Source organism: Eleginops maclovinus, chromosome 1 (genome assembly GCF_036324505.1).
Source record: "Eleginops maclovinus isolate JMC-PN-2008 ecotype Puerto Natales chromosome 1, JC_Emac_rtc_rv5, whole genome shotgun sequence".
NCBI lineage: Eukaryota > Metazoa > Chordata > Actinopteri > Perciformes > Eleginopidae > Eleginops > Eleginops maclovinus.
The window spans coordinates 25,571,381-25,693,330 of record NC_086349.1 but is presented as its reverse complement, the minus strand read 5'-3'; the positions used below and the strand labels follow the sequence as shown (position 1 = coordinate 25,693,330).

General features: G+C 39.7%; 9 protein-coding genes across 9 annotated transcripts; 8 read left to right on the top strand and 1 right to left on the bottom strand.

Moving 5' to 3' along the window:
• Positions 1-929: 929 nt before the first annotated feature.
• gpkow (G patch domain and KOW motifs) lies at positions 930-8,091 on the top strand. The gene is made up of 11 exons (XM_063893294.1): positions 930-1,144; positions 2,642-2,820; positions 3,079-3,221; positions 4,486-4,592; positions 5,367-5,571; positions 5,667-5,799; positions 6,402-6,555; positions 6,645-6,765; positions 7,103-7,172; positions 7,687-7,772; positions 7,855-8,091. The coding sequence occupies exons 1-11, from the start codon at positions 972-974 to the stop codon at positions 7,981-7,983; spliced, it is 1,500 nt and encodes a 499-aa protein (XP_063749364.1). The 5' UTR covers positions 930-971; the 3' UTR covers positions 7,984-8,091.
• pqbp1 (polyglutamine binding protein 1) lies at positions 8,067-12,280 on the bottom strand. Its single transcript, XM_063893351.1, has 7 exons — positions 12,179-12,280; positions 11,223-11,289; positions 11,017-11,128; positions 10,579-10,679; positions 9,597-9,773; positions 9,456-9,513; positions 8,067-8,474 (listed from the first exon to the last, which is right to left on the bottom strand). Exons 2-7 carry the CDS (start codon positions 11,287-11,289, stop codon positions 8,324-8,326), a joined length of 666 nt encoding a protein of 221 aa, XP_063749421.1. The 5' UTR covers positions 12,179-12,280; the 3' UTR covers positions 8,067-8,323.
• On the top strand, positions 10,727-17,278 carry LOC134870869 (mitochondrial import inner membrane translocase subunit Tim17-B-like). The gene is given in 6 exon segments (XM_063893365.1): positions 10,727-12,312; positions 13,355-13,483; positions 13,485-13,585; positions 13,926-14,054; positions 14,137-14,247; positions 15,686-17,278. Coding segments are annotated over 6 exon segments (543 nt in total). The 5' UTR covers positions 10,727-12,286; the 3' UTR covers positions 15,733-17,278.
• Positions 17,279-20,592: 3,314 nt separating this feature from the next.
• On the top strand, positions 20,593-45,463 carry cacna1fa (calcium channel, voltage-dependent, L type, alpha 1F subunit a). The gene is made up of 45 exons (XM_063893268.1): positions 20,593-20,680; positions 23,278-23,417; positions 23,590-23,735; positions 23,984-24,136; positions 24,261-24,457; positions 24,549-24,652; positions 25,015-25,157; positions 25,586-25,654; positions 25,739-25,802; positions 25,895-25,921; positions 26,010-26,170; positions 26,668-26,893; positions 27,798-28,005; positions 28,358-28,478; positions 29,073-29,145; positions 29,279-29,342; positions 30,040-30,097; positions 30,194-30,290; positions 31,012-31,141; positions 31,241-31,300; positions 32,234-32,340; positions 32,753-32,840; positions 32,974-33,081; positions 33,572-33,624; positions 34,100-34,246; positions 34,818-35,019; positions 35,106-35,264; positions 36,026-36,136; positions 36,226-36,309; positions 36,438-36,458; positions 36,560-36,688; positions 36,780-36,845; positions 37,411-37,502; positions 38,267-38,426; positions 39,371-39,498; positions 39,582-39,678; positions 40,050-40,152; positions 40,265-40,366; positions 40,524-40,648; positions 41,323-41,660; positions 41,776-41,988; positions 42,618-43,189; positions 43,315-43,424; positions 43,654-43,935; positions 44,827-45,463. Exons 1-45 carry the CDS (start codon positions 20,624-20,626, stop codon positions 45,031-45,033), a joined length of 6,102 nt encoding a protein of 2,033 aa, XP_063749338.1. The 5' UTR covers positions 20,593-20,623; the 3' UTR covers positions 45,034-45,463.
• Positions 45,464-47,154: 1,691 nt separating this feature from the next.
• Positions 47,155-62,867, top strand: LOC134870856 (synaptophysin-like). The gene is made up of 7 exons (XM_063893338.1): positions 47,155-47,274; positions 49,104-49,169; positions 58,526-58,650; positions 58,768-58,966; positions 59,084-59,275; positions 59,493-59,802; positions 60,395-62,867. Exons 1-6 carry the CDS (start codon positions 47,257-47,259, stop codon positions 59,769-59,771), a joined length of 879 nt encoding a protein of 292 aa, XP_063749408.1. The 5' UTR covers positions 47,155-47,256; the 3' UTR covers positions 59,772-59,802; positions 60,395-62,867.
• Positions 62,868-64,462: 1,595 nt separating this feature from the next.
• plp2b (proteolipid protein 2b) lies at positions 64,463-75,508 on the top strand. Its single transcript, XM_063893377.1, has 5 exons — positions 64,463-64,883; positions 71,702-71,857; positions 72,024-72,122; positions 73,704-73,800; positions 74,087-75,508. Exons 1-5 carry the CDS (start codon positions 64,788-64,790, stop codon positions 74,098-74,100), a joined length of 462 nt encoding a protein of 153 aa, XP_063749447.1. The 5' UTR covers positions 64,463-64,787; the 3' UTR covers positions 74,101-75,508.
• A 2,730-nt stretch (positions 75,509-78,238) lies between these two features.
• prickle3 (prickle homolog 3) lies at positions 78,239-104,992 on the top strand. The gene is made up of 11 exons (XM_063893281.1): positions 78,239-78,436; positions 85,693-85,775; positions 95,395-95,578; positions 96,256-96,369; positions 97,016-97,153; positions 98,077-98,280; positions 100,170-100,356; positions 100,799-101,131; positions 101,243-101,515; positions 102,160-102,540; positions 103,166-104,992. Exons 1-11 carry the CDS (start codon positions 78,395-78,397, stop codon positions 103,624-103,626), a joined length of 2,400 nt encoding a protein of 799 aa, XP_063749351.1. The 5' UTR covers positions 78,239-78,394; the 3' UTR covers positions 103,627-104,992.
• Positions 104,993-106,017: 1,025 nt separating this feature from the next.
• LOC134870894 (protein FAM110B-like) lies at positions 106,018-112,935 on the top strand. Its single transcript, XM_063893402.1, is given in 4 exon segments — positions 106,018-106,175; positions 110,466-110,959; positions 111,194-111,242; positions 111,244-112,935. Coding segments are annotated over 3 exon segments (1,155 nt in total). The 5' UTR covers positions 106,018-106,175; positions 110,466-110,607; the 3' UTR covers positions 111,998-112,935.
• An 808-nt stretch (positions 112,936-113,743) lies between these two features.
• LOC134862628 (sodium-dependent lysophosphatidylcholine symporter 1-like) lies at positions 113,744-121,068 on the top strand. Its single transcript, XM_063880638.1, is given in 14 exon segments — positions 113,744-113,845; positions 114,423-114,542; positions 114,834-114,958; positions 115,032-115,158; positions 115,495-115,573; positions 115,965-116,116; positions 117,406-117,496; positions 117,563-117,681; positions 117,825-117,908; positions 119,605-119,688; positions 119,764-119,876; positions 120,230-120,373; positions 120,887-120,926; positions 120,928-121,068. Coding segments are annotated over 14 exon segments (1,521 nt in total).
• The last annotated feature ends 882 nt before the right edge of the window (positions 121,069-121,950 follow it).

Genomic DNA, 121,950 nt, shown 5'->3' with positions numbered 1-121,950 from the left:
CAAATGAGCAGAGCTGGTTATCTTGGGAAGTTAAGGAGCACAGAGGGGAGGGAATTAAGAGTTAAAAGTCCCGCCCCTTATTATTCTCTGTGTGTACCTGCATCACTTTTCGCTTACGAGTTATAACGGGGATTTAAAGGCGTGAGAACCAGACAAATGTGAGCTTTTAGGAAGTCATTTGCTCTACAGGTATGACAAGTTGTCACTGTAATACATTTCAAATGTATAAAGCTGCAAGTTTTTAATACTCATTATTATTTTATTATATTTTAATATGCATGGTTTGTTCTGATAGACTTTAATTAAGCTCACAGGGAAAATAGGTCCTATTTATAGTAACATGAGTAGAACCATATGAGCCTGAACGCACTAATAATCCATTATTTTTAAATACTTTACCTTTTATATTTTACAAACTATAAAAGTCATTACTTTATGACAATACAGTCTGCAGCATATGTTAAATTATTGAACAAGTGTTAATATCCCTTTAAGACAATTACAATTAAATGTAATTGTGTATTTTCAAGGAAAATAATATAATATTATTGTTTTTTGTACATATATACAAACAGTAGACCAATATTCTGTCCTTATGAATTGTAAAGTCTGCAACAACTTATCCCAAAAATAAGTCTTATTTGTTTTCGAGACATTTACAATGTAATTGTATTAGGTATTTTATATTACTAAATACATATATATTATTTATGTATTTGTAAATATATACAAACTGTAGTCAAATATTCTTTCCTGATATATTGTATAGTTTTATTGTTGTATATAATACAGCTTTTTGTCTAAAAAAGTATGTCTATCATTTGTTGGAATCTATAATCAGACTACCTTCAATTCCCATGCATGAAGGGAATTGTAGGTCTTTGCCAGGACTTCAACAACGCAAGCAAAGCGCCGTAGAACTACAACTACCAGAATACCGTTCACCTGACCAGTTTTGGTTCCAAACAATCATGGCGTCGCACGGGGAAGATGTTTCTGAGGACCAAACAGAGCGAAAACCCGCCGCGGTGTCTTTTGGATTTACTAAAACAGTTAGCAAATTCAAACCTTCTTCTGTGGAAGGAGTGATAAACAAAGAGGAGAAAGATTACTTGACGGGAATTGACAGGAAAGAATTGCAGAGGTAAGGCTCGGATGCTAATGCTAACATACCTGTTATTTTCATAGAAGGTTAGCATCAACGTTACGTTGGTTACGTTCTTTAAATGTTTACATTTGAGACATTATTAACATATGTGACATTAGTATACGGTATTTTGCCACCAGTGGTGTAAAGTAACTAAGTAGATTTACTCATATACTGTACTTGAATACAATTTGGAGGTACTTTTACTTGTTATCTCCATTTGATGTTATTTTGTACTTCTACCCATTACAATTCAGCGGCGACTATAGTACTTTTACCTCACTACATTTATTTAATACCTATAGTACTTTTACCTCACTACATTTATTTAATACCTATAGTACTTTTACCTCACTACATTTATTTAATACCTATAGTACTTTTGCAGACAAAGATTATTAATAACAAACAATATAATCAACCCTTAAATCAGACTTTAGTTCACCTGCAGTAAATCCAGCAGCTACCCTGCAGTATACAAAGCCATTCAAACTAGCTGCACCTTTACCAGCTCTGAGAACACTTTAATGATCAATCATTATAAAACATATCAGAGATATTATTCTGAAATGGACCAATCAGACAATGACTACTTTTACTGTCACTACTTTAAGTACATTTAGATGAGAGTACTTTCTACTTTCACTGGAGGAACATTTAGAATACTTTTACTGTGACAGAGTATTCCTACACTCTGGTACTTCTACTTTACTCAAGTACAAGACCTGAGTACTTCTACTTTACTCAAGTACAAGACCTGAGTACTTCTACTTTACTCAAGTACAAGACCTGAGTACTTCTACTTTTACTGTCGCTACTTTTAGATGAGAGTACTTTCTACTTGTAACATTCTAAATTCAGGACAAGTAAAAGTAGAAGTACTCAGATCTTGTACTTGAGTAAAAGTAGAAGTACTCAGATCTTGTACTTGAGTAAAGTAGAAGTACTCAGATCTTGTACTTGAGTAAAAGTAGAAGTACTCAGATATTGTACTTGGGTAAAAGTAGAAGTACTCAGGTCTTGTACTTCAGTAAAGTAGAAGTACTCAGATCTTGTTCTTGAGTAAAGTAGAAGTACTCAGATCTTGTACTTGAGTAAAAGTAGAAGTACCAGAGTGTAGGAATACTCTGTCATAGTAAAGTCCTGCATTCAAAATGTTCCTCCAGTGAAAGTAGAAAGTATTTTCATCTAAATGTACTTAAAGTAGTCATAATAATAATAAAGTCTGATTTAAGGGTTTATTATATTTCACATCTTTAATCCAAATCTGCCTAGCAACTAAAGGTATTAAATAAATTTAGTGTAGTACAAGTACACCATTTACCTCTGAATTGTAGTGGAGTAGAAGTACAAAGTAGCATAACATGGATATATTCAAGTAAAGTACAAGTATGTCAGTACAGTACTTGAGTTATATCCGTCCTCTGTTAGTTTAAAAGGTGTTTTGCCACAGTCACTAGCTAAGTATTGTCTTGCCTCCTGACTGTCCTGCAGTACCAAGCCATCAGAGAAGCCCAGAGAGCTGATCATCCCTCTGATCCAGAAGAACCGCTGGCACCGGCTGGACCGAGCGGCCCCCAGCGAGCCGAGCGCCGGGAGTGAAGGCAAAACACAGGAAGCTCCTCAGGATAATGACTCTGTGGAGTCCCAGGCTGTCAAAGAGCTCATTGAAGGTGGGTGCATTTAGAATAATGACAACAACAATACACTTATTTATACAAAGTTACAAAGTCCTTCACGTATATAGTGCAGAATAATGTCATTATAATGCCATATCCAGAACCAGGCAAAAAGCATGCTGTTATCTTGGTTCTCTTCATAATTCCTTTGTTGTTCTGCAGCTTATGTAAATGGTGTAAATGTAAAACCTAACTACCCACCAATACATCTCATCAAGAGCTTGTTAAACCTCTCCCACTTTGTTCCTGTAGACTCGAGGAGGCAGCTGGAGGAGTGGCAGAACGGCTCTCAGCCAGAGAACCTGAACCTCGCCATCCCCCTGTTGATGCAGAACAAAGTCCCTGACGGCTTCGAGGACGGAGACCACGTGAAGGTGGATCTGCGGCCTGAATCCGTAAGTGTGGAGAAAGCCTCTCAATCTGAAGCACAACAAAGCATGTCAGCTTGTTGTCATCAATGATGATAACATCAACAAAATGTTTCAGAGTCTGACATTTTCATCTCTATAATAAAACCCTCTAAATAAACATTTTAGCTTTCCATTTAAGGCTTTTGTGTTTGATGCCTTGCTCGAGGGTCGTTGTATAATTATTTGAGGAGGGAAGGGCTCTTAGCTAATTGTTAATTTCTGTAACTTCTATCAGATGAAAACATCCCTATAAAATCTGCTGGAGGGACACTTCAGTGATAAACTGAAAACTCCTGACGGTTCAGAAAAACCCGGTAGGCCGGCGACTCTGACTGGTTGAAATGTGAGTGTGTGAAAGTGCTGACGGTCAACGGAGAGAAACCTCCCTGTGAGACGCACCGCTGAGCGCCTGCGCACTGGCTGTCAGTACAGTGAGGCAGGGTGGCAGACAGGCGTCCACATTCTCCCCAGAGACATGCGGGCAGCCAATCGGAGGTCTCTCGCGCCTCGTCACTGTCACCCCCTCTCTGCTCCGTGTCACTGCAGAATAGCTGTCAGTCAGTCTGTGGCCCCGAGCTCATTTCAATGCAGGCCGATCAGTGAGAGTGTACCCCAGGCTTCCCTCAGAGGAGAGGAGCGGGGCCATCGCTCGGCTCTGATGAGGGGCCGCTGGGGCCCGGGCTGAGTCTGACAGCCTGGAGCCAAACGGCTGAGTAAGAGTGGCATCACAAAGTGCTTCTCTGTCACTGCACAACTCGAGGATTACATAAGCTCCGCATTTAGTACCAAACCACGTTTAAATGTGTCTGCATTTTTCTTGCTTTTTTAGCATTTCATGTTTGTGTCCTAATTTTTAGGAAGATAGAACTCTTAATTTAGATGTTGGGAAATGTTTTCACGCAGCTCATAAGAATGGTAAATACCTATCAATTCCCCCCCTCATTTTAAATCAAAAATGCAAATTTACTTTTGTTTTTAGTTGCTTTTTATTGCCTTTTTGATTGTGTGTCAATCTTGCAGGCTCTTATACATGAAGCCTTACTTCATAAAGGATATTGTGTTGCATTAATGTAGGAATGTTTTAATCCTTGTTGATCCTGCTGTTCTCTGTTCTCGGCTACCGGCCATGAGAAGAAAAATGCCTTGTAGTCATGTCCAAATCCTTGCTTTATTTCCCTAAACTGTACATTTTATTGAAAAAAGGTTTTGTATCAAAGTTAACACTGTTATCCCTCTCTGTGTCGCTCAGTCGACAGAGGCGGACTATGAGTGCGTTCCTGTGGCGGCGTATGGAATCGCTATGCTGAAAGGGATGGGCTGGAACAAAGAGGAAGGCATCGGACGCACCTTCAAACAGTAAGTCACAAACAGACCAGTGCTGTACTCCTTCCTCTACTTATTTACCTTCATATTTGCACCTCTGTGCTGTTCGAATCCATGCTTAAAGAATTGATCAGTAAAGCAACATGAAAGTAACTGGCAGCCATTCTGGAAGTGGATTAATTGCTTCTTTTTTTTTTCAATTAAGCAATTATACGACATTTCTCCGCTTCTCAACTGTGAGTTTTCCGCACTTTGCTGAGTTTTATTTCTCTGCAAACCAATTATCTTTCTGTTTTTGACGCTTATCAATATTTAAAGACGTCGCCATGCGCTCTCAGACTACGTGATGGGCATTTTCAATATTCTTTCATTTACTAAAAATGCCTAATGTACCAATCAGTAACTCGAAAATGAAATCTACTGGCTAATCTATATAAAAGTGATCATTGGTTCTGCCCAATATTGAATATCGATTAAATTAAGGTTGGAATTTGTTGATTCATGAAGAAGTGTAAGTGTTTTTTTCATTCAGATCTGGACAATAACTGTACCTCCACTTTGAATATTGTTTCTACTAGTAAAGTCTGAGTGTTCTGGCAGATTTACCTGCAGTAATGATACAGACAGCACCTGTAGAAAAGCCCTAATATCAGTCAAATATTTTCACAAAGGAGAAGAAATAAACAGGATCACATTTACATCAGTATGGAAGAGCTAGTAGTCTTTGAATGCTTACACAAACAGCCTCTCTTACATCCTGCCCATGTCTCTGTTTATTGATCCACTCTGTTGCTTCTGTCTGCTCAGGCATGTGAAGCCGATCGAGAGCCAGCTCCGCCCCAAAGGTCTGGGTCTGGGCGCCGATCGTGCAGCCGTAAAGGACCTGGAGCCCACCCGACACAAGCGCCCCCCCAAGCCCGGCGATGAGCCTGAGAAGGCGGAGGAGCTGGTGATGGGGCCCGGAGGCTACGTGCTGGTGCAGTCAGGGGCCCACAAAGAACTCTACGGCAAGGTACGGCTCACCTGAAGCATCCGTATCACCTGCTGACAGGCAGTTAGAGACTCCCTGCTTTGTGTTTCCTCTGAATACGTTGGTTTCTGCTGCAGATTGAAGGCGTGGACGCCGACAACGCTCGGGTGGTGGTGAAGCTGTCTATCGGCGGCAGGTCTGCCACAATCAGCCAGTACGCTATGAAGCTGGTGGGACGGCAAGAATACGAGAAAAACTGCAAAGACATCAGTGAGTCTCTCGTTTGGGTTGCTTTTTCAACATTTTATTCGCCCACTTTTCATTCAACCCACTATTTATCAAACCGAAATGATCCGACATAATCTTCATGTTGTTGGTAGCTATTGTTAATATCATATAGATGATCTAAATATGAAAACTGTCGTACTGAAGTTTCCCCCTAAAGGAACACATCTGAAGCGGTCTGCTGTTTTGGAGCTGTATTTATTTGGTTATAGAAAGAAGGTCAAACTGATTAATTGTATACATTTTTATAACTGATTTTTGAAGCAGAGATGCCCGTAGCTTTACTGGTTGCTTCTTCTCTAATGTGAGTATTTGGGAGTACTTCTATGTTGGTAAATTGTATATTCCTTAATAAGACAAAACAAAACGTTTCTTTGGAAAACTATGATGAGAATTGTATACATTGTTTAGAACAATAGCCAAGGAAATACCTGCCGGATTGATCTCAAATGAACCAGATTGTTAAAGACTGAGCTAAACCGGTTTATCCTCCAGTCTGGTGACAGTTCAGCCTTCATGTGTTGGGTTAAACACAAACCCTCTGTGCAGTGTACATTTTATCTGACCAGGTTTCCCTTGCTCTCCAGGTCGCCTCAGCAGAGCCCACAAAGAGAAGGAGAAGGAGAAAGAGCGAGAGAAGGAGCAGCAGAGACGGGAGGAGAGAGAGAGCCGGAGTAAGAGCGACAAGAATTCAGAGAGAGACGAGAGGAAGAGGAAACAAAGAGAATCCAGCAAAGACAGGTACACGTTTTACCACGCTGCAATGTTTCCATTTATCGGTTAATAAAGCTTTTTGTTGGTAACCATATTTCTGCTGTTCTCTCCTGTAGAGACAGGCCTCCGGTGAAAGAGGCGAGGCGACCCCCGCCACCCCCTTCCTGGCTGCAGAGAGATTTGAAAGTTCGCTTTATAGACAAATCCTTCAAAGGAGGCAAATACTACAACTCAAAGGTACTGAAACGCTGCCTGAGCATCTTTTACTCGTACACCTATGGAGGTTTATTTAACTCATCCAGGTTTTCACCCAGTTACTTTTATGTATATTTTCTCAGTGAATTATGTATGTTTGTGTCTGATCGTCTTTGATTCACATACATTTTCTGACAAATAAACAGTAAATAACATGCCATTAAAAAGTAAGGTGCTGTCCAGTTGCACTTGAATGCAACCACCATGTTTCACATCCAGGGGTCTTTCCTGACGTGTGCAGTCTTGCACTATAGAATGAGTTGCAGAGTTATGACGTGGTGTTTCTGTCCTAGTTATAAAGGTCTTGTTTTCTTTATAGATGCGTATAGAGGACGTCCTGTCACCCAACACCTGTGTGTGTCGAACTGAGGAGGGACGCCTGTTAGACGGTGAGTCGTCTGTAATACTTTTACTATAGGCTCCATTCAGAACGGAAAAGTGTCTGAAATGCTAACCCAACCAACACTCAAGCAGTGGAAACATGTGGAAGCTTTTTTTGCTGCACAGTGGCCAATATCTAATATCGATCACGTTTTATAAAAATAAGGTGAAGCATCCTAACAACAAACTTCTGATCTGAGCATTAACTCTGAGTAAAAGCAATGAGGCTTGCTGTGCATGATCGGGTTTTCCTTTATGCTTTGGTTAATAGTTAAGAGGTAACCCATTCACCATTGTTAAAGGAGTTGTTATACAAAAATATTTGAATAAACGGCTGTTTCTGTAAAAGGTTGGGCATTTTTTTAACCCAAATGTATCTGTTAAATATCCAAATTAGTAAAAAAGAAGTTAAGAAGTGTTCCTTATTGTCTCCAATTGTGCTCATAACATCTTAATAGTGAGTGAAGAGGTAACCTGCTGAAATAAAAGTGTGAATAACCTGTGTTCTTCTCTCGGTTGCAGATGTGAAGCAGAGCATGCTGGAAACCATCATTCCCAAACACGAGTCTGAGTCTATAATGGTTGTACTGGGCGAGCACAGAGGACAGGTGAGCATCCTCTCTCTCTCTCTCTCTCTCTCTCGTGTGTGTGTGTGTGTGTGTGTGGTTTGTAATCAGTGTGTTTGTTCAGGTGGGCCGTATCCTCCAGCGGGACAAGAACAAGTGTAGAGCGATGGTGCAACTCGACCGACACGAGGAGAAGCTGTTCACGCTGGATTATGACATCATCTGTCACTACGTGGGAGAAACGGACCACTGACTCAAATACCGCCCCCCCCCCCCCTTCATCCTCACACCTCTAATGATGTTTCTTGTGAAAAAAAATCGTCAATTTTAAAGCAATTTTGTAATAAAACAGTGTCAAGAACTTTATTTGTACAGATGTTATTACAAGATGTATCACCCCGCCAAAATAAAAGTCACAGTAATGTTTAGATTTATTAGCAAATGAAGGGGCACTGTCAATCAAAAGTCATACAAAAAAACATATTTACAACTGCTCTAACACGCGTGTCGCTTCAGAATGAAAGGAAAACTTGAGAGATGTCAGTCTGTTACGGCGAAACTGTACACAGTAGATCGGTTAGCTGTTTCTCTGGTCACTCTTTGGGGATCTGGTTAGCGGCGTTAGCTCGGAGCACGGCGCCTGGACTCGGGTACGGCCGCTGCTGGAACAGAGGCCCCGCCGCCGTGGTGTCGGCCCCCGTCTTCGCTTCATTACGCTTCGGCAGGCCAGTAGACCACGTGCCCCTGTAGGGATAAGTATTGGTTGTATTATATAGTTTTATTTGTATACCTTAAAGGGGTACTTCAAATGGGTTGAAGTAGAGTAGTGCGAGGTACTTGTATAGCAAGGGAACTGGAATCAGACTGCTTTATTTGGGGAAATGTACCTATATTAGATTTAATTGTACAAACACATTGGTACCAGTAGGAAGCTAACAGTGTATTGATGTAAAAACCTAAAAAGAAATCACTATCCACTAAAGTGTATATACAATATTTCCAATGCCAGTATGAATGTCCTCTTCAAAACCAGCAGACTCCATTGATTAAAAACCTACGTTTTACAGTGGAAAACTCAGGAGCTGCTGGTCCACCGCTGCCTCTAATGGTTAGTTAATCTGTGTTGGTGTGTGACCTTTATTCAGACACAGAAACTAACCAACCAATCGAGACAGCGATGGCGGTTTCTGAAAGGAGTCTAGTATCTTTAATTCAATTCCCTTCCGAAAAGGCTGTCAGAGCTAGGTGAAGCCGTAAAAACGCTCGAAATATAGTGTCCACTTCAGCAGTACGCTGTTAGCTTCCTGCAGGTCCTTCTGTCTGTTTCTGCAAACTGCATCTACTGTAGGTAGTAGAGTTAGTATGCAGAAGTACCTCATACGACCAGACTTCATCTTACCCCTTTTAAAATGGGGGACACTTGTTGTTAGACTCTGGAGAAGCTTGTTCAAAATAATCCAGTTTGGCCCTGGAGACTGTTTATTTATTTATAACCTGTGTTACAGGGAGGTAGCGTATGAATCAAGGCTGACGTTCACCACGCAGGAAGGGTTTAATGGAAGGATGCATTGTGGGAATAGTAGATTTTCAAGCCTGAAAGTCACAAAACTTCCTCCTGTAATGCTTTTATTGTGTGCCATCTGTCTCTACCAATTACATGGCAGTGGAATAGTAATTTCCTGGAGTGCTCTTTGGAGAAACAGGAGCTTGTTGTTAAAACTGTACCTCGGGGCGTCAGAGTAAGCACTCGGATCCATGGGGTCCATCTCATCCTCTTTCCTCCCTGAAAGGAGAGTGAATATGTCAGATCCATGCATGTTTAAAGCCTCCCTTTGAAAATGTTTGTGTTTATTATTAAGATGTTACCTCTTTTGTTCTTGCTGTACGGAGCTATCTCCTCCCTCCTGGGCTTCCTCCGGTCTCTGTCCCTCACCTCCTCCCTCTCTCGGTCTCTCTCCCGTTCCCTCTCCCGCTCCTTCTCTCTCTCCCGCTCTCTCTCGATCTTCTCGAACGGCCTCTCCGCTCTCTCCTCCACGACCTCGACTGAACCACAACAACACAATAAAGACAAACAGAAAATAAACGAAATCAATGTTCTGTATGACTCTGAAATGGGCCATTAAGCATAAGGAGTACTTTTTCTTTTGGTACTTAAAGTATATTTTGAAGCAGATACTTTGGTACTTTTACTTAAGAGCTTGAATGCATGTAAGAAAGTACTTTTCAAATGAAGTATTGCTACTTTTACTACTTAAAGTTGTGGAATAAGTACTAATATTAACCTATCACCTTCGGCTGAACCACAACAAAAGAATAAGGCAAACGTCAGGAAATAAACCACAAACAAAATGCACTCTGGGAGTATTATCGTCATTATAATGGTATTAGCTTATACAAAATATAAATCCCTTCAAATATATATATCAAATATACTTCCACATATATTTATAGGTGAAGAGATCCAGCAGCAGTATAAAAAGTTACTCAAATCAGCTCCATCATCCTATAAGTAACCCAGTAAATCAATGTAGTGTAGGACTTTGAAATGTACTTTTACTTTTGGTACTTTAAGTACATTTTGAATCATATACTTTTGTACTTTTACTAAACAGTTTGAATGCAGGACTTCTACGTTTAAGAAAGTGCTTTTTAAATGAAGTAATGCTACTTTTAATACTTACAACCAGTGGTGGAATAAGTACTAATATTAACCTAAAACCACACTTAACAAAAAGTATGTAGTAAACAAAACTCACTCAAAGGATGAAAAGGAAATGATTGATTGTGCTGCAAAATCTTTCAGTGTTTGGTTATTTTCTATAGTTTGGAGGTTTTTTAAATGCTGTACCTCTGATTTTCTTGGCAGGTTTTGTCACCACTGTACTCGGGTCATTTGGGGACAGCCAGGCCACCAGATCTGTCTCCGCGTTCCAGTAATAAGGAAGACCACTGCGGGTTAAAGGAAGAAAAAAAGAGTATTAAACAATTAACTGTTACAGACAATTTCTTCTCTTTTATGAGATGTATTTGTTTTGTAAATGGCCCCTGATTTAAATAACTGTGATAAACTAGATTTAATACGCTATGTCAGCTCGACTGAAGTAGACGTTCCTGTGTGTTAAAAATACTGTAAACCTTCTCTGTTTGAAACATCTTCGAGCAAAATAACAAAGACCTTTAACCCTCTAGAAAACAATGAAACAATACCAGACTTAAAATGTATTTAAGTCTAAATAATGCCTGTCAACACAGTACAAACATCCTGTAGAAATCATTCAAAACGTACCAGGCAGGGTCGAACACTTTATACCAGTTTGGCGGCAGATTCTCCACTCTGGTGGATTCATAATCTACGTTGTTGTCGTCGTAGTCTTCAGCAATAATCTCCTCATCGCCCTCTGGAGGAAACGGAGAAGCAAGCTGTTACATGACACGTGAAACATAAATTAAAGGTATGAATGCTCCCAGAGGGTTTCTAATAAAATGCTTCACCTTGATCTGACGGTTTGACGATCCCTCTCTTGGCCAAGCGGGCCAGCAGCGCTGCAGGAAGAGGCATCTGCAGCAGAGAGGAGGAGGAGGATGAGGAGGATGCATCGTACCAAAATACCCAAAATAATGAAACCAACAGAGCTTCATTTTTATTTGTATTTAATTATTTGTGTTTGATTGACTACTGTCCTTCTCTCATATGTGTCTTGTTCCCTGTAGCAGATTAACCCTCTTTTTTATGCATGTGACGTGTTTTTTTTCATGGGTGCAGACTGGAAGCCCAATCCAAATGTCCTACAGCTTTACCCAACAGAGTGAATCTTAAATCTGATGTAAATTAAATTATATTTCTGTGTTGGTATTCGGCTTTTGACTGTGTATTTGGAAGGAAAACTGGCAATTTGATGAAAATATATCAGGGATTTTAGACGATAATTAAGAAAATAATTGCCAGATTTTTTTAGACAGGACACTACACTTCCTAGGGTCCCTCAGTAATACACCAAAGTGTGTGCAGTCGATCTGATAAGGACAGACAGATTCCTGTGCACATACTGCATGCCACTTGGGTCATACCAGTGACAAAGGTCTGCAGACGCCACTGGTTGTATTGGTCTATCTGTATCAGAGAGCAAGAAGGCTGAACAGAAACACAGCAATGTCCTGGTTCTGGTTCTGCTACTTGCTTTTGTATCTCTGAGCCCCCCACTGACATGTTAGCTTGTGTTGCTTCTACATGATTTGGTCAGAATCTTATTTATAAATTAAGGATGCAATATCCATTTAAAAGTAAATTGTTTTCCATATTAAAACCTGTACCGCCCGCTTGGTGAGTCCAGAGGCAGAAACTGGGTGATTAAACCAAAACACACCTGTTTTCTCCCCCTAGAAATACTCCGTCTCTAAATGCGTACACTTCTACAGAGAATTAAAGCAATAAATAAATCAAATATTACCTTTTTTTCGTATAAAATCGCCTCTGTGATCTCGAGGAGACTTCCCACAACAGCACACGGCGCGCGCAGTGATGACGTATCACAGTTGTTTCCCTGACGACAACAAAGATGGAGGAGTATGCTCGAGAACCCTGGTGAGATTAGTTTTATTTTATTAAAAACATGTCATTTTCGATGTTTATTTGACCGTTTTAACCTCGGATGTAGTTTGTCTGTCTGTATTCGTGTCGTAGGTGTTGTTAGAGGCTCTCTGTGTGTTAGCCTGTTAGCTTAGTGAAGGCTAAAGGGTATATAAATAGATAAAGCTGTGGTCAGTTAGACAGACAAACTGAAGCTACATAGACATTGAATGTGTTTTAGTTATCAAACACAGGAATAAACACTCAATTTAAGTTCATATATATTCAGTGGTGAATAGTTACAAAGTAGATTTACTCAAGTACTGTACTTAAATACAATTTTGAGATACTTTATTGATCCAAAAAGGCACTGCACATAATAAGAAATAAACAAGAGTAGAAATGGACAATTCTTCCATACAAGCAACTCAAAATAGAAGATAAAACAGACCTAAAAGAGTGAAAATATTAAAGTTGACCGTGGGAAAACATATGTTAACTATCTGACAAATAAAACACTATTGACGGGCTAAGTTACAGCTCACACAATATAACAGTGGGATATTATTTACATTTAGTGCTCAAGAATGGCATATTAAATCTCATATAAATCTAATATGTACAGTGTGAGTTGTGAAATGTAAAATCAAATAACAATGACACACTCCAAGTATAAAAAGGGAAGTAACAGCATTGTAAAAAATACGTTAATCAAGTAGAAAGCAACGAAGACGCTGCAGGATGACGGTAGTAACTACTGTAATTACTAGTATATATGTATATATTGCACATTGTTATTACGTTTAAGATTATACTTCTTTTAACTCATTTATATGTTGTAAGCTAGTTCATTTTACAACAATATATAATATTTTACAAGATCATAATGTGTTCTGTAGCTTTGTCGCTGTCCTCTGAGAACCATCTATCACAATTTTTCAAGAGTTTGTTAAGAGAAAAAGCTCCGCATTCAGCTTTACAACAATCCATTTTCCCTGCGGATCCAATTACATACTTTATTTTGTCTTACATTGTCTCCTTTCTCTTCTTAATGCAGTCCCTGGAGGGTAGTGGATGACTGTGGAGGGGCTTTTACTATGGTGGCAATCGGAGGAGGGGTGTTCCAGGCGATCAAGGGCTTTCGTAATGCCCCTGCTGTGAGTATACCACAAAATAATGATGACTTTTTTAAAGGCATTGGTAAACAGAGCTTTAATATTTCAGGGTGTCGGACACAGACTGAGAGGAAGTGCCAACGCAGTGAGAATCAGAGCTCCGCAGATTGGAGGTGAGGATGTCATTTGTATGAATATCTTCTTTAACTTTAGTCCTTTGAGTCCTAATAAACTTGAGGCACACATCTTTGCATTAAAGAGTATCATAGCTTTAATAAAAGGTTTAAGTCTATTGTAATGTGTTAAAACAATCCAGCGAAAACCTCATGATCAGCTGCACACCTTACAAAAGGAGCACAAAACCCAGACAAACACAGAAAAGAGGTCACATTAGAAATGTGTGTGCGTGTGTATTAAATGAAGGCCTGTAAAGGGGTTGGTTATATTGGGTTGCTAGAGGCCATGTTTTATATCATTGTTGTATCATAAAGGTGTTTTTTGGGTGTTTTGCAGGTAGCTTTGCTGTATGGGGGGGTCTCTTCTCCACCATCGACTGTGGTTTGGTTCGTCTGAGGGGTAAAGAAGATCCGTGGAACTCAATAACCAGCGGCGCGCTGACCGGAGCCATCCTGGCCGCACGCAGTAAGAGGGAGTTCAGAAAAAGCTAAATGAACTGACTCACCTCAGCAGCATACCTCATGTGTTTGTACATGTTTGTCTCCAGGTGGGCCGTTAACCATGGTGGGCTCTGCCATGATGGGGGGGATTCTGCTCGCCCTCATTGAAGGATTCGGGATCCTCCTCACCAGATATACAGCGCAGCAGTTTAGGAACCGTGAGTGGAGCTGATTTGAGTTTTGCAAATCATTCAAGTGGTTATAGTGTGCAGCAGGGAGGAAGTATTTCTGTTTCCAATCCAGGAAATGATCATAACCCTGGGTTTCCTCAACAAAGTGAAAGTCGATAGCTTTTTCAGCAACACAATCCTCCCGAATTATTTTCTAAATCGTAACTTCAATTGACTGAAGAAAAAATACAATTTTAGGGAATAAACCGACATGTAAGAGCTTCAAAATTCATGATTTGGGGTGGGAAGTTCTATAAAATCAGCTGTAAGCTACCTATTTTGCACCTATAAGCAGAGAGACAAAGATGTTTCCTAGCTGCTGAACATTGTAAAACAATTTTCTGCTAAAGAGTCTGATATTTGTCTCAGGTGTAGAGGTACAAGAACTGTGAAATTTTGACTTACATTCGCCAAGTGCACCAAATTGTGACTCAAATGTAATGCTAACGAATGCTAATGTTGCTCTGTACCTGGTTGTATACGAGTTCAGCATATTATCTTAAAAAGTGAGTCATTTATTGATGTTATTGCTGCCCCAATCTGTTTAAATGAACAACAGGAAAGTCTTCCAGTCCCTCAAAGTGCCGATGCAATGTAATTAGAGTCCAGAACACAAATCTTCTCACTGCAGTCAGACGAATAACCCACTTATGCAAAGTGGAAACCAGTAGAGAATGACCGCAGTTTGTCACTCTGTCAGCCAAGTCCTTTCTGTATTCAGAGAAAGGCCTCTTTAAACCGACAGAGATTATTGAGTTCTGAGTTCCTTGGAATATCTGGACAGAGTCAGAAACCCTTTATTTGTCCCGCAGCAGAGACATTTACAGTGTTTAGGTACATTACAGATAAAAGGCAAATGAAAATAGAGTAGACTTGCATTTAAAAGTGTATGCATACGTTATTAAAAAATACAAACAAATAAGCAAAAACAATAAAAACAAGTTCCAGTCTTTTAAAACGTAAGTGCAAATATAAAAGCCTAAATGTATGCCTTCAAAATAAAAGCGTATAAACGACTTTAACTAAATGAAATAATAACACTACATAATAATACACTTGAACAGTAAAAAAAACACCATGAAAAGGAACTATTAAATAATATAAAGGAGTATAACGTTACCAAATAGTATTTTTTTAAATGAATAATGTTTGAATTGAGTATTATGATGGTAAATGTAAATAGATGTGGCTATAGTCGCCTGTATTCACTTAAAATGAGGTTTTGGTGTCCAGAAATGAGATAAAACGAGTAAAAATGGACAATTTTTAGCCCTTTAAGTTTAATTCACTTCTTTTGCATGATGTTCTTTTCATGTGATGCTTGTCTTTTGTCTGCAAAACTAATAATTAGTGTTGTACGTGGTTTAAAACAATCTCAGAAAGTCCAATAATACATGAACGATATTATTATTTACTCCTTCTACAGCTCTTCCCTTTGCAGAGGACCCGAGTCAGTTACCTCCGAAGGACTGAGGACAGTGGGTGGGGGGGCAGAGTCAGTAGAGAGACAGAGCACCTGTAAACACAGTGAGTCAGACCAGAAGTTTGTGGGGGGGGGGCACTGCTCTCTACTGTGGGGACAAGTAGTTGCACAATATACATATACCTCAGGGAGTTAACTGTGAGTTTATGTATTTATTATTTCATTTATGTGACATGTTTGCACCTCCAGCATCTCTCCGTCTGTATTACTCATCTGTTCACGTTGTTCTTTTTGGGTTAAATGTGCAAATCTGTGTTTTAAATTGACCAGCGTCTGTGTGTAAACCCTTGTGATTCTCCTTTTAAAAAGCTGCAACGATTCCCTAAGAGGACAAAAAAAACGGGTGTAAAGTTACTTACTTTATTTTCCACTTTCACTTTACCCAAAAATCACAAAACATGAATAACATTCTGTATCTTAAATGATAGTTTCTTATAATTCTTTGCCAGACTCTTGGTTATGTCGATGATTAGCAACGACATTGATTTAAGGGCATCCAACACCGCCATGCTCCATGATGCAGCAGCAATGCCTCAAGTGGAAACTAAGAAATAAAATACATTTTCCCCACAGAACGTATTTTTTAAACACCAAAAATGCTAGTAATGCACAAAGGTCAATGGAGTCGTTTTATATTTTGGGAAACACGCTTGTATGCTTCAAAGCTACGAGTCCGAAGAGAAGATCAACGGCTCAAAAGTAAGACAGTTATATTACCAGCACCTCATAATAAAGCTATCAGCTTGTTATATGCTGTTTGTTTTGTACTCAAGGTGTAAAGACTCATCAGTCATTTGCATTTATTTTCTAACACTACTCAAGAAAGCAAATAAGCATATCAGAGCTGCAACGAAGAGCCAACCGTCTGTAGAGGGATAGACGTCTAAAGGATTGAACGTGGACTTTGAGAGACTGGGTTGAATATTTTGGGACGTTTTATAAACCAAACGACTAATTGAGAAACTGTTCTGCAGAATGTTCAAGAATAAAAACGACGTTACAGCTCTAAAGCGAATTACCCCAAACCTGAATCTATTCCTTGTAGCTACCAATGATTTTATACTTGAATCACAGAGTAAAATATTGAGAAAATGAGATGAAATGAGATGTCAGTCAGGTTTTATTATGGAGAGTAGTCTTACCTTTTGAATTATGTGTCAGCTGTGAATGTTTTTGAATGAACATGTCTCTAGTTTCTAATGTCAATCTTAGTTTTGCCGTTTCTCCTCAGCAAGGTCTTGCTTCTTCTGGTAGCTTTTGTCCTTTAATGTTATGTATTATGAGGAAGAGCACAAATATTGATGAGTTTTGGGAAGAAATGATGGCTTAAACCTCTTATATTTGCACCTTTCGTCACCTCTATTGCTCGGTTAAACAGCAAAGCACTTTAAAACTCACCTGTGTTTTCTTAAAGCATCAGTCCCAGTAGAGATGGTGCACAATGATCCTGTGTTTTACAGTCAAACTAAATAATGTCTATTTAATGTAATATAATGTAATATATTTATCTTATCAAGAGCTGATATAAAAGACACAATAAAGGCATCAAATGTTCTAAAGACTTGGCATGGTGTCTTTATTTTCAATGTTATAGAGATAATTATAATACTCATTATTGTGAGATGTGTCTGTGAGAGACTCTGGGTTTATTGTTTTATTAAGCATTTTTCAAACTATTTTTAAACACCCTTAAATTGCTTTGATATTTTTGTATTCACATGTTTAAAATATTTATTTGGATTTCTATTATTTATTTTATTTTATTCTTAACATTTTCGATATTTTTATTTGTTAGCTGTCTTTTTTCATGATTGTACTTAAGATTTTATTTTTTTAAAGAATATATTTATCTCTCAAATGATTTCTTACTTTTTTTCTATTTTGTAAATGAGGTTTTTTATTCATGGTTTGTATTTGTGTTTCTTCGTGCCAAGGATTCTATGTTAAATTTGTCTATTTATTTATTTGGAGAGGAGTACCCTTCCTGCATATCCGAGTTAAAACTGAAGTAAATGTACATGGCTCTATCTTGATGTAGCCTACAGTAAAGCAGAGGGTTCAGAATAAGCGGTGTTCGTCACTGTAATCACAGCGCGTGTATCTCCTGTGAGACAGCGCCCTCTGTGGTCATCAGCTGGTACTGCACCTGCGTCTCTGAAACGTTGCTTATTCCCAGTAAATCATCGTTATTTATTAAATATCCTGGCACTACTTCTTAATATCATGTTATTGTATTTATATTTAAGTTTTTCCCCACATTTGCACACCTCCTCCACCATGCAGGGTTCCTCCACCTTCCTCTGCACAGATCCTCATCCCGTTAACCGGCTCAGCTCCTCTAATCCTCCCGGCTGACCACCGAGGATCTGGGGATGCGTTTGTTTCAGCTTCCCTTCACCGTTATGTGCCTGCGTGGATATAAAAAAAAAGCAATCGCAGTTTTTATTAATACGCGTTGTCAATTAAATCAGCTTTGATTGGATTTGTGTGCAGAGCTGAGGAGCAGCATGGCCTGCAGCCTGAGATGACAGGCGGCAGATGGTGCTTCTTTTTTTTAAACTTTCACGCGGAAAAAGTTCTGTTTTGGGGGTTAAAGTGAATATCTGTGATCCATAACGCATCGCAGATCCCCTGAGGAGTTGATGGTGGGTTTCCTGAGGTGATATCGTGGTTAAACTGCGGACATGGACGCGAAGAAAGGTAGGCTCACAAAATCATACATGCGCATTATACGGTGAAACTCATGCACAATATAAAACACATTGCCATCAGTTCTGGAGTATACTGCTGGAGTAAGATCAATCCTCCTGCTGATAACAGAAGATGCAGATATGTAAGAACTGTCAGGTTGCTCCTGCAGGCTTACTGTGTGCAGGGCCTCCTCAGGTGATCCTGGGCCTCACAGTACCTGGAGAAGTAGGTCACATCTGGTCTAATAATAAGAGTACCTGCAACTACCTACTTAATACTAACAATGTAATACTACTATACCTGGTGATTAAACTAGGTATATGTGGTGAGAGAGAAGGGAAAGTGCCACACCTTCCACCAACAAACCAGACTGTATCAGAAACTACATGTACCTGCTTAGACTCGTTGGTCATGCATTACTCATATTTCTCTTTCAATTTAATGTATTTTACTGACAAAAATACAACCATAAGACAGAGTAGGGCTATTTAAAGCTTGAAAATGGGGCCCAGATACTAAAAAGAAGGTACTTTAAATATATCTTAGTAACATAGTTTGAATTGGAGACATTTACAAGCTAAACATCACTAACGAACCTCAAAACTGATCAAATCATACATGACAAAGGAACAGTGTTAAGTAAGTAAGTACATTTACTGAAGTACAATTCTCAGGTGCTTGTACTTAACTTGGAGTAGGTTCAGTTGTACGCTACTGTGTACTTCTACCCCACTAAAGTTCAGAGGTAAATGGTGCACTTTTCCTACACTACATTTATTTAATACCTTTTAGTTGCTAGGCAGATTAGGATGAATGATGGTAAATATAATCAGCCCTTAAATCAGACTTTAGTTCACCTGCAGTAAATCCAGCAGCTACCCTGCAGTATACAAAGCCATTCAAACTAGCTGCACCTTTACCAGCTCTGAGAACACTTTAATGATCAATCATTATAAAACATATCAGAGATATTATTCTGAAATGGACCAATCAGACAATGACTACTTTTACTGTCGCTACTTTAAGTACATTTAGATGAGAGTACTTTCTACTTTCACTGGAGGACATTTAGAATACTTTTACTGTGACAGAGTATTCCTACACTCTGGTACTTCTACTTTACTCAAGTACAGGATCTGAGTACTTCTACTTTACTCAAGTACAAGATCTGAGTACTTCTACTTTACTCAAGTACAAGATCTGAGTACTTCTCCCTCCTCTGCACAGAATAAGTAACTGTCTGTTTTTGTTGTATGTTCCACAGATGCCCCTCCTGAGGGGGATGGAGGAAAAGGCGACACCCTGGGGTCCGCTGGGTCGGCCAGGAAGAGAGGCGGGGGGGCCAAGAAGGCGATGCAGGCCAACAAGTCGGCGCTGCGAGCCCCCCGAGCCCTCTGCTGCCTCACCCTCAGCAACCCCATCCGCATGGCAGCCCTCGCCCTCGTGGAGTGGAAATATCCTTCAGAGAGAGCAGGGGACACGGAGAGTTCACTCGCTATTGTTTGGTAGTTCTTTAACTGTGTTTATGCACCAAGGCTCATTCCTCATATGTGTAACCCTACTTGGCAATAAACCTGATTCTGATTGTGAGTAAGAGGCACAAGGGGGACAAATGGGAGGAAGGATTTAAGCTTTTAGTGTCAAAATGTCTAGAAATGAAGTCTAACTTTTAGTACATAGATTACAAACTACTTTTTTTGCACTGGTAGTTTTCAAAATAATTCCTCTACATGTTTTTTTCTCAACAACTCAACTTTATAGTCGACATTGAAGCTTGAAATTCTGACTTTTTCCAACTTCATTCTCAACATTTATAACCTGTTCTTATCCTGCTGACTTCATTATCAGTATTTTTACATTTGTTTTTTCAACATTTCAACTTAATCCTCACCATCTTGACTTTATTCACAACAGTCAAAATTATGTTAGCAGTTATAATTTATTCTCAATATTTCAACTATATGCTCAAAATGCAAATCAACGTAACATTTTTCTCCTCTTATTTGTAGCCTCATCAGCTGTCAGTTCTGCATGTGAATATTTCAATATGTTGGGATGTTGGTTGGGCTGAAGTCTTATTCTGTCGTGTGTATTTTCCCCGGAAGATGCATCTCCTGTTGTACCTTAACTCCGCTCCTCAGGCCCTTTGATATTTTCATTCTTCTCGCCATTTTTGCCAACTGCGTGGCCATGGGAGTAACCAAACCGTACCCTGACGACGACTCCAACGTCACCAACCACCAACTGGTGAGAAGCACAGCATATATTACACACTCGACACTCACTTACTTTATATATTCATTAAATACAGGTTGGTATTTAGAAAGATAAGTACGGCTCCTTTTTGTAAAAACAGTGATTGCACCTAAACCAGTACATATGTCATTCTTTAAAAAGCTCTGCACTGTAAGCACCATGTTTTAAAAGTGAAACAGGGTTTATACGATGTTATTGCCCAGTTTAATATGCAACTTTACCTGCAAAGCTGCTAAAAGGACCCCTGCTGTTAGGGCAATAAATTAAGCTTTCAAGGCGTAATACTCTTTCTATGTGCAAGTGGCATTTTAAGAATATAAATTAGAGACTGTGAAGGTATTATTTATTTATATAGCTTGCATATTTGTTTAACATCATCCATTTGCATTTTTGTTTTGTGGTGAGACAGACTCAGATATTTGTCCTGCTATTCTCACTTTAGTAAGCAGTTAAACTGTACTCTGGAGAAGTGTTGTAATCTGAGTGAAGCTCTGTGCTTCTCGTTTACACCCCGACTTTGGATGTTGGTACTACAGTATGATCCAGTTTCAAAGGCTCGACTCTCACTAAGAGCATCTTGTGTGATCCCCCTACGGTGATTCTGAAGTCCTCTGACAGATGCCTGCGTGATTCATGACTGACGTGTAGACAGATGTTTTTTAAAGAGGAGCCGTGGTCAGGAGGTGTTGAGCTGAAGGCAGCAGCACTCACAGAGAAGGTTCTGGTGTTTGTTGGAGGGGCGCTGAGCTGGCTGAGGTGACCCTGTCAGGGATCATGATGACTTAAACACCAACCATCTGCCTCTTCCTCCTCCTCTCTTTGTCTTCTCTTTCTCACCATCTCTCCCAATTAAAATACACATGCGTCAGCGATCAAACTGAAAATGAGCCCCTTGTTTTTTTGCATATTGGAAATATGAGCCATGAGCTTTGAATATTTGCTGTTGCACTGGAAACAATCCTAATGTTAAAGCTTTGTTTGCATAAAGTAAAAGTGATCAGTATTACAATTAGATTTGAGGTATTTTAGTAAAAAAAAAAAAGTAGGCTTAAAAATATTTGGAAAAAAAATCACATTTGCAAAGTTGAAAACAAACCTGTAAATATTTTATCCTATTTTATTTTATCTTTAATTACACATTTTAACCATCAATTCACTTTTTTATGTGCATATTTTTAATTCACTTTAATTGCATCTTTTATTGCACATTTTTACCATAACATCATATTTTTATTTAAATATTTGATGACATTTTATTTAATGTTTTACTGCATATTTAACTATAACAATTTATTATTATTTTTATATTTTAATTAATGTTTTATTGTAATGTTTGACCATAAAATGTTATTTATATTCAGTTTTATTTGATCTTTTATTGCACATTTTTACCATAACTCCCCATTTTTATAAACATACTTTTATTTTTGATTATCTTTTATTGCTAATTTTTACTTCTTATATTTAGTTAAATATTTATTAATTGTATTCTAAAATGGAGCTCCAAAAGCCAATATCCCACCTTGGATAATTCAAGTACTTTTATGCTACTTCTGTGCAAAAAAAATAATCAAATATGAATTGGATTTTAGGTTATTTTATTTAAAATAGTAGAAGGACATACACCAGCTCTTGCAGCAGGGTATATGTCAGTAGATCTGTATTGCTTTGCACAAAGGAGATTTTTGTCATGCTCTTCCCTTCAGTGACTTAAAGCATTAGCGCCTAAAACCACAGTTTTTGCAAAAGGTGATTGTTTCATGATTTCTGTGGGCTCTGTCGGTTCCAGTTAAACGTCAGTGGCTGGATTATTGCGTCAGCCGGGGTAATAGGCCTAGTGACAGTGGTTGCTGTGATTAGAGGCGTTAAGCTGCAGGCTACAGAAAGGGATCCACTGACAGGCTTAAATTTAGGCACTGGGTTAAGAGGTTAGAGAGCCACCGCCCCGAATGATAACAACACACGTGGTTCAGAGAAGAACATGTCTCCTAAGGCCTCGACGAGCAGTTTATAGATGTCTTTATTTCACTTTTTCTCGTGCATTTATTGCTTTCAGACGGACATGCTGCAAGGGAAAGTGAACATGAATCACAGCTGATGTTATTTGTATTTACTGTTTAATTTAGCATGCAACTAACAAGTAAACCTACATGCCTTGCTGTGTTTTATAACTGTTGTCTTAACTTTAGGTATTTAGCTGATGATAGATTAATACCGTATACCGTGAAACCATTAGACAGCTTTCCTTTAAAAATCGAAGACATAACAACCCATACTATTAACTCACGGTACACTTTTACAAACAACATACGTGCAAATGTTAGTATCAACTACAGATGCCCAGGGAAGAGGAACACACACACATAATCACTTCAAAGCTTGAAAAGACACTTAAATACAACAAAATATGACCATAAAATACATGACCAACACCAATCAGAGTAGGTACCTAAATGTTAGAGCACTTAAATGCACCTGCAGGAATCTTGCAGCATTTTTGCTCTTATTGTAAGCAGCTTTGGATAAAAGCTTCCGCTAAAGGTAATGTAAATGAACATGCATATGTTTCCCTTTTCCTCTGTTCTCAGGAACAAGTAGAGTACGTGTTCCTCGTCATTTTCACCATCGAGACCTTTACTAAGATCCTCGCCTACGGCCTGGTGATGCACCCCAGCGCCTACATCCGCAGCGGCTGGAATTTACTGGATTTCGTCATCGTCATCGTCGGGTCTGTTGCTGCTTCACATCATCTGCAAACGGTCTTCCATTGCTGTACTGTAAGATCTAACAGATATTATTGGTGTGTGTGTGTGTGTGTGTGTGTGTGTGTGTGTGTGTGTGTGTGTGTGTGTGTGTGTGTGTGTGTGTGTGTGTGTGTGTGTGTGTGCGTGCGTGCGCAGGTTGTTCAGTGTGATCGCGGAGGGCATGACGGACCATAAGCCCGGAGAGGCTCACCACGCGGCGGGCAAACCTGGAGGTCTGGACGTCAAAGCCCTGAGAGCCTTCAGGGTGCTGCGACCGCTCAGGCTCGTATCAGGAGTGCCGAGTACGTCTGTCTTTAAATCAAACACTCTTTAAACACTGAAGAGTAAAAAGTGATCAAATATTCGGTTTTGTTTGAGGTATTCCTGTCAAAAAAGGTAGCTACAAATGTTTGTAAAAGTCCCACAGTGTTCTTGTTCATTTTTTGAATGAAAGAGACCCAATATTGTTGTTTCAGTGAAAAGCGTGGCAGGGCAAAGAGCACCTGAACGTGTTTTGCATCCCATAGAAAGTGTGTGTTTCTGTTGTCAGGTTTACAGATTGTGTTGAACTCCATCATGAAGGCCATGGTCCCCCTGCTGCACATCGGTATGCTGGTGATGTTCGTCATCATCATCTACGCCATCATCGGCCTGGAGCTCTTCATCGGACGCATGCACAAGACCTGCTACTCCATGGGCTCAGGTCTGTACAACTAAAACACACATATCTACGTGTGTGTGTGTGTGTGTGTGTGTGTGTGTGTGTGTGTGTGTGTGTGTGTGGGTGTGTGTGTGAGTGGCCTTACAGCTGTCTCTCTCTGCTGCAGGCCTCATCGTGGAAGACGACCCGTCGCCGTGCGCGTTCGCCGGCAGCGGACGCTTCTGTGACGATAACGGGACGGAGTGCAGGGGGAAGTGGGAGGGGCCTAACGGCGGCATCACCAACTTCGACAACATCTTCTTCGCCATGCTGACGGTGTTCCAGTGCATCACCATGGAGGGCTGGACCGACGTCCTCTACTGGGTACACACTCAGGTTCCCGGGCACTGTTTGACCTTGTTTGTTGTCAACAAACACTAACCTGTTTGTGTTGTTTACCTGCCTCTGTGCTCAGATGAACGACGCCATCGGGTTTGAAATCCCCTGGATCTACTTTGTCTCTCTGGTGATCTTCGGATCCTTCTTCATCATCAATCTTGTTTTGGGTGTGTTGAGCGGGTACGTCTCTGCAGCTTTTAACCCCCCTTGTTTTTATTGTTTCATGCATTATGGGTTAGGAGAATTTTGGTTCACGCAGATCCTTTTAAAGCATTGATTTCATATTTTAGAAGTGATTGGTCAAATCTATTTTTTATAAATAATAAACATTTTAAAGAAAAATAATGTCACAAGAACCAACAACACTCCAACACTTTCTTTCACTACTTGCTAAAACAACGTGAGGAAAAACATGTAATCAAAATTGATTTTGAAGTCTTAAATTTATTCGGAATGTCATTCAAATTCCCCGGCCTTCATCAGTAGGAACCCTGCTCGTGTGTCTCCAGTGTTTCCTGAGTCTCTGGTGTTTTTGTGCACAGAGAGTTCTCCAAGGAGAGAGAGAAGGCGGTGGCTCGGGGCGAGCTGCAGAAGGCCCAGGAGAGCAAACAGATGGAGGAGGACATGATCGGGTACATGGACTGGCTGATCGAGGCCGAGGACGTGGACGAGGAGGGGAACAAACGTGAGACAAACACATGGTCATGTTGGCAAAACATTGCAACATTGAACTATACGTATGCGTGATCTATCAAGGGCACTCATACAAACCATTACAGATTTTAATTTCATATAAAGTTTCTGTTCCTTTAAAAATATCAAAAGAAATCCATAAAAAAACTAAAATGAATAGATAAAATAATGTATGAATAAATAGACATAATTATAAATAAATTCATATTTAAAATACATTTAAATAAATAGAAAAAAATAGTTTTGAAATATTATAAATTAAATTCCCCAGGAAATATTTATTCAACTCCTCTTTGTGGTCCACCTTTAATTACTTTTACATCAAAATTCTTCACAAGGAAGCATAATTGAGGATTATTGAGGTACAAAAAGTACAAAATGTCCATGTCAAAACTCATCCGCCTCTGCTTCCCTCTACAGGTGCTGCGATAGCGAAGAAGAAGATGATGAAGAAGTTCGGCTGGTACAAGCACAGTGAGGACGGAGGAGGTAGGTCTGCTCTCTCCGGCTGTTAGTGTGTTTAATCGACATGACTGTTCTCTAACACCCGGTTCTTTTCTCTGTGTTCCTCAGAGTCAGACTCCGATGATGACATTGCGTACCTCGATGACGACAACGGCTTCTGTGCGTCTCTCATGTACGGAAACTGAGGAAAAACAACACTCAATTCCACTTCCTCACTGGTGTTAATAAAGTCAATAATGATTCCACATGTTCTTGTTTCCTCAGGGCAAAGATGATGGCCAACAGCTTCTGGTAAGTTGTTTCTCACATGTTATCAAACCAAATCACTCCTACCCCGTCAAAAAGGCTTCCTTAACTCAAATGTCCCGCTCTTTTTCAGTGACCAGTTGTGCCAGCTGAACCACACGATGAGGAAGAACTGCCGAGTCGCCGTGAAGACGACCAACTTCTACTGGCTGGTTCTGCTGCTCGTGTTCCTCAACACTGTGGCCAGCGCCTCCGAGCACTACGGGCAGCCCAAGTGGCTCACAGAGATGCAGGGTGAGAGTCTGTTCTTCATTTGATACATTACACTAATATAAATAATAAGTGTAATGTAAATAATTCAAAAATCCCTTTCCTGCCAGAAGCAATAACCCAGATAACTCTCAGCTTCACATTTTCTGAACTTTCTTTTTTCTATTTAAAAATGTTTTCCAGTTTTTACCTTTTCACTTTTTCTCATTTTCAAATCTTCACATTTTAAATTTTAAATGTTTGTTTGTTTACATTTTAAAAACCTACATTTTTTTAAATTAAAGGTTATTTCATTAATGAGACTCCATACATTTTATTTTAAAAACTGCAGCTACTCTGCACTCTTGTGTATGTATGTAGTGTCCTATGGGTCTCACTTCTGTACACTTTATTATTGGGTTTTCTGCTAAAGAACTGTGTAATCCATAATTTACTGTTGATGTTATTTCTTTATTTTACCTCATTGTCTGACATCACTTACCTAAAGAAACACTGACTCCCCGTCTCGTGTTCTTCCCCAGAGCGAGCCAACAAGGTCCTGCTGCTCCTCTTCACCCTGGAGATGCTGATGAAGATGTACGCCTTCGGCCTGCAGATCTACTTCATGGCGCTGTTCAACCGCTTCGACTGCATCGTGGTGTTCGGCGGGATCCTGGAGACGCTGCTGGTGGAGATGGAGTTCATCCCGCCCATCGGCATCTCCGTGCTGCGCTGCATCCGCCTGCTCAGGATCTTCAAGATGACCCGGTAACTGGAGCTTGAGTTTAGGGGGGAAACACCGGGAGGGGCGCATTCGTTAGCTTCCTCCTGGTGACGATAGACTAGATCTTAGTAAATCTGTTAAACCCTGAAGAGAGCTCCTAAGGTTACATCATTCTAAGAGCCAAAGAGGCAGTATCAATAAACTCTAACGCTGCAATTATTCCAAACGTTATCGAGATGGCAATATGGGCTCATACAATATCAAAACCGCAGTGAGCACAATGTTTGGTAAAGGCAAAATATGTAAAAAATAAAAATCTGAATTAAATGATGCTGAAAACAAATGACAATGAGTCACACAATTACATTTTAAATTCAATGTTTTAATTAAAAACTTAAATTATAATTAAAAATTCAAATAAAAAAAACACAATTCAAACATTTTTTTAAATGTACATTTAAATATTTTTTAAAAATAAGATTAATGTTTAAAAAAAGGTTAAAATCAAAGTTTAATTAAAGTTAAATTAACATTAAAATTAAAGTTGAATTAAAGTTAAATTAACATTAAAATTAAAGTTTAATTAAAAGTAAAATTAATATTAAAATTAAAGTTTATTTAAAGTTAAATTAACATTAAAATTTAAGTTTGATTAAAGTTAAATTAACATTAAAAATAAAGTTTAATTAAAGTTAAATCAACATTAAAAATAAAGGTAAATAACATTTAAAACTGTCAAAATTCGTAGTAAGAAGCTTGGGATTTTCAAACATTTGAAGGCTATTATTAAGTTAGGGTTTACAGTATATCTAATAAATATATTCAAGACATTAGATATTATTTGTATTTATTCACACCATGTCTTAATAGCGATAGATTTCAGCTGCCTGAAAAAGGAACTGATAAAGATCATCTTTTTGCTTTAACTCTTGAATTTGTTATTTCCAGGCACTGGGCCGCTCTGTCCGACCTGGTGAACTCTCTGCTGAACTCCATGAAAGCTATCTGCTCTCTGCTGCTGCTGCTCTTCCTCTTCCTCATCATCTTCGCTCTGCTCGGCATGCAGCTGTTCGGAGGAAAGTTCAATTTCGACGAGACGCAGATGAAGAGGAGCACCTTCGACTCGTTCCCTCAGGCTCTGCTCACCTGCTTCCAGGTGATTAACACCTCCTTAATATCTCACATTAATGGGCCTCATTAACCACCAGCAAACCTCCATCACTTCCAGAGATTGATGATATTTTCGGGCAAAATAATTGGATAGTGTGTCCTTTAACTTCTACTGTTGTAAAATATGTATTTTTTTTATAAAGCTTCTTTTTCTTTGTTGTAATAACATGTTTAATTCCCTACTGTCGCTTCCTATTATTAAGCTTGTGTGGCGTTCCTTATTTAGACTTTTTTTTGGGGTATTCATTTCTTTTTGTGTGCAAATGAGGCCTTATTTTGTTAACCTCTCACAGTCATTTGTTGTGGTATAAATTAAAGGTCTGTCTCCCTGTCTGCAGATCCTGACCGGAGAGGACTGGAACGCTGTGATGTACGACGGCATCATGGCGTACGGAGGACCCATCTTCCCCAACATGGTGGTGTGCATTTACTTCGTCATCCTCTTCGTCTGCGGTAACTGTATCCTTCACAGCGCTGTTTCCCAAAGCTGGAGATGACTTGTTTTGTCTGCGACTCAAAGAAACCAGAAGATTTTCACATTCAAACAGATAATATGTCAAATGTTCACATTCAAATGTCTGAAAATGATTATCCTCATGCTATATATTTATAAGAGTTGTGTAGTGTCAGTGAAATGTGTGATTTAATTAACGTAATGGTTCTTCTGGTCTCCTTTGAGCTTGCATCGGCTGCCAGGAACTGACTTTTTGTCAAGTTTTAATCCACAATTTGACCAAAATCTTTTTTCCTCTTTGTGCTTTTTTAACCGGTTGAAGGGTTTTAGTGATTGGGATGTCTGGATCTAAAGTGATCAGAGAAACAAGCTGATCTTATTTACTGTTTTTACCCATTTATATATCAGAGGAGAGAAGGAGACACTAAAAACCTCCTGGACATTAAACACTGAAGGAATCCTAACTGAGAAGCTATAAACTACAATTCCCATGATGCCACGCTGCTGCACTTTCACACCAAACTCCAGAACATTACAGATGTGCTTTTTACATGATGTTCTTAAATGGAACCAATGAAACTCCCTGACTGTGTGATCAGACATCCTGCTGAACGTCTTCTTGGCTATCGCTGTGGACAACTTGGCAGGAGGCGGCGGGAAAACCGTAGTGGAGTAAGTTCTAACACAACAAATAATAGTACAGTATATAGTTTGCATATTTTCATTGATGTATTTCCTGATATCAAAGAAAATCTCTCACATGAGCAATCCCATTACAAGTGAAAATGTTTGACTGTTCTTCCAGAGAGAAAAAGGACGACGAGGAAGAGTGGGATGAGGACGATGAGAAAGAGGATGAAGACACAGGGGTAGATTATTCCTTTCCTGAAAAATATTGAACGTTTCTATAAAGAATGGGCAGCATATGTACTGTAAATAGATTCACAGTTCTTTCCTTTTTTGTGGATTCTGTTTATATCTGTTATATCTTACCATAAATATAAACAGCAGGATTCTGGATCTGTGCATACAAAATCATCGTGGCGTTTCAGTCTGTTTGTAAAATCAAAAAGCCACTTTCCTTTCTGGGGGTTGTGAGTCATGAAGCGCCTCTTTTTGCTTCCTAACAAATTTACAAATTAAGGTAAAAAGCAGAGTAATCTCCCCAGAATAAAATGCAGAATTTACAATATTTAATTAATGAATGATGTGGATGAAAAAATGTAGATATTCCCTGAGATTAAAGAAGTAAATTAACAGGATATTAATCAATCGTGTTGGATAAAAAGCGTTTATGTCTTTTGATATAATAACGTCATACATTTGCCAGGAAAAGAATCTGAGATTCTCAGCAAAAAGAGAGACTCGAATGAACGTATCATCTAAATTCAAATCTATTAAACCCTAGTGTACTTCACAACATTAATAGTTAAGCGAGTTTAATCTAAAGCCTTTTACTAATAAGCCAAATATTCAATCCATAATGATCTGAAAGTAAAAGCAGCTCTAACAGAGACGGATATACCTCCATAGTTTCTCTAAACAGCTGATTATGTTTGGTCTCAGGCCGAGGAGGACGACTGGCAGGAGAACGAGGAGCTGAGAGCCATCGAGGGGCTGGAGGGTGAGTGTGACGCCTGCAGGAGAAGCTGCAGACATGATGATTCAAAATGTAAAACTGTCTCTGATATTTTTCTTGTTTCTCTTTGTTTTTTTGCAGGAGTTGCTCCGTTAAAGCCGGAGTTCTCGGGACCCAAAGAGAAGATCGTCCCGATCCCAGACGGAAGCTCCTTCTTCCTTCTGGGAAAGAAAAACTGGTAATCTAACGTCATACATGTAATAAATAACATACACAAACCATACCATGTGGTAGTGTTATATAATATGTTATAACATTACTTTATCTTCACGTTTTGAGTTTGATCTTTTAACCAGCTTCAGTTTAATCTACCTAAACCACCAGCTATTCATCCAGTGTTATTTGTAGTCTTTGAACATAATGCTATTGCTGTTTTTTATTAACAAAATAGATACTAAAATAAACTAAAATATAGATAATACATTTGTTGTTAAACGTAATGCTGGTTTTTCTACATTTCAACGTCTTGGATATTTCAATAATGAACAAAAACACAGATTTTGATGCTTTTTAAAGGTTTTTGTTCGAACCCAACTTTTCTTTCCCTCAAACTGCAAAAAAATAAATGGTTATTTTAATATTTAGTTTCCATATTAGTTTTAATATTTGAACTTTCCTCCTTTTCTAAGTTAAATCTTAAACCATTCCTGGATATTTAATTATTTAGTGGAAAATGAAGTCTTTAAATTACAGTTTGTTTACATCATTTTTTAGTGAACTATTTTATTTTAGTGGATTTCTTTTTACCTTAAATCTCACCTTTATCAAATGTCTGCCATAGAACATCAGAAAGCCACTATTGTCCCTCGTATCATACTGTATGCAGTCTACTATGTTTTAATACCGATAGATAACTAGAATAATCCAGATGATTTGTGTCACTTCCCTCCCATTTTTAGTTTACGTGTCGCCTGCCACAACCTCATCCATCATCCGTACTTCACCAACTTCATCCTCGTCTTCATCATCCTCAGCAGCATCTCTCTGGCTGCTGAGGACCCCATCAAGTCTCACTCATTCAGGAATATCGTAAGAGAGACACACGTCCAAGATTCATGTCCGTCTGATCATTACTCACCTTCAGAATGAATGAGATCCAGAGCTGATGTGAGTCCCTCTCTTCCTCAGGTGCTCGGGTACGCTGATTATGTTTTCACCTCGGTCTTCACCGTGGAGATCGTGCTCAAGGTAACTTTGCAGGGTCTGAAGCTGAGAGAAATGGGATGCAAGTCAAAAACAAGTTGTAGGAAAACGATTAGGACACTTAGCACGAGTAGAAGTAAATACCATGATTTAAAAAGCTATTTGTAAAAAGTAAAGTCCTGCATTTCAAATCTTATATAACATATGTGTCAAGAAAGTTATTTCAAATATAGAAGTAACCTCTAAGCATTTAAGTTCTGACCTTATTCTATTCTAAAATACAGGGTTTGCATTTAAACACGATGCTTATGTTACTGCATGATTTATTTTATTTAGTATTTATTTATTACACATTTAAATCATGGAAAAAAATGACATTTATGGATGAAATTTGTCCAGAAAAAAAGACAATATTCTTGATGCAGTGACATGAGTAACAGTAATACCGTGATTTAAAGACTCTCCCTTACAAGTAAAGTCCTGCATTGGAAATCTCACTTGGGTAGACATATTTAAATATCAGTAAAAGTACTTCTAGGACCTTATTCTATTTTAAAATACAGGTATTGAATTTAAACACGATGCTTATGTTACTGCATGATTTATTTTATTTAGTATTTATTTATTACAAATTTAAATCATGGAGAAAAATGACATTTATGGACGAAATTTGTCCAGAAAAAAAGACAATATTTTTGGTGCAGTAACATGTAGGATGCATGCTAAGGTTGTAGCTGGCTGCAATAGAGCTCATTTACATATTTGGTCAACTGATTACCGTTTCAACGATGCATTGTGTTTCAAAAACTCAAAGTAACTAAAGATTTTGGATAATTTTGTGGAGTAAAACATACAATACTTCCTTCTGAAATGAAAAACACGCAAATAAAGTTCCTCTAAAGGGTTTGTTAGGTTTCCACCGCTGTGTAAAACATGTTCGGTGTAAATGAGATCGTCTACAACTCGCTGTGATTCCAGATGACGGTGTACGGAGCGGTCCTGCACACCGGCTCTTTCTGCAGGAACGCTTTCAACCTCCTGGACCTGGTGGTGGTCGGCGTGTCGCTCACCTCCTTCTTCCTACAGTGAGTACAAACACACACACACACACATACACACACACACACACACACACACACTCGAAAGGACCCTCAAAAATGTGGGTTTTTTTTTACGGTTTGTCGATTGTATGACTTCGGTATTTGCTTATTATACCTATTGAGGTGAGCTTCCTCTTATTAGCGTCTAGGGTTCTTAAAATTTAAATCCAGGTTGGTCAAAGTACTCAGATATTAATAGAGTATTTGTACACTTTCGTAACACTACTGGTACAAATGATAGTCTGGCTTTTTTACTCGAGTAAATAGCATCCAAATATACTTGAAGTACCAAAAGTACCTCAAATACATTTACTTCCCAGCCAAGTCTGCCTTATTTTTAATCGTTTATCTGATTAATATGTTCCTTACTCTCAATATTTGTATGTTTTTCCTTCAGTTCGAGTGCGATCTCCGTGGTAAAGATCCTCAGAGTGCTCCGAGTGCTCCGACCTCTCCGAGCCATCAACAGAGCCAAAGGACTGAAGGTAAACTCCTGTTGAATCCAAATTACACATTAAGTTAGTAAGTGTTACTGTAGGTTTTGTCATTTCTCTGGGGTTTATTTGCTCTTTATTCAGCATGTATAAAAAGCTGACACGTGCATTATGTTGTCTGCAGAACGTGGTGCAGTGCGTGTTCGTGGCGATCCGGACCATCGGAAACATTTTGATCGTCACGACGCTGCTGCAGTTCATGTTCGCGTGTATCGGAGTCCAGCTCTTCAAGGTACCTCTTCACCCGTCAGCCCCTTAATGACACACTCTATTAGACACACCTGTACGGTCTCAGGCAATCCAATACAGCTGTTCTGGCATATTTTGAAACCACAGCTGAACATGTATTTATTTAAATTGGCCTTTAACTCAAGTTTCACTTCCGTTTTTGTAATCCTCTCTATTTTTAAAAATATTTCATTGGTCTCTGTTTTCTTAGTTTTACTGTTTATTATTCCAGTGTGGGAACTTTATTAAACTCAGATTTTTCTCTAATATTCTCTCTCATGTCTGTAATTGCAGAGCACAAACAAATAGAAACACCTTTCATTATGTCATCGATTATAAACATTTAATTTCCTCTAGTATTCCAAAACTTCTGATGTCATAAACACGTTGTATTGGACTGTATTATATTGTGCAGTTTTTCCTCTAAACTCAGTTATTTTTAGTGTCCAGGACCTTTTTAGTTTAATGTTTTCTCTCCTGTGTTTACGTTACAGGGCAGATTCTACAGCTGCACAGATGAAGCCAAACACACACCTGTGGAGTGCAGGTCAGTTTCTACTTCCTCATTTCTCCTCATGAGATACTACAACGATTATTAGGGCCACTGTAGGTAGAGAACTAATAAAATTCAGAGCCAGGGGACGATATTCTGACTCCGAACTCTGAGAATAAAGTGTTGGGATCAGTTTCATCCTACCTTGAAAAATGTAAGCAAAGTTGTTCCTTTTCTTTAAATTTAAAAGTCTTATTTAAGAAGATTTCGGAATTTTTTTCCTGGCAAATTTAACGGTATAATATCATAAAATGTAAAAAGAAATATGCAAAATGTTTAATTAATATCCGGTAATTTATGTATTTAATGTCTTGGAATATCCACATTTCTTCCCAATAAGTCATTAATTAAATTTGGTAAATTGTGCATTTTTTATGGGAATACTGTTTGCTTATTCTTTGTTAGTCACCAATTCTTACCATGTGGTCACTGATGTTAAATAAATGTATTATATTAATGATATTTTCAGAGGGACGTTCGTAGTGTATAAGGACGGGGACATGAACCACCCCATGGTGAAGGAGAGGATCTGGGAGAACAGCGACTTCAACTTTGACAACGTGCTGATGGGGATGCTGGCTCTGTTCACCGTGTCCACCTTTGAAGGCTGGCCACAGTGAGTCCTAACTTTACACCATTTCCCCCTAAAGTGTTAAAGTGATGCCAGAAAACAATATCTCTGTTAGTCAGAAAGGGTTTAATGAGTCCAGAAATATGGAGATGGTGTCAGATGTCTGGTCAGACGGCAGAGACAGCTTAGTAAAGCTTATAAATAGGGGATGGATGTCCGGTGGGTCTGCCGGGGGATGAGTGGCAGGCAGCAGGCTGACACTGAGACTGAGATTTCTGATCCTTTCTTTTACTCTCCTTTTTTCTGGAGAGGAAGTAAAGGAACCCGAGCTCTGGATTTATTTGTAGTTTGAGGTGCAATATATGACTCACAGCTTTAAGACGTGAAGACACTGTTATCTTCCACTTCTCTCTGATGCAGGAGTTTCACCGGAAAGTGGGCGGGGCTTACTTTAGGACGTTGGTGCCCTCATGCTATATGCTTCTAGAAAAAACCCTGCAGAGTAATGGTCAATATGTTGAGGCTGTTTTATTGACAATAAATATATATAAAAACTGAATATTCCCAGCCTTTAGTCGTATCCTTCATCCTCTAAATGTGTGTTTTTATAATACAGGCTTCTTTACCGGGCCGTGGATGCCAACGCCATCAACCGAGGGCCCATCTACAACTACCGCGTGGAGATCTCCATCTTCTTCATCATCTACATCATCATCATCGCCTTCTTCATGATGAACATCTTCGTGGGTTTCGTCATCATCACCTTCAGAGAGCAAGGAGAAGCCGAGTTCAAAAACTGTGAGCTCAACAAGAACCAGGTAAATATTCTCCGAGATGTTTTAAAATGAAGACCTTGTGTGTGTGTTTAAAGTCACTCATGTTTGGCCCTCTCTTTTTCTCCCAGCGTCAGTGTGTGTACTACGCTCTGAAAGCTCAACCCATAAAGATTTACATTCCTAAGAACCCGTCACAGCTCAAATTCTGGAGGATTATCAACTCCAGCCAGTTTGAGTACATCATGTTTGTTCTGATTCTGGGAAACACGCTCACTCTGGCCGTGCAGGTATTCACACAGCTCCTCCATCTCTGTTTCATCTCATGCTATTTTATTATGTTATTTTATATTTTTACCGCCCATTTTGACTTTAATTTATTATGTTAAAATCAAAATAATATAAACCACTTTATTTATTTTGATAAACACATTTTTACAGATTTATGAAGTTGTACAATTTGCACATTTTTATATGTCCTTTAAATGAATTCTATTTTTATTTTTTATTTCTACCTTTACCTTTTATCTTTATTTAATATTTTTATTCTATTTATTTCATATCTTTATTTAATATTTTTATTGCCCATTTTTACTTTAATTTAATTAATTGACATACATATTTGTATTCTTATTTTCATTATATTTTATAGTTTATTCTTCCTTTTATTTATGTCTTACAATAAGTTAAAACTGCAATTATACAGATTTATTTTGGTTATGTTGCTGTACAATTTGCACATTTTTACCTAAAGTTATTGCATTTATATTCATATTTTAATATATATATTTACTTTATGGTATCTGTTTTATTGTACATTTGTACCTATACCTATTACTTTTATTTAATTATTTGTATTATATCATTTTCATGCAGATTTCTACTTAAACTTCAACATTTATTTAATATTTTACTGCTGATTTTCCCTTTAATTTAATTATGTTTATATAAATATTTGTATCCATTTTTTTCTTCTATTTTATTCTATTATGCAGAAACCTCAGTATAAATAAAGTAATCTCTTCTATTTGTGTCGTCTTTTCCCCTTCAGCATTACGAGCAGTCGAAGCTCTTCACCTCCATCATGGACATCCTCAACATGATCTTCACCGTGGTCTTCACCATCGAGATGATCATCAAGCTGCTGGCTCTGCGCGTTCACGTAACCATTCGCCCTCTCAGCCTGTTAAATGAATCTGACAATGACCATAAAACCTTTATTTATCTGCCAACATGTCTCTTCTCACGCAGCATTACTTCATCGATCCCTGGAACTCCTTCGATGCTCTGATAGTGGTCGGCAGCGTGTTGGATATCGCCGTGTCTGAGCTCAGCGTGAGTTTGTTATTGGACTGACTCAGCTCATGTACTTGTTTTACTTGAGAAATGAAACCCCTTGTGTCTGATCCTGACGGCTTTTCAATCTTCTTCCTGTTCATGCATCACCTGAAACATGGATCCAGGGAGGAGGAGGTCACGGGGAGGTGAGAGCTGCAACTATCCATGTGTTCATGGATTTATGCTTGCAACAAATACCTATTTATTCACCTGTTTTTGACTCAACACGTGTATCTTTTCGTTGTAGGGTAAAGGAGAAAGTGGGAAAGTGTCCATCACGTTTTTCCGTCTGTTCCGAGTGTTGAGGTTGGTGAAACTGCTCAGTAAAGGAGAGGGAATCCGGACGCTCCTCTGGACCTTCGTCAAGTCGCTCCAGGTCAGAGAATAATCCACGTTGAGGATCGACTGCAGTATTTTCATATCAAAATCCTTTTCTGTGATCTTTCCTTTGACTCTCTTCCCCTCAGGCTCTGCCGTACGTCGGTCTGCTCATCGCCATGATCTTCTTCATCTACGCTGTGATCGGCATGCAGGTGAGCCTCTCTTATGAGTAAACCTTATTTAATCCGGAGATAAATAGACCTGATTACGAAGAAAGATAAATACAATTCTGGTAAATAATGGTCATGGTTGTGACGTAAAACGTACATTCTGTGTAAATTATATTTGGCATAAGTTTAAAAAAGTGATTTTATTGTAAATTTTTCTTTACTTATTTTATTTTATAATAGTTTATACAGGATCAGTAATATATATTTGATTTTTTGTATTTTATTGATTCTTGTACATATTTTTTATTTATTTTTTATCTTTTATAATCATTTATTCTTCAATATTTGCTCTTTTTTTTTCTATTTACATTTTTTTACGTGAAAATGTGAATTCCGATTCTGTGCCTGGAAAAAAAGTAAATACAAATATAAGCAAAATATGTAAAATAGTCGTTCCTGAAACAAATAATACCAAGTCCTTTTAATTCAATCAACTCATTCATGACAAACAAGACAGTATAAACTTACTTCTTTGATTTTACACATTTTTGACATCACGTTTTTGTTGTTTTTGTTTCTGAACACACGCCCTGTTTTCTCCTTTCAGTCGTTTGGGAAAGTGGCCATCGATGACGAGACACACATCAACAGAAACTGTAACTTCCAGACGTTCTTCATGGCTGTCCTGGTGCTCTTCAGGTCAGACAATAACACCAGAAAGAGACAGACGTTAACGGGATAGTTTGGTGGAAATACTCAACATAACTAAAACTGATTTTTGAAGGTGTCTGAAATATGTACACTGTGGTTCATTGCTAGCTTCCTGCTGGAACTCCGGTCTGCTTCTACAAACTGCATCTAATGTCAGTGTTGATAACCCCAATGATTTGGGAGTAATTGAGGATGCTGAGTCAGTTTGTGTTATTTTCAGGTACAAAAATGGCAGTTTTAACCAGAAAGTGGCAATATTTGGACCCTCTTTTGGCTGATTTTGACTACCATGAGTAGTGCTGCGACCATTGGATAAAGAGAGCAGAAGATAATAATTATACAAACCATTGTGGACAATTATTTTTCAGATAAATAAGTTAATCTGTCCAATTGAAATGACTCAGTGCCCTTAAACTTCAGAAGTGACCCAAAAATAGCCCACAGAGAGTACAAATGTTGACATCTTCTTATAAAAACAGCCATTTTTGATCCTGAAAATGTCAGAAATGGACTCAGACTTTTCAATTTCTCCCAAAACTGCTCAAAAATTGTCCAAATTTGCCAAGCAATTTTTTTTCTATGGTCGACATACATTAAGCTATAATGCAATTGAATGCTAATTAACACAATTTATGCTGATTGTGCTAACTGTGCTGGGGACCCGTACTATACATTTCTATCCTCAAACTTTGGGGTATTAGTAGGCAATACACTGACTGAGGTAAAGTAACGCTGGCCTGTGTGTCCTGCAGGTGTGCGACAGGTGAGCAGTGGCAGGAGATCATGCTGGCGGCATTGCCCGGGCGACGCTGCGACCCCGACTCCGACACCGAGCCGGGCGAGGAGTACAGCTGCGGCAGCAACCTGTCCTACATCTACTTCATCAGCTTCTTCATGCTCTGCGCCTACCTGGTGGGTGCAGCTGCAGGGGAGGAAGATTATGGGACTTTTATAAATCCAAACAGAAGACTTAAAAGGGCCTGCTTATGCTTTGTTGGTTTTCCCTTCCCTGCAGTGTGTTCTATATGTTTTAGTGCATGTAAATGGTCTGCAAAGGCTAAAATCCCTGTACCCTCCAATGGGAATTTCTCTCTCTCTGAAAATATTTTAGATATAACGTACATAAATACACACATTGATGTCCCAAGTACGCTTCACAGCCGTACATTGTGAGCCTGGTGAAGAGGATTAAAACCCTCCTTCTGATTCAACATGACACAGCCTCCAGACTCCAAATTAAATATAGGAATAATTAATTCACACTCGTGTTTTACTGGCTGTCAGGTAAGTTGGGATCAATGTCAGATGGACGTAATGAGGATAGTATTACAGACTCTTGAGTTTTAAAAAGCTCAAGCCGGTTTTCTCAATCCGTGGATTTTGTTAATCCAAACCGAGCGAGACACATCACACACCCTGATTTATGATGGTGGATATATTTTTGGTTGCATTTCCATGACATCAGTGCTATTTTAAGGCATTAAACATGATAAATGGAGGTGAGTTTAATCCTGGAGGGTCTTACACTTCAAGTATAAACCACCTCCACAAAGTTCCCACATTAATTAAGAGGCCAAAAACACAAGCATGTGCAATATTACGATTATCTTATTTTGAAAAGCCCGACGTTTAACCACTAAGCATTACGCATTTAGATTTGAACATCTTTTGAGCTCTTTCCTTGTTAGCTGGAGGCAGATTTACCCTCCCAGGGTCCAGGTTCATGTGTTTCTATAATGATGAGTGATATAATCTGACTTGAGTCAATGAAAAATGTCGTAAAATCATGAATCAAATGTTGTTGAGTGAAATCTTGGTCATAAGTTGTTGTGTTTTTCGTCCTCTCTTCTGTGCAGATCATCAACTTGTTCATCGCCGTCATCATGGATAACTTTGAGTATCTGACCAGGGATTGGACGGTGCTCGGCACTCACCACCTGGACGAGTTCAAGAGGGTCTGGTCCGACTACGACCCCGAGGCCACGTGAGAAACATTCCTCTTTAAAGATGCATTTTAAAACTTCATATATGAGCTTGAAGTTTCTGTTCTGTTTCTCTGTCTCTCAGCGGTCGTATAAAACACATCGATGTCGTCACGATGCTGCGAAGGATTCAGCCTCCTCTTGGTTTTGGAAAACTGTGTCCTCATCGTGTGTGCTGCAGGGTGAGGACACACAGATTTAGTTCAGAAAGATCAGTGTTTCTCAAAGGGGACCACATAGTAGTACTTTGGAAAACTGCAGGAGGTATTTCCTAAACAACCCTATTATAAGTTTAACTCAAATGTAAATAAACTACATTTTATATTCAGTATTTCTGCTCACAACGTGTAGCCATAACTTTGGTAATGGAATCTAAATATCAAGCTTTGGATTCTTTTGCAGGGTTGCAAGAAACTGATTGTATGAGTGCAAACGCTGCAGTGTACATCTTTATTTCTACTGTTCCAAATCACTCTGTGGTCAGGGTGTACATTATTTAGAAAAAGTTTGAGGAACACTGAGATAGATCTCCCTCTTCCTCTCGTCCTCTCAGAGACTGGTGGCCATGAACGTCCCGCTGCACTCGGACGGGACGGTCACCTTCAGCGCGACGCTGTTCGCTCTCGTCAGAACTTCACTCAAGATCAAGACTGAAGGTCAGATCTCATGCTCGTTCAACCCACGCATCACACCTGCAATCGTCATTTAAACCTCAGTGTTTTGAGGGGGATGTTTCCTTAAAAGTGTTCCTCCTTTTGTCCCCTTCAGGCCCCATCGACCAGCAGAACGAGGAGTTGAAGATCATCATTAAAAAGCTGTGGAAACGCACCAAACCAAAGCTCATTGATGAAGTTATTCCCCCACCTAGAGGTACGAGAGGAACCTACAGCTGCCTGACATCATGAGCACACATCACTACAGATTATATAACACGTCTGAGAGATTTAGCATGCCTTCATTGGACAATCATTTGAAAGGTTTCCACTTGGTCCCTCACACATTTTTCTTTTGTGTTTTTCCTCGTCAGGTGATGAGGTGACTTGTGGGAAGTTTTACGCCAGCTTCCTGATTCAGGACTATTTCAAAAAGTTCCGTAAGAGAAAGGAGAGGGAGAGGAAATCCAAGAAAAAGGACAGGGCGGCTTCTCTGCAGGTGACTTTAAATGAGATGCTTTACCTTCAGATTCCCCGACGGACATTTAAAAGGTGCTCTGCTTTAAATTACAATTTGCACGACATCCAGATGCATTTTATGCGTGATCCAAGTGGCTTTACAAAGACTTTATTCAACCCTCATTCAGTTTAATTAGTAAAGATAAACCTTTATTAAATTCAGGTGTCAGAGCAGGTATATGATTTAAACACCAGATAAAACAGGTAAGAGTTCACACAGATTAATATCAATAAGAAGACAGATTTAAGTATAAATATAATTAGCCACAATAGGAAAGGATAAAACACAAATAAATTCAGAACCAAAATCAGAGTTAGAATATTTTTAATGACATCTTTTATACACACATACTAATTTGAAATACATTAAAATGGAATAAATATGTATTTTAAAGTAAGAACATGCAGTTTAAATAAAAATAATTAGACTGATAAAAATGTATAAATTCCCCAAAAAGATCAAATACAAACTAAAGTCAAAATATGCAGAATGTACTATATTAAATATTAGTAATAACTCAATAATAATGGTGAATTGTACTAGAAAAAGTAATTCATTTTCTTCTTTATAACATTTCATATCATTTACAAATGTAGATATTTACTTACTCTTGTGGTGCATGTTGTTATTTAATCTTAATATTTGTGTCTCAGATGGGGCTGCGCACGCTGCAGGACTTGGCTCCAGAGATGCGCCTGGCGATGTCGTGTGACCTGGAGGAAGAGGAGGGACTGGAGGGGGAGATGGGCCACGATGAGATCTTCGACAGCGAGCACGGGACCTCCGTGAACACTACCCCCTGCACCACGCCGCTGCCGCCAATCGACGCGCTCGTGGAGCAGGTGACGGTGCTCATGGAGAGCCCGCCCAGCGAGGTGGTGGTGACGGAGCAGGTGAGGGGGATGCGGGAGCACCATAAGCCGGGGTCCGAGCTGGCAGGACTCAGCGTGGTGACGGAGCAGCCGCCGAGGTCCGAGCCCATCTCCATCAGGTGGGTTTATATAAAGTATTCAGATCCTTTTGAGCAGTAAAAAGTAGATGGTCTTAAAATTCTCTTTGCCCTCCCCCACTTTTATCAAGTCATAATGAGTTTCCTCTCCGTTCAGGGTGGGCACCATAACAGAGTTGCCTCCTCCTGCTCTCCTCGGGTCTCCTCCTCCTCCTCCTCCTCCTCTGGAGTGTCCTCCTCCTCCTCCAGAGATCCCTCCAGAGGTTGTAGTTGAAGAGCCGGTGGCGGTGGTGGAGGAGGCTCCGGCAGAAGTACCTGAGCAGGTGCCCGTCAGTGAAGGAGAGCTTGCAGCTCCAGCACCAGTGGAAGAGTGAGTAACAAGATGTTAGATAAATAAATAAGGACATTTATTTGGTCAAACCCTAATCCTCCCTCATATTCTTACATTTCCTCTTCCAGTCTTTATGCTAAACTACCAGTTTTCTGACTTCAGCTTCATGCTGTACAGACAAACATGAACAATGGCCCATCTATTTATCTCACTCTTAGCAGAATAAGCTTATTTCCCAACATCTCTCACTGTTACTTTGCATTGGACAACCATTTTTTAATTTTGTTCAGCGGGCTATGGACCCCTTGTAAAACTTTATCTTACATAAGGGATCAGGGAAATAGGAAAACATTGATGAATCCTAGAAATCAGAGGCTACTTACAAAACAACTAAGAAATGTGGATGAAAAATGTGGATGAAAAATGTGTCTGTATGTCTGTATACTGATTCCTGCATGATGCCCATTGATTGTTACCTTTACTTCTCCTTTTTCAGTAGAAACACTTTTTTCTTTAACTTTGAATCAGAGCCAGTCTTTATGCTAAGCTAAGCTAACAGTTTGAGCGTGTTGTATCCATCTCTTTATCTAACTCTTAGCACAATACGCATATTTCTCCCACTGTTCCCCTGAAAAACATGAATAATTGTCTTGATGTGGATCTTTCAGGTACGTGTATCCAGAACCAGTCCCTCCAGCCCCACCTGAGCCCGTCTACACTGATCCGAGCCTGCAGAGAGTCGACAGCGTCGGGGAGACACCGTACAGCGTTCTTGATGCTAACGGCTTCGTCAACACTGACCCTAACAACCACGTCAACACTGACCCTAACAATTACGTCAACACTGACCCTAACAATTACGTCAACACTGACCCTAACAACTACATCAATACTGGCGCTAACGGTTACGCCAACCCTGCTGCTAACGGTTATGCTAACGGCTATGCTAACGGTGGTAACGGTTATATTGGCGGCAACATACACGGAGAGACAGTCACTGTGAGCCCCACTCACTACGGCTCTAATGGGTACACCGGAAATGGATACATCAGTGAGAACGGTAGCATCGTTAGCGCTAACGGTTCGGGAAGCACGATGAACGGCACTGAAAGCAGCAGCATGATCAGCGGGTTCACCGGGAACGGATTCAACGGGAACGGATTCACCGGGAACGGATTCAATGGAAACGATAACGGATCATCGTTCATCAGGAGGCGCATTCTGCCGGCCATACCAAAAGGTGACTCACTTTTTCTCTTAAATATGAGGCAGGGACCCAATTTTATTTAGCTACTGTAATGTTGTGAAAAGACTCCCAGTCATGCATGCTGACGGTTTCCCATAATGCCCTGCTTTCTGTTTCAGGCCGTAAGCCGTCCTTTAACGTGCAGTGTCTGCAGCCGCAGAGCAGCTTGGACGACGTCCCCATCCCGGGGTACCATGGGAACATAGCCCCCTCCAGAGCCCGTCTACAGGTACACACGCACACACACACGCACACACACACACACACACACACACACACACACACACACACACACACACACACACACACACACACACACACACACAAGTACCATTTAATACCATGTAAAAAAAGCAGCACATCATAAATTATTCTTGTGGATTTTTTCGTACATCAGTTTGTCCGGTGCTGTTTTTACCATTATCGTAACTTTTCTTTTTTTTACGGCCCGTCCTCAGACCCATCACAGCCTGGAACGGACCGGGGCCATGTCCTCGGCCTCCTGGGTGAACACGGCGACCGCGGGGCCCCCTCCTCACCCGGGGATGATGGCCCCCCCCGGCCGTCGCGGGAAGCTCATCTACTCGCCGATGTGGAGCGACGCCACGGCCAGCCTCCCCGCCACCAGCCGGGCCCCGGGCTGGTACCCGGGTCAGACCCGGACCCTCGGCAGCGTGAGGATGCCCCCGGTCACCCAGAGCTACCTGGAGAAAGGAAGCGCAGACAGCCTGGTGGAGTCGGTGAGTAAAGGGGCATATTTGTGAATGAGAAACCCAAAGCAATATCAACTTGTGCGACTATTTTTGATTAATGTGAGCACTCTTATTTAGTCTTTGTTTTTGACATCAACCAATATTTTCCCAGCGTTATTTCAATTCAAAAGCTGTTTCTAAGGATAGGTTCAGAGTTTCCAAGTCTATCTTTAAATAATCGTTGAACAAGGAAGAAAAGACTATAAGATATTTACTTGATTTGCGTTTTGCTAGAGGATCATTTTAAACATTTTACAAACTATTCAACCCTCCCATCCATCGTCCCAAATGATTCTGAGGCGTGATGGGTCGAAAGATATTATCTTGAAACTACCGACTGGATCTGTGTGTCCCCGATTCCGTCACAAATTCATCCATCTTTTTCTGTCTTTTGTTTTTCTTTGGTACAAATCAAAGTACGCACTAGAGAGGAACCATCCAACAGTATTCCACCTTGTTTTTTGGGGGGGAAGTTTGATCTTGAACATTTCAAGTAGATCCCGTATCCCTGGAATTGTTTAGTATACAGTATGCAGATAAACTATAATGGAAAACACAAAGAACTTAATTTTCAAATTATGTTAAAAGATGATTATTTGAATTGAGTAATATATAGATATACTAATACTTGTAAATAGGAATTAGCAAAAACATTACTTAACTAATTAATAATGAAACTGTCTCATTGTCAGTCAGTCATCGCACATTATTGTAAAAGAAATAAAGGGGCAACATTTAGCATTTGAATTTGCCTAAGTGACTCTGAGCTTTAGATATAATGATAACAACATAGACGTGCATGTTTATGTTCGCACGACACAGAGAGTTATAAAATAATCCCTGCCTCACACCGCTCTTCCTCCCTCCATCCAACATCAGATTCTGATCTCCGAGGGTCTCGGCGTCTACGCCCGGGACCCAAAGTTCGTGAACTTTGCGAAGCGTGAGATCGCGGAGGCGTGTCACCTGAGTCTGGACGACATGGAGAGCGCGGCGTCTGACCTCATCGCCCGCGGAGCCAGCCAGTCCATCTCTCGCTTCGAGGACGAGCTGGCGGACGAGATGAACTGCGTGATCTCTTACTGAGATCAGGAAGAAACTGTGAGAGGAAGGGAGGAGGGGAGATTGTGAGGGGAGGAAGTGTTGTTTGCCGTGGAGAGAAACGTGTGAAACTTTGTTGTCTGAAGGAAAAATGTTGTGTTGGTAAGTTATTTTGTAAATGCCAAAACACACACCAACACACACTCTGACTTTAAGAGCAGTATGTGGCAGGACACTACGTTGTTTCACTGCAGAAAACTGGACTTTTTTTTGCATTGTATTCTCATTTTATACTGTACATGAACTGTTGTTCCTTTATACTCCTGTACAAACTGTAAAAATAGTAAATATTACATCACTAAAATGTTTATTATTGATAACAAGAGTGCATGCAACAGCATTTGCTATTTTAGAGAAATGATAAATATCCTCTTATAAGGAACATGAAAACTAAAAGCAGCATTTTTGATTTTGTGACTATAAATAAAGCATCATGTTTTCTCAGATGTTTGTTTTTTTATTGTTTATTATGCCTTTAAAAAAGTGTGTTATTTGCCTCCAAAATATAGTGAAATAGAAGTGGATGTAGCATGAATATTATTAGAATGTATTCTTATTTATTGTACCTTAAATGGCTCTAATACCATCATATTATTAGTATTATTATTAATTTAATTGGATGTATTTATACTAAAAAATGTACCTATAATGACTCAAATATCATCCTGTTATTATTAACAATAATTATTATTATTAATAATAATTATTATTAATAATAATTATTATTAATAATAAATTAATCATTATTATAATTTATTTACATTTTTTGTTTTTTAATGTATTTATTTGACCTTAAATGGCTCTAATAATATTAGTATTATTATTAATTTAATTGGATGTATTTATAATAAATACTTAACCTTCTTATTATTATTATTGTTATTTATAATTATTTAATGATGATAATAAGTTATTTTATTCTTTGTTTTTTAATCTCCCTGAGCCACTGCCTCCCATAAATGTGTTGTGTAAAATATGTTCTAAGATATTTCCTGCCTTGTCTCAAATGTATGTTTTATTTTGTATTTATTATTCTAACACGCCATTACTAACAGTACTTTAGCTAAGAGGTTTTTTCTTCCCTAATAATGGAGGTGGAAACCGCAGCAAAAACACAAAGGAGTGAATTATATAATGACCCATTAACGGAGGGCAGATGGACAACATCTGGGTTTCACTTCTCTTCTGCATCCTACGAGTTATCATCTTTTACAGTCTTTTGTACAGAGTTTGCATGAATGTAAAAAAAACTTTCATAAACTTGTTTTGTGCAGAATAATTCTATAAGAATTGGACATTTTCTATTTTAAATATGCATAATTAGGCTTAGGAAGTAACGGATCACTTTTAATGGCAGTATGTAAACCGTAATCGTATTCCCTTACAGTTACATAAATAAAGAAGCAATCAGATTAATACAATTTTGAAAATGGGGATTATTGCCAGATTACATACACTACATTTTAAAATACAGCATGAAAGAGGCGGGACATCTCTAAGCGACGGACCAATCAGACAGCACAGGCAGTATGAGAAAAATAAAGAGCTTTCTGAACATTAAAGCAGGGAGACATGTCCCAGGAGAGAGACTACACACTGATATGCAACCTGAAAATGAGCAGAATGTGTCCCCTTAAATATTAGGAATACTTGTTTCCTCATTACATAAACCTCCCAAATCCTGCTGATTACATTATTTTACAGGTGATAATTATTCATTTGAACAGAACACACTTTTAGAGTAACCCTCCCTCTGACATTTGAACGTGTTTATGACCAGAAGCAGTTTACAAACCTTCCTCAACCTTTTCCTTGTTTCTTTACATTTCTCCTTTTGTGTACTAAAGCGTGAGCTAACACACACACACACACACACACACACACACACACACACACACACACACACACACACACACACACACACACACACACACACACACACACACACACACACACACACTTCTCTGCATTAATAAGCCTCGGGGCAACCTCTCACTGCCCTTAGAATAAAGCTGCTTTCTCATTGGCTCTTCTTTACTCCACGTCTGACGCTTCCTCTGAAGTCACTACGCATCACACGTCCTCGCCCTGCTCATGACGCAGTCTGCTCTTCCTCCTGGGCGTCTGCCCCCCTCCCTGGCTGTTCTGGATGAGACGCCTCCCTCCGACTGCCCCTCTGATCCTCTTATCAGCGAGTAAGCGGCCAAGATGGATGTTGTAAACCAGGTAAGGCTTTTCGGGGGGAAATCATATATTTCATTACTGTATTTTCTCTATAGATGATTCTTGTTCATTCTGCATTATTTTTCCTCTATCGTGCGCTATCAGTAGGATGTTTTTTCGGCCACAGATGCTCGACCTTTATCGTTTTTCATCTCAGAGCTCTCGATGAGTCGGAATTGTGGTTTATGCATTGATGTAGAAATGGCTGCACGACGGTGTCATTTTTCCTCCTCTTAATCTGCAGCTATAATGGACTGGCCTAATCTCAGTAACACCACCATCACCAAAAAAAATAATGTGTAGGATGAGCAGAGATTTCTGCAGCAATTACATTTAGCTTTTATAGGATGTGGCCTCCACCGGGATTCATCCTGCTTATTGATTTAGGTTGTGTCAATTAGCATGCTGCTGCTAAGAAATACATGATTCATTTCTAAGGCAGGCCCTTATGTCGGTTTGTGTCGGTGTAAGTGTGTGTGTGTGTGTGTGTGTGTGTGTGTGTGTGGGCTCGGACAGCCGCAGTATAGGCCGCACGACATAATAGAAGCTCTGTGACAAAGAGGGGCATCAGTGTGAGAGAAGGGGAAAAGAAACATGCATTTTCTGAGGATGCGTCATCTGTTTAATATGGATGCTGGAAGATGATGAAGAGTGGCAGAGAAACCATCATCTCTGCTGCGGCCATTTATGGATACACACACACACACACACACACACACACACACACACACACACACACACACACACACACACACACACACACACACACACACACACCGCCTTCTTCTTCCTCCTGTTCTTCTTCTTTGCGGTGTCGCATCACCTGCGCAAAAAAAGCATCCTCCTGTTTGTGGCAGATTACGCGAGATCTGCCCGTTAATTGATATTTGAAAAAAAGGAGAAGACCGCTGTGAAGTGTGCATCGTGACAGCACAGAGAAAACAGGTTAATCAGCTTTAGTGTAATGGTAATGCTGCCAGGAGCTCTCTCACACACACGCACGCACGCACGCGCGCGCACACACACACACACACAGTCAGAGCGTTTGGTGCCAATATTATAAAGGTGGTATTGTAGTCAGTGCCATAAAGGGGGGGCAATATGAATCTAAAAGTGTCCCTAAAAACCAAAGATATCACATTTTTATACAACTTCCTGTGAACTATCCAGATCCTACATTAAGCCTCATATGTTTATTTTAAAATACATAATATTGTACAATGTGCACATTTTTACTTGTGTGTTTGCACAGGTATTTATATTTTATTTTATTGATTTTTTTTAGATGTTTCTCCAGCATTTCGGATTTGTGTAAATATTAAAATTGTATTTTATTTAATATTTTATTGGATATTTTACTTTAAACCTCCTCTATTATAAAAATATTATTATTTATCTTATTTTATTTATTTATTGCGCATTATTTCTTTAATTTCATTTACTCAATTTTCTAATATATATATTTCTTACTACACAATGGAGTCAGAAAACCCAACCTCCCCGGGGGATAAAACCGTATTTTCTGCTTCTGATTCAAAGCATTACATTGTAATCACTTGATGCACTAATTACAATTTGTTGTGCCTCTTTAAATTGAGAACATGCCCTTTTTTTTCAGACAACAATGACAAAGTGTACCCCACCTTTGTGTATTTATTGCTTTCACTGATTGTTGGTGTAGCTGCACGCTGAGTCACATATTTGCTTATCAGGCAGCCTGAGGGCTTTACTATGGTAATGAGGGTCCTGGTTTTAGTCATCGAGAGCAGCTGGGTGAAAAATTAAAAATGAACTTAAACTAATGGCTGGTTTTATTTGGTGTCTTTTGGCAGCTGGTGGCCCAAGGGCAGTTCACTATACTGAAACAACCTCTGGGATTTATCAAAGTTCTACAATGGGTAAGTGCACTTCTTATTATTCCATACATTTCCCATTATAGCTACAAAGAAATCACAGAACAGGGAAATGTGTTTGTTGAACCTTTGTGTAGAAATGCTCACACACAATCAAACATCCTATTTATTATCAATTATTGGAATAATTCTTGCATTTGAGTTGAATTAGACATTTACCAAGAGAGACTGTTCCCTTTATTTACCATCAATTGAAAACCAAGCATGTAGTATCTGTGTTTCCTTCTGTATTCACAAGTCATTTCATTATTTGGTTGTTGTTAACTCGCCAGGATTTTCCTCCTGTGTGTGCCGATGTGGGCCTGACCTTAGAAAAATGATCAAACGTGGACAATGTTTGATGAGTGTATTATCTGCTCTAGCTTTTTGAACACAAATATGGTAATGATAACATACATTTTTGGGATAGAGACCCTCCTATCCACAATAAAGTCTGTGCACACAGATCTTCCTCAGTGAAAACCTGCTAATACATAGTTTATTAATGCATAGTTTATGGGATGGTGGTTTAATAGGGCTAAAGATGACTACATCTAAAAATGCAATGGAGTTATTTTGAGTAAATTGTTTTATAAAAGCAAATTTAATGTATATTTGTATTGTCGTTTTGTTCATTAACTAGGGTTGACAATACCATCCATTCCAAGGCTTATGAGCAGCATGCATGCCATTTTCTACACAGTTATGGTCGAAATAATGGTCCAAAATAATGTGAAATTGCATATTTTAATTGACTTCCTTGCGGAAAACCCTCTACTAATAATGTGCCTCTTAGTTTTCCACAAACCTTTTGAAGCATTTTATTTTCAATGCTAAAGAACCTAAGATCTTCTTGGAGAACAACCCTCAAACCCAGCACCACGTACAGTTTGTGCATCTTGGTTTTGCACAAACTTGCAAATAATGTCAAATATTCATCAATTTTTGACCCAAAAACACATCTTTTATAACAAAAACAAACACTTAAACCTTAAATACTACAGGCTGAATACAAACATGAAACCACATACAGTTCCTGTTGTTAGCAGTAAATAACCTTAGTGTGTCCTTTGCTGACAGATTTGTGACCTTCTGTCCCCAGAGGTCATAAAGCTGCACAGGGATTAACAATGGAAGTGACTCCACGCTCAGAAACAGCAGTTTACCGCCATTTACTTTCTCTTGAAACAGACCAGGAGCTCACCGTATATAATTACTCTCCTCAATATATTGCTTTGAACTGTGACGAGTGTGTCCTGATGATGTGACAGGAGACTCCAGCAGGAAGTGTTTCATCACTTCTTTAGAAACAGTCGGAAAGAGTAGGAAAACGATTTAAAATTCCACTTTCTCCTCCTCCTCTTACTCGTTCTCCTCCGAGGACGTGACCTCTGCATGCAGCACTCATTACCTCCACCAGAGGGTACAGACAGAAAGCTATAAAACAATTCAGCTGAAATCCTACGTAAAAGATCAGAATTAAATTCGTTTTGGTGGGATTTCAATAGAAGAAGGGTTACTGAAGACATGAAGTAGCGACGATGTATCTCTGAATAGACATATATTTAAATGACAAGGATCAATTAATCAATTAAGGGCTTTTAGTAATGACGTAATTTGTCAGATACTCTGAGTTTTCCTATACTTTTTTCTTTATTTACCAATTTATGAATACACATGTTAAGAAATTGGAGAAAGTAGAAAGACAACAACAGATTTAATTGATTAACAAAGTAGTAAAAGGAACGGATAAAAAAAACGTGGTTCAGCATGTGGTAAAACCCAAACACATTTAGTAGAAGTAACTAGTAAAGTACAAAAGGTTGTGGCTAGGAACAAACGTAGGGTGTGAGCGGTTCGAGTTTGGATGCATTTCAAAATCAATTACTCACTTTTTTTAATGATTGATTTATTGTCATTTTTCAAGCTAAATGAGAAGCTAACACCCTGTGTCCAGCGTCTCCAATCTGAGGATTTACTGTCTTCCTTTGTCGTAAACTCAAGCTGATTATCTCCGGTGTTGTTCTGTTGGCGCTCAAAACTACGATATGATGCCTGAACGTGGGCGGAAACTGGGATGGGTATTTATTTTCACTACATATTACAGCAAAAGATCCGTTGATTAATGCAAAACAATAACACTTTGCAATTCTGAAGCATTTTTAGCATAAGAAAGGACAAATATTTAGAAACATGCAATAAATAAAGCTTAAAATGATCCTCAGATTAATGTTTAATGCAATATCTGTTAGTTCCAGCACAGAGTATGTATAGGCATCTTTTAGATGAGCAGACATTCAGAGTATTTTCCCACAGTCTCAGATATTCCATTCATAATTTCAGTCATTTTTTGTGATGTGAGGATCTGCTGTGTTTCCGTCGTGTAGGATTCTTCACTAACTACCGTTGGCTTTTTGAGCGATGCTCTAACAACACAAGCTGTGTTCGAGGTCACCTTGAGCTTTTTTCTGACATTAAATCAACCTTTCGAGCTGAAAAGTGAAGCCTATGAGAAATGTCCTTGAACTTGCATCGTTTCCAATGGCCAGCAGGGGGCGACACCATCACTCGATTGTATAGAAGTCTATGACAAAATGAGTCTATACTTCTCACTTGATTTAGTAATCAGTAAACATTTCCCTGGTGAGTTTATGGTCTCAATATCTAGTTACAAGTCTCCTTCAACACATCATGGTGTTTGATTAGTGAATTATGGTTCAATTTGGGGTCAAAATAGACGATAAAGCAAAGTATGCAATAGGGCGGGGCTACGTTGTGATTGACAGGTTGCTACCACAGCGTTGTCTAGTTGTTGTGTGTGTTTTCGTCTTAGCATTCAAAGTGTGTTTTCGCTTAATGAACGCTAATTGTAATATGCCTATACATTTTAAGCTTTCAGTTGTATGCTCCTGTATGGTCTTTGCATTTTATAGACAAAATAATAAGTAGATTAAGTAAATAATTGGCGGAATAGATCACTTAGCAGCCTTAATCCTTCTAATTATACAAAATGTAAGATGTAATATACAGAAAAGCTCATTGTTGGGAGTAAAAATCCTTAGTCCTAAGCTCCTCAACACAATGCAACATACAATATACTTAAGACTTAAAGGAAAATACAGTAAAACGTCTAATAAATGAGTGCAAATGACATAAGAGTGCAGGTAAAGTGCAGGAATAAGCACATGCAAAGAATGACATAAACAGGAATGTAAACGTACACTGTGTACAGTAGAATAAAACCCTTCATATTTTAAATATATATATAAATATGCGGACTATCAATACATTTTAAGAGGGTAAATTAGAAGGATATTCAGGAGGAGGATGCCCATATCTGTTAGCTATACCCCTGCTCTACATACAGTCAGTTCAAGACAAGAAATAGTGTAATTAAATTGTTGATTTGACATTTTGGTGCAAGTCAAATGCAGGGTTCAATGATTAAATCCTATACAAGGATATGAACACCACATTCCTGCATGCAGAGTAATAAAGAATACATTTGGGAGGATATATAGAAGGAATTAGAGAAGGGGTGATCCCTTCCTGCAGATGGCTCTCATAACTGTAAGCTAAAGCCCTGGCCAACAAACAGTACAATGCAGTTAAGACTGCACTGAAATAGTGCAATTAATATTTAGCAAATTACCTATTGGTGCATGTTAAATGCAGGGATAAGTTATCCATGTGCACGTACAGTCGAATTAAACACCATACAGTGGAGTAAATCCAGTACATATTGTACATATTTAGATGTAATCATTGAGTTCCTACACGCAAAGTAATAGAGAATACATTTTGTCAGGGTATATAACTCCCATGGCGGTCAGCTACACCCGTTTGCTACACCCCTGCTCCTCCTCAGCACGAGCCACAGACTGTATGTTTAAACGTGAGTAGGCTCTGCTGCCGATTTATCAGAGAGGCACGAGTGTGCTGCATGATTCTGAACTCCTTCCCTGGAGCAGAGTGAGTGTGCCAGCGCCTCCTCCAATCAGGAGGCTCGCTCCGGAGGCCGTGAATCATCTGCTGCCGTCAGACGGGAGGAGGAGCTGCTCCCTCTCTCTCTGGATTAATATGGAAACACACACACACACACACACACACACACACACACACACACACACACACACACACACACACACACACACACACAGGAGGAGAGAGGATCCTCCCTCCATTACAGGCTGCAAGAAGAGATGCTTCAGTGTAGTGGATAACAACCTTTAATGCCGGCAGTACGCGCTGATTCTTTTAAATGTGTTTATATTTATAGAGGTAGACAGAGGAGGTCAGAGTAGATCACTTCCTTTTATAAAAATCATAAATCCAGAAATTGGGTTTCATGCCAGTTGCTAAAGATCCCCCCCAAAAAACAATACATAAATGAATTTTAAAAATATGAAATAAACCTAATATGTAAAAGTAAGAATGTGCAACAACAAAAGAATATATTTATTCCAACAAGTTATAGAAAAGAAATCCAATAAAAAATGTAATAAAAGTATTTATTTATTACAAAATAATTAACATAAAATCAAATGATTTGTATTAAAATCAAAAATGTGCTAAAATAAGATTAAATATAATAGATTTTAATAATAAGAGATGATTTTACAAAAGTCTTATGAGATTAAACACATTTTAAAAAATGCAAGAAGGATATAAAATAAAATAGAATAAAAATATTAAAACTGACAGAAATGAAGTAAAGATGTGCACATCGAATTTCAACATATCTATATGTTGAAATTCTGTGGCTCTGGCGAAAGTGCTGACGATGCTGATGTTTGATGGATGTTGTAAGATATAGAGCTCCAGATAAACCACAGACTAAGCTACAGGAGGGACGCTGGAGTTCCTCATTCTGCACACACACATGTTTCTCTAGAGCCTCTGCTGTTCTGGTCTCTAATGGGAGATGAAGATGAAGACTTGTTAGTTTTGTCGTAGCTCGGGGAGCTTTCTGTTCAGACGCTCGTGTGCGTTGCTGCAGGGCGTCTGCTGCAGGCGCACAGCTTGTGTTTACTCTTTGTGCTCTTGGCTCCATGTCGGCACACACGGAGGTGCTAAACCTCCTACGACGAAGGATTCATGTTGTGTAAGAACCAGTAAATCTTAACAGAATAGGAAAACTTGAGAGATTGCTTAATATCATCCCAGAATATTCCCCTAAGCAAGACACACAGATACATTTATCAATACAGAAAAATCACTATTGGCTGATTAATGCAGTACAGAATGACCACAGACACTATTTTCAACTGTGATATGTGAGAAAATAATCCTTCAAAAATCAATAATCCACGTCCACAAATCTTACTGGTATCCTTTTATGTTGGGAGGAACATATCATTCATTTTATTTGTTCATCAAAACAAGAAATGCTGAATAAAGTGCTCCACAGTAAGGGGAACCTGACATAAAAATGAACATAAAAAAACAGGGAAAGAAAAGAGAATTAATGGAAAATAAAATTGTTGATGTAAAAATATGATTTGAAAAAATATATATTTAAAAATTAATTAAAATAAAATGGAAAACATAATTAAAGAAGAAATAGAGAAAATAAAATGAGAAAACTTAAAATGTTGATTCTTTTTTGCAGCATAAAGAGAAACTGAAGCCGCATCATTAAAACGTCTCCATGCATTATCCTCTTCCTTTATTTCATACATCAGTAGTGGGAATAAAAAAGACACTGACACACACACACACACACACACACACACACACACACACACACACACACACACACACACACACACACACACACACACACACACACACACACACACACAGATATTGTGTGAAAACCGTCCTCTGCCTCCTCGCTGTGTGATGCTGCCAGCACAGTTTCCATGGCACCCAACACTCTGCGTGCCACCATTTCTTTTCTCTCCTTCCTCCCCCATCACTCCCGCCATCCCTCCTCCATCACTCCTCCACACCCCCTCCATCCCTCCCCCCTATCACTCCTCCTTCCTCTCATCTGTCACCGTAAAGTAACTCTTAATTGTGAGAAGGCGCCTCTCATTCAGATGCTGCTGTTTTCTTAGAAATGCTAACGTCTGCTTCGTCCTCCATCTTTGCTTCAGACTGAAATCTCTCCACTATTATTGGATGGATTGTTGTGGAATTTAGAACACACATTCATGTCTAAATCAGGATTAAATGTAATGAATGTGGGGATCCCTAAACTATATCTAGTGCCACCATCAGGTCAACACGTTTGCTTTAATACCTGCAGAACTAATGGCACGTAGCATCAGTGCTAATTAGCAAAATGAGCATGCTAACAGGCTAAACCAATAAGATAGACTGTCTTTCTTTGCTTCAATTACAATTAAACACAGACATTACAGCATACATGATGATGTCTACATTCAAATGTAATTTAAATCAGGCGCTGTATTCGGAGCTATGACCAGAAGCTGATTACTCGCTGTAAACAAACATCTGTAGCCACTGTTTTCAAGAGGCTAACATTTGGTATGAAATGATTTGTGTGTCTATCAGAGCAGACTGGGCTCTGGTTTCAGACAGAGGTTTGAAAGAGGTGCTGCAGCACAGGCAGGAGGAGAAGAATAAAGACATTAAAGCATGAAGACATGTCACAGTAGAGACACAAAATACTGATATCAGACCTTAAATCCTTCATATTGATCCCTCTCATGAAATCCTAACCTCTAACATTCTCAGAGGAGTAATAAATAATATCTAGGAGCTCTCCAACCTTTGAAAGTCATTAGAAAAAATGAAAACAGACCCTGTAGTGCCATAACACATTTAGACTAATCAGAAAAAGATGGATTGCATGATTTATTTTAGGGTAAAATGTGCACACTGTGTGAAGGATTGTGCCGACTCTGCAGATGTGAAGCGCTGCACATGCTGCAGGTATTCATGTACGCACAGCTGCTGCTGGTGCTGCATTACAGCCTGTTATTGTGTTTCAGAGTTTTAAAGAGAAAGAGATACAGTAAAAACACAACTCACATGTGCATTAAGAGCGACACTTCCTGGTTTTTGGTGTGCAATTGGTAAAAATGTAATGAAGCTTTAATATTTATAAGATTTGAGAGTCCATCGCTCCAGGTTTTTGATAATCATGTAGAAATGATTCTGGTTGGATTTCAACTCAAAAGCTTGTATATGTGCATTTTCTCTTAGCTTTACATTTAAAATGCATTCTTTTCATAACCATTTCTCTGCTGCCCCTTTCATCACATCTACAGACATTTGCATTGCTTATTAAAACCTGTTAATTAGTCCTCTGCCAACAAGGAGGTGTTGGGAGAGGACACTTGGAAAAAAAGTGTGAAGAGGGTAAAAACATTGACTTATAGATATCACATTGAAAGTCTCACCGTTGATTACTGACACCAAGAGAATATCTTTTTGTATTACAAGTTTTCTGAGTGTGTGTATTTAAACATTATGGCGTTATGTTATGAATATATGCTAATTTGCTAACATTTCGAGCACAGAGTTATGAACATGATAATGGCAGGTTGAAAATTGTTGATTATTTTGTTGACGTAAGAGTTAAAGATTTTTACAGAGGATATCTCTGTGATTTATAAAATCCAAACTGCCATAAAAACACATCTTCAAATGAAATCCTTCAGGAAAGAAGAGGAAGAGTAAAGCGATGACAATGAGGCTCGGTGTGTAAATCCAACAACAAGCCTCAGCGAGATTACTGTAAATAGTTTAGTGTGAAGCAGGAACCGCAAGCTGTGCCTTTGTGTGTGTGTGTGTGTGTGTGTGTGTGTGTGTGTGTGTGTGTAGGGGTGTGGCAGTGTGTGTGTGTGTTGTGACTGGATGTCTTGTATACTCGGTGGCAGATGGTGGAGCACCTCCGTCAGATTAATAGCTGGATTTTCCCCCAATCGGATCTGCTCACAGCGCACAGGGAGGGAGCGGTAAAAATAGTCTGCCGTGTCTAATCTCCTGTGTGTGTGTGTGTGTGTGTGTGTGTGTGTGTGTGTGTGTGTGCTTGAGAGAGAGAGAGAGAGAGAGAGAGAGAGAGAGAGAGTTTATCCCAAAACAATGTCTGTTATGCTGTATACGTCAATGTAACTACAGTACAAACACAGGACTGATATTATTATTATTATTGTTGTTGCCTTGTTAGGTAAAGCAATAAAGTAGGAAATGAATAAATAACAATATTTAATTCAGTTAAAACCCAGTAAGTTATATAAAGATATATATAAAGAATAATTCATTAACTATAACTAATTACAATTAGAGCTTCATAACACATTAATGCATAACTAAATAAATACAGAATGTAAACTAGTTTAAATAAATAACATTAAATAGTTTAAATAAATAACACTAAATAGTTTAAATAAATAACATTAAATAGTTTAAATAAATAACACTAAATAGTTTAAATAAATAACACTAAATAGTTTAAATAAATAACACTAAATAGTTTAAATAAATAACATTAAATAGTTTAAATAAATAACACTAAATAGTTTAAATAAATAACACTAAATAGTTTAAATAAATAACACTAAATAGTTTAAATAAATAACATTAAATAGTTTAAATAAATAACATTAAATAGTTTAAATAAATAACATTAAATAGTTTAAATAAATAACACTAAATAGTTTAAATAAATAGAATTAAATAGTTTAAATAAATAACATTAAATAGTTTAAATAAATAACATTAAATAGTTTAAATAAATAACATTAAATAGTTTAAATAAATAACACTAAATACTTTATTCGGAAATGTGCCCTATGCTTCACTTTTGGTACTTTTACTATATGTTGTAGCTATTACCTTTGTGCTTTCAATAGAGAAGCATGTTTTTATGTAGGACTTTAACTTGTGGTGGAGTATTTTCACAGTGTGGTATTACTACTTACTTAAAGTATCTAAATACTTCTTCCATCTCTGTGTTTACTCAACAACGGGAAGTGGAAACTAACCCTAAATTGATGCACAATCATTGTTATACAACCAAATACTAACACTATGAAACATCCCCAGGAAACCAAGTGTGGGTGTAACCATGGCAACAGGCATTTATTCTGTGCTGCGATTGGTCGATCGGTCTGCAGCCGTGTGTCTCTGCAGCTCTGTGTAGTGTACATGGAGACATACACACAAACTAATGGCAATAATACAGATTTGATTTATTATTCAGCAATATTATTTTGATATTTATTTGTTATTGATATCATTTTTATATTTTGTCCTTTGGAGTACATTTCATATTTATTAGTTATCCAATGAACCTGTTTTTGCATACTCCATGAAAATGTGATTTAAAATGTGTGTTTTCTTAAATTCTTACTGAGTTTTTGTCTCCTTTCTTTTGTCTCCTGAAGATCTTTGCAATCTTCGCCTTCTCGACATGCGGCAGCTACTCCGGCATGTTCAAGATGAGCGTGGAGTGTGAAACCCGGTCGGAGAGCGACCTCGGGATAGAAGTAGAATTTGAATATCCGTTCAGGTGCGTCTCAAAACTCTCTTTCATTTGTGATGAAAGGAATAAAAAGTGACCTACATCTGAGAACTGTATTTCCATGTTTGTCTCTCTCTTATTTTCTGCCTTTGTTTCTGTTCCCAGGCTCCACCAGGTGTACTTCGACGCCCCCACCTGTAAGGGAGGGAACCCCGAGCGCATCTTCCTGAACGGGGACTACTCTTCCTCTGCCGAGTTCTTCGTCACCATCGGTGTCTTCTCCTTCCTCTACTCCATGGCCAGCCTCTTTGTGTACTGCTTCGTCCTGGAGAAGTACCGCGAAAACTGCAAGGGGCCCCAGATCGTGAGTCCCCTTACTCCTAATACACTTTAAGATATAATTACTTTTACTTGTAGTGGAGCTTTACTTCTTCCACCTCTGGATACTGTTAACGTTCTATTCTTTCTGGCTGTCTCGCAGGACTTTGTGGTGTCAGCAGTGTTTGCCTTCATGTGGCTGGTCTCCTCATGCGCTTGGGCTAAGGGTTTGTCGGACGTGAAAACATCCACCGATCCGGAGCGGGTCATCAGTCTCATCGCCGCCTGCGAAGAACCGGAGAACAGCTGCCGTGAAGTCAACGACCCCAAAGTGTCCGGCCTCAACACCTCTGTGGTACGTCAGCGCTAAACAAAACTAGAGTAGCTTTATGGAGAGCTGCAGGAACGAGTCCTAAAACCCTGGAATGACTCAGCATTTTAGAACTTTATAAAGTATACCAAGTTTCAGACTCTTTCCTTCACCCCTCTTTTGTCCATACGACTATAAATCCTTTGAGTCTTGAGTCTGGAGACCTGAGACAGTAAACCTTCCCTCCCTGCACCCCCCCTAGGCTTTCGGCTTCATCAACCTGATCCTGTGGATAGGAAACCTGTGGTTCGTGTTCAAGGAGACCGGCTGGTTGGCTGCCTTCGGCGGAACATACGTCCCGTCTCAGGAGAAGCAGCCCGCCCCCGACTCCTTCGCCCAGGAAGGCTACGCCCAGCAGGAACCCTACGCCAGCTCCCAGGGAGGCTACCAGCCCGAGTACGGCCAGCAGGGCTACAACGAGGAGGGCGGGTACAGCCAAGGCTATGAGCAGCAGCCCACCTCCTTCTCCAATCAGATGTGAGCCCGTCCCACCACACCTCAGCGGCAGGATGGTGAGTGGAAACATGATCGATCTCAAACTTATGTTAGGATTTCAAGGATCCTAAGAGAGGGGTGCAGGGTTTTTAAAGATGACCCAGAACAAACCAGGGACATTTTCATCTCACACCTTAGACTCATTTCCTTTCTGATGAACATACAATTGTATTTTCCTTTAAAGAAAATTGTTGACTAAAGTTCTTACGAAGCATTATTTTAAAACTGCAATCATTGCATCTCCTGAAAACCTCGGAGAAAAACGTGTTTAGAAGAAGCTCATCTTTATATTACATATTTTAGAGCATTTCAGGTGTTGCTAAAGCTAAATTGAGAAACTCCTAGAAAGAACTTAGGCCAATAAGAATCGCCCGATAATTGGTGGGATGAGCTCCCCATTGACATCAGGACAGATGCTAAGTGTAGACCCACCTGATTGCTTGTACCTTGGCCATTAAACCCCCCCAAAAATATAATGACGGGTAAAAAATGTGCACGAAAACATCTGTCTTTTTCTAACCCTTTTGTCTTTATGGTCTAAAAGCAATACAAGCTAAATGTAATGCAATATCTCCCTCTCTCTCCCCCCTCTCTTCCTCCCCCCTTCAGGGTGACCTTGTGTTTCTGGAGTGGCTCTGGACCCCCGCCTGCGTTTCCACACTCCTTTGTGTGTCTGTTTGTGTATCTGTGAGTGACAGGCGGAGGGGGGGTGGGGGGGGGGGGCACCACGGGAGGGGGATGGGGGGTGTGGGGGGGTGGTTGTTATAATATGATGTTTATTCTCGTGACGTATTTAACTGTAGAAGACAACACGGGGTTGTCTGTTTGGTTATAACGAGAAGAACTTGAATACAAATACCAAAACATTGGAACGTTTAAAGAGAAATCTTGTAATGGGAAAAGACTGGGAGGGGGGGCGGGGAAATTGTAGTAATATTAAACTTGGGAGAATGTATTTGTCTGTGCTGTGTAAATATCAACATGCTGATATATATGATTATATGTACACAGTTGAATAATGGTGCACTCCATAAAAGTTGTTATACAACAAATGTTGAGCACAGAGTTATTCAATTGCATTTACTTTGGTTCTGTTTAGGAGCTCACATAGTTTAGCCTTTGCCCTTCAAATATCCCCTTAAATTAATCATAAAGAAATCATTCATTCATCTCAGAACGTCTTCTGATTTAATCACTGACAGGATTCAAGAAAACAAGGGGCGAAGGCTGCAAGAAAACCTGAATTTAATCAAAAGTGAGCGGAGTGATTTATGGTAACAGCAGTGAGTAGATGATAGAAGTAGGTCGTTTTATTTTACGTTTTTATATATATTTTTCCATCAAATATCACTATCAAATGACCTGACATATAAGATCAAAAAGTTGCATAATAATAATAATAATTTAGTGAGCATGGTAGCATCTCATCGTTGCTGTGCTGCCATAGTGTGCTATCAGTATGGACTTTGTGAACCGGGGCCGTGAACAGACTTTAGCGATGTGTGTGTTTGTTTCCTCGTTTGGGATTTATGTGATCGAGCTGTCGATGAACCCTCGTCCTGTTTTTTGATCGCCTGTGTTGACGTGTTTTCTTTTTTCTTTTCTTCCGGAAAGTTGTAAGACAGAGTCATTTAGTTTTTTAACCGGTGTTTCTATCGCACTGTAATCAGTGGCGTACACACTCACGGATATTTCAGTAAAAACACGTTGTTATTATTGTTAGAACGAGGCGGTCTGAACGATATAAAAACCTCTCCTGCATCCTCGGTCCTCCTTCATCTCCTCTCTTTCTGAAGGTGAATTTACTGCATGCATCCTTATATCCTAAAAGCATCTGTAAACATGTGAGAGGCTTTAAAGCTGCAGGAAAGTAAGAATACACGGTGAAACCCAGGGGTGGAAAAGCATATTTACTTAAGTACAATTTTGAGGTATTTTCTTCTCATTTAAAAGTGAACCTCATCAATTGTTACTTCAGTATATTTACTTTAAAGATCAAAAGCACAATGCATCTCTTAAGATTACAGCAGTAAAATAACTAGAAGAGGTACAAATGTTACAAAAAGTTAAGAAAGAAAGTCTTAAATAAATCAAATGTTGGTATCATGACTGTGTTGGTCTACAGCAGTTCAATTCAACAACAATATTCACACCAATGAGGTCATATATTAATAATAAAGCGTCACACATGAAGGCCATTTCTCTGCAGAATGACTTCTTTTACTGTTGATATTTTATGCAAATGTGGCTGGTAATACTTACGGAACTTTTACCTTTCAATTACATTCAATTTGAAGCTTTTTAAATAAAGATCTTTCACTAAAAAACATGATGCAACAAAATGATAGGTCTGAAGTGTTCCTTAAATGATGATTATTCACATATTGAGGCCATTTCTCTGCAGAATGACTGCTTCTGCTGATTTGGATAATAGGACTTTTAATGGAGTATTTTTTAACACGAATGCATTGGTACTTTTACGGAAGCATCTGAATAGCACTTCCACCTCTGGTTTAACTCGTGTTTTCCGATCCACCGTCGTCGTAGTTTCTGCACAGCAGCTCTGCTATATTCTACTCAAAGCACAAAGTGAGTGCTGCAATAATTTCCAGATTGAAACACCCGTCCTATACTGCCAGTCCTCTGCGTGGAGACCTCCAGAGACGTGTCTTGATTGGTAGTGTTTTGCTTCCACGGGATGACTTGTTGTCCATCTCTCCAGAATATATATCGATCGATGGCACAGTTTGTATCCACTCTTTCTTTGAGATGCAGAAACACCACCTCTGTTTGTTTCCTCTCTCTGTCTCTCTGTAGCTCTTATAAATATGCTGAAATGAAATATACTCTGTTGTTAGTGGTGAATGATGTCTTGTGATTATCTCTCTCTCTCTCTCTCTCTCTCTCTCTCTCTCTCTCTCTCTCTCACTCTCTCTCTCTTTACGCCTTTGGATAGTGCTGTGTTTATTGTGTATGATGTATTCATATTAGTATTATTGATAAAGATAAGTCAGAGAAAAAAAAAATATCCAAGACTCTCCAGAATTCTACTGTATTCTTATTATATGGGATCCATGTGAAACTAAATGAAATAAACTTGAAATTATTCTGTTCAAGGTTAAATCGTGTCCTTCTGTTCATAGGCTGGTGTCTGTTTGTGGGGTTGCTTGAGTTGGGTTTCGTATCATTTACAGCAAAAACAATATTTCAATCAATTGATTTGCAGGCAAATAATTGGAAATGTTTTTCTAAACAGAAATATGGAATTGATTGCTGTTTCCTTCTTCTAACAGGAGAGTATGTAATGCTTTTCTACAATTGTTATTACTAATTGAAAAAACAACCTGCAGATTTAAAGGATACTTGAAAAAGCAGCCTTAATGTTATCTTAAAAAATATCATTAATCAGTTTTAAAAACAATTATTATTATTTAGTTTGTATTTTATTATTATTGTTATAATCGATATTAATCAAATGATCAGTATTTTATTTTTTTCTTTACAAACATTTCTCAATATTTATTTGTATTTGGTTTCTTTATCTAATTATCATTATTATTAATGATCTCGCTTTGTGTACCTTTATACACATCTGTGTCTTATTATCTTTTATTTTTTTTGTTTAATTATTATTATTATATTTATTATTTATAATTATTTTGGTATATATACATTTATTTTTAAATGATTTTATTGGTTATGTTATTATTTGATCTTTTACATACATTTTTCTTATTTTTTTTCACTTTCATTATTTAATTATTATTATTGTTATGTTTGTATTTAAATATTTTAGTCTGAATACATTTATTCCTACCATTTTCTTTTTTTTATGTCATTATTATTATTTATGTATTTATTTTTGCCTGAGAAAGTAAAGCCAAAGTAGTTCCTGTTTTTGTACATCGTTTAGTTATAGTGAGGAATCTGCATAGCACCCCCTGGTGGTCGGACAGGGTATAATATTATTATTAATAATAATATTATTATGTATTATTATTATTATTATTATTATTATTATTATTATTATTATTATTATTATTATTATTATTAATAATAATAATATCTTGTATTATCATTATATAATATTAATAAGATAAGATGCTCCTTTATTAATCCCCGGGGGGAAATTCGAGTGTTTATGCAGCAACAGAGAAGAGGAAAAACAGTACAGGTTCACACAGGGATATGAAACACACATTTCAAATTCTAAAATCAATCAAATACATAAACAGATATGTAACGAGGTATTGTTAAAAAATATACACATGTATGTGTGCAAAAGGAGAGAGTGCAAGTCAAAGTTATTGTGCAAGAGTGCAGCTTGACGTGCAGTCCGGGTTACTGTCAGTGAGTCACATGGTTAACCCCTGGTTGTGCAGCCTGATGGCTACAGGCACGAAGGAGTTACCCAGGCGCTTTGTGCTGTGCCGAGGTGGGATGAGTCTGTAGCTGAACGTACTCTTCATCTTCACCACCTCCTCCAGATTGTCCAGTTTGACTCCAACAACAGAGCCAGCCTTCCCCACGAGCTTGTTCAGTATCATATTTAATATATTAGTATTATTCTGCCACATTTCCAAAAACAGATGCAACAGGTTAGAGATTTCCGAGGAGCATCTGAAGGCATCACGCGTCTTCGTGGTACCAGCAGGATGCACACACATACACACACACTCTTTGAGATAGAAGTAAACGCCAACGCCCCTCTGTCAGCTCCTTAAACCCTCCGTTCCTCCTCCCTCGTTCCCTCCCTCCACACACACTCACACACACATTCAGAGAGAAAGCAGCGTTTCTCTGGAGCTGTTGGGGTCGTGACTGAACATTTCCCGGAGATTTCTACCTCGGAGAAGTTGATTCACTGGAACAAATTCCCCACAGAGGGACTACTTTTCCTCCTGTTGCTCGGATTAATACCATTTTCCTTCGCGTCGTCGGTTCCAGTCCATAAAGACTCCAACTCGAACACACACTCGGTGGGTTGATAAGTTTCTACAACATGGGGGATAGCGCGGCCAGCACCGGGGCCAACTGCCTGCAGAAGCTGAAGGGCTACGTGAACACACGGAAGGGAGCGATCCTGGCTGCAGAAGCGGTGAGCTCACTGAACCTCTGCACACTGTGGAGCTACCTGTGTGTGTGTGTGTGTGTGTGTGTGTGTGTGTGTGTGTGTGTGTGTGTGTGTGTGTGTGTGTGTGTGTGTGTGTGAGAGAGAGAAACATGCAACTAATTAATATTTCATGCATGCAGTGGTTTAATGTAGCTTACATATTGATTTGATGTCTGACTATGGGGCAGGGTTGGACAGTTACTCAGTACATTTACTTAAGTACGATTTGAAGGTGCTTCTCCAATACAGCAATATGTGTAGTAACTCGCTACTAAGCAGATATGAGTTAATTAATAGGATAATTAAAAGGATAAGGTTGATACAACATTAAGTCAGCTAATAAATGATGATGTATTATTATAGGATTAGGTACCCGGCAGTATCTATAGAAGTACTCCAAATAAACCAAGGTTTACCAAAGTTAAGAACACATTAATGGCTCAATAATTATAACAAGATACTATAATCTATATAATCTGAAATGGGCCACACTGCGAAACAAGCACTTTTACTTCTTCTACGTTGAGTATTCTGTACTTACCCTGTAGTATTGCTATTTGAACTGAAGTATTTTTTCTTCTACCTTCGACAAAGGTGGAAAGTAACTAAGTACATTAACTGAAGTACACATTTGAGGTATTTGACTTCAATTTTCTGCTCCTATACTTTTACTTCACTGCCATTTGAAGGCATCCTGGGCCTATCTTGTACAAAGTGTTGGAGCGCAAGTGTTACATAGTGATGTCACTGAGTTCCGGAAGTTAACAAAGGAGTCCAATGGAGGCGTTTCAGGTGTGTGGGTGAGACACTCCCTCTTGAAGGGAACACAGGGATTTGAGCCTTTGCAGACCGTTTACATGCACACAAACCTCTATAACACACTACAGGAAAGAGAAAACCTCTTATAAATAATCCAGTGATTTTATATATATATATATTACTTTGAAAATATGGCCATTCTACGCAATTGGTATGAGTACTTTAAGTATAATTTAATGCCAATACTTTTGCACTTTTACTTGAATGCAGGACTTTCCCTTGTACAGTATTTCTAAACCTTGGTATTGCTACTTTCACTAAAGCACAGGAGCCAAATACTTTCCCCAGCTCTGGTATTTGGCTATTTTCATCATGAAAGCAGTGTTGTTCCTGCAGCATGTGGTCTGGGGGGAGGTGGGGGATCATGCTCAGGGGTTAAGGGCTTCCACCTGTCACTTCTGCAGCTCTACAGTTTTTCTCATTTGGCACCAAAGAGCCAAATGCTGAGCGTTAATGGCACATGAAGGAGGTCATGTGGGTTAACTGGGCCCTGTGACTGCGGCTGTGTCCTTGTTATTACCACTGGCTGCCGGTGGGCGGGGGTAGTCTAAATAAGGTGATGAGCAAATGTTATATATATATATATCACATTCCTGCTTGTAAAAAGGATCATAAAGGGGTTTCCCCCTACTCTGCATGTGGCTTTACTTATGGACTTACTTGTCCAGCAGTGGATCAGTCAGTAGGGGCTTGGACTGGGAATCGTAGGGTCGCCGGTTCAAGTCCCCGAACAGACTTGAAATATGGAAAGTGGACTGCTACTTGGAGAGGTCCCAGTTCACCTCCTAGGCCCTGCTGTGGTGTCCTTGAGCAAGGCACCAGATACCTCCAATCCCCTCCTCCCCATTGCTCCCCGGGCGCTGCACGATAGCTGCCCACTGCTCCTAGTACTAGGATGGGTAAGCAGAGACTCATTCAGCTGTGTGTGCTCTGCTGTGTGCTGTGTGTGTGTCAATAAAGAGGGTTTCATCCTCCGATTCTATCTTATATCCTCCTATGGGCGGAAGCAGAATCATCAGCTGTGTGTGTGTGTGTGTGTGTGTGTGTGTGTGTGTGTGTGTGTGTGTGTGTGTGTGTGTGTGTGTGTGTGTGTGTGTGTGTGTGTGTGGACTTCCTGTCTGGGAGGATTGTTTCTTTTTTGTTTTGCCCTTGACCAACATTTTCGCATGATTGCCTTTGTTTGCATTTCACAGAGGTGTGTGTTCACTACACACATGACTTGCTTTCAGACGTGGAAGAAGTTTTACAGAAGGGAAAGAAATCCTTCAACAGTTACGGTGGTTTTCTTTTTTAGCCTTAATTGAAATTCCAGCCTGTGTGTGAAGTTTGTCCCCGGGAACAAAGAATGCGTGACTTACTAACACACACACACACACACACACACACACACACACACACACACACACACACACACACACACACACACACACACACTTCACCCATAGCTTCATGCTTCATTGCAAACCAATGGAGTCTCAAACACTGTACTTAAGTATACATTTGAGGTACTTGTACTTCACTTTATACTACTACTTTATACTTATTCCACTACATATTGGAGGCAAATATTGATATGATGCAGGACTGTACAGCTCATCAACACAGTGTTTAATAATGTATCTAAAGTGGCTTCACATTGATAAATGAAATGCATTTGTTGTGGAAAAACATGATTATCAAGTAGTCTTTTATAATGTTCAATTAATGTTGTGGAAAAAGCCATTCTTTGTACTCATTATATATACTGTGTGTGTATATATATATATTACTTTAGCTTTTTACTATTTTATCTGTAATTATTTTGAATCATAATTCGATTTACAAAAACTTAATTTAGTTGCTTGAATAAAATACAATAAAAAAAAGAAATATATACAATATAAAATATTTAATCAAAGATAATAATTAGAAATAAATAATTAATAGATTTTTACCAGAACTTTACCAGCTATAACATCACAGGGATTCAGTCATTAATACATCAATAATATATTATTATAATCCAATTATTTTAGTTTGCTATTCCGCATAATGAGTCATTTCTCTTTGTGCTTTAAGGTGATTTTGATGCTCATACTTTGGTATTACCTGAGTTTGACTTTGATTGCAGGATGTTCTCTTGTAACAGAGTATCTCTACACTCTGAGTAGCCTACTTCCTCCTCCGGTACGTGCTCTTTCTTTTTTGTTGTTTCCTCTGCCACTCTGATCTTTTCTAATGAAGCTTGAAGGAAGTCCTCTCTGATGGTGCATGTCTGAAGTAGTTTACAGTGCCGGAGAGGGAGGGAAACAGGAAGACGGATGTCATTACTGCTCGTTATATCTGACCTGACGGGGAATTTTAAAAGGGATAGTTTGGATGTTTGAAGTGGGGTTGTACTTTCATTTGGTATCACAGCTACAGTACCGTTCAAGAACAGCTTCAAAACAACCGGACTCCATTGAATAACACAAGTTGTTTTACATTCCCAGAACACAGGGGTTGCTGGTGTCTTAAACATGTACTTATTCTGCGGTTAGTATGTAGTGTCTCTCCTGGGACATGTCTCCATGCTTTAATGTTCAAAAAGCTCTTTATGTTTCTCATACTGCCTGTGCTGCAGCTCCTCTTTTCACCCTCTGTCTGAAACCAGAGCCCAGTCTGCTCTGATTGGTTAGCTGGCCGGCTCTGTTGTGATTAGTGTACTGCTTAGAGATGTCCCGCCCCTTAGCCTATCACTTACAATGTGTCGGAGTGCTAGCTAATAGAAGCACGAGTGTTCCATAGTGATGCCACTATGTTCTAGAAGTAAACAAAGGAGTCGAATGGAGGCGTTTCAGGCAGGGGGGGTGGAGGATTTTAGCCTCCAGACCATTTACATGCACACAAACTTATTCAACACACTACAGGAAAGGGAAACCCCAGAAAGCAGGGCAGGGCCTCTTTAACTTTCCCAGCGAACAAGCCAGAAGTCTGCAGGAATAATTCAGCACGTTGTGACCACATGTTTCCATCTCTTGTTCGATGACATTTTGAGTCATTTTTTCTTTTATTCTGGATGTCAGAGGCATGACCATACATGAACATGTTGAAGCTGCACAACCATTTACAAATCTCAGTCACACCCCCATGTAAAACAAACTTCTGTGTGCCATTTCAGCCGGTAGCGATAAGTCGGTCTGAGTCATGCACAGTGGATCTTTCACCCTGCGGTTTGTAATGTGAATGTGTGGTGGTGACATGACTGGAGAGCTTGTTCTACATGTATCGAAGATAGGGAAAGTTTGGAGGGTATATAACCCCGGAGACTGAATAAACTGAACTTTGTTGCTATCAACACACACACACTTTACTGAGCCACGGAAAGTGGTAAAAGAAAAAAATCCCCAAATTCTGAGCAACTTCCTTAGCAACGGTTGCTGTTTGGTTTGTATCTGCACCGTGGACTCGCAGCTCTTGGCTCTCATGTTGCTGCTGCCGACTATAATTAGCCGAGCCATTTCCCTCCAGTCACTTTTTAAAAGAGCAGCTCATTATACTGATGTGAATAGCTGGAGATCCTTAAAGCGGACCCACGCAAACTGACCCTCCGCTGCGGGGAACACGTAGGCTGCACAGAGAGGAGGGTTTTACAGTTGTTATTGCTAAATGGTCTAGTTCATTATCCAAAGGCAGAAAGAACAATATTTGGTAAAGGCAAAATCTGTGAGACTCCCGGCAAGCTATAAAAACTATGAGCTTTGACTTGTTAATATAAATAATATTATTGCATTTTGTTTTATTTCACATTTTATTTGAACTTTTTATGTTTCTATGAATTTTTTTATTGCATATTCTTTCTTTAACTTTCAAATAAAAGAAGTATATTTTTTTATGTCTTATTTATTTATTGGAAAGACTTTTTTTTTATATAAGTACAGTATGTCTTTTCCATTTTATTTAATTTGATCTTTTTACTGAACATTCTTACTTAAACTTACATAAAAATTAAAAATAGGTTACATTTAGTAAACACCAAAAAAACATTTATTAAAAATGTAAAAGTGAATAAAAAATGAAGATGAATAGAAAATGTATGTTGGAGTAAGCTGAGTGTGCTTTTTATTATAATTTGAATGAATAATAAATGAATGCTGCAACAGAGATCATTTCCTTTCAGTATTGTGTATCAGTCAAAATAATTCCAATTCATTCACATTATTTCATGGAATAGCAGAAGGCGAGAAAAGAAAACAATGAAATAATCCAAAAGTTATCAACACAAAAGCCACTTGGTTAAAGTAAAATATATAAAGTATAAACAAAATGCGTAAAAGGACAAATAAAAGATGGATATTTATAAGTTTAAAATAATTAGTAATGTTTTCCGTATGCTGCAGCCCGGGTGTCAACATCTCGGCGGCTCTCCTCCTTCTGAGGGCCTCTTGTGTGCAGTGGGTGTTTCTCTGTGTGACGGGCCCCGGCTGCATAGAGCCTCTTTGTGCAGGAACCCTCGGCCCCTGCCGCCCGGTGCCAGGCTCCAGAACACATGAAGCACTGATGCATCGGGCCGTGTGTGTGTGAGGGTGTGTAACAGTTGTGAGGGGGCATTAGTGACAGATGTGGGTCTGCTGTCTCGTCAGTTACATCATGTGTGCTTCATTCAGACTGCACAGTTTTACACGCTTGAGTGCAAACATGCAAACATGTTGGGCAGAGTAAAGGCGTCATGTTGTGGTTAAGGATATTAAAATGAAGCTGGTTCCTGTAAACTAAACTGTGCGGCTAAGCGTTCTGTAACTACTGTTCACAGCTGTCATGTGTCCTTGTTTGAATGTTTCTACCCACGCTCTTTGACAATAGCTCTACAGAAAAATAGCCTTGATTCTGGTTCAGGGTCGTGGGCTGCCTCAGTTTATGATGTCTGAGCGTTGGCAGCGTCTCAGCGTTTCAGAGGAGTGGACTGAGAAGAATGCACGCAGGCTTTTTCCCTCATATGGAAGAATCAGAGGCGGATGGCACAAACAAACACGTGCTGTTAATCTCAGAAGAAGCGGGGCGTGATAGACGCTCTCGCTGCGCAGGAAATATTCCTCCCTGGCAGAAACGCTTGTTATCGTGTGGAGGTTGTGGAGTGACTTGAACAATGATGCTCTGTTTGGGTGATTTACTGTCTGACTGGCCTTTGATACTGAGTGGACTCACATCTGTTTACTGAGCATGAGAGGATCTGTGCCCTCTCAGGTGGTTTACAGCTGTTTTATCAAGAAAACTGATAGTGGAGAAATGTACTTTTTTCATTACTGATCTGGCTTAACGATTAAAGGAATACCTAAGTCCCCCAAACATTTGTATTTAAACAAATACGATTGAATTTGCTTCCATGATCAACAAACAATTAAAAAACAGAGCAGTTTGGAATATAATTTGAAGCATATTAGCTCTTTTGCTTAAACTTTACTTGAACAGATGAGTAGCACACCTGCACAAGCGTGACTGTTGCGGAAGAATGTTTAGTGTTTTATGAAAATGCATGAGTTTGGGAGGTAGTGAGCACACAACCAGACAAAAGACACGTGGATTATTCTGTTTGTAAATGGATGTTTTGATATAGTCTTGTTGTCTTTGAATGAAGCCCCAATTTACTCTTAAGTCTTTTAGCATTTCCTCAGTTTTTCAATTCAATGATCAACAATCCAATAGCATCAATGCAAATATTCATCGTACGCCTTTATTTTGAAAAAAAAAGAAAGATGCTGCTTTAGACGCGCCTTTATTTTGAAAATCCTGTATTTCCCCATATTTAAATTTGAATGTTGTTCAAGAAATAATGATTGTTTATTATGTGATAAAAACTTGTGATCTTCACCCGTACATGGAGGCGTGATCATTGTAATTCACACATTTGAAATAAGGTAACACAGATTAGGGAATTAATATACGAATCATATCTTATAAGTATCCTGGGAATTGTTCTCCATTCTCTAAACCTTGAATTCTTCTATTTATTCCACTCTTTCTCTCAGATTGTCAGCTTCATCATCATCATCTGCTTCGCGGCCTCTCACTATGGAGGATACTCCTCGCTGGCCATCTGCGAGATGATCTTCGCCATCATCTTCTTCGTTATCTTCATGATGGAGATCGACAAACAGATCCTCGTGGTCAACTGGGTGTGGAGCGTGAGTCCTCTACACACACACACACACACACACACACACACACACACACACACACACACACACACACACACACACACACACACACACACACACACACACACACACACACTTGTCTGCAGAGTTGCACAACACTTAATCTTCTGCTTGTCCTTCTTCTTCCGTGCAGGATCTGTTCCGTGCCGGTATCGGTGCCGTCCTCTACATCATCGTCTCTCTGGTCTCTGTGATTGGAGGAGGCGGTGACGGCGCTCGTATCGCAGGCGGGGTCAGTGAAGCAACCCTTGACATTAATACTGAAACTGCTTTAGTGCCTGTTTTGACAATCATTAACAATGAATCAGCTTTTATGAAGGTGTGGAAACTTATAACGGATTAAATGAAAGGGGAGTTCATGATCATTGGAGTGTTTCGTGGAAGGCTCTGAGTCAGTGTTAAGTAATCTGATCGTTCTGAGGTCATATCTCATGCTTCCTTCCTTTTTTTCTTGTAGTTAGCAGCAAATCATGTCTGTCACAATTTCACAGAAAGTCACCTGAGTGATTAAGAGATGTGTTTTTATCAAGGTTATTTTTTCTTTGCTATGGCTGCAGGATACGAGGAAAATATGCATCCATTTTATTGGACAATCTTACTTGCAATAATAATTCTATTACCAATATAGGTCTAAAATACAAACAGTGGCATGTTAAATAACATTTTTTAAAAGGAAATGATATCAGACATTCTTTTGTTCAATAAATTGAGCATTGAACTGAACACAAAAGGCACCAATAAAAAATAGAATCATTTTTACAAGAGCTGATCAACTTTGAAAATCAGCTTTTTAGAAATGTCTAAGTGAGGAGCAAACATTTTCAAGCAGGTCTGACTTCATCATAGCTAGTGATGCACGATATGAGGGACATTTGCATAATGGTTTTCGACAGCACGTTGCTGTTTGAAAAAAGAAGAGTAAAAGAAATATCCAGCTTTCTTTCATTGATCAAATATAACAGAAGATGCGCCAATAAATACAACATAAAAGTTTGGTAATTACATTTTAAAGTGCAGTTTCAAGCAGGTTTGTTTTTACTGTAGCTAGGGATGCACGGTGTGAGAAAACCATATGCAATACAATGCTGCTCAAATTCACCAAAATGGCAACGTTTTGTACGGATTGAACACAAAAAGAAATAGAAAAGAAAGAGATAGGGATGCAGGTATCAGTCAAATATGCGATAACACATACATATTAAGTTTAAACTAAATATTCTGGGTCTTTAGTCAAACAAAACAAGACATGTGGAAACTCTTACAGTTTAGTTGAGAGACCTCTGGTGGCAGATATTTCCATATTGTACATTTAACCAACAGTGAGGCGTTTGATGTGACTCGTTTATTTGAATATTACGTGGTCATTTAAAGACAGTTTTCAAGCAGATTTGATTTGATTGTAGCTAGGAATGATGGGTACTATATGAGAAAGATATTCAATACCAATATCGCTTGCAATACATATATTTTCAGTATACTGCTTAGATACTAAAAAAAGAGATCATTATAACATTTGAAAGTGCAGTTTTCTACTGATCCTCCAATTCAAGTAGCTAAAACAATCCCTGAGTTCTTTTGCAGTGTGTATATGTTAGCATGAATATAGAGCATGCACTGCATAAGAGAGGCAACAGAGGAATTAATATATAGTGCAGAGTGGGAGGCATAAAACCACTCATATTATTAATGCAATGAGAGAAATGAAACGTTAAAGTTTCATCCAAATAATATTTTAGTGATTTTTAAAATGTCTTCTTTTGTAGAAGAGCACATTTTCTGCGACCTGTTCTGAATCTGAATTTTTGATCCTCAGGTTTTCGGTTTGATTGCTGGTCTGCTGTTTGCCTACGACACCTACACCATCTTCCTGGAGATCAAGGGCAGCAGGCAGCACTCTGCAGCCTCCACCGGTGAGAAGAAGTCCATATTTATTCCTTTATTTTGCAAATAAAACAGGCCCAATTATTTAAATGATTCCCTCACCCCTTTCTTTTTTTATCGTATTTATTTTAAATATCATTTTCAGTTTCTTTTATTTCTTTTTTCCAGAAATAAAAAAAAATTCCAATCGTTTATCAGAACATTTTAATACATTATTCTTTAATTATGATATTGTTGTTATTTTTTACACTTCAGATAAAGTGAGTTGCATTGGTTCCTGTCTATTTATGTATCATCTCCTTTTTCTTCACTCAGACGACAAAGTTTAAACCTCTGCATCAGGCGTGGATCAGAGAGGACGACGAACAGTGAAAACGAAGAGGTCACAGTTTAATGCCGCTGTACGCTGTGGACAGACGGGGGACAGTACTGAACATCTGTGCCTGCACGTCAACCTTTACTCCAACCTCAATAGAGTGGTGCAGGAATGAGTCATGAAACCTAGAAATGAGTTAGCATTTTAGCACTTCCTATTCCCTCGTCTCAAAGTCAAGCTTTTTTTATTATGTGTTTTTGTTAGAAGCCTGAAGTAAGATCTGTGGTTAGAACAAGCTGAGGCCATTTTAAAGAGCTCCTATTAGGCTTTTTGGGGTCCCCCCCCCCACCCCTTCCTGAAACACCTCCATTGGACTCCTTTGTTTACTTCCTGAACAAAATGACATCACTAGGTAACACTCACACTTCTATTGACTAGCTCTCCAACACATTGTACATGATAGGCTAAGGGGCGGGACATCTCTAAGGAGTTGACCAATCACAACAGAGCCAGCCAGCTAACCAATCAGAGCAGACTGGGCTCTGGTTTCAGACAGAGGGTGAGAGAGGCAGTATGAGAAAAATAAAGAGCTTTCTGAACATTAAATCTTTCGACTAGTAAAAAATGTTGTGTTATTATGTGGAGATTATCCTGAAACGTTTGTTTGCCACCGATCTTATTTCCCAAATCCAATGGAAAAAAACCCATTTATTTTTAGTCAAGGGAACCAGGGAGATGCTGCCTTCAGGGTCCGACTACAAAAACACGTCTTCACTGCACCACTCTATGCACCACTGATTTAAGAAAGGGAAACTGTAAATAATAGGCAATGGTTGTTTAATACACATGTCTACTGTTCATGGACTGCTGTAGTAACTTCACACATGGATGGGTAGTTTAGGTATTGCGTAACATCATAATTCAGTGTGTTATCTGTGTTTTCAGTGGTTTGCCAAACACTTCCTTTTTCCGTTATTTAATCTTTGCTCTTTAGAGTGTGTACGGTGCCTTAAAGTCAAATTAACCAGTTTCTAAGTGTCCTACAGTCAGCAGTATCCTGGCTGCACTAATTCAGTTAACAACATGTTAAGCACAGTGTCATCGTCCACTTTGATTTTTGCTCAGGTTCTTTTCATTTCTTCCATTTTTAAAGTGTAGAATAGATTTCCGTTGACATTTTTTACAGTCCAATAGTAACGTACACTTTCTTTTTAAAGAGGCAGTTCTTTAAAAGAAGGATATAATACTCTCTGTAACTGTTTCGTCTTCCCTTTGGGGGTTATTTGTCCAAGTAAAACTTTGCCTTGTTATGATTCTAATTTTTTTTTATAACATGCTTTACAAGAGTCTGCAGTTTGTCATTTCAAGATTCAAAGCAGCCTTGCTTTTGGAAATAAAGGCCATTGTTACTACAAAGAAAATCTGTTTTTGTGCCTTTGATTGTACACTTATATGAAAGAAAGAAAGATGAAAGATTCAACTTTATTGTCATTGCACAGAGTACAAGTACTAGGACAACGAAATGCGGTCTCTGCATTTGACCCATCCTAGTGTTAGGAGCAGTGGGCTGCCATTATGTACGGCGCCCGGGGAGCAGTGTAGGTAACCAGTGTCTTGCTCAGGGACACCACGGTGGCACTTGGTCTTTCGGGGACTTGAACTGGTGACCATCCAGTTCCCAGACCAAGCCCCTATGGACTTCGCCACCACCGCCTACAGGTCTCTGCATTTGACCCATCCTAGTGTTAGGAGCAGTGGGCTGCCATTATGTACGGCGCCCGGGGAGCAGTGTAGGTAACGGTACCTTGCTCAGGGACACCACAGGAACAACTTGGTCTTTCGGGGACTTGAACTGGTGACCTTCCAGTTCCCAGACCAAGCCCCTATGGACTTTGCCACCTCTATGTTGGAGACAGCTGTTAGAAACCAACAACGTTACAACAATCAGAGAAAATAACAAAAAACATAGAATAATTATATATCTTATAGCACTTTTCGTAACACTCAACACACTAAAAATAAAACACAAAATAATACAAATATATTTTAGATTTTCAGAGAAACCAGCAATGTTTTGCATGAATGAATAATCACATCAATCTAAAAGGTTTTACTAAATGACATTACATGTTAAAAGCGACTTAAATACATTCAATACTGAGGAGCAACTTGGGGTAGAGTGTCTTTCCCAGGGACACCGGACTGCTGTGGAGACTGGAACCGGGATCACTATCCCACTGCGCCACAGACCTCCGCCACCCCATTGAAAATAGTCAAACAATGTTTAATACATCATTGTTTAAGTTATGATATTGTTACCATTAGTGTTTTCCAGTTCCATAAAACTAAAAGATGATATATATTTCATACTTGCCCACTTTGCACTTCCAAAAAACAAGTACTTCTTTTTACCTATCAAAAATAATGATTCGTAATTTAAAACCCTGAACACTATCTATCTGTCAGTCAGGACATTGTACTACATTTATCAGATTTAGATCGGATTACAAGCATTGATAATGATGTTATCTCGATGGGCTGGACTCCAGTCGTGAGTGTAAAGTGTAAGGAGTGGGCCCAGCACACAGCCCTGAGGAGAGCAAACCACTGGTGTGGGACGAAGGTGGGAGGGAGGGAGGCCTTAATGTGATGTAGCACCTACCAGTGCAATAGGGCGGTAGTCATTAAGGCTGCCAGTGGCCTTTTTACATGCATTTCATTAAGGGCTCATTTTATTTAATTTTAAGGAAGGTTTTACATTATTTTTACAGCTTTATTCAAACTGGTTTTATTTGCAAGTGTTTCTGGGAATATTTGGCTTTAACTTGCTTTTCATCAGATCACCACTAGATGGAAGCGGAGTGTTTCTCATTTTCTGAGATAAATGAAAACATGTAAAGCCCCTCTAGCCCATCTGCTAGAAATAAAGTAATGAAGTTAATAAAATAGCAGCTGTGGTTTTCACTCCAGTCTCTTATTGTGTAGCTTGGGTTCACATATAATCAGGAACAGTACATCCATACATCTGTGCTTTGTAATCTGGTTTGAGTGTTTCTATTGCACACACAGTTATGCATGCTGTCCCACTCTTTTCATTTTTGGATTACATTGCATTTACAGAAAAGCCAGTCTAACTTTCCACTGCTGCAATAACACTACTGTACACACACTCCATGTTATTTAAAGAGCTGCAGAGGAATGATAATCCTTTGTTTGGGCTTATACTGACTTTGTTGTTTTCTAACTAAGTCCCCATGCCTCTGGATGTGATTATAACTTTCTTCCAAACATATCTGGGTTCATAATTCCTGCTCTAAATATTTATTTAGCTTTATTTATTCTTCCTTTGCTCTGGAAGCAGCCTCTGCAGATGGATTAATAAAGACTAAACATGGTGGGGATCAGAAAGTAAAGGAGGGATTTGAGTAGAAGGAGCGGGGTTTGTGTGTAGTTGTGCTTTCATGTTGAAGCCTAGATGAAGTAGAGGAGAAACTTCGGGACAGTTTGTTGTCTGTGTTCAGGTTTGTGGAGAGAAATGATCAAGTTAGCGAAACACTGTCAGCATGTGACACACACCTTCAAAATAAAAGCTGGGATTTGTTTTCCTTTTTAAAAGAAACATGTATTGTTCAGGAAATGTAAAAACAACTAAATAAATAAATGCTAAACATATAGCAACCACTCAATATGTGGCTGTCTGTCGACTTGACAAAACAAATTGCTTTTAGTTTTAGAAGGCATACTTTAAGTACTATGTATATGTTTTCTATACTTTAACTTACCACCTAGCACCATCTTTACGAGACTCAACCTTAATAATGGTCACAAATCAATACATCACTACTATAATCTATAATATATCCAATCTGCATAATGTATGCTTTTACTTTTGGTACTGTAGATCACTATACTGGTCCTAATACATTTATAAGTAATCAAATGCATTAACAATCTTCACTTCAAACAATATATTTATGCATTGTGTTGTACTTTTGCTCGAGTACACTACTCTGCATATTTTTTTATTCAAATATTATTTGTTGTCTGCTTTGGAAAAATTCGAACATATTTGGGAAGTGTTTTATTTTGAAAGCACAGCCGGAAGTTGCTTTATTTTCAGTTACGCTAGCTTATTGGTTGCTAAAGTAGTTCTCTAAGGCGGAAGGAGGATCAGTCAGTCCTGAGAGAAACATCATGTAGTTCAGCAGAGACTGGAGACAGTTTATATAACACTACACTGAGTTTTTACCTCTTTTTTATCCACCTGGAGCCTCATTTTCTGGGTGTTTTAACATCAAACTGACGTGATGTTCCTCCGCGGATCTAAAAAGCGACGGTCTAACCGCTCGGTGAGTGTTTTTATCTCTTCTAAAACAAACCAAACACCTATATTTACCTGTCTGTCCATCTTTTATCTAACATCGAGCACACTTAATGCTTACTTCAAAGCTTTTTTCTCTGTTTTACTTTCATATTTCGACTTGAAATGAACTCAACTGTTAACGCACGAGCAGAACTCTCGCGTTCACCTGGCTTTTGTTTCTGAACATTGTTTTAGTTTAATGTAAAAATGAACCAAATATTTATACATTTTTTATTATATTATGTTATTTTAATTGTAGAAAGAGACAGAAAGCACATTCTTTGTTTCTTAAGTCATTTCTTAAGGCGCCAGGTACAGTCAGGAGGAGTCAGACTACGTCATAGGTTTTTTTACCTGAACTGTAACCTGTCATTAAGGATTCAATGTGTAATATAGTTTAAAACATAGAAAATAAGCAGACATATTTAAGATTTTGAAAACAGCCTTTTTATTTACATTTTTGCATTAAAAATAACTTAAACAATGAATCAATTATCCATAGGTAATTAGTTTTCAGTCAGTGACTAATTGATTAATCGACTGATTGTTGCAGCTATAGAAGGTGTTACAGAAAATACATTTTTTTTGAATTATTTATTAATCAATTGGGTTTTTTAAACATTTGAATTAACTAATTTGATAGCCAGTTTGAGTTTTAAATAAATCTAAATTCTTTTTTTAGGTTATGGGAATCATTTTGGGGCTCTTTACTCCTCTATGACTGTGAGCTAAATATATTTTGAGTTGTGGACAAAAAAAGACAGTTGGGAAACACATTTATTCATCATTGTCTGAGATTTTATGCTAATTTAATCCATAAAACACACAATGAAAAAATCCTTAGTTGCATCAACACCTATATGCAAAAATATCCAATCCTTGAGAAAAGACAATCCATTTTAAAGAACACCACTCAAAGAAGACAGGGGCCTCTCAAAGTAACCTGTTCATTATACCTTTGTCAGTCTTTCATTACAACAACAATTGATGCTCTGTGAGATCATGCAGCTGGAATTTTGCCCAAAACACAGCCGTCATGGTGAGGTTACTGATCAAATGAGGCTTGTTTTGGGAGCAGACGAACAGATGTGAGGTCACCAAACATCTGGCTCTGCAGCACACTTGGATTATGTCCAGACAGTGACTGTGTACTCGCACACTATTTCTCCAGGCTATTACTTGTACAATTTATACACTTCTTTATCCACTACAAATCTAATAGCAAACCACATTATGTATCAGACACTATTCTGAATTTTGTTGTCTGTGTTCGGACTTTTTTAGTAAATATTTAGTTATTGAACTGTACAAGAAGTATTCGGATAGGTAGTAGGCAAATACCACCTAAAAATAGTCCTGTATTAAAATATTCCTCAAGTAAAAGACAAGTACAAACATATGAGCATCAAAATAAACTTAAAGTACAAAAAGTAAAAGTTCTAATTTGGCGGAATTGCTCATTTAAGAGTCATATTTATTTTATTTATAATTAATACAATTGTAATTATTGGTGCAAAAACGTGTTCATGATTTTAATGTTACAGCTAAACAAATAAAGAGCTAATTTAAATACTTGATTTATATTATCGTCTGATCATCTTCACTTATGATATGATAATACATCAATAATGTGTCTGTTCTATATTGTATTAATTCTATGAAAAGTTACTAAACCTAACAAATATATGCAGCAGAGTAAAAAGTGCAGTATAAGAAAATGAAAATACTTTAAAAATGATACTCAATTGCAGTGCTTGTACATTTTTTAACATAGCTATTGCAATTTATACGTAACATATCCCGTGTGAAAGGGCGTATTTTAAACACCTGACACGTACAATTGCGGCACTCAGGTATTAACGTAAACTATAAATATTTAATGTTCTAACACTCAATTACATCAGCTTTCCAAAAGTGAGTTTTGAATCGTGTTACACTTTAACGTAAACGCTCGTTGAAGATAGTTATACATAGTAAAGCATTATTTATGGCGCATCACAGCAAGAAATAGATGGATTTAGGGTCTGTTTTAAGATGACATATTATCAGAGACTAAACATCTTGTTTCCCCAGCAGCTGCATCCAAATGGATTAGGATATATCATATTGTGTATTAATCTGAATCTAAAAACAGTGTGTCTTTGGCCATCATTCCACTTTTTTTTATTATCACAGTGTCTCTATTACATTAAAGGTGCCATAGAATGAAAACTGTATTCACCTTGGCAGAGTTGAATAAGGAGAGGTCGGTACATTGGACTGACATACCATGACCGTCAAACACCATTGTTTCCTCCTTCACGTGCAAATCATGAATATGCATATCACAGCGGTTAAACGGGCGAATTACAACAATCCCTGTGTGTTACGTCACACACGGTAGTCCAGCCCCAACATCTGCATACACCAGCTGCTGGAAACACTAAGGCTAACACTTACGCCTCCGTAACGTTGCTCTCCAATCTCCGACCAACTGGCTGTTCTTCAAACTCATCGGTGTTCTCCTCCGATAAAGGCTCAAACATTTAAGGTTGGATGCCAATAGCCTCCATGGTTCATCTCTCACAGTTTCGCGAACTTCACTTACTTCTGTGGGCTCTGAGGCAGCCATGGGTTGCTCCTTGTAAACCAGCCAATCAGAGCAGAGTTCGTCATCATTTTTTAAATGAGCCCCAAATAAGGAAATTCAGCTCGTTTCATTCTAGGATCAAATCATAGGGTTATAAATGGGTCTGTAAAACTACATCTGGACATTTTTTGGATCAACCAAAGTTTTATACCTTCTTTGTAGACATCAGAGAACAATTTAGAATACCCGATAGATGCTTTCTATGGCACCTTTAACGTAGTTTAAATGTAATATTATTATTCTAGGGCTCAGATAATTACATCCAAATGTCATATTATCTTTTTATGACTTTTAAAAAGAAACATTAAACAATTCAGAAAACAAAACAGCATTTTTAACGTTCTTACCTTTATTAGGATATTGTACAGGTCCATATTGCAATAAAGATTAAGAACATGTTTATTATTTAAGTTTGACCCCCAGCATGAAGAGGTGATGGGGGGGGAATGCATCTAAGGCCCCTGACCTCTGACCTCTGTTAATGTTTACCACCTCTGTATCACAACATTGAAGAGAGAAGAGAAACCCAATGACAATCTCTGTCTTCTTTTAGCTTCACATACAGTAATAGTGTTTCCCTCCCAACGGCAGAGCACAGCGTTTAGCATTTAGCATGGGCTGTCTCTTTCTCAATGTCATCTATTATCTTACATTCAATTATGAAAGGACTGTACATGATTTATAGGCGATAAAGTCCCTTATCGACTGAAACTACCTTTTAATGTTTGATAAGAAAGCTGGCAGACTCTGTTTGTCCATTACCTGGTTACCCGGTTACTTGGGAGCAGAAAACAAAGGCAGCGTGGCGCGATTTAACCTCTCAGTGAAAACCCAGCAGCTGATATGGAAAGCCTGAAGCATGTGAGCTGGTTTGAACTTATGGGCCAGTTTTATTTACTTTACCCACGCTCAGTTTAGAAAAACCTTCCTACACACCCCTCCCAATACATCCTCCACTCGCAGCACAACAGGCAAACCCACACACACACTTGACGCATTATCGTTTGGTGGACGGAAACACACATAAAGTCTGTGTGTAGCCTTGACTTATAGGACACTGTCACACCGTGATAAGGACACATTCAAGGAAATGTAAAACCGACTAATGTTCAAGGCTGAAAGATCGGCCTTTCTGTTGTCATTGAGGATTAAAACACAGCTTTGTTCATATTGAAATGAACCTCTACTTAATAAAAACATTTTAATTCGATATCTAGTTTTGTAAATTCTCATTATTTGGATGTGTCAAACTTGTATGTATTGATGTGTTTCTGGGATGTTCTCTTGTTGTCTGTTGAGCACACAATAAGACTACATATTTTAATAAGCGGTGGCGGGATAATAAGTACATTACCTCACGTTCTTCACGTACGCTTTGCTCGTTGTTGTACTTAACTTGAGTATTGATTAAGCTTCCCGTCTGCATATGAAGTATCTAAAATAAACCTTTAAGAGCTGCAACATTTGTGATGATTAAACATCGATACATCAATTTATAATTGAATCATTTCGACAAACAAACGACATACAAATGCAAAAAGCCGTCAAAAAATGTCAGTTAACTTGGTACCTTTTTACTTGATGTGTTCTCCCAAAAGGTTGAAATCATAACTTGTAGATCTGTTTTCAAATGATATTTCAGTGAATTAGTGCTGATTCCACCCCCTTAAAATCTTCCATCAAGATTATTATTCTTCAGTCTGCTTTTAAATGTTATATATACTGTCTATGGCGCTGACAAAGGCCTCACACACACAAAAATATGATAAAGTGCAGAAAATGTGGAAAACTGACAATGAAAACATGAGCATATAAAGTGACATTTCACTGAATGGAAAGTCAGTAACACCCTGTAGTTTCCTGTGTAGTCGCTTCAGGTCGGCTTCAGTTTCCAAAGGTGTTTTTTATCCTGCAGCTATTGGCTTTCATTCTCAGTTATCCAAATAAACAGGATATTCAGGAGTGAAGCCGTACACCAGAGTTAATGCACAGACACTTTGTAGTGTGTTCCTCAGTCGACATAAATCAGAAACTTCTTCCTACAGAAATTACAGCTGAGAACGATCTTACCTGGCTCTGTTTACAACTGTCAGTGTGAGTCAAAGTAGTGCTTAATGAGGCACACAACACGCAGTGAGGCATTTCGAAACAGCTTTTAAATTACTGTCATGTTGGTGTGTTCTGGAAAAACAAGTTTGGGATATAGCCTAGTCAGGTATGCAAACAGCAGGAATCATGTGCATCAATGGAATAATTGTTAATTAAAATAGCAAATAAAATAGCTCGAAAGTACAAAAACAAGCTGCTAACGAGGGCTGCAAAATGATCAATATTTTGGGAAATTGCAATATAGACTATATGCGATATACTGTCATTTTGGGCTATACTAGGAACAATGTACCCAAACAGATTTATATAAAAATGCTTAATAGAACAAGAAAGCAAGCTGCTAAATGCTTCAAATTCATGTCTCTCTGGTCGTTCAGTGCATTAGTAAAGCACTTACAACCTTCAGATATCAGTGAGATAAGCTAAGCAAACTCAGCCTTATCGCAGTAATGCTTCATTGAGTATGATCATAAAGAGCTTTGCATGGGAAAAAACAGGCTTGACGTGAATTCTGATGCATGGGTGGTTAGTGGTGAGAGCTGTATGTCCTTATGATGGTGTGTGTGTGGTAGGAAAAAGAGGGATCAAAAGACAGCAGAGCAGGTATGCACAGGTAGAGGGCTGTATCACATATCTGCATTTTATTACTGCTCGTTAAAATCTGCTAGCGTCGCTGCGTCTGTGCATATAATCAAGTGTTTAAGAAATGCAAATATGGTTTTGAGTAGTTACGTTTTGTCCATGCAGCTTATTTTAAAAACCTCACCAAAACAGCTGAATAAATGAGGGTTTTCCCCCTTTTTTTGCAGACACAAGTCCAATATAGGGCACATGCATTGTCTTTCTTCACAAAATGATGAGTGGGACATTTCTTTATCAAACCAGCACAACGTTTCTTCAACTTTTCCCCTTTTAACTGCATTTTTGGAAGTTTTTCCTCATGGAAACTGTGGTTTTTGTAATTCAGACGTTGGTGTATGCTGCACGCAGTTGTGATTTGTAATATTGGGTTATATACATACAGTTGACTTGACTTGGACCCCTTTTAGAATAGGGGAACATAGCTGTTAAAGAGCTTATAATACACAAACCCTTTCCCTGTCAAAAGTACGTTTTTGGTACGAAAGACAGGAGAGGTGTGGGAGAAACAGAAAGTGGAGACTGAGTGACTCCATGGAGAGGGAAAGGGTGCAGCTCTCATCCTGTGTCTGCTTCCTTCCTCTCATCTCTAAAAAGAGGCTTGTGTCTGCAGTCTGTAGTCTGCACACACATGCTCGACTGCAGGAATCAGATCACAAGTGTGATGCGAGGTAGTTAGTGTTGTTGTTGGTGCAACACTTTTGGCAGAAGACATTTATGAGATTGTTTTTATGAGGCAAACAGGTTTAGCTGTAGGGGCTCTCTCGTCTCTATAAACACTTAATAGGACTGCAAGATTAAATCCTTATTTAATTGTAATTCTATTATCCTTTACTTATCCAGGAAAATCATCTTCAAATACAAGCAGTCCCACATAAACAGTCTGACTTGTTAGATAACGCGTAGTACATACAAGCAACACGAGGGAAACAGGAATAGGGTGACATAAAGACCCTAACACTTTTAACCTCAGTCCAGGATTATTGCATTGACTACTGATTGTGCAACACTATACTGGAATAATCTAGAAGAGATTAGTGTTCATTCAGCTGTGAGAAAATCAGGTTATGTGTCAGCAGGAAAAATAATTTGTGCACAGAGGTGTGATCTGGTGATAGATGGTTAATTAACAACACCATTTTACGACCTTTCTTTTCATGCAAAGTCTTTTTACTCTCAAAGATAATATGGAAAAACAGTTTAGTCTTAATGACATGCCAAACATTAGCCTCCTTTAGCTTAGCGGTGATGGCGTGAAGTCATGTGACCGTGCTGTAGTTCCTTTATAGCCTTTTGTTAGCTTTTTACGTCTAGAGATTACATTTATGTTTCAACTATTAAAACAGTGGTTTTAATGTATATGAATGATCCTGCTGACCAAAGCATCATAAAGGTGTGTTTGCCTCACAGTCTCTAATGGAAAAATCCCATTGTTTTTTGTGAAGGGAACCAGTAGGTTACGTCATCCCTGCAACACCCTATACAGATGTTACATGCAGCTATTCCAATGGTCTGTATCTCTATGTGTAGTTAAAGCACTCAAACACACACACAAAGAGGAATGGTGATGTAGGATTTTCATAATGTGACGTCAGCAAGTTATTCATAGTAAATGTGAAGGCTCATACTTCATCAGACACACTGCCGAACTACAGGCTGATGGGATTGACTCTAAGTGCATTCTGCTCGAGGCTCCAGAGTTAACACAGCTCCCTCTCTAACACTCACTATGATGTTTCTGCGACCATGTCTACCAAACACTGTATGTGCGGCTACCTCTGTTGCTTTAACCTTTCTCTGTCTTGTGCCAAAAGCCACACGGGAAATGATGCTGATCTGAAAGAGAGTTTGTGTTTTGTTTCCAGCAGGAGGAAGAGGACCCGGACCGAGGGCAGCCCTGTATGCGCTGCGGGGATCAGTGCCCCGGCTTCCAGGTCCACGGCTGGAGGTACGTCTCAAACTCTGCCGCCGCCGCTGTTAGCTTAGCAGGAAATGTTTGTCTCAAGCTTTGTGTTCACCTCTGGTAGCAATCTTACATGAATCCACGTTTTTTCACAAAAAATAACAAACTCTTATTGTTCTGTTTGAGTGGCAGCTAGTGAAAGAAAATGACATCTTGTGCATTAGAAATTAAGGTGTGAAATCGTTAATTTTAGGCCGCTCTAAATGAAAAGAAAGGACACTGGTCAGTTTTAATCTCATTTTGTGCACAGAAACACAACTATTTTTAATTGGAGACTCAGGTGCTTTTAACTCAGTTTTTGTAGTCTTTTTACACACCAGAAATCATTTAAATTCTGATAACTTGAGTAAACTTAAGCGCAGCAAGCGTGGACATTTTATTTAATCGGCTGACAGTCTATCTGCGAGGACAGAGTTTGACGGTTTCAGCCCTAATATTTTCTGCCTTGTGGATCTGTAAGAATGTAAGAGGTCAGAAGCCTGCTGTGTGTTTGGGTGTGTGTATGTGTGTTTGGGTGTGTATGTGTCGTGTGTGTGTGTCCACATGTCTTAGGAAGGACATCAACATTGCTACCCACTGGAATCAGCTTATCTTTGATCTGTGTACACGCCGAGGGCAGATATACATTAAAAGACTACAAACATGACCTAGTCAGGGCTACACACACACACACACACACACACACACACACACACACACAGACACACACAGAGCTGATCAGCCTCACTGACCCCGTGGCTGTAAGGAATCAGAGCTATAAACTCCTGAGGACCATTAAGCCCTGATAAATGCAGCAGAAGCAGCTGCATTTTGTTTAGTAAACAGAGGCTGCAGGATTATAATAATTCATCCTGCAACATGTGCTTCAGCTTCAGCGATTTACAAGTAAATTATTATTCTAGTATTGTTGTATTCACGCAGTAGTATGAGGCTATTAAGGTAAAAAGCACTATGCTGCTCCATTCAACAGATTATTCTCTTTAGTACAGATCAACTGAGTGTTCATATGGAGCAATACCAAATCTACTGCTGCAACTAACCAGTGTTTTCAGTTTTCTAGATTAATCAATTTAAAGTTATAAAATATCAGAGAAAAGGGAACTAAGGTCCATCTTAGTCTCTAAAATCCTAAGCTTAGTAGTTGGCAATGATTTAACTGTAACTTCCTGTTTATTTCACAATAAGAGCCCCTTCCTCCTTCAGTGATGTAAACTCTCATACAGTATGTTAAGTCAATTAAAGATTATGCACCAGAAACATGTAAATAAAAGCATCTTAGTTTCTCATAGTCCCAGTTGATGTTTTTAATTGTTTTGTCAGTCCAAAAGTCAAAGATATTTTCCTAAATCTGACAAGAAGATCTTTTTTGCGTGAAAAATAAATTGAACAATTAATCTGTTATCAAAGTAGCTTGAGATATTTTGTTGTTTCCTAAACGTTACTCGACTAGAAGACACTTTTTGTCGACAATCACTGTTCACTGCACACGACAACAACACTTCTTTATTCCACAATAAAAGCCCCTACTTTATTCCCATAAATAAACTCTCTTACAGGCATTTATGTGAAGTCTCTTCTAATAAAGCAACCAGGGTATGGTGTCTTAAGCATGGTGGCAGTTGTAGTTCTCACCGTGTAGAGTTTTGTAGGAAGTCCACATTGTGTTTTTCTGAGTTTCTGTAACTGTAGAAGGCTCTGCCGCAAAAATGCATTTCAATTCTTGCCATTCCTTCTTTTAAAGCGAAGACACCAGCTAATAAATATGTCCTCCTACAGACCTCTTACCCTATTTGTTCAGGAGTTGTTAACTTACAAGGTCTCTTGTTCAGCAGGTTTTCTTTTGCTCTCCTTTGAGCCCCCTTGCCTTTCCTCCGCCCCTTTAGTCCGTGAGTGAATATCCAGCTGCTGGGGTCTCTTGGTTTCTCTAATCCTGTCCATCACGCTAATAAGATTAGAACTCACTGCTGTGATCGTATCCCTCTCAAACTCTTTGTACCTTCCCCTGTCTCCCCCACTGTCACTGCTGCTTTGCCTTTCAGTTAGTGTTAAATGATATGTCTAAAGTATTGTATGCATGAGTGTAGAGCTGCAACAATTAATCAACTAATCAGTTATTCAATCGACAGAAAGAGTATCACCAACTATTTCGATAATCGATGTAAAAATCTGAAAATTCAGCCTCTCAAATATTGAGATTTCTTGATTTTTCTCAGTTTATATCGGATTAAAGTTGATATCTTTCTTTCATGGAGTAACAAACAATATTTTTATTCATACCACCTTTGACTTGGACGTTTTTCACTATTTTCTGACAGTTTTAAAACCAATCATCGTTCAAAATAACAGAAAAACTGTTAGTTGCAGAACTACACGAGTGAAGAAGAAGCAACAACTTCAGACTTTGAGGCTTTAAAGAACAATCACCAGACACACAGCTAGATGGATGAAAATAGATTTACTGGTAGTAAAAGGCCGCATTCAAAATCCCAGATGGGCCGACTCAGTGATGGAGAGAATAAAACAAAAGGCGCAGGAATGCATCCTCATGTAACCCAAAGACTGTAACTGTATCTCTTCGTTCTTTCTGCTCGCTTTATTCAGGTCAGGACAAAAGCTTAGAAGTTAGAATGAAATCTAAAACACATGTGCTCCTCTTCAAATGCTGTTTACAGGATCTCTATCAACAAAATGCCTTGGGTAATGGAGGCTCATAAATTAGGGTTTTCCACCAGGAAGAAATATTTAGAGTATTGTGTCATGTGTGTAAAGCCGTTAGTTTGAATGTTATCTATGATGAAATAAAACGGACAGACATTAAATATCAACAGTACAAATGAGAGTATCTATAGAATACACAACGTGAAATATACAGGAAGAGTTAGAACACACCTACTATACAAATATAAACATACGATCAATGACCAAAGTGTGCTGCAGAATGAGAGACATGAAGGTGATTAAATGACTGAGATTTATGGGGGTCAGTCCATCAGACCCCAGAGTCCCGTGCTAATTGCATCTTCCTTAATAACCAATTTAGAGTCGCACCTTTCCTTAAAGAGAGACTACTTTGGTCTTAAAGCTGATGCTTGCTGAGTGGGAAGTGATCCATCTTCCTCCAGAGCTTCCTCAGACAAAGCTCAGAGTGTGGGGTGGGGGGGGGGGGCAGATGGTGCATCCGCTGCCCAGCAGAGAGAGAATTGAGTTACTTTTGACCCACAGGTCCCCGCCACGCTTCACAAGTGTTCAAAGTAGCCGTGGCTGTTAGTCTGGGTGGCCATGCGGCAATTACTCAGTCACTAATTAGTGGAGAGAGTTTAAAGGAGGCGGCCCATCTGTTTCTAAAAATGAGATCTGAGGACAGATTCACTAACCGCCCTGCAGAGAGGTATGGGTTATCACACAGCAGCACACATTAAAGAGGAGGATTATCTGAAAGCTGCTTTTAGTAGCTTTATACTGACATATAATGCATCTGTATACCCGAGAACACGAGCCTACATAGCTGTAAAGTTAGTAGTCCACAAACTGCACTATACCAGGGCTGTCCCTTATCAAACTGTTATTGTTTATATTGAGTCTGTGCGTTACTTTTATTAATTCATCATTGTGCAAGTCAAACATCTACATCACAATTTTAGGGCTTTAACTAAAGATTATTTTCCAGAATGATCAATTTGTCATGAAATGCTATCCCAGTATCTCCAAGGTCCAACGTTATGTCTTTAAATGTATTGTTTTGTCAATAAATACTAAGATAAACACATCAATATGACATAAACAAGTATTGAGAATTAGGAATCTCCATATTTTAGGGGCTGAAAACACCATTTTCTGACATTTTTAGCATGAAAATGTATTTTAACGATTAATTTATTATCAAAATAGCAATCGAGTGACATTTAAAAAAGGAATTGGTTTTATCTGACCTATAGTCAAAAATATAAAGATATTCAACTTAAAAAAAAAACAGATAATGTTTGCCCTTTTTTGCCGAAACAAACCCTAGAAATGTTGATGAAAGAACAGAAGCTAGACCCTTCACCAAGACCCTTGCTATTGCTCAGAATTCTGCCCTGTGAGTCGGAAATGAATTGGCCTCTGCCTTGGCCCACGATACAACCGCTAACCAAGTGACTTGACATTCGGGCGAGTAGTTTATCCATAAAGATGCAACGTGTCGTGACTTTACTAACTCTAAAAGTAACACCGCCTGCTGGATATTTCACTTTGCAGCCACGCATCTTGATCTCATAACATGACAAATGCTGCACAACGCAGCGTTGCTCACAGGCTCTGAATCTGCTCCACTCTCATCTCTGTGATTAATAACTGCATCAGAGCAACAATCGCCCATCTGTTGTCAATCAGTGTGTGCGGTGTAATCTGAGCAGAGAAGACAACGCGTCCATTATTATCCCTTTACATCTTTCAAAAGCAGCGTGAGTACTTTATGTTAGACGTCCGCTACGTGTGTGTTATAGCTTGTTTTTTAAAATGTGTGTGTGTGTGTGTGTGTGTGTGTGTGTGTGTGTGTGCGTGTGCGTGTGTGTCTCCATTGGCTTTTGTTTGGGCACGGAGGAGGGGGTGGCAGGGACGTTAAAAAGAGGCAAACCTTGCTCACACTGACAGACAGGCTTATGGGATGCAAACCTTCACAGAACACACGGGACAGCGGCATCAGGACAACCGGGACTAATTTGTCATGATCACAGCAGGTAAAAAAAACCCTATATTTTACTGTGAGAGGATTAAAGGGACCATAAACAGTGTTTAGGGTGGGGAATTAGTAGGCTGTGTTGTGTGTGTTTGAGAGATTCTTCCTGTTGTTTTGTACACACAGCTGGAGGGATTGGGATTGTAGGTGCACAACATGATGTCATGTACGGTTACAGTATACACGGTAAGCTGCCTGAAATGTACGTTAACAAGCAGACTTTTTAATATCTTCATGGGGGTTAGGGCTGCAGGATACGAGGAACATATACAAAAATGTTGGATATGCCAGTAATACTTGTGATAAATAAAGCACTTTACTATAAAGCCTTTACATACAAAACTAATACAATAAATTGCTTGTTAAATTAAAAAAATGTAAGGAATTACTGTTTTCTTTTATTATCCCAAGAGAAAATTAAAAAACACAAAAGGCACTAATTTGATAAAATGAAAGTGACATTTTAAAGCCAATGTTTCCACTAATACTGTCTTTCAACTTGTCAGAAAATTGACAATGACGCTTAAGCATACATATATATGTTTTACAGCTCTATGGGAGAACTTGTGTTTTAAAATAAAGTGGGAACAATTGAAAGTGCTGGCTAACAGATGATTGGACAAAAGGTCAGTTTTGGTTTCACAGGAGCAGGGAACAAGCGTTAATCTCTGTGTTCAGCAAATTAAAATGATTAAAATCCCCTCTAATCTCCAGCTAATTAAAGCAAATGTGGTTATATCTGCTCTGTATACTGTTGATAATACATTACTGTTTACTTTTCCATCTAATCCTCCATCAGCATGCCAGCAGGAGGAACTCAAATAAATGGAAATATTGCAAAAATCAAGAAAATATAGAATAAAAGATAACTATGAATAAAGCACCATCAAATGTACAGTATATCTGGATTATATCTGGAAGATGGAGCAGCTGTTCAGTCCTGTACCACCCCCATGTGTTATCTACAGTTATTTAATTGTTATTTAGTTTATTATCTTTATAAGTAGAACAGGTATAAAACACATGAATCTTGTTCAATTAATCTAATTATTATTAAGATAAGATATACTTTATTGATCCCAAATTGGGAAATGACAAGCATGTAAAACAGGGCTTGCACATAAATGGAAATGGAAAAGAGTGGAAAACAAACAATTATAAAATACAAACATCTCAAAATAGAAAATAAATCAGGAGATAAAAATACCGTCATTATTTTCCTGATTCAATGTTCAGTCTTTATGTTAAGAGCAGAAAAGAGTCATATTTAAAGATGTGGAATATCAAAAGCTTCAAGTTACAGATGAATGCTCCTCAACCTATCAGCGCCTTATTTAATCTCAGCTCCAGTTTGGTGATTTAAATCTCTAGGCGACAACGACACAGTCCTAGAGTCATAATGTTGCGTACTTTAACTCCCTATAACTATTTCTGACCTGTCAGCATAAATGATGTGTTTTGCCCCGAGGGGACGAAGCATCGCTGAGTTTTGTGAGTCAAATGATTGAGCATGACAGGCTTCAGCTCAGCAGGGCTCAGTAATTTGCAGCATTGAAATGCCCTTCAGAAATGCTTTTAAGTTTACCGAAATAACAATTACCCCTTGCTGAGCGAAAGAGACATCGTGTGAAATCGTGTTTTGGAAAAGCATTCCCTGCGTCATACTATGATTACCTCCTGTCTGTTTGTCAGCATTACGGAAAACACTACAGGTTTTATTAATGTTGGTGGAAGGGTGAAGCATGGGCAATACACAAATGGTGCTTTTACTGTTCGTTCACATTGCAACACAGGTTGTTTGTGCTGCCTTCATGTGGAGTTTCTGCAGAGGGCTGCCCCTGATTTAGTCATTTAGTCAAATAATTGGTAGTTTTGGTGTCAGTTGTTCAGTACTTCGAACGATTACTCCTTTTTAATGCTATCGTTCCTGCTGAATTACTTTTTCAGAGAAACTCACAAAGTAAAGGTAGTGCTTTTGCAGTGCTATTGTGGAGAAGGTCCTTTTTATGAAACTAATTGACATATTCGTCTGACAGTTAGGCGATTAAGAATTTCTGTCAAAATAAATCAGAGCAGTTACTGCCAGATGTGCGTGCCTCCAAGTCATTTAAAAATCTCTTTAAATGCATCAAGCAGATCAGATTTAAAGGTCATTTTGCAATTGTTTCCAAGCAGAGGGAGCTGCACACTTTAAAAGCATTTTGAGGAAATGAAGAACTGACTTTTGTGAGAGATGGTAGGATAATGCTGTTGAGCGAACACATTAAACTCCCATAGCAAGATGTAGAGCTCTAGGTCGGATATACTCCTCAAAAATAACAATATTCTATACATGCAAACATTAAACAGAGTTGAGTAAGAGTTTTGAATGTGTGATAAATATATACCTGGAGACACATGATTTGAGACTACATACTTCCATAGCTCTTTTAAATTGGCACTTTGTTGTCTTTAAATCAGTGTAGGTTGCATGTGAAGCTTTGCACCCACTGCTGGTGATTATATCTCACCATGTGGAGGCTGCTGCTGGTGGGGGGGTGAGAGCAGTTGCATCTGCCATCTGTCCCATCATGCCAGCTCTCCGGCCCTGTCCTCCTACCCACTTACAGCGGCATATCCCCCCCTCCCCGTTTCCCAACACACAACTGACACACACATACAGTACACAAGGCTGGGGTCAATTTTGTGCCAACAGGGCTTAGCCTGAGCTGTGTTTACTATTATTTATTGGATCTACCTGCTTGGCAGCTACAGCTATACATGGTGCCAACTCCAGGATGGAAGAAGTGCAAATAAACACGAAGATATATATATAATCAAATGTATACTTTTCATTTAACCATACTTTTATGAGCAGTGGGCAGCTACCTGGGAAGCTGTCCATACTTCTACTTGGTCTTTGTCTCAAGTTGCCTACTTCTGGACTTTTCTATGCTATTTTGAGGGCATAAGTTCTGCCCAAGTATGACCAATGGCCAACATATAGCATGAACGTAGCACGAAACTGCTGTCGAAATGAAACCACCGTTCATGTTATTGGGTTAAACTGAGCAGTTAGTAACTAAGGATAATGTTGCTGGCTAGCTAGTTAGCAGTGGTGATCGTCACTTCCAGTCAGGGAGAGCGACAGTGAGCCATTTGAGTGTTCACATTGTACGATACACAGTGGACTGATGATAAGTTTCCCAATTAAGAGACAGCATTTGTCTGTATGGGGGCTTGAACCGGCGACCTTCGTGACTCAGTTATACAGACAACCTTTCTGGGCATTAGAAAAGCTGCTGGAATCCCAAAGGAGGTATGTATTTCCTTGTGTTGTGTCAACTCCCTCATAATAACTTGAGTAAAGACAGTGGAGCTCAGTCATGCAGACATTACCTGCCGTTCCCAACAATGCAAAGACATGTTGTTGATCAGAAGAGGAGCACTTGTGCCGTTCACAACCATGCGTGTGTGTTTGAGTTCTTTTTGGATGCGTGGGGGTTGGGTGCTGCAAATAAAGCAGCTTTGTGCCTTGTGAACTTGAGCCACAAGTGCCAGCTGGCAGGCCGTTATGCAATCTCAACAGCAGAGATGCACAGATGCAACACAAGCTGCATATGGACACAATGTATCATCCACACACACACACTTACATGTCACACACACCTCAGTGTCACCCCGGGGCGCTTTATTCTGACTCCACCGGTCCCACTATGTGAGGCACACCCACTTTCGGGGTTTCAATGGGAGGCGGAGGGAGATTACTGCTCCAGTGTCCACCTCCCTCTCGCAGCCAGGCTTATGTCAGAGACCTCATTTCCTGCCGGTCTAGTAGTAGCTTGTTTGGGATGTGAGATCCTCCAAAACATCTGTGAGGAGATTGAGTTTACTGCAGTTGTGTTGAAGTATCAGCAGCACACACAAAGGCTGTCCTCTCCTGAAGGAAGTCTTATATGATGTGTTGATGATTGTGTATTTGTTTACTGCTGTGACTGTTACTCTTGAATAAGTAACTGTGTATGAGCAACTGTTGTGTAATTCATTTCTGGCTGCAATGACTCCCAGAGTCAGCCTGAAGAATGTGTGTGGGCCAGATTGTGACATAATGTCTCCAACGCAAAGTGTGTTCATAATTAAAAACGTTACTGAGTGCCGTATGAACGTGTTGAGCTCCTGCAGATACCGGGGTATGATGATGATTACAGGGTTGGTTAACTTAATTGATTGAGGGAGTTTCTCTCATGCCTGAACGCCTCCATTAGACTCCCTTGTTTACTTCCTGAACAGAGTGACATCACCATTGAACACTTGCACTTCTATTGGCTAGCACTCGGACACATTGTAGTGATGGGCTAAGGGGCGGGACATCTCTAAGCAGTTGAACAGAGGCGGCCAGCTAACCAATCAGAGCAGACTGGGCTCTGCAGCACAGGCAGTATGAGAAGAGCTTTGTGAACATTAAAGCATGGAGACATGTCCCAGTAGAGACACAAATACTGATATGAAACCTGAACATTAACATTATGTGTCCTCTTTAAGGGATATGTGAAAACACTGAGGTGAAAACTAGTGTAAAATGTGTTGAACAGTAAAGTTTATTCAGCTGAACACCGTTGGAAGTTAATGTGTGGTGTCAATGAAGGGCGCATCTGACAGGCTTTCATACCCTCTTTAATGTGGGGTTGGAAAATGAACTGAATGAGTTGGCATTTAAATGTCCATGTGTAATATATTCTGATTGTATTTGATGTTATTTAACCGCTCCTTTGCACCTGAAGCACCAGGAGAACCCTGCTTCCTGAAATATTCGACACTTCGTTAGCTTTAGCTTGAGCTGTAAATCAGCCAAACTATTTTAAAAAGCTCCTCAGGGATGAATCTCAGATGTCCTCTCTGTCCCTGCAGGAAGATCTGTGTGCACTGTAAGTGTGCGCGTGAGGAACACGCGGTGCGGGCCGTGCCGGGTCAGCTGGAGAAGATGATGACCAAGCTGGTGTCCGACTTCCAGAGACACTCCATCTCCGACGACGACTCCGGCTGCGCTTCAGAGGAATACGCCTGGGTGCCGCCGGGGCTCAAGCCCGAACAGGTAACAGCAGACGCATCGAGACAGGGAAAACAACACACAGGGTTCCATTGGACGTGTTCGTACACACACACTTTTATTACCATGGGAACTAAATACTCAGGGCTTCTGATTTACGACTGTTATTGAGTAAATTGCTCTGTAAATGAATAAATGGATCTCTGCACTCTGTTATTGATGATCCTTATGTGAACAAGCCCTGACAGAGTGTAATACATAACATTGATAACAGTATACATAAGAAGAAGTTCAATAACATGTACAGATTTATGTTTTTACACTTTTTTGGTGTGAATTATTAGGAATATCATAAATATAAACTTTAAAGACCTGTACTTTTAGTTTTAAAATGCATATTATTTTTTATTATACATTTTATTTTGTCTGCTGTTCCCTTAAAATATTTGTCTTTCCTTTATTTATTCCTTTGTTTCGTTGTTTAATTAAATGTTGTTTGTTTCTTTATTTTAATTTAATGTCTTTATTTTCTTTCTTTAGTTATTTCTTACATTTTTAAGCATCATTTTAGTGAGAATTAAACTATCATTTTTGTAACGAGCTTCAGTATAAATGTAATTAAATGTAATTAATTCAACTATTTGTTTAATATTTTCTAAATGTGTATTTGAGTAGTATGAGGTGACAGAAATGAACTAAAATACCTTTATCTCCTGCTACAGGTGTACCAGTATTTCAGCTGCCTGCCGGAGGACCGGGTCCCGTATGTAAACAGTCCGGGGGAGAGATACCGGATCAAACAGCTGCTGCACCAGCTGCCAGCTCACGACAGCGAGGTAACGCCACCGTGATCCAGAGTTCGGATTCACTAATGCTGTAATGTTAGACTCTGGTGACATGTCAAAATTAAACTAGGGCTGCAGCCAAGAATTATTATTTATTATTGACTATTCTGCCCATTATTTACTTTCTTTGTCACTTAAAAACCCAAAGATATTCACTGAAGTACGATATGAAACTGAAAATAGCAGGAAATCTCCTTATTTTAGAGGCTGAAACAAGCATTTTCTGACATACCTGACACTTCATACATGAACAATTTGCAATAATCTATCCTACTCAATCGTGTGTGTGAGGATAATCCAGTATGAATTGGTTTATATTCAGCTGTATACCCTGTATGAGTGTGCCTCTTTGTTCCTTCAGTTTTTACAGAAACTGGTAAATAATCGTTCTGTTTAATTCATTTGGACTATACAAAACAATTTCTTATTTCTTTAATTCCAGTTGCTTCTAATGACACTTTAAAAACGGGATGATGCATTTCAAGAGGCGTATAAACAACACATTCGTTGTTAATTTAAGTGACACAATCATAAACAAGAGACGGATTGAATTATTCTCACTGAAACTAAGAGGTATTTGAGGTTAAGAAGTAGTCTTCTTTGCATATTTCAACCACATTATCTGTGTTTCCTGCAGTCTCAGTACTGCAACACTCTGGACGACGAGGAGAAGAAGGAGCTGCGAGTGTTCAGTCAGCAGAGGAAGAGAGAGAACCTGGGCCGAGGCGTCGTCAGACTCTTCCCTCTGACGATGACGGGCGCCATCTGCCAACAGGTAGAGCAGCATTTTTTATTTGATGTCTCCAAAACCACGCAGAAGAACTCCCTCGTTAAACAGGCTATAAAAATGTGTGCTTGTTATCAACATAATGCACGCAAGGGAAAGACACCGAGATGCAGAAGGAGGAACTTTTTATAGGACTATAGGTGCATGTAGGTGCAGGAATGGCTCAGGGGAGGAGACGATTAAAGGGCTGTGAAGGAAAATTGCTGCTGAGCATGCACAGCTCATCATTGGTGAAAGAGACGGATAAAACAATCTAAATTTCTGCATTGCTTTTTATCTATCTGAACCGTTTTGGTGTGAGTTGCAGAGTGTGTGAGATATCAGCTGTAGAGATGTCTGTATTCGCTCCAATACAATGGAGTAGGGCTGCAAATAACAACTGGTAAAAATAACTACTCGGTCATGATTGCTAGAAAGAGGCGTTGCTGTTGAGGTTTTTTTACAGGTATTTTATCACCTTGAGCGTTTGAGCACACAAGCAAGTGCCAACTAGTATCAATCAATTAAATTGTATTTATAAAGCCAAATATCACAGATTACAGATTTTTCTCCGGGGGTTTACAGTGTGTACAGCACACAAACCCCTCTGTCCGTTACCCTTGCAGTGTACAAGAAAGAACTCCCGAAGAAAAACATAATGAACAGGAAAAACTGAAAAAAATTCGGGACCAGCAAACAGAGGAAAAATCCCTCTCACGTGCCTTATATGTCATTTATAGAGATCAAAAAGTTAATACATTTACCACAAAGGAAGTCCAAAACCCACTATTATATCGCCTAATATGTGCAAAGTTCAAACCAGCAACTAACACTCAATCTAGATCTATAAACAGCTCTACAGGTGAGAGGAAAAGTGTGTATTTTGGGTTGAACTGTCACCCTCTAACTTCCTTCCCCCTGATGTTTTCCAGTGTGGCCGTCAGATCTGCGGGGGGGACATCGCGGTGTTTGCCAGCCGCGCGGGGCAGAGCGGCTGCTGGCACCCTCAGTGTTTCCGCTGTCACACCTGCAGCGAGCTGCTGGTCGACCTCATCTACTTCTTCCAGGAGGGAAACATCTACTGCGGCCGGCACCACGCCGAGAGGCTGAAGCCCCGCTGCCAGGCCTGCGACGAGGTGAGGGGCTCAGGGGAGGTCAAATTAGTCCGCAAAGGGTTCATTTCTCCAGGCTACATGTGCACACAGCACCCCCTGTTGGGGAGATAGGGTAACATAGGCAGATATGACCTCTGTATGACATATCCTAGCCCCCTTTATATGTCACCATCTTGCAATCAGGTTTAATGTAGCTCTATGTTTGAATTATAATCCACATTAGAATTATTATTATTATTTATTTGTATGTATTTTGTATTAATTAATTTCAAATAATGTTATTAAATATTTAGTTTTGTTTAAATTATTATTATTATTTATATATTGTTTGCCTTAAATCCATATTTTTATGCTTTTTATGCTTTAAATAGTTTTCCGATTTAAAGCTGATTTCTTTCTTTTGTTATACATACCACAAACTAAGTATCGATGGAAATGACTCTCAGCAATGTGAACACACACATTTTTCAGTTTGGAAAAAAACTTTAAACAATGAACAAAACATCAGTTTTAATTTTATCCAATTTATATAAAAATAGTGTATATTTTCTGTAGAATATATTTGGGTTGTTTCAGCAATATAATGATAGAGCCTGAGGAGGGGCAGCATGAACACAGAAGGTGGCAGTGGTTTAACCTCCTGTTCTGAGAGTGTGTGTTTCAACCGGATCACTAACATTATTTAAAACCAGTCACATGGTACAGCGCGCCCTCGGGTGTCATAAAAGGCGTCATGCGGTCGAAAAACGATTTGCACTCCACAGAAAACGTTCCTGATTGCTTGATCCCCGCTCCGACACCTCGGCACATCAAACCTGATAAACCCAGCAGCAGCAGCAGATAGTGTCTAGCGTTGACACAAAACCTTAACAGATATAGATTTTCGATACCTATTTCAATGCCACATGGTAACAGTAAGGGCTTATGAACTGAAATGGATACAGTAAGGCTTTTCTGTTCCTGGATAGATTCAGAGAATACGTGTGGAAAACATTCCCGATTTCTAAAACTTTTTCACATTAAGTAAGCAAAATGATTCTTAACAAAACAAATCCATGCATGATTTAGTTTATGCATAGCAAATACACATTTAAATCAAATCAACTGAAAGGCTGTAAATGTTCTAGTTCTAGTGGAGTATTGAGAGGACAGAAAATGAGTACTAAAACTGTTTCAAATATTCAGAGTTGCTGTGTATCAACACTTTAGGGCAGTGTGCAGAAAAGTCTGTCCGCCACAAACTATTAGAGATAAATATGAAAAATGTAAAGGCTTGATTGTCACATTATCAACAGTGTAGTTTTTTTGCAATTTAAAACAATTATTCCAAGGCTCTTCCAACAGTGCAACAAACAATATACTTAAGACATGATACACGAAAACAAGAGATGAAATAGTGCAGGAATAAGACTTTCTACATTTATAATAGAGTACGTGAAACAGAATCCATAATTCAAAGCTGTACAGTAAAATAAAATACTGCTTATTGTAACTATATAAATATATGGATTGTAAACAGCTGTATGTGCCGTAAACAGAAGGTGGTATTTAAAGATATCTTAAATAAACAAAGCATGAGGCGTTGTGTAGGAGGATTGAGATTCAATGTGCAGAAATATCCCCAAAATGATTCCTCAGGCCCTTTCAGGTGATTTACTATTCCTGTTTCACATCACTTTCTTAGATCTATGCGTGGTTGAGAGTGTTTCAGTTTTCCTGTTCTGAACGGCTCTCAGTGTGACTTAAGAGCTTAGCAGACGTCTCTTAATGGATCTGCAGAGACTGACCTTTTTCATCCTGTTAACCCAAATCCTCAGCATCACTTTTCCTACTGATTTGTTTACTTCTGTGGGAGAAATCATCACTGACTGACCTCTGCGCCCCCCCCGTCTCTTGTGTCTGAACCGTAGATTATTCTGGCTGATGAGTGTACGGAGGCCGAGGGGCGGTACTGGCACATGAAGCACTTCTGCTGCTTCGAGTGTGAGGCGGCGCTGGGCGGGCAGCGTTACATCATGAGGGAGAGCCGGCCGTACTGCTGCTCCTGCTACGAGTCGCTGTACGCCGAGTACTGCGACACCTGCGGGGAACATATAGGTACTGAACCAAGAATAAAGAAGCTCATTTACTGGGGTTTATAACAGCTGACAGAAATGATCAGGCAGCTTTAAACATTTGTTCTGATGTCCTGCGATGCCAGAAATGTCCAAAAACACCCAAAAAATTAACGAGGCAAACATTACTATTTAAATGAACTAGTTAAAGGTTACGGAGTACTGCCTCACCTGCGGGGAACACTGAATTAAGAATAACAAAGCTGATTTATGGGGTTCATATGTGGTGTAAAGCCATTGTGAGGCAGATGTTCTTCACTGTTTAATTATAAACTCTTTACTTTAACTTTAGCATCATTTATAAAAGCTGCTCTGATGTCCTAAGACGACAAAATGTCTGTGAAATAAAACTATAATGTAGATATAAATATCAACAGTATGACAGATGTAGTGATTGGTCATTAATGATGCCCCCCCCCCCCCAGGTATCGATCAGGGCCAGATGACGTACGAGGGGCAGCACTGGCACGCCGTGGAGTCGTGCTTCTGCTGCGCCCGCTGCCGGCTGCCCCTCCTCGGCCGGCCCTTCCTCCCCCGATCGGGACTCATCTTCTGCTCCAGGCCCTGCTCTCTGGGAGAAGACCCCGACAACTCCGACTCCTGCGACTCCGCTCTGCAGATCAGACCCACTCAGCACCGGCGCTGGGAGGCGGGGAAACACCAGCAGCACTGTGGGTCTCCTCTGCAGCCACCAGAGGGCGTCAGGCTGCCGGTGACTGTCTCTAAAGACTGCATACACACAGCGGGGGAGAACAGAGGTGAGGGCAGCCCGGGGGTCACACTTTTCCTCTCACCTGTAGAGCATATAATCATATGTATTTTTAAATCATTTACTGAGTGCCATTTAAAAGAACATTCCTCCCTCCCAGGTGTTCACTGCACCACTCCGGTTCAGAACGGCCTTCCCTCCCCCGCTGGTCAGCCTCACCCCCGGGGCTCGTACTCCCCTCTCCCCCACATCCATCTAGGAAACGGCTTAGGCCCGTCGTGGCCCAGCGACCTCCCCCACTACAGCTTACTGCCGGGGGACACGGCTCCGGCGCTGAATGGGAATACTGGACTGACTGGTCTGAACTCGAGAGGAACGAGCAGCGCTAAGGACTGCAGGAACTGGGTGGAGAGGACCAACCAGGTGATGCAAGGTATCACAAATCACTATTACACTTAACATGGTGTCGATTAAAGCTGCACAATTAGTCAACAAAGGAAAAATAATCACCAACTATTTTAACAATTTAGGATCTTCAGCCCCTTTAGATGTATAGACTCTCTGCTTTTATCTGTTTGATATTGAAATGAAGGGAGTATCTGATGGTCATAACAAAAACGAATCAAAAATCATTATCACATTTTAGTTTATCTGACAAACGAAATATCTAATTAATATCTAATTAAAACATATAATGAATCACTTTATAATCACAACATACGGAAAACATCCAAGTCATTGTGCATGTAGAAATGTTGTTCTCTCAGAAGAGGAGATTTCCTGTTTTTGAATCGTGTTAAACTGAATGTCTGGACATTTAAAGGCCTCCCTCTGGACTTTATGGAAAAGGGATGGAGATTTTCTACAGCAAACTATATCTATAAATGATCTATAAAGCACATTTCAGAAAGGTATTTATTAAAAAAGATGTTAAGCATTTGAGAAAAGTGCAAAAGACACACATTATTTCATGAAATTAACAGAAATGGAAAGGGATTTAAACTAAAACGAGAGCAAATCTGTATTTTTGTGTAAATATGAAATCACTTCACTTTGGTTCTGCTCCTCCCTCCGCAGTGTTTCCTCCTCAGAAAAACTCTCACCTCATCTCCCCCATCTCCCCCCCCGACCCCTCCTCCGTCCTCCCCCCTCCTCTCCCGTTGAAGTCACGTGACGTGATGTCCCGGGACTCCCCTTCTCCGAGCCTCCCCCCGCCGCCACCACCGCTGGAGGACACGCCCTCAGACTCCCCCCCACCTCTGTCCCGCAGCGGCACAGCCAGGGTCAGCTTCAGAGAGCCAATCAGCAGCAGCTACTCTGTGGAAGGAGAGGAGGAGGAGGAAGAGGAGGAGGATCTGAGGGAGGAAGAGGAGCAGCAGCAGGAGGAAGAGGAGGAGGGAGGCTTTGGGAGCCGGCTGAATCTGCAGAAGGGAATCCCCCCTCAGATGGATCTGCTGGGTGAGAGAAATGGATATGACTGAAGTTTGCAAAGTAACTTCAACAAACTATGAGACAAACTCAGAACAGCCAGCCAAGATTATCTCACATCATTTGGGAATCCTGTTCCTCTAATAAAGTGTCACACCCTCAAGGAAAACATTTCCCCATTAAAACAAAATGTCATGCCATAACAGCATTACATACCCAGTATTTTCAGGGACTCATTTACTTTAAAAATAAGAACTCAGTGGAAATGAAACAGTGGAAGATAATAATACTTTATAATACTTAGTGGCAGTTTTAGGAGTGGGGATTGTGTTGTCATCTAAAATGCTCTAAAAATGTTTTTATTTAAATGAGATTCAAATGAAAAATAATTCATATTTTGTGACACTGTCTGAAAAATCCGTGCTTTTATCTTAAGTTGGACACTTTCGTAGGTCTCGCCAATTATTTGTGAAAAGAAGCCGGTTTAATATTTTCTGAAAAGAGATGATCTTTGATATCGCTGAGAAAATGTGTTTCTGGAAGTGATGATCAGAACAGAAGTCGGTAAAACATTTAGCTCTGTGAAAGTAGAACATCTGATAAATGTGTGGTATTTTATGGACGTGTTTCTCTAAATGTCTGAATGTCCTCTCAGATGGATCCTCGTATCACCAGCGGAGTCTGCGGCGGGGCTGGAGCAGGACTCGTGTTCCCTCGGACCCCGCCCTCCACACCGGGTCAGAGCGGCGGCCCCGACGCTCTCGATCCGAACGACCCCGCCTCGACGTCCTGGACTGGAGGGGGGAGAGAGGGGAGAGGGAGAAGGGGGAGAGAGGGAACCCCTCCTCTCTCAGCCTGCAGCTGAGACACTACAAACACGAGGACTGCTCCACCTGCTCCTCCTCCTCAGACTCCGAGGAGGAGGGCTTCTTCCTGGGGAAACCTATCCCTCTGCCCCCCCAGCTCCGGAAACAGCCCCCCAAGGAGGACCGAGGGCGAGAGGAGGAGGGGGAGGAGAGGGAGGTTCAGAAGGGGGGGCTGAGAGGCAGCTTTAGGAGGAGGAGAGCTCACAGCCTCGGAGCTAAGGACAAAGATAAAAACTGTGCCATCTCCTAACAGCACAGATCTCCCGACCACAGACCGTTCACTTACACCATTTCCCAGAGTGGGAGGAGTAAAGTCTGTCTCCTCACGCAGCCCCTCCTCACTCTGGTGTTCACAGGGTTCATGATAACACAAGACATGCAGACTTTAATAACAAAGGTGATCTGCAGTCCCACCCTACTTATCAAGAGGAAGCAGAGCACACCTCAGACCTGACCTTTAATGCAACAGTCCCACATGATGGGGTATTAGGCTCACTGTAGGGGGAGGAGTCATGGGGAAGGGAGCCAGGGCAGGGGAAGTAATCCAAGGAAATACTCAACATTTCTGAGCAAAGCTTTTCCGAAATTATTAAGGAACAAAAATAAGAAAAAACCTACAAATTCTCAGAAATGATTACATAACAAATCTAGCAAATCAAATATTTTCTGAGATTACAAAGTCAGAAATGTACCAGAAAAAATATTCAGAAATTGAGATTTGAAATAATAGATTAATGAGAAGAACATTGAGAATATATCTGAGATTTTAAGTAATAATTTAAAGAGAAAATAAACTAAATATTCCAGAATTCAAGTCATACATTTACGAGAAAATAAATCAGAGAATTTCTGATATTTTAAGTTCTGAATATACGAGACGGGGAAAAAATCCAGTCAGAAATGTGCAAGAAAAAATCTGAACATAAACAAGACGATTGGATAAACGTTAGTAAAGATTTATTTATATGTTTTGTCTTTACTTAGCAAGGTTGGTTCTGCTCATCACATTGCCACCTGTCGTGTATCAGGACCTTCAATGTATGAATGAAGCATTTGAAAAATAGGGTTAGGGTTAACCAACGACTTACATCTCAGGAATTCTGATTTACTCTCTGGATTGTTTCCCTTCCAGCATTGAATTGTTATTGTTCTATACAGCCCATAATACGCCGTCACCGTGTTGACTCCTAATGCAGTGTATACATGTTTATGAATCCTGTGAAAAGTGATGAATGTGGTTATTAAAACTCGCTCCTCCATCAAGAAAATATGGAATATATATTATTGTTAACCACTTCTCTGTGCTCTTATGTGCAATGTTTTATACATGACTGTAAACTACAGCTAAGAACACTCAATGGCCAAATATTATGGGATGGAGTTTCACACAAAGGAGGATTCAAAGTGGCTCCCTGAGGTTGTGAGTGTTGTGCAGTCCAGATAAAACACTGCAGCGTTTCTGTGCGTTCACGTCTTATAGTGGAAAAACACTTTGACTTATTTTGATATACTTGGTGTCGGTCGCTGTTTTATTTCTGTTTAAAACGAGATTATAAATCTGTTGGTATGATTGTGAGAGACAACTTTATGCTGATATTAAATTTGTCTAAATTCTTTGTCCTGTTGTGTCATTTATTATTTAAAGGCACCATGCACACAAAAATATGCACAAATAAACTCATCTATCTTCTGAGATCATTCAGTACGTCTACAGAAGATACATCAAAAATAAATCAGAAGAACTAGGATTTAAATCAAAATAATGATAGTAATAATAACAATAAGAAGAAGAATCAAAATAATAATAATAATAATAATAATAATAATGATAATAATAATACAAGAAAAATAAATCAGAAAAATAATTGAGATTTATGAGAAAGAATATCCCAAAAATAAGAACATTTTTCTGGGAATCATTTACAAGATTTTAAGAGAGACTTGTAAAATGTGTTTGTTTGTTTGTTTGTCTTTCTTCAGGTTGGACTGACATCATTTCACAATATATATATTAAACTATATACGGAAATCTAAATATCTAAAACTTTAAAAAGGCAACTTGTCTGCATACCCTCAAACCTTTGTTTTATATTTAAGAAAATATGACCTTTTGCATTCACATTACTTATACAGCACATACCCAGCATACATAGAGTTAAAGAAGGAGAAATACTTAGAGAGGGTTTTACAAATTAACATCTATTTTTCTAATTCATAATTGATTCATTTTGCTTCTTATTTACACTGTATTTGTATTGTTATATAGAAAATATAAAACACATTTGTATTAAGATTATTTACAAACAAAACTCCTCATACATCAGGGTACAAAGAGGACCATAATTAATAAATATGCAAATGAAAATGTCAAATTCAGCGCTCATAAAGTTCCTCTTTTTAGCGCCATGCTGTAGTTCTCGGCTAGAAAGAACTACAATATATATATTTATATGTTTGTCCTCACTGCCTTCTTATCTATCATGTTCTATACCTTGGTGCCATATTTCATAAGTCATAAACAGCAGGTGACCTCTGACCCCTGGAGTGTTATCAGCAGGAGCGAAGTCTGAGTCACGTGACCAGAAGCAGTCCGGTTATCTTCTTGTAGGAGAGTGAACGGACCAATCAGAGGGCAGGGGGCGGAGCCTAGGTGAAACGCTTTGAGTTGTGAAACAGGTTTGTCTTGAGCGGAGAGTCCCCTCACATTCAAACACACACACTCTCTCTCACACACTCTTATCGTACGCAGGGCAGCACAGTGTGTTCTACAACCAGAGGGATCAACCGCGACAGAAGAAGGTGAGTTTCTGTGTTTAAATATTCTAAATAAATCAGCTAACACACCTTTAGACAGGCAGGCGTGTCAGGGCAGGTCCAGGTGAGGCGTTCACGTGCAGTAAGGACTTTTCTTTAGTTGTTTACCTGCTTCCTTTTGTGTAACTCTCTCCATGTTTGTCATTCACTCTGAAAGACAGGACATGCTGGCACAAAAGTTTTAAATTAGAGGCTGTCTTTTTTGTTGTGTGACTCACTTTTTTTAAGCCTGTTGTTACTTTTAATTATATATGTCACTGTGTGTGTGTGTGTGTGTGTGTGTGTGTGTGTGTGTGTGTGTGTGTGTGTGTGTGTGTGTGTGTGTGTGTGTGTGTGAGACTTGAGGGCAGGTATAAGGAGAGTCTCTAGGCTCTATCAGCAGGAGTTTGGCCCGGCTCAGACTGGAATGGGAAATATGTGGAGAATGTGGCCGGCCGATGCTGACTACTTCTAACACACACACTGGCAGGCATTAAAACACACGCACACACACACTTACAGAAAGGCCTGCGTTAACCCAAGTTCATCATGGTGACCTTCACATTTAAAGGAGGGATGCCTATCTGAACTTGGTGGTTGTGACTTTAGACAGAGGGGGAACAAGTAGCCACATTTCTACGTGAAATAGTAAAACAGCAGGGTGGAAATACTTTGTTATGAGTAAAAGTCCTGCATTTATTTTAAGTAAAAGTAATAAAATATACCCAAATTAAAGCTGGGCAATTTATAGATATTGTCATTTGATATTTATCGTCTCACATTTATAGATTTTGTATTATTGCTTCAGTATCTTCCTGGTTTCTGAAGCTGCATTACAGGAAACGGCTGCCGTTTTCTGAATTTACCAGAACTGCTTTTATAGAACCATAAAAAATGTAAAATGCCGTTAAATAAATTCCTTAAAGTAAATACCATTAAATGCTCTACTGATCGTAAACTATTGTTTAAATATTGGATATTGATGTAAAACAAATACAGATATTTGATTTTCTTCATATTGCCCCCTTAAAAGTACCAAAAGTACTTATTACTCATAATGCACATTACACAATTCTATATATGATTGTCCGTCCTTTTACTTTTCCTATTTAGTAACTAACTTTCAGGTATTGAAATCCATGGTAATAGTAGTTTTTATATATGTATACACATTGTAGTGGCACAGAATAACATAGAGAAGCATAAAATGGAAATACTGAAACTGAATGAACCCCAAATGTGTAATTAAATATCCAAAAGTACTTTAGTTACTTTATTGTGATCGAAGTTCAGGAAGAGGCGGCTGAAAGCCCAGGCAACTGTCTGCTGAATTTAAACATGAGGAAGCAATTGTTCCCTCAGCAGCTGTGTGTGTGTGTGTGTGTGTGTGTGTGTGTGTGTGTGTGTGTGTGTGTGTGTGTGTGTGTGTGTGTGTGTGTGTGTGTGTGTGTGTGTGTGTGTGTGTGTGTGTGTGTGTGTGTGTGTGTGTGTGTGTGTGTGTGTGTGTGTGTTCTGCTCTGCATTGCCTCTAGACGATACACAATAGCTTGTTGACAGCTGTTGTGAAGCACCCCCTCAACACACACACAAAAAGAGTTACACAGCAGGCAGTAGAACGTGTGTGTGGAGAGATTGATGATGGAGAGTAATTGTTAGAGAGCAGCTGATTGGCTGCAGGGTGGAGGTGTTTGCTGTTAGAGAGTTAAAGGTGTTTCAGAGGAGCACTGCCCTCCTGGGACCCTTCTGTTTGGTACACAATTTAAATGTATTCATTTATTAGTTTAGTCAGGGACCAGTTTGGACTATTGAGAGCTAATGCACGTGTGTGTGTGTGTGTGTGTGTGTGTGTGTGTGTGTGTGTGTGTGTGTGTGTGTGTGTGTGTGTGTGTGTGTGTGTGTGTGTGTGTGTGTGTGTGTGTGTGTGTGTGTGTGTGTGTGTGTGTGTGTGTGTGTGTGTGTGTGTGTGTGTGTGTGTGTGTGTGTGTGTGTGTGTGTGTTCCTCTATCTGCTTCTACATGTGCCTGCAGCTGTTTGGGATCAGCAGACATGAAGAGAAACTGAGTCGTTTTTCTGAAATGTTCTTATCTGTGAACAGTGGGTTAGTTTGATACAGCCAGTGTTTCACAGAGTATAACACTGTTTACTTCAAATTCCTGGACGTGTCCATGCAAAAACAGATATGCAAACAAAGCAGCGTTTCCTCTGATGGTTTGGTACCTCCATAAACAAAACAGGAATGTCTTTTTATATCAGGGACAATATGCACAAGATGCCTGGACACGTCTGAGCATAAACACAATATCAAACAATGGATCTGTATCTGAAGGCCGTGCGGTTTGTTCAGGTGTCCTAACAAACCAGTGTCCTGTCTACCTGTAGAAACCTGTGTGAAAGCCCCTAAAGTCCCAGCTGTCCTTAAGACAGGACTTCCTGATTATCAGTACGATATAGCTGATAGTGACAGTGATATCTGGTGACATGCTCATCAAAAACTGCCCTTTGTTGTTTTTATTAAGAAGCAAGAGGCTATAAGTGCCTCTTTGTTTTTTTACTTGTGTTACCTGCAAAAAAACCTTGTAAAAATGACTGCCATCTTGCTTTTGTTCCTGACCCATATGTAGGGTGTGTTCAAGACCACATACTTGTTCCCTTTATTGCAGCAGCACCCGCAGAGTACACACTCTTGTAACGCAGTATGCAAACAATTGGGACGTACTTCAACGTTGAGCCTCTTGCTCTTATATCCGCTGCGCTGGTTCTGGGTCAGCATGGCCAGAAAAATGTATATGTTCTGCAGAGTTTGAAAGTGACCGGTTGCATTTAGAACATCCTGGTGTTTTCTGCATACTGCTTTTAACATACAGTACTATTGACTGGGACACGCTCTAATTTAAAGAGGCCCTGTTATGGTTCTTGGTGTTTGGTTTTTGTGCATGTAAATGGTCTGCAAAGACTACAATTCCTGTGTTCCCTCCAAAGGGAAACGCCTTAAGAAATAAAAGAGCCTCCATTGGACTTCTTTATTTGCTTTAGTAGCTAACCAATCAGAGCAGACTGGGCTCTGGTTTCAGACAGAGGGTGAAAAGAGGTGCTGCAGCACAGGCACAAGAGCTTTCTGAACATTAAAGCATTGAGACATGTCCCAGGAGAGACACTACATACTGATATGAACCTGAACATCAGCAGGAGAGGACTCTTTAAAGTAGAGACTTTACATACTGATATACACCTGAACATCAGCAGGAGAGGACTCTTTAAAGTAGAGACACTACATACTGATATACACCTGAACATCAGCAGGAGAGGACTCTTTAAAGTAGAGACTCTACATACTGATATACACCTGAACATCAGCAGGAGAGGACTCTTTAAAGTAGAGACACTACATACTGATATACACCTGAACATCAGCAGGAGAGGACTCTTTAAAGTAGAGACTCTACATACTGATATACACCTGAACATCAACAGGAGAGGACTCTTTAAAGTAGAGACACTACATACTGATATACACCTGAACATCAGCAGGAGAGGACTCTTTAAAGTAGAGACTCTACATACTGATATACACCTGAACATCAGCAGGAGAGGACTCTTTAAAGTAGAGACACTACATACTGATATACACCTGAAGATCAGCAGGAGAGGACTCTTTAAAGTAGAGACACTACACACTGATATACACCTGAACATCAGCAGGAGAGGACTCTTTAAAGTAGAGACTCTACATACTGATATACACCTGAACATCAGCAGGAGAGGACTCTTTAAAGTAGAGACTCTACATACTGATATACACCTGAACATCAGCAGGAGAGGACTCTTTAAAGTAGAGACACTACATACTGATATACACCTGAACATCAGCAGGAGAGGACTCTTTAAAGTAGAGACTCTACATACTGATATACACCTGAACATCAGCAGGAGAGGACTCTTTAAAGTAGAGACTCTACATACTGATATACACCTGAACATCAGCAGGAGAGGACTCTTTAAAGTAGAGACGCTACATACTGATATACACCTGAACATCAGCAGGAGAGGACTCTTTAAAGTAGAGACTCTACATACTGATATACACCTGAACATCAGCAGGAGAGGACTCTTTAAAGTAGAGACACTACATACTGATATACACCTGAACATCAGCAGGAGAGGACTCTTTAAAGTAGAGACACTACATACTGATATACACCTGAACATCAGCAGGAGAGGACTCTTTAAAGTAGAGACTCTACATACTGATGTGATTATGTTTTATTGACTCTCCTGACTGATGTGTCTCTTTTGCAGGAACTCCAAACAGCAGGAAGTAGATTTCCTCTGAGGTGCTGAGAGAATAGATCTTCAGAAATGGGGCGCAGCTGATCCGCACACAGAACACCTTCAGCAGAACCTGGATTTATTTCAAGAACAGGGAGGACTTTTACTCAAGATGCCTCTGGAGACCCTCCAACAGCAGCCGAGGAGGACGGCTGCAGCGGGGATCCCCCCACGCCTGCGTCCAAAGGGGCCGGTGGGGCCCGACTTCTACCGGCAGCTGAGGGCCGTGGCGGCGGAGGGGCCGAGGCAGAGCGCGGTGGAGAGGCTGGAGGCGGACAAGGCAAAGTACGTGAAGAGTCAGGGGGCTCTGAGTAAGCAGCAGCCGGCGAGGCCCCTGGAGGTGATGAAGGGGCCCCTGCTGAGCTCTGCGGCGCTGAGGCCCACCAGAAGGACCAACATTAAGCCGGGGGGGGCGCAGCTAGACCTGAAGCACCTCAGCAACCTGATCAGTGTGGGGGGGGGGGGCACACTCTGAGGAGAGGGAGCCCGCTAAAACCGCTGACTCATCACAACGAGGTGAGTGTTTTACTTCTAACTTTTATTTCTTCATGTTTTAAAAACGTTTTTCTTTTCATTTTTAGCCGTTTTTTAAATTTATAATTAAAACATTTTATTTATATTTTTCATTTTTTCTCAGACTTTGATTTAATTCAAGTCTTTTTTTGTATATTTTATTTTATTGTATTTATTTTTTATAGAATCACTCCCCCATCCTGCAGGCTCGCAGCAGAAGAAGGAGCGTTCCTGCCCCCCCCCCTCGCCCTGACTGGTCCAGTCCGGCTAAAGTCAGATTAAAAACATCGGTACCGACCCGGACGGAGGATCTTGGTTCTGCTGGTCCTTCCGCTGCAGGGACTGTGCGTCGGGTGGACGTCATGCCTCAGGCCTGCAGACCCCCTCAGTACATCCGGCAGCCCCTGCAGCCCCTCCCCCCTCACCCTCAGTCGCCCCTCCGCCCGGCCACCTCCCCCCTGCATCTCTTCCACACCAGAACCACTCCCCGGGCCTCGCCTCTGAAACCCGTCGTCACTCCATCCAAACCTGATTCTCCTGCAGGTGAAACCCCCTCCCCTGCCCCCCCCTGCCTCCCTGCCTTCCCCCCTCAATCCCCAGCCATCACCCGCCTCTCGTCCTGCAGCTCCAGGAAGCGTCGCTCCCTCACCCGCTCCAAATCGGACATGAGCGACCGGTGCTCCCGGGCCGGCACCGAGCTGGAGCGCTTCTTCAACCTGTGCGGCGTCGACCCGTCCGACCTGCAGCTCGCCGGGTCCTGCTCCGACATCGTGTCCATGGCTCGGTTCCGCAGCGTCAGCGCTCCGGGGTCCGAGTGTGCCGGATCGGGGAGAGGTGAGGAAGAGGAGGAGGAGGAGGAGGATGCTCCGAACACTGTGGCAAGAGTTCCTTACGGTGTGTCGGTCATCGAGAAGAACGCCAGAGTCATCAAGTGGCTCTACGGACTCCGACAGGCCAAGGACACGGGCAGCCAGAGCACCAGCCTATAGCGGCTAAAGCCCGGCTGTGTCAGAACGGATCCTTCTGCAGGTGGTCTTTCTTTAAGATACACCTCAGAAGAAGTGTGCCAAATGTGCATTCCCAGTTCCTCCAAGACTTTATTGCACTGGATGCAACAAGGGACTATTTGTTCTCATGTGTTCATCTTCAAATCCTTTTTTAAAGATGAACAGTTTGGTAGATTAAGTCTCAGAACAAAGGTACACCTGTCAGTTCCAGTTTGTCCTTTATGTGCCAAAGGACCAATTTAGAGCACAGGCTGCAACTCAGGAACTTTTTTTACCTTCAGTTATCTGCAGGTTATTTTATAGATCGATATAAATGTCAGAAAACACAGGAAGCGTGTCCTGGGCCGTTCCTCCAAGCCTTTAAATGTGCAGAAATACGGATTTACGTTGTGCTGCAACTACAGGAGATTTTGTTTTAAAGTACCCATTTGATGCATTGTGTTTTTATGGACCGTTTAAAAAGTTGATTATTGTTTGAAAAAGTCACAATTTCTTCAAGCCTTTAAATGTGCTAAATGAACAATGTACAGCGCACTGGTAAATGTTCTGAAACCTGCAATCAGGGATTATCCTCCAGAGGAAATGGTTAATGGTTTGGATTATATAATGTCAAAAACATCCTCGTTTTCCAAAGGCGTTAAAGGTCTTGTTTTGTTCGATCAAAACCAAACGATATTCAACGAGAGAAGCAGATAATAATATAATAAGTGAGGTTTAAAACTGTGATTATGAAGTGATGGATTACGTGTTTCAGTCCCTTTGTTTTTAATTTAGTTTTTTTTTGGACATTTCAGTTTGAACGACAGAGAAAGTCTTAAATATGTTTCTTGGTGTTTTGTCTTTTGAAATGCTTTTTCTTTGTGGAGGTCCCTCTGTGGTCCCGTGAATGAACGGCATTAAAGATTGTACAGTGAACGCATCGTGTTTGACACAGTGTTTTATATTAAAGGCTCCTATTATGAAGCTGACAATGAGCAGTGTAGGACTCCCTGTAAAGAATCACAGATACGTATTCCTCGGAGATGACGACTGTTTCATTATTTGAGTGAAATCATATGTCCACATTATAACACATGTACTGTATGTTATGTGTTAGATTGCTTTGAAGCTGTCCTACTATTTGCATATCTGTAAATAGTCAGGGAGAGGATGATCAGGATCGACAGGGTTTTTATTTGAAAGAGAAAAATGTCTCCTCTGCTCCACAAGAGGTCAGGGCAGGAATATCTGCATTTACATACAGTATATACCGTGTCACGTGCTGCTTGTATCCAAAGCGACGTACATACATTCCATACTGTGGAAAATCCCTACATGTTCTGGAGCAATTTATTTAAATGTTATTCATAAAAACGTGACAAAAATGTCAGAAAAAGTGAAATTCTCAAAAGAATCTGCAGAAAAATGGCCGAATTTTGTGTGAAATTCTGAAACTAAGTAAACATGAGGAAAAACTCAAATGACATGTTTTCACATTCTTAAAATTATGAGAAAAAAAAGTGAAATTTGAGGAAGAAATCCCGTGGACCTGCAGCCACATCTCCTCACTAATAAATCCTGTGTTGTGAAGGAAAACCTATGAGAAGTTTTTAAGCGCTGCACTTTGAAGCTGCAGAAGTGGTTGAACCAGATTTCAGAGTCTGCTCGTGCAGAGATCTTTTGTTGTGTGATCCCGCAGAGGGAGGCTGTCGCTCTGCAGGTGGACTGTATTCCTCCTGCCTTTGAAGCATGAGTGGTTTCAAGAAGTTTACAGATCATCTGCAGGCTCTAAAAAGTCGAGTGTTGAAGGAGAACGCGGACAGAGACTCATGCAGTGAGGATCCGCAGAGGGTGAGTTTACTATTTTCCTGTTTTGTTTTCCTATTTATCAGGACAGAGGTACATTCTTTTTAGGTGTGAATATTATGCGAGTGATTTGGTACATCTGCTTGAATGACTATTTATTCTGGACAACGACTCTCACCCCCTACTTGCAACACTGGAGTCGTACCGGAGCACTTTCAAACCACCGAAGACCACCACAGAACGCCACAGGGGGGCTTTCATCCCAGTGGCCATCAAACTTTATTACTCCTTCAGTAAGGAGAGCTGAGACCTTCCACACCAGCACCACATGCAATATAAATAGCATTTTCATCTTCACAAACACTTTCTATACTCTGCTTATATCATGTGCTCTATTAATGATAATGTTTAATATTAATTGAAATGGAATCCCTAAAACTATTTGTTCCAATCTGTTTTTAATGCTTTGTTAAAAACAAACGCAGGAGGTTTTGCGCTGGGATGCTTTAGGAGTTTCCTCCTCACACAAACACGACATGACGGAAGTATGCGTGAGAACTAAATCTGCTTAATGTTTGAAATGATCCTTCAAACTGAAATAATTGCTATCTGATCCTCACAGGGGCCGGGGGGGATTCCTCTGGTCAGGAAGGTGTGCTATGCTGTGGGGGGGGTCCCGTACCAGATCACCACAGCAGCCATCAGTGTTTCACTACAGATATTTCTACTGGACGTCGTGGAGGTACAAGGAAAATACTTAAACTTGGAGAGTACTTTCACAGTGTGGTATTGGTACTTTTCTGCAGTAAAATATCTGAAAACGTGCTTCTTCTACCTCGCCAAAAATGATTTGTTTTTACGTTATGCATCTACACTATGTGGATTTCAAAATAAAGTGCCCCCCCCCAGATGACGGACCCCTCTGTGGTTCGGTTTTTAAGCCTAACTCATTTTACTGCACCATCAGCACTTTTACTTTGAGTGAGGTATTCAACGCTCTGCTCTGGATTTCAATATAAACTGTCCTCCCCAGATGGAGGTGTCCTCTGTGTCGGTGGTTCTGTTTGCCAGCCGGGCCTGGGACGCAGTGACGGACCCCCTGGTGGGATATCTGGTGAGCCGCAGCCGCTGGACGCCCATCGGAAGACTCTCTCCATGGTGGGTCTGTGAAGCACTTCCTGTTTCCTCCTGATGTGTTAAACAGAGAGGCGGCCATGTTTTTCCTCCTCAGGTTGCTGCTCTCCACTCCCTTCTCCATCCTGTCCTACCTGCTGCTGTGGTTTGTCCCTCAGGGGTCCACGGCCCTCACCTTGATCTGGAGCCTCACCACAACCTGCCTGTTTGAGACCCTCATGAGTGTAAGGTGGGATCCTGTAACTACATTTAAAGGGGCCTCTTTTCCCCCTCCGTCTGACACCAGAGCCCAGTCTGCTCTGATTGGTCAACTGCTTATAGATGTCCCTTCCCTAAGCATATCATATCATGTACCATGTGTCGGATCGCTGTTACAAAATGATGTCACTATGTTCCTGGAAGTTAAAAAAGGAGTCTAATGGAGGGGTTTCAGGCAAGGAGGGGGGGGGGGTGAAAGTGACAACACTCACACTCACATTAGACAATAATTAAACCTGAACATTAGCATTATAGCGCCCCTTTAATCATCTATATGTGTTTCTCCTGTCGTCCGCTAACAGTGTTACCACGTACCCTACGTCTCCCTCAACATGTTCCTGGGGGGGGGCAACAGAGACAGAGACTCCGCCACGGCCTACAGTAAGACCACCCGTCACCTTAGTTTATGAATGGATCAGCGGCAAGAACCAAAACTAACGTATCAATAATAAATCTGATGATTATTTCTAATTGAAAGCAATGTGTTCTCATATTGACAAGAAATATCTCAATTGTATTTTTAGTCATTTTTTTACTTCGTTATTTATTGTTTATTTTATGTATTTTTTAAAGTTTTTTATGATTTGAAAAAGATATGTAAGTGAAACTCTAGCTGGGAACATTTTACTATCAAATTATCCTTAGGTCGGCCTTTATTTAGCATTAAAGTAAGGTTTTCAAAGTGATATTTTCTTGGTAGTATATTCACACTGGTGTATTTTACTGCTGTAAAGACTTTTTAAAGTCCTTGTAATTTTCTTTCTTCCTGCAGGAATGAGCGTGGAGGTGCTGGCCATGCTGTTAGCCTCTGTGATTCAGGGTCAGGTTGTGTCTGTTTACAATGCAGAGAAACAAGAAGCGTGTCAACATCTGGACCCTGAGACAACATCAGCTTCACCTCAAGCTGCTCTGCTCCAGGAAACGGTAACACTGAATACAGGAGGGGGAGACAGCTCTCGAGTTTCTGGAGCTGCCCGACTGCATTTCTCGTTATTGTTCTCAAACAGCAGTCCCAGGGGTTTCCTGTTACCTGTAATTAACTCTGTGTGTGTGTGTGTGTGTGTGTGTGTGTGTGTGTGTGTGTGTGTGTGTGTGTGTGTGTGTGTGTGTGTGTGTGTGTGTGTGTGTGTGTGTGTGTGTGTGTGTGTGTGTGTGTGTGTGTGTGTGTGTGTGTGAAGGGGGCGGGGCACGAGGAAGGAAAAGCGAAAGGAAGTGAGAGAGCGAGCTCCACCTTCAGAGGGAGGAGTTGGTGTGTGTGTGTGTGTGTGTGTGTGTGTGTGTCTGTGATGAGGAGGGTATTCAGGGTAATAGGCTGACATCAGCGTGTGTGTGTGTGTGTGTGTGTGTGTGTGTGTGTAAGCCCAAACCATCCCTATCATCACATTGTGTGTGTGTACTGAAGTATTTGAATTTCTAGATTTATTGGGTTGTTTATTTATTAAGAATTCAATTTAGATTTTTTCCTAAAATGTAAATCAAATAGAAAATATAAGTAAAAAAACAACAAAATAATCAGCAAACAAAAATATAAAATAAAATATGAAGATAAAGTTAAATAAGGTTAAAGTTCAATAAAATCACGGTGCCATCCATTTATTTATGTGTGTGTGTGTGTGTGTGTGTGTGTGTGTGTGTGTGTGTGTGTGTGTGTGTGTGTGTGTGTGTGTGTGTGTGTGTGTGTGTGTGTGTGTGTGTGTGTGTGTGTGTGTGTGTGTGTGTGTGTGTGTGTGTGTGTGTGTGTGTGTGTGTGTGTGTTACCCTTCCAAGAGTAGGGAGAAGGGTACCAACAAAGGTGTTCCCTGAAAACTCTGCAAGAAAGCAAATATTTTCCTTGTTTAATGATCATCAGTAGAGGGTGAAGCTGCCATGATGATGATACACAATTACAGGACTTATAAGTAAAAAAAAAAAGCCTCGATATTTAAATGAATGTGTAATGACTTAAGGTTTAAATAAACAAATGCACTGAAGTATTTAGCATTTATTTATTTAGAATTCAATTGAGATGTTTTCCTAAAATGTAGATCAAATACAGCAGGCTCTTAATAAACAAGATATTAATTCATGTCTGATGATCATCACAATTAATCAATTAGAAATAAAAAAACCTCAACTATTAAAGTGGAAAAGATGAAATGATCTGAAGGCAAACCAATCCCAAAAAGATGAACAGAAAAACACATTTTTAATATCTGATCTTTTTCTCCCTGCAGCGGAAGGCGTTCCTGACCTCGGCTCTGGTGATGGGCTCCGTGTTCTTCCTCTGCAGCGTCGTGCTCTTCTTCGGGGTGAAGGAGCAGCGAGGTGAGACATCCAGGAGTCAAACATTATAAGTAAGACTTACTCTAATTTATTTGTTTTGACCTGCAGCTCTGGTCTCTGAGGACAGACAGCGTCCCTCCTGTGTCTCGTCTCTGAAGAAGATGATCCGTCACGCTCCGTATCAGCGGCTGCTGCTCGGCTCTGTGTTCAGCGTGCTCGCCTTTCAGGTCTGAGCTGCATCCCTCTCAACCTCAGCCCTAATGAAGAATGAGGAACTTGTTCGGACATCTTTGCATGACTGCGCTTGGTTTTCCTTTTTTCTAATTTGGTTCTGTTTTTAAAAGTCTTGCATGTATCTATTTTCTCTCAGATGTCCCTGGGTAATTTTGCCCTCTTCTGCAGCCATGCAGCGGGTCAGGGGGGGCATTTCCAGCTCCTCCTGCTGGTTCTCCTGGTGAGATGCACCACACATGATACAGTGGGGCAAAAAAGTATTTAGTCAGCCACCAAGTGTGCAAGTTCTCCCATTTAAAAAGATGAGAGAGGCCTGAAATTTTTATCATAGGTACACTTCAACTATGAAAGACAGAATGAGAAAAAACAATCCAGGAAATCACATTGTCTGATTTTTAATGAATTAATTGGTAAGTTCCTCGGTAAAATAAGTATTTGGTCACCTACAAACAAGCAAGATTTCTGGCTCTCACAGACCTGTAACTTCTTCTTTAAGAGGCTCCTCTGTCCTCCACTCGTTACCTGTATTAATGGCACCTTTTTGAAGTCGTTATCAGTATAAAAGACACCTGTCCACAACCTCAAACAGTCATACTCCAAACTCCACTATGGCCAAGACCAAAGAGCTGTCAAAGGAGACCAGAGACAAAATTGTAGACCTGCACCAGGCTGGGAAAACTGAATCTGCAATAGGTAAGCAGCTTGGTGTGAAGAAATCAACTGTGGGAGCAATTATTAGAAAATGGAAGACATACAAGACCACTGCTAATCTCCCTCCATCTGGGGCTCCACGCAAGATCTCACCCCGTGGGGTCAAAATGATCACAAGAACGGTGAGCAAAAATCCCAGAACCACACGGGGGGACCTAGTGAATGACCTGCAGAGAGCTGGGACCAAAGTAACAGAGGCTACCATCAGTAACACACTACGCCGCCAGGGACTTAAATCCTGCAGTTCCAGACGTGTCCCCCTGCTTAAGCCAGTACATGTCCAGGCCCGTCTGAAGTTTGCTAGAGGGCATTTGGATGATCCAGAAGAGGATTGGGAGAATGTCATATGGTCAGATGAAACCAAAATAGAACTTTTTGGTAAAAACTCAACTCGTCGTGTTTGGAGGAGAAAGAATGCAGAGTTGCATCCAAAGAACACCATACCTACTGTGAAGCATGGGGGTGGACACATCATGCTTTGGGGCTGTTTTTCTGCAAAGGGACCAGGACGACTGATCCGTGTAAAGGAAAGAATGAATGGGGCCATGTATCGTGAGATTTTGAGTGAAAACCTCCTTCCATCAGCAAGGGCACTGAAGATGAAGCGTGGCAGGGTCTTTCAGCATGACAAACACACCTTCAGGGCAATGAAGGAGTGGCTTCGTAAGAAGCATTTCAAGGTCCTGGAGTGGCCTAGCCAGTCTCCAGATCTCAACCCCATAGAAAATCTTTGGAGGGAGTTGAAAGTCTGTGTTGCCCAGCGACAGCCCCAAAACATCACTGCTTTAGAGGAGATCTGCATGGAGGAATGGGCCAAAATACCAGCAACAGTGCGTGAAAACCTTGTGAAGACTTACAGAAAACGTTGGACCTCTGTCATTGCCAACAAAGGGTATATAACAAAGTATTGAGATGAACTTTTGTTATTGACCAAATACTTATTTTCCACAATCATTAGAAAATAAATTCTTTAAAAATCCTACAATGTGATTTCTGGATTTTTTTTTCTCATTCTGTCTCTCATAGTTGAGGTATACCTATGATAAAAATTACAGGCCTCTCTCATCTTTTTAAATGGGAGAACTGGCACAATTGGTGGCTGACTAAATACTTTTTTGCCCCACTGTATGTATACAGTATGCAACATTTAAAAAGCCTTCTAAGGATTTGCAAAACACATGTAAAGTTCCTCCTTGTGTCTGCAGGCCTCTGCCTCGGTAGCAGTCCCTCTGTGGCAGACGGTTCTTCTGAAAATAGGGAAGAAGGCCACCGTCTTCCTCGGACTCTCGGTAAGAAGTTAATAAACGTGATCCCGAGAGTAACCTCGCACGCCTTCATCTCCCTCTTACCTGTTTCTGTCTCAGCTCTTCATCCCACCGGTGGTAATCGTCGCCTGCGTCCCCTCTAACCTCCCCGTCTTCCTGATGATGTGCGTCCTGATGGGCTTCAGCATGGCAACCATCTTCCTGCTGCCCTGGTGAGTCATGTTGTGTCTCTTGTTGTCATTTTCCGTCTCCTTGCAGAACGTATTCATCTATCTGGTGTTGTTTTGGTCTCTTTACAGTCATTTTATGTGTCTATGTAGTTACTATTCTGTCTCTTTGTTGTCATTTTGTTTAACTTTGTGGCTGTCGTCTTTATTATAGAGGTGAGTCTCGTGGCAACACTTTTACAGCTCGATGTAGAGGTGTGATTGTGTTTGTCTTTGTAGTTATTTGTATATTTGATTGTCTTTGCAGCAGCACCTCTTCAGAGTTGTATTGTATCTTTGGGGTGCATTTTGCCGTGATTGTGAGTCTCTCTTCACTAATGCACGACGCCCTGCTGCAGGTCGATGCTCCCAGATGTGGTGGATGACTTTGCGGTGAAGAACCCGTCCTGCAGAGACCTGGAGCCGCTGTTTTTCTCCTGTTATGCTTTCTGCAGTAAGCTGGCAGGAGGCCTGTCTGTCGGCATCTCCACCCTGATTTTACAGTGAGTCTTTCTTATTTTACTTTGTATTTTATTGACTTTGTTTGTCCCCTACATACTCAAAGTACAAAACTCATTACTTTACAGGCAGTATAAGTAAAACAAAACAAAGAGAGATGCATATTGCATATCTTGAATCCACGTGATATCCGTGAATGAAAGACAAAAAGTAGAAAATAAGTTAAATAATAAATATTACATAAATTAATTAAATCAAATTGTAATAAAATTAAATAAAATATTAAATGACATATAAAACATATAGTCTACATAAATAAAAAACATATATTTTAATTCAATTAAATTAGAAAAAAAAATAAAAACATATATATAAAAAATGAAAATGAAATAAATCAATGATTAAAAAATATCTGAAATTAAACATCCCAAATATTTATTTACACAGTATTTTAAAGTACCTGTACATGTTTAAAAACTGTGAGTCCACTCTCCACATATTCATACAGTATACTATGTGTGTACATTTTTCCCATCCCGTTTCCTCCTGTCCTGCAGGTTTGTGGGTTACAGAGCGGGTGCGTGTCATCATGGGGAGGGGGGTGGCGACGGCTCTGATCGTGATGTTCTCCCCGGTGCCCGTCGCTCTGCTGCTGATCGGGATGTTCTTCTTCTACTCGTACCCGATCAATGAGAGGAAGGGTCTGCAGATCCAGGAACAGCTGACCACAGATCAGTAAGTGGCTGCCTGAGTAAATGATCCTCCCAGGAGATGGGATGTTTTACTATTATTCAACAACAGGTCTCAGATATGTACAGAACCTGTGTCTGATTGGCTGATACACCAGACAGATCATTGCAGCATCCTATAACCCCTCTGTTTCAGCCCTGTTCCTAAAGTGCTGATTCTGTCTCTGTAGCTTTAAATGCTAATGAGCTGCTGCTAGCTACGCCTATTGCAGCTAAGTTAATTATTTTTATTTTCCATCCAGCCCTGAAGCATCATCACCAGCAGATCCGAGAGAGGGCTCGGAGCAGCTGTCATCAACGCCACATCACAACACAAGTTACAATCCAAACTCATCAGCAGGTCCGGATAAACAATCCTCAGTCAAATCATCCGGACGTTCACATGCATCACAGAGCCGCTCTGCAGAAAGCAGCAGGTGTAAATCTGTTCTAAAATCAAATGTAAATCCTCAGAGTCAAAACTCAGCACAGAGAAAGGGAGAAGCGAAACGGAGCAGAAATATTCCAGGAAATAATCCCAGAACTTCCTCCAGCAGTTCACACGTGAAACCCAAAATATCCTGGGTATAGTGAGACATATTGAATAATGCAGAGACGTTTTAGGAAAGAGAGATGCCCCTCTGAGCTCTGAATCCAACATTGAATGCTTTATTTCTAACTCTATTCTTATACATTTTCTATTTTTAAAGTCACAATCCTCTGCATAATGTCTGCACCTGCACATGTCTGTTGTCAGTCAGGGTGCTATTATAATCATTTATACTGTCTATTCTCCAGCTCAGTCAGTAGGGGCTTGGACTGGGAATCGTAGGGTCACCGGTTCAAGTCCCCGAACAGACTTGAAATATGGAAAGAAATATGGAAGGTGGACT

Bases quoted from the DNA above. Each gene is read 5' to 3' on its own strand.
- pqbp1 (XM_063893351.1), bottom strand. From the start codon at position 11,289: ATGCCTCTTCCTGCAGCGCTGCTGGCCCGCTTGGCCAAGAGAGGGATC. The intron at 10,680-11,016 runs GTACGTTTTGAA...TTTAACCCGCAG, and splicing joins AAAGTGTTCGACCCTGCCTG to TGGTCTTCCTTATTACTGGA. The intron at 9,514-9,596 runs GTAACATCTTAA...CTCTCCTTTCAG, and splicing joins GTACAGCAAGAACAAAAGAG to GGAGGAAAGAGGATGAGATG.
- LOC134870856 (XM_063893338.1), top strand. The intron at 58,651-58,767 runs GTGCGTCTCAAA...TTCTGTTCCCAG, and splicing joins GAATTTGAATATCCGTTCAG to GCTCCACCAGGTGTACTTCG. The intron at 58,967-59,083 runs GTGAGTCCCCTT...GCTGTCTCGCAG, and splicing joins ACTGCAAGGGGCCCCAGATC to GACTTTGTGGTGTCAGCAGT.
- plp2b (XM_063893377.1), top strand. From the start codon at position 64,788: ATGGGGGATAGCGCGGCCAGCACCGGGGCCAACTGCCTGCAGAAGCTG. The intron at 64,884-71,701 runs GTGAGCTCACTG...TCTTTCTCTCAG, and splicing joins CGATCCTGGCTGCAGAAGCG to ATTGTCAGCTTCATCATCAT. The intron at 72,123-73,703 runs GTCAGTGAAGCA...TTTGATCCTCAG, and splicing joins GCGCTCGTATCGCAGGCGGG to GTTTTCGGTTTGATTGCTGG.
- gpkow (XM_063893294.1), top strand. From the start codon at position 972: ATGGCGTCGCACGGGGAAGATGTTTCTGAGGACCAAACAGAGCGAAAA. The intron at 4,593-5,366 runs GTAAGTCACAAA...CTGTCTGCTCAG, and splicing joins ATCGGACGCACCTTCAAACA to GCATGTGAAGCCGATCGAGA. The intron at 6,766-7,102 runs GTACTGAAACGC...TTTTCTTTATAG, and splicing joins GCAAATACTACAACTCAAAG to ATGCGTATAGAGGACGTCCT.
- cacna1fa (XM_063893268.1), top strand. From the start codon at position 20,624: ATGGGAGTAACCAAACCGTACCCTGACGACGACTCCAACGTCACCAAC. The intron at 25,803-25,894 runs GTACGGAAACTG...TTGTTTCCTCAG, and splicing joins GGCTTCTGTGCGTCTCTCAT to GGCAAAGATGATGGCCAACA. The intron at 32,841-32,973 runs GTAAACTCCTGT...TGTTGTCTGCAG, and splicing joins ACAGAGCCAAAGGACTGAAG to AACGTGGTGCAGTGCGTGTT.
- prickle3 (XM_063893281.1), top strand. From the start codon at position 78,395: ATGTTCCTCCGCGGATCTAAAAAGCGACGGTCTAACCGCTCG. The intron at 100,357-100,798 runs GTACTGAACCAA...CCCCCCCCCCAG, and splicing joins CACCTGCGGGGAACATATAG to GTATCGATCAGGGCCAGATG. The intron at 101,132-101,242 runs GTGAGGGCAGCC...CCTCCCTCCCAG, and splicing joins CACAGCGGGGGAGAACAGAG to GTGTTCACTGCACCACTCCG.